The 144,179-nt window shown below is 34.2% G+C and overlaps 10 protein-coding genes, 2 long non-coding RNA genes and 2 pseudogenes across 17 annotated transcripts; 2 read left to right on the forward strand and 12 right to left on the reverse strand.

The window, feature by feature from the left end:
- Window positions 1-29,407: 29,407 nt before the first annotated feature.
- On the reverse strand, window positions 29,408-31,172 carry LOC142629829 (L10-interacting MYB domain-containing protein-like). The gene is made up of 4 exons (XM_075803867.1): window positions 30,997-31,172; window positions 30,754-30,904; window positions 29,777-30,117; window positions 29,408-29,698 (listed from the first exon to the last, which is right to left on the reverse strand). Exons 1-4 carry the CDS (start codon window positions 31,159-31,161, stop codon window positions 29,504-29,506), a joined length of 852 nt encoding a protein of 283 aa, XP_075659982.1. The 5' UTR covers window positions 31,162-31,172; the 3' UTR covers window positions 29,408-29,503.
- Window positions 31,173-32,090: 918 nt separating this feature from the next.
- On the reverse strand, window positions 32,091-32,692 carry LOC142628493 (L10-interacting MYB domain-containing protein-like). The gene is made up of 2 exons (XM_075802579.1): window positions 32,363-32,692; window positions 32,091-32,279 (listed from the first exon to the last, which is right to left on the reverse strand). The coding sequence occupies exons 1-2, from the start codon at window positions 32,690-32,692 to the stop codon at window positions 32,091-32,093; spliced, it is 519 nt and encodes a 172-aa protein (XP_075658694.1).
- A 3,976-nt stretch (window positions 32,693-36,668) lies between these two features.
- Window positions 36,669-40,338, reverse strand: LOC142628313 (uncharacterized). Its single transcript, XR_012843015.1, has 5 exons — window positions 39,810-40,338; window positions 39,452-39,522; window positions 38,835-38,930; window positions 37,731-37,915; window positions 36,669-37,265 (listed from the first exon to the last, which is right to left on the reverse strand). It is a non-coding gene; the product is annotated as an uncharacterized LOC142628313 (long non-coding RNA).
- Window positions 40,339-40,454: 116 nt separating this feature from the next.
- LOC142628311 (disease resistance protein RUN1-like) lies at window positions 40,455-46,102 on the reverse strand (annotated as a pseudogene).
- Window positions 46,103-46,972: 870 nt separating this feature from the next.
- LOC142628494 (uncharacterized) lies at window positions 46,973-49,734 on the reverse strand. The gene is made up of 5 exons (XM_075802580.1): window positions 49,632-49,734; window positions 48,956-49,293; window positions 48,731-48,881; window positions 47,949-48,286; window positions 46,973-47,670 (listed from the first exon to the last, which is right to left on the reverse strand). Exons 1-5 carry the CDS (start codon window positions 49,732-49,734, stop codon window positions 47,149-47,151), a joined length of 1,452 nt encoding a protein of 483 aa, XP_075658695.1. The 3' UTR covers window positions 46,973-47,148.
- LOC142628182 (uncharacterized) lies at window positions 49,413-55,859 on the reverse strand (annotated as a pseudogene).
- A 3,607-nt stretch (window positions 55,860-59,466) lies between these two features.
- On the reverse strand, window positions 59,467-64,024 carry LOC142627089 (signal peptidase complex subunit 3B-like). The gene is made up of 6 exons (XM_075800881.1): window positions 63,675-64,024; window positions 63,500-63,547; window positions 60,938-61,000; window positions 60,184-60,237; window positions 59,839-59,925; window positions 59,467-59,748 (listed from the first exon to the last, which is right to left on the reverse strand). Exons 1-6 carry the CDS (start codon window positions 63,798-63,800, stop codon window positions 59,623-59,625), a joined length of 504 nt encoding a protein of 167 aa, XP_075656996.1. The 5' UTR covers window positions 63,801-64,024; the 3' UTR covers window positions 59,467-59,622.
- Window positions 64,025-67,698: 3,674 nt separating this feature from the next.
- Window positions 67,699-68,725, reverse strand: LOC142628495 (gamma conglutin 1-like). The gene is made up of 3 exons (XM_075802581.1): window positions 68,293-68,725; window positions 68,017-68,129; window positions 67,699-67,893 (listed from the first exon to the last, which is right to left on the reverse strand). The coding sequence occupies exons 1-3, from the start codon at window positions 68,723-68,725 to the stop codon at window positions 67,699-67,701; spliced, it is 741 nt and encodes a 246-aa protein (XP_075658696.1).
- Window positions 68,726-73,170: 4,445 nt separating this feature from the next.
- On the reverse strand, window positions 73,171-75,587 carry LOC142626863 (uncharacterized). Its single transcript, XM_075800571.1, has 3 exons — window positions 75,301-75,587; window positions 75,044-75,119; window positions 73,171-74,876 (listed from the first exon to the last, which is right to left on the reverse strand). Exons 1-3 carry the CDS (start codon window positions 75,328-75,330, stop codon window positions 73,366-73,368), a joined length of 1,617 nt encoding a protein of 538 aa, XP_075656686.1. The 5' UTR covers window positions 75,331-75,587; the 3' UTR covers window positions 73,171-73,365.
- Window positions 75,588-85,180: 9,593 nt separating this feature from the next.
- On the reverse strand, window positions 85,181-90,900 carry LOC142630055 (uncharacterized). The gene is made up of 4 exons (XR_012843191.1): window positions 90,484-90,900; window positions 87,392-87,618; window positions 85,739-85,783; window positions 85,181-85,540 (listed from the first exon to the last, which is right to left on the reverse strand). It is a non-coding gene; the product is annotated as an uncharacterized LOC142630055 (long non-coding RNA).
- A 1,734-nt stretch (window positions 90,901-92,634) lies between these two features.
- Window positions 92,635-96,599, forward strand: LOC142627112 (uncharacterized). 4 transcript variants are annotated; one of them, XM_075800910.1, is made up of 6 exons: window positions 92,635-92,765; window positions 92,851-93,077; window positions 94,191-94,290; window positions 95,427-95,624; window positions 95,940-96,107; window positions 96,321-96,586. In XM_075800910.1, the coding sequence occupies exons 2-5, from the start codon at window positions 92,898-92,900 to the stop codon at window positions 96,071-96,073; spliced, it is 612 nt and encodes a 203-aa protein (XP_075657025.1). In that variant the 5' UTR covers window positions 92,635-92,765; window positions 92,851-92,897; the 3' UTR covers window positions 96,074-96,107; window positions 96,321-96,586. The 4 variants fall into 4 exon arrangements, with proteins under 4 accessions (XP_075657025.1, XP_075657026.1, XP_075657027.1 ...); XM_075800911.1 differs by having other exon boundaries at window positions 95,943-96,107; XM_075800912.1 differs by lacking the exon at window positions 95,940-96,107 and having other exon boundaries at window positions 96,321-96,599.
- Window positions 96,600-99,681: 3,082 nt separating this feature from the next.
- Window positions 99,682-103,735, forward strand: LOC142627397 (putative serine/threonine-protein kinase PBL7). Its single transcript, XM_075801250.1, has 6 exons — window positions 99,682-100,140; window positions 100,537-100,781; window positions 101,494-101,882; window positions 102,161-102,293; window positions 102,893-102,982; window positions 103,068-103,735. Exons 1-6 carry the CDS (start codon window positions 99,819-99,821, stop codon window positions 103,218-103,220), a joined length of 1,332 nt encoding a protein of 443 aa, XP_075657365.1. The 5' UTR covers window positions 99,682-99,818; the 3' UTR covers window positions 103,221-103,735.
- A 3,756-nt stretch (window positions 103,736-107,491) lies between these two features.
- On the reverse strand, window positions 107,492-115,807 carry LOC142627396 (DNA excision repair protein ERCC-1). Of its 3 annotated transcripts, none has more exons than XM_075801247.1 (9): window positions 115,507-115,807; window positions 113,990-114,119; window positions 109,759-109,862; window positions 109,429-109,528; window positions 109,212-109,288; window positions 108,947-109,046; window positions 108,734-108,805; window positions 108,538-108,606; window positions 107,492-108,365 (listed from the first exon to the last, which is right to left on the reverse strand). In XM_075801247.1, the coding sequence occupies exons 1-9, from the start codon at window positions 115,782-115,784 to the stop codon at window positions 108,063-108,065; spliced, it is 1,233 nt and encodes a 410-aa protein (XP_075657362.1). In that variant the 5' UTR covers window positions 115,785-115,807; the 3' UTR covers window positions 107,492-108,062. The 3 variants fall into 3 exon arrangements, with proteins under 3 accessions (XP_075657362.1, XP_075657364.1, XP_075657363.1); XM_075801249.1 differs by having other exon boundaries at window positions 108,518-108,606; window positions 115,507-115,795; XM_075801248.1 differs by having other exon boundaries at window positions 108,211-108,385; window positions 108,518-108,606; window positions 115,507-115,795.
- A 15,961-nt stretch (window positions 115,808-131,768) lies between these two features.
- LOC142629666 (E3 ubiquitin-protein ligase ATL6-like) lies at window positions 131,769-133,159 on the reverse strand. The gene has a single exon (XM_075803694.1). It carries the CDS (start codon window positions 133,094-133,096, stop codon window positions 131,927-131,929), a length of 1,170 nt encoding a protein of 389 aa, XP_075659809.1. The 5' UTR covers window positions 133,097-133,159; the 3' UTR covers window positions 131,769-131,926.
- Window positions 133,160-144,179: the final 11,020 nt, after the last annotated feature.

Here is a 144,179-nt window from a genome sequence, read left to right on the forward strand (position 1 = left end):
AGTGATTATTGCAAGCAAGAGGAGACTTTGACGTAGTCTTGCTTTTGGTGGGGCTAGTACACTTTTTAAACTTTTTTCTTTTTAATTTTAGAATAACTTTTTAAACTTTTGAAAGTCACACTTTTACATTGCAATATCATGGAACTTTCTGGGTGAAACCCAAAATAACTCTTTGAATTGAACATTATTACAACCGTACTTGTCTTTTTTTTCTTTGGGTAGAAACAACCATACTTGTCTCTTTTTTTTGTTTGGTAGAAACAACCGTACCTGTCACTACGATCACATTTCACATTGCAAAATCTATTCCTCACGCGTAAAATGGGCCCTTACATAAAATTCGACCTTATTGTGAATTCATTTTCTGAGAACAGTAACTTCTAAACACTTCACATATAATAAATGAAAATATTAAAGTTATTATATATTTTACTATATAAAGTATAAACTAACGTAAGGAGACATGGTAAAACAGGTCATAATTTTTTTATCCGACCCTACTCAAAAAATACTTAATTCAAACTCGATTTTTTTGACCCCAAGCAAAAACGAGTTAACCCATGACCCAACTCATGTTTTTTGCGGGTCAACCCGATCCGACCCAAACAATTTTTTAAAACTTTATTTTTTATAAAAAAAATTAAGAAATATTGGTTTAATTGTTTGTTGTGAACTTTAAGAAAACAATTGAGATATTTACATAACTGCATGCAAATTAATTAAAAGATAAATGGTTAAACATTCTGTAATGAGTAAAGCTTTTTAAATATCAAATAGCAAAGTACATGCCAAGATAATCTAGTTACAGTAGAGTTAAAAACATAAATTTAAAATTGTAGACATGTGTGAGAAACATTCACAAGTGTGAAAATGGTGAAGTCTAAGTATCAAATAGTTTTTTTTTTTTGCTAGAAAAATAGCATAAATTATGAATGCTTAGACCTATTTTTTAACAATTTATGTCCAAAATAAACGATTTTTCAAAATAAAATTTTCTATTTCCTAAAGTGTGTGTTGCTTAACAGTGATATGATATTCATAAAAGAAACCATGTATAAATAAGTAAACAATCAAACTTTAATATATATATATATATATATATATCAAATTAAAAAAGAGTGTCAACCACAATTGATAATAGATTATAAAATTAAATTTCAAGATTGTAAATTTCTTATATTTTTTATTCTTTGTCAAATGAGTTATCCAATAAGTCATTTGAAATTTTAGTTTTATATTTTGGGATATTGATATTATGTAGAAATAAAACTTGTGTATTTGTTTTACTTATTTTTGTGTTATTTTGTTTTAGATAGCAATGATAGGATTTGTATAATTTTAAAATTATTGAATTAAGTATTAATAAGTTTAACTGATTTCATTCTTGATATAAGTGGTGAATTCAAAGTAATGCATTTTACATCGAGTAATTTGTTGCATAACTTTCCAAATGGCAAATACATGTTATTTTCTTTATTAAAAAAATCATGTGAAAAATATAGGTCAACCTTACCCGACCTGACCCACAACCCGATTGACTTGAACCCGTTTTTAACCTGCTTAAAATGACCTATTTTTTACCCGCAACCTGATTGACCCGATCCGAACCTGCTCGTTTTCCATGTCTAGTGATAATCAATGTGATTGATGAATTCTTAAAATATAATAAATGAGCCCTAAAGCTAAAACCATAAATTCAACATTTTTGTTAAAATGGGCCTTGAATCCAACCTTGACCCTGACACAAATTAAGGGTAGATCAAAGTAATAGATGTACTATAAAAAATTTTTTAAAAAAAGAGTAACATATGTAAATTTTTCTTAAAAAGTCGTAATATATAGGACTGAGATCGGGTCGGGTCAAGTGGGTTTCATGGCCACCCATTGCTCGACTCGATAAAAATCGAGTCTGCTAGAGAAGAACCTGACCCATCCCAAAATTTTGAGTCTTGGGTGGGGTCGGTTTATTGGGTATCGGGTCGGGTTTCTCTCTCTCCTTTTTTTAAAATTTTAAATGTGGTGGTCAGGTCGGGTTAAGATTCTTCCACTTGATTCTACATTTGAACAGACAAAATTGACAATATCCAAAAATAAGAAAATTTGCAAAGCACTAGTTCAATGGATATGTATGTTTCAATTCATATACTTTTAAGAATGCAAATGTGTTTTTCGAAGAAATTATGAGACTATTTTGGAGGTCACAAGCTATAGATTATGCAAGGCTGAATCACAGCATGATCTCCTTCTTCAATTTACTATTATTAGATCAATTTAATTTTTGTGACACATAATGAATGGCCAAATTTAAAATAGGATTCAAATTTGAAATCAAGATTTAATTGAGGAAGACAAGACTCGAAAGGTAACTTTAATTTTCAAAGGTTTGCATTAGGAAAATTCAAAAGATGGTTATGATTGGCAAATAATTTATGAAACATTATAAGTTGAGAAGAAAAAAATATTAGGAATAAAGACAAAGTTTAGCTACAAAATTTATTGTAGTCTAAGACTACAACCTTATTCAATAAAATAAATATTACTACATATTTTGAAAATCTAACATTTGAATTGCATGTTATTTACGCTCTTAATACATATGTCAAATTTTGTATCAATTAAATATTATTTACTATATGATCTATAAGCTCAAATTTTATGCATAATTTTAAACTACACAAACTTACAATTTAAATAATTTATTGATGACATAGCTATTGATCCTTAATTTTCTAGAAATTTTGCTAGAATGGAGAATATAAGAAGAATATGTGATCTAATGATGGATTTGTTAAAATTTACCTTCAATAAAAAGATATTGAATAAGGTTGTATACTTAAGCTACAACTAATTTTATAACTAAATTTTATCCTGTGAATAATTGTTTTAGAACACTATATTTGGAATATAACATCATAATTTTTTTTCTTCTTAACTATATATGTCCATAAATGAGAAATATTACTCCTTAACTTGCTCCTGTCTTTTTTACCCTTCTTTGACTGGTTACAATGCTTTTTACATTGAAGCAAATATCATATATCCTTAAATACATTAATTTCTTTCCATTTAAACAAATTTATTTAGTTTCATTTCCTATTTGTGATAAAGGAAATTTTCGTTTTAATGCATTTTCAACAAAATTTATGGCTTTGGTTTCTAATCTCTACTATAATTAATTAATAGCTTTTTAAATTTTACTTATTTCTATTTCAAATTATTCTCTCTCTCTCTCTCTCTCTCTCTCTCTCTCTCTCTCTCTCTCTCTCTCTCTCTCTCTCTCTCTCTCTCTCTCTCTCTCTCTCTCTCTCTCTCTCTCTGAGGGATAGAAAAGATAGAATATTATTATTGAGTAAAATCCACAAAAATACAATGTTAAAGAAATAGTAAGAGTATGAGAAGCTTTCACTAAGGCTTAGAAAGCTTCCAAAAGCCAACACAGGTAACTAGGGTAAGCATGGCAGCAAAACGAAAATAGTAAATTGTTCTCTTTTTAATTGTTCGTGTAAGAATTTTATGAGCTTTATGTTCGAAGTTGAAAATCCCAAAATGAATTCAACCAACCGTGGTTGTGAATTTATTGATCAGTGTAAGTAAGGGTTTAAAAAAAAAAAATCATAGGTCAGGTTAGGCTAACTCGACCCTAACCCAAGATTCGAAATAAACCCAGTATTTGACTTGAGCACGACTTGAGCATCCATCAGACCCACCCAAGATCTTTCTGGGTCGGGTCTATGCTCAGCCACTAATATATGCTTATGAAAAATTATCTTATAAGTTAATTTTATGAATTCTGTAGGTGCACAATTTGTACCCGGTCCAATCACTAGGTGGACTCAGGCCCAAAGAGCCTTATAAAATAAAAATTTGTAGAATGTGGGCTTCAAACCTAGACTGTGGATGTTGGACAAGGAAAAAACAGGCTAGATTGCCATTATTCGCGTGTTCAATAGATGAGAACAGTAAAGAATCTCTCCTCGAACGTAATCCGAGGACAACCTGTATTGCCTTTCTTTCTTTTAAGAACAATATTATAGTTACAATTCAAGTAGTCCATTCCATCTTTCTTCTGCCATCCTCTACCTTTATATCTTTCTTCTTCCCTTGTATCCATCTTCTTCTTCCTTCTTTCTTCTACATGTATCACCAATCTCCTCCCTAGATACTTGTCTCATCCAGCACCTTCTTTAAACCTCCAAATACCAGTTGGAAAGCTGAACCTCACTGTTTAGAGGTCATTTCCCCATTAATGCGGCCAGGGAGGTAGGTGTAGGGTCTTTAATGTGGTGGTAACAGTTTTTTCTCCTCTGATATTTCTTACACGTTATTCCTTCTAACCACTGCGTGGATCACGCCTTTACCCAATAGATCTTCTGAAATTCTGTCTCTAAATCCCTTGGTATGTCCCATAACCTTTACTGGGCCTGTCCGAAGAGGTACTCTTCCTCGAACGACTCCTCCACCTCTCGTAGTGTGCACTGGCTTGTGAGCCTCAAAATCTTTGCTCAGACAGACTTATACCACCAAATCAAGTCCAAGACCCAAATAAACATTTTATCTATTTTACCCCCACAAATTCCACGGTATGTATGGATTCCACATGAGTTTCACATGTTAATAGAGAAATCTCATGAGATGCCAAGATGTCTTCTTGACTTAGATATCCATCTCCCACACAATCCTACAAATCAAAGTTCAAAGAGAGGCTCACACATTTTTAGCTTTTCAAGAAAATTAGCTATTAGTCTTTCATCAATCCCTAATGAATATATCAAAGCTTTTTTTATTTTTTATTTCTTTGTTTTCCTACGTATTTCCTTTCTTGTCCTTCTCGTTTTCCTTGAGATTTTCCAATATCGATTCTGGGTGTTATTATTATCAAACTACATGCCGCACTCATTACTTCCTACGTGATCCGGGTCGTTTACATAGAAATCAGCATTTGTTCCGCATACTACATCTACAAGTCCATGAATACTTATTTATAGTTTGGTTAAGTCTGACACATCACACATGTCACACATATATTGGATAATTAGTTAGAAACTGATTTCTGTTTCATAATTCAGTTATTACTGTTCATTGTGCAACACCAGTCATTTCTGCCTTTCTGGTATATAAACTCTACCGTATCCCTAATTCCGTAATTTACCATAATGAGAACACAGCCATAACTTTCACTCTCATTTTATTTCATCTACTTCAATTTCTCTCTCATCCCCAACTTAGTATCACTCAATTTTTCAGATATATATTGTAGCTTCCCATCGGACCTCTCTCTCTGTTTTTTGATTGAGCAAAGTGCCATGACAATTTTGGGCCTTATGTCCACATTTTCTTTGGGATTTCTTTAACATTTTTATTTTTATTTTTATTGATATCTATATGCAGTTAAAAAAAAGCAAAAAGAATTAAACCTTGATCCATTTTTCTTGTATATAAAATTGTATGCTTCGCAATCATTCAAGTCAGTTATGTGAAAAAAGAATTTTTTTTTTTGCATCATTAAATAATCACTTTATCTATTTTATATAATCAATTTTATAATACATTATTCATCTGTTCTTCATTTTAAGATTCATGATGTTAAAATAAATAATTTTTTTTCTTTCTCACATAGAAATTTTTTTTTTTTTATTGCCTTTCTCACAGACAAATCACAAATCAACCCATCACAATAGTTCATTTTCTATGTTTGCATTTCAAAAGTTGATAACTAAGTTTTTTTTTTTTTTTTTTTTTTTAAGTCGATATTTCAAAACATAATCTATTGAGAAATAGTATATCAAAGTCTATGCAAACATGAGGAGACTTTTCTAAGTAATGTAGTCTTGCTTTTGGCGTGACATGTAACTTTTAAACTTTCTAGAAATCATACTTATACTGTAATTTTTTTTTTTTTTTGAAGAAACTTATACTCTAATTTTATATTGCAATATCATGGAAGTTTCCGTGTTAGAAGTTGGACCTTATAGTCAATTCAATATTCATGTATTGAGAACAGTAAATAGCAAACAGCTAGCTTCTTATCAGTATTATTTTTTTAAAAAAAATAGAAACTTCTTCTCAGTGAGTTTTTCTTTTTCTTTTTTGAACTAGAAAATTTTATTAAAAAACAGAGAAAATTACAAAGGAGAAAACAAAAGAGCCTCCTCCTTAAGAAAATCGCTCAGACACGAGGGAAGGGGCAACTGAAGGTGAGTTGTAACATTTTTTATTTTTATATTTAGATAGTTACAATAATCAAACTTTAGAATCTTAAACACTTTGTGCATAAAAAATATCAATTAAATTATAAAACTCTTGGCACTACTTATTAAAAGGTGAGTTGTAATTACCGATAAAACTTTTTTTTAAAATGGTATATTATTGTGTGCCTTTAGAACATACGTTAGTAAAATTCTTTTATTATTGGTAAAAGATTCTTTTATTATTGATAAGAGATTTATGTGTATATATATATATATATATATATATATATATATATATATATGCTAACAAATAGCCTTAGGACATTATTTAATAATTCATTTTAAAAAAAATTATAGAAAAATAATTAACGTTTTGACAATTTTTTTTATTTCTCATAAAAATAATATCAAAACTTTAAACATTAATTAATACTCTAAGGACCCTCGTTAATTAATTTTCAACCGTTTATACTTCCAAAATCCAATAAACTGAAATGCCCAACAAGAATTTGAACTTTATCTACAAAATACCCTCTTTCACGCAATTCTACAGAGTTCAGTGAGAGGTGTACGCGTTTTCTTGAAAGTATTCATCTTAATGGTCCGTCTGACTCTAGGCTTGTAGCCACGACATTGGCCTCTGTGGCCAGTTTGTATCTTTTGTTCTGCTTGTTCTGTTTTTATATTTTCAAGCCTATTTAGCCAAAAAAAGAAAAAAAGAAGAAGAAGAGAAAGTAGTCATCTTTATTAGTCTTCACCATTCCCTAGAAAACAACTTTTTCTTTTTCCTACCAATTTCTTCTCTTGTCCTTTCCCTTTCCTTCGATTCTCCAAAAATAATTCTGCTACTTTAAACAATTTTTTATACATTTTTTAAAATTTTAAACAATGTACCTTTTTTCACTCACGTGTATATCAAAAATACTCAAATAACATTTATCAAATTAACCAATCAAACAGACTCTAAAATTTTTACTGTATTTCAACTCAATTGGGCCTACCACAACAAAAAGTACTTAATAGATCTAAGCCACTAAAATGGAGCAGATCTGTGATGCTGTCTGTACATATGTCCTTTCCTCGAAGCTCCAATGCCAAAATATAACAAAATAAATGTCAAAATTAATTAAATATTTTTTGCAGTGGCTGACATGTAATAGATCAAAGTAATAAATGCAAATAAAAAATTATGTTATGACAATACACGTGACTCCCACTTGAGAGAGCTCCGTGTCTCGACTCTGATGAGAAAGATGCCTTGCGAATCCACCCTCCACCGCTCCACGCACTCATCTTCAAAAGTCCAAAAAGAAGCCCACGCGTTTTCCTGAAAGCAGTCATCTTTATTAGTCTTTCATCATTCCCTATATATTAACTTTTTCTTTTTCCTACCCATTTCCTCTTTCCTTTGATTCCCCAAAAGCAATTCTGCTACAGGCGCATTATTTATAAATTCTTTTTCCTTCCACTACTATTATCACTTTAATGCACGTTAAGGAAGGTTTGAAATCAACTTATTTGAATGAAATTGAAACTTTTTTATTAAAAGTATTATAATTAAAAATAAAAATTAGTTGAAATAGTACCGTAGAACTTAAGAATAGTATCAAAAAGTATAGTAAGCTTACAAATAGTAACAAAAATAAGTTAAATAGTAAAATAAATAAACTTTTTAAATTAGAGTCAAACGCACACTAATTATAAATTGTCATTTCAATAATTGTGAGCAATTATAATTTCTACTATCTTTCAACTCAATTGGCCTACTATAACAAAAAGGAAGTAAGGCTGTAAATGAATAAAGTTATTTATAAAGAGCTGGAACTTGGTTTGGTCAAAAACTTATTTATATTTGTTTGTTTAAAAAAACAATTTCAATTCAAATCTTAAGTATAGGTTGATTATTAAACAAACAAAATTCAAACATAATAATGTGTTCATGAGCATACATGTAAATATAAAGGCTTAATTTAACTATATATAATGTTATATTTTTACATTCTATACTAGTCCAAAAATATATTTATATAGACTTTAAATTGAATTGTATAATTTTGTCAACAGGTTCATATAATATAAACTATTATTTGTTAACTTATTAATAATATAAATGGTCCATTCGTAGCAAAAATTCATAGAATTATGAAGAGATAAAACATTTTAATCATGGTTTCATAATATATGAGAAAAAAAATAAATTAATCAAGTAATTCGTGAACAAGTTTGAACTTACTCAACAAAAAATGAGTCAAGCTTGAACATATAATCTTTTTTAGTGATATCTCGAGCTCGGCTTGTGTTCAAAAAATTAATTTGAATGAACAAGCTTGAATTTTAAACACTTAACTCATTTACGTTCTTAAAAGGAAGAAGAGAATGTGTGAAAAAACTTTTGGCAAATTTGGTGTCTATTAATTTAATGTATACAAATATGCTAGCTAAAAGAAAAAGTAAACTTTGATTTTTTTTTCCTTGTAAATAAAATTTTACAGTAAGTTTAGTCACAAAATATTTCACACTAAATTTCACAAATATCAAAATAATAAGTTATTAATAATGAATAATAAAATAGCATGAGTAATGAACTCATATAAGAATTAATAATAAATATTTCACTAACTGAACAGTTCTAAAAAGGGAATTTGTGAAAACTGTATAGTCTGTACTGAATCTAATGATTGTATATGGATACGTCAGCTAAAAAGAGCAAAAGATTATACTTTTTTTTTTTTTGTTGAGAAAACAAAAGATTAAACTTTGATCCTCTTTTTCTTGTAGATAAAGTTTTATAATAAGTTTATATCACAATATATTTTCTAATAAATCTCACAACTATTTGAAATAATAAGTTACTAATTAATGACGGATAATAAAATGGTGTTGGTAGAAGACTCATGGGCATTAATAATATATATTCCATCAATTCAAAAGTTCTAAAATTTATTATGAAAATTGTTTTGGTAACATTACACACAATTTTACGCTTACTAACATGGACACAAATAAGTTCACTTACTGTCATACATGCGTTGAAAGATATAAGCATGTACATGAAATGCCATTTTAAAGCTTCAATCTTTTTTTCTTTTTTTTTTTGGGAAAAATATCAGTAGAGAATGTATTATTTCATCAACAATCAACACTCTGCCTATATCATAAATTTTTTTGTTTCATCTAACATCTTGTCTCTATGTGCAACAGCATTAGGATTTTCCTGCAAAATGTCATTTTTAAATGAAAGCTGCTCAAGATTATACAATTTTTCCTATAGATTTTACTGTGGACAGGTAATTACTTACATTAGTCTTTCACGATTAATGCTATGCTTGGTTTGAAGGAAAGGAAGGGACTAGAAAAGATTAAGGAGATGGAAAATAGAAAAAACAAAGGGAAAGAAATTATTATTTTAGGTGCGTTTGGACCTAGAGAGAGAAAAATAATAAAATAATTACTTTAGTATTTTATCTTTATAAATTATAAGTTTTTTTTAGGAAGATTATAAATTATAAGTTAATAATTAATTATGAGAATTGTGGGGAGTAAAAGGACCCAAGGAGGCATTTGGGCCTTTGGACTCTAGCAAGGAGAGCCAAACTGCGCTTGGGTTAAGGATTTGTTAGTACTGCGAATCGGCACATACGTCGAGAGTCCGAGGATACAGCCGAGGGTAAGTTTCTCCTCGGACAGATCAAAGAGAACTCGAAAATTCACTACAAAGGTCAAGGCAGAATTCTGGAAAGACTGTTGGTTAAGAGGGGGAAACCTTGAACCTTCTAGATACACTGGTGTTAGAAAAATATTATGAGCAAAGGCTGCCACCTCCACATTAAAGACTCTGCACCTACCTCCCTGGCCGCATTAATGGGGAAGTACCGGCCTTGTCCACTGCATTAATGGGGAAGTGACCCCTGGACAGTAGAACTGAAACTTCTGGTCACTATTCAAAAGCACTAAGAGAAGAAATATCTAGGGAGGAGGAGGTTTGAGCAACACGTGGATAAAGTATCAGGAAAAGAAGTATTTAAGGGGGATGAACGCCAAGGAAAAGGGGGGAAAAGAAATGAAGAATTGTAATCTTTAAGAAAGAAAGAGAAATTATACAGAGATAGTCATCGGCTTACGTCCGAGGAGGTCTATTTGCAATTATCATTTGTTATTTACAAGTGTTTGTACTTCTTAGCCTGTTGTCAAGCTCTCAGTACCTCTAACCTAGATTTCAGGCCCACACTCTACAAATTTCATTGTTTAAGGCTCATTGGGCTTGAGCCCGTAATTGTCTTTGGGTCCAGGTGCAATTGTGCACTTACAATTGGCGCCATCTGTGGGAAATCTAGTCTGGAAAGGAGCTGGGATACTATGGCAGGCCTAGGTTCTCACCATGCAGAATCACAGGGATCACAACCGGAGGATCTTTTCGAGCGTCTTGAGTGTCGAAGGGATCGTGAGGGAAGTGTCCATACAGAATACCCTAGGGCTAGCCATACTCATAGCGGGGGTAGCACCACCCACGAGGATGGTGCTAAAGCCATGCAGAAGGAGATTAATCGTTTGAAAAGAAAGCTGCGCCGCGCTAGACGCAAGTCTTCACCGTCCTCATCTGATCCTTCTTCAGAGGAGGTCCGGGGAGGTAGTTATAGCTCAAGGTCATGCTCACCCCCCAGCGCAATGTCCTTTTGTGAAGAGGACGACCAGCCAGTTCGCAGATGCAAGAAACTTCCTTCCAGGGGCTTGGGGAACGATGCTATGAGCCGGGCATTGCACCAACTCTCCAAATCTCCACTCTCACGGAGGATTGAGAAGGGGAGGCTCCCCAGGAGATTCACCCAACCCACCTTTACCATCTACAATGGCCGGACTGATCCGGTGGAGCACGTGAGTCACTTTAATTAGAGGATGGCGGTGCACTCTTATAGCGAGACCCTGATGTGTAAAGTTTTCCCCTCTAGCTTGGGACCCGTTGCTATGAGGTGGTTCAACGGCCTTAAATCGGGGTCTGTAGGTTCGTTTGGGGAGCTTACTAGAGCATTCGCTTCACGGTTTATTACATGTAGCAGAGTACCTCGGCCATTGGACTCGCTGCTATCTATGACCATGAGGGAAGGGGAGACATTGAAAGCATACTCCGACCGGTACTGGGAGATGTTTAACTAGATAGATGGTGATTTTGATGAGGTGGCGCTCAATACCTTTAAGGTAGGTCTTCCTACTGATCATGATTTAAGGAAGTCCTTGACCAAAAAGCCCGTCCGCAGCGTACGTCGCCTCATGGATCGTATTGATGAATACAAAAGGGTAGAGGAAGACCAGCAGCAAGGAAAGGGTAAGAAGAAGGTTATCCCGCAGGAGAGAAGGGATTTCAGGTCGGACAGATACCACAACAACAAGCCGAGGAGAGATTATACCGGGCAGTCCGGCTCGGCAGCACCTCAGGCCGTGAACACTGTGTTCCGAGAACCAGTACACCAACTACTGGAGAAAGGTCTTGATTTAGTTGAGGAACGACGCGAGGCAGCTATGGTCCAAATGGCTTATTATCAACAGAAGCTTAAACGGGGATATGATGCCCACGTGAAGCTAAGGCCACTCGCGCCTGGGGATCTTGTACTAAGAAAAGTTGTGGGCACTTCTAAGAACCGAGCTTGGGGTAAGCTAGGGCCAAACTGGGAAGACCCTTATCGCATTGTTTCAATAGCAGGCATAGGGTCATATCGGCTAGCTGACCTAGATGAAAGAATTGTACCACGCCCATGGAATGTAAATAACCTTCGAAGGTATTACTATTAATAAATCGTGCTTTTCTTAGTTAACAGTTCAAAGTTATTAATATCTCAGGGGCTTACAGTTACTTTTCTTAAGTGTCAAACAGAAACTTGGTTAAGTATGGTCCTCGGACCACAAACCTTGGGAAAATTGATATCTTGTCATTTGTTAAACAGAACCTTAGTTATGCCGGGTCCTCGGACCTTCTACTTTGGAGAAATTAACATTTGAAGTTACTATTCTTAAGTGTCAAACAGAAACTTGGTTAAGTATGGTCCTCGACCACAAACCTTGTGGAAATTGATATCTTGTCATTTGTTAAACAGAACCTTAGTTATGCCGGGTCCTCGGACCTTCTACTTTGGAGAAATTAACATTTGAAGTTACTATTCTTAAGTGTCAAATAGAAACTTGGTTAAGTATGGTCCTCGGACCACAAACCTTGTGAAAATTGATATCTTGTCATTTGTTAAACAGAACCTTAGTTATGCCGTGTCGTCGAACCTTCTACTTTGGAGAAATTAACATTTGAAGTTACTATTCTTAAGTGTCAAACAGAAACTTGGTTAAGTATGGTCCTCGGACGACAAACCTTGTGAAAATTGATTTCTTGTCATTTGTTAAACAGAACCTTAGTTATGCCGGGTCCTCAGACCTTCTACTTTGGAGAAATTAACATTTGAAGTTACTATTCTTAAGTGTCAAACAGAAACTTGGTTAAGTATGGTCCTCGGATCACAAACCTTGTGAAAATTGATATCTTGTCATTTGTTAAACAAAACCTTAGTTATGCCGGGTCCTCAGACCTTCTACTTTGGAGAAATTAACAATTGAAGTTACTATTCTTAAGTGTCAAACAGAAACTTGGTTAAGTATGGTCCTCGGACCACAAATCTTGTGGAAATTGATATTTTCTCATTTGTTAAACAGCACTTTAGTCACTGTTCTTATTCTTATCATACGCTTTGTGGAAATCAGTATCCTACCATTCATTAACTTAGATCTTAAGTTCTATATCTTTAAGTGTTAAACAAATTTTTGTAAGGAATAGCCCTCGGACCTTACATCCTACTGAAAGTAATACCTCAGATTACAAAGGTTCAACCACCATGTGAGTTTTTTAACTAAGGCATTGTTTAATATCCAACTTAGTTAATCTCTGTCAGGTTCTTAAATATTCTACTTTGCAAAGAAAATATGCTCATGGCTGTTTAGAGGTTATCATTGTGCAACTCCTGGAGTTAGATTTGTTTATACTGTTCTTCCTTTAACTATGTATTAGTGAGAACTTTCATGACAAGCACAAAAAGAATAAAGTAAAACAAGTACGGCATGAGTGAAAGTTGAATAAAATTGTTCTTCATTAATTATATACATCATCAAAAAAAAAAAGGGGAAGTACATGAAAGTCCTAAGCTAGGCCCTAAGCTTGGGGAGGAGGGTCTTGGAGGGAGCTGCTGCCAGTCTCAGTGTTCTTCAGTTCCAGCTCAAAGGTAGACAAAACTTGCTTCCCTTTGTCTGTTGAAGGAACGAGGGGCTCCACGTTCTGAATTTGCTCATTCTCGGCACCGCCACGTTCGTCCTTCTCTTTATGGGAACCTTCAGGTTCTGTAGGATCAGGAACGAGTTCTTGCACCACAGGAGGAAGGGCAGGGGAGGCAGCAACAGGAGGGTCTTCTATTTCCTGTATGTCTAGGGGAAGCCAAATGTTTTCGGGCTTCCTCAGCTCGGAAGCTTGAGGAACCCCTGCTGCATTCATGGCCTCTCCTCAGACCTGTTGACAGTACTCTCGGCACAAGGCCGCAAAGGCTTCTGTCAACTGTTCTTGCGTTGCATTTACTCCCTCTTGATAGCTGGCCTTCTTCGCGGCCTCCAGTGCGTGCTTGTGGGCGCGAGCCTCCTCCTTCGCCAGCGTAAGCTCCTTCTCCAAGTCAGAGCATGCCCGTTGGGCTTGAGAGAGCTCGTCGTCCTTTTGGCGAAGAAGCTTACGTTGCTCCACTACTTGGTTTTCCATCGTCTTTAAGCTGGCCTCGGCACCATCCTTCTCTCTTTTTAAATCGGCCAGCTGCGATGTGATCTTCCCATTCTCTGCTAGGACCTGGCCTAGGGACCTTTCTGCCTCTTGCCGTAGCTCTTGCTCCATCCCAGCGCGCTTCCGAGAATCCTCCACGAACTTCTCAGCTGTGAAAACTTCTTGGATGGCCTGCAAAAAATGTCAAGCGGTTAAATATGGTAAAGTGTTTACAGATGAATCTAGAGTACGAGTGTGGGGTGGAACTTACCAGAGCTAAATCCCTTTTTAATCAAAGGAACAACTGAGGCTGGCCCATCTTCTCCAAGGTTTCCATGTCCTTGGGCAGCAGAAGAGGACGCTCCAACGCCTCGGCCAAGTGGTGGGCGTGGCCTTGTTGGATTGCCCTAATACTAGAGTGGCAGGGGATTGGTGCGCCGTCCAGTCTCAAGTCAGGAGACCAGGTAGCTGGTGCTCGGCGCACTTCGGCCATGTCTCTGATCTCCCCACTCTCGACTGAGCGAGCCCGGCCTTTGCCCTTATCCAGCTTCTGCTGCTAGGTCGGCGCTGGCTGTTGTTTCAATTTCTTTTGCTTCTCACCATCAGCCCCCTCGGCTTCTACTTTCCTTTTCTTCTTTGGATCTTCGGCCGGAGGCTTGGGGTCGGCTGGAGGAGGGGGTGGTGGCAAGGCTGGGGGAGCTTGGGACCCCCCGTTCCCCTTTTTGGCCGCTCTCGCGCCTCTCGTGGTCATAAGGCCCTTAAGCTTGTCCATGTTTTCCTCAATGGAGCTGTTGTCTGGACGTGCTATCACTAGGCCCGTGATCCCAGAGGTCTCGGCTGGCTCCTCTTCCTCGTCGGAAAGAACAACGAACGGGTTTCCACGAGGTCGTTGGGCGTCCTCGAGTTGGAACTTATCTATCTCCTCGTCCAACATGTTCGAAGAAGACACCTACTCCTCTGGGACAACAGTTGCCTGAGAGTGCGTAGCAAGAGGGATCGCGACAATCGGTTGTGAGTACAGTATGATGTGGGGGTCGTCAAGAAGGTCGTGGTCGGCCAGGAAGTGTGGTCTGGCTACGTGAATCCTCCTACGCCGCCGGTCACCGGCAATAATGGCGTTCTCGATCTCCTGGAAGTCCGAGGAGATAGGGTCGTACCCTAGTATCAAATGAGCCGCCCTAAGTTGTAAGTCTTCACTTACGAACACTTCTGAGCGAAGCACTCTGTTCAAATCTGCGACGTTGCAGTGGCTCAAGCGGGGGCGCACGTGTTGTTTATCTGCAAAGAAAGACACCAAAACAAACAAACATGGCCAGATTCGTAAAACATGTAATAAACTAAAGTCAAAAAGTTTGTAAATGCAAATGACATTCTAAGATGTTTAGATGGGGTTATAGGGCGGGAAGTTAGATCCTAAGGTGTCGCACCTGGATCTCCCCACTCAACTGGGCAGTGGGGTCCGTCGTGCCAGTTGCCTGAGACGATGAGGTAGTCGTCCTTCATACCTTTATTGGACTTGGGCAGACGGGAGATTAACCTAACTACGCTAGAGCGGGATTTGATATAGTAACCTACTCTAGTGAGTTTGTGGCATTCGTACATAAAAGCGACATCATGCTAGGTGAGGTTCAGACCCATCTGCTCGTTTAGAGCGTCGACACTTCCTAAGACTCTAAAAACGTTGGGAGCGCATTGATCGGGGCACAACCGGTGGTTGCGGAGGTACTCCCTGGTTACGCTTTTCATTGGGAGGGTCATCCCACCTTCTACGAAGGTGACCATCGGGATGATGACCTCTCCGGTTTTCATAGAACCGGCCACGGCTTCCGCCGGGTAGTATTTTAAACCTACGTCGCTAGGAATGTGATACTTAGCTCTAAAACCTTCCATCCCAGCGGCGGTATCAACTAGACACTTAAATTTTCCCATTAGAAAGGAACGAAAGACTAAGTTCTAAGAGGGAGAATGGTTAAAAGGGAAGCCGAGGACAGGATCCGAGGAGAATGGGTTAAGGAAAAAGAATAAGCACTTACAGATTTGAAGTTGTGCGAATTTCCACGGATTTTTGCAGACAAAAGGTGATTACTGATGTTTTGATGGGATTAGCCTCTGAAGAAATAAATGAAGGCGCAGGTTCCCAAAGCGTCACAACGTGCGGGAAGCGACCTCGAAATTACATTCATCCCGCCCAAATTTTTAGGGAATAACAGGGGCCGTTGGATGGTCATCTCACCGTTGAACGTGGGGGACAAGGAGTAACTTACGGTAATAAATGCGAGCGTTTTTGAAATTAAAACTGCCAAGTGGCATTCTCTGGAACACGAAACGATCTCCACGCGCGCAGTTATTTACAAAACGTGTGGGGTAAGTTCTCATTGGATCAAAACCCTATTTTTCTCCTCCGATGCTAAAAAAATAGAGTTTTGAGGGGCTATTGTGGGGAGTAAAAGGACCCAAGCAGGCATTTGGGCCTTTGGGCTCTAGTAAGGAGAGCCGAACTGCGCTTGGGCTAAGGATTTGTTAGTACTGCGAATCGGCCCATACGCCGAGGGTCCGAGGATACAGCAGAGGGTAAGTTTCTCCTCGGACAGATCCAAGAGAACTCGGAGATTCACTACAAAGGTCAAGGCAGAATTCTGGAAAGACTGTTGGTTAAGAGGGGGAAACCCTGAACCTTCTAGATACACCGGTGTTAGAAAAATATTATGAGCAAAGGCTGCCACCTCCACATTAAAGACTCTGCACCTACCTCCCTGGCTGCATTAATGGGGAAGTACCAGCCTTGTCCACTGCATTAATGGGGAAATGACCCCTGGACAGTAGAACTGAAACTTCTGGTCACTATTCAAAGGCACTAAGAGAAGAAATATCTAGGGAGGAGGGGGTTTGAGCAACACGTGGATAAAGCATCAGGAAAAGAAGTATTTAAGGGGGATGAACGCCAAGGAAAAGGGGGAAAAAGAAATTAAGAATTGTAATATTTAAGAAAGAAAGAGAAATTATACAGAGATAGTCCTCGGCTTACGTCCGAGAAGGTCTATTTGCAATTATCATTTGTTATTTACAAGTGTTTGTACTTCTTAGCCTATTGTCAAGCTCTCAGTACCTCTAACCTAGATTTCAGGCCCACACTCTACAAATTTCATTGTTTAAGGCTCATTGGGCCTGAGCCCGTAATTGTCTTTGGGTCCAGGTGCAATTGTGCACTTACAGTAAGCGTGTATAATTAATTAAAATTTTATACTTCCTCATTGACATGGACACATATAAGTCTATTCTTTGTCATATATGCACACAACATATGAGATGCAATGCTAAAGCTTCAATCTATTTTTGTTTTGGAAAAACTATCGATTGAGAATGCATTTCATTACCAATCAACGCAATCAAAATACTTTGGCGAACTCTGCCTATGTCATAAACTTTGTATCCTATATTTTTTCAAAGCATGTTCCAGGCAGAAAAAAATGGGGTTTGTGATAGATTATGGGTCTATTTGGATACCGTTTATTGCTGAAAACACTGTAGTAAAATAATTTTTAAATGTGTGAATAATGCCGTAGAACCTAGTTTTAAAATTGTTTTTGCTAAAAAAAGTACTTGCGGATCTCATGAACAATGCATGGGACCCACTAAAAACGTTGAACGTTGAAAATGTGCACAATGTCAATTACCATCACCATGCGCTCAGCAAAAACAAGTTGAGTTATTTTCTCTTATTTATTTATTTTTAAAAATTTTAACAAGGAAATTATATAGGAAATTGCATTGAAAAATGTCTTTACATTGATGGCCAACTAATGACCAATTTAATTGTTTCTCAAAAAGCAAATGATGAATTTAACCATTACTTATATGTATTAATATTTAACAAAATAAATCAAACACATTCAAATCGATTAAACTCACGTTAACACATGATATATGAACCAAAATAATAATTTCTTTTCATCATCTAGCCTAATCAACTTCATCTAAGTCAATATTATTATCATGTCCATAATCTTGTGAAATTATTTCTTCATTGACATGTTCTTCATTGTCATCAAAATTTACAATATCTTTTCTTGTTTTTTTAATCTAATAATTTTTTTCTTTATATTTTATCTTGGCATTCTAGCTTCTTAGACTTATAACAATAATAGCAAAATAAAAAATAATTATATTTTCATTTAATTCATTATTCATAGTATAGAAAAGAAATTTACAAATATAAAAGCGAAGTGTCAAGTGTGTAGTCCAAATTTTGTCGGAGAAAGAAAAGAGGGGAAAAAAGACTCAAGGAGATGTTATTTTATTGAACTCAATTAAGTATCCCACTAATTTCGCGTTAAAAAAAGTTTTAACAACCTATTTGAATCAAATAAAACCATGAATTTGAACCCAAAAAAAAAAAAAAAACTCATTTTAAACCCATATGTCTATATATCATACGATACATACAATTCAACGATACATTACGATTCTTAAGATACACACCTATGTATCGCACAATTTATGAGCACTTATGATACACCCTTACAATACATAAATTTTTGTATACAATACGATATGTATCGTAAACTTTGCTGAAACATCCTAGTTTCCATGATTAGAGTTTTCCCTATTATAATCGTACAATGCTAACGACTATGATCATAAATAATTCAAGTACATCACTTTTTATAGAAATATTCACACTCTCTCTCACATGTTTCAACCCACCACTTCCAAAAGAAAATATTCCAATGTGCTAAAAAAGTCCCTTAATTTTTTCTTTTCCTGAATATCCGTTAAAAGTCTTATATAAACAAAGACAATTATTATGGTCCATCCCTTTATGGAGAAACAATTACAACATTAATATATAAACGAGATTAAATTCTACATGAATATGGTGAAAAATTCAAGTTTTACATCCTCTAATCCCAACATGCCACATCATCATATCACATATTAAAAAATAGGCACGGCTATTCCCAACCAATTCTAATGCATATTTAAAAATCCAAACCCAAGTGGGAGTTTATTGAGATATTATTAGGTATTGTAAGATGTATTGAGTATTAAATAAAAAGAATTTGATGCGACAGAATTTGATAAAACCAGACAGACACATCAATTACACCTCTAATGGCCAGGTGAGACAGAATTCTATAAAACCAAACTTGCAAAGACAAAGAAAGGTAAAAACACTTATCACTACACTATAATACTTTTAATTTTCCTTACTATCTCACTCCACATCTGTGTCTTTGTTCTACATTTTTATTCTTTTGTCACAGGATCCATTTGATCGTTCATCTGGGATAGAGAGGGAGTCCAACTGACAACTTTGCCAGCTAAAAAGGCAAAAAAAAAAAAAAAAAAAACTTTGATCTATTTTTCTTGCATATAAATTATAATATTATATGCTTCTTAGCATTCACGTTCAATTATAATATCATCAAAAAAATACTTTATCTATTTTAAACAACCAGTTTTACAATGTACCATAAATCTGTTCTTCACTTAGGTTCATCATATTAATATAAATTTTTTTCCTAATTTCTCACACAAATTTTTATTTTTTTATTGCCTCTCTCACAAACAAATCAACCCACTAGTACATTTTCTAAGTTAGCATTTTAAAAGTGGGGCCACTCAGCTCTTCGATAACTAAAATGTATTTTCATTTTAAGTTGATATTTGAAAATGAATAATGCTAAAAATATAAATTATTTTATAATATTTTTATAAACTATTAATGTGACAAATTCTTATTAATTTAAATTTAAATTTATCACTAATATCATATTTTTATTTATTAATAATTATTTAAAAAATATTAAAATCATATAGTAATTTATAAAATATTATAAAATAACTTGTCTGTATAGAATTTCGGTGTAAAAAAAAAAAATGCATTAAGAAAAAGTATCTTTTACATCAATTGTATGCAAACAGAATGAGACTTCAATTAACGTAGTCTACCTTTCTGCGTGACAAGTAACTTTTTTGACTTTCTAGGCTTCTAGCCTAGGTACCATACTTGTCCTAATTTTAAGTAGCAATATCATGGAAGTTTTTGTGTGAAACCCAAAATAACACTTCAAACTCCTCACGCGCAACCTGGGCCCTTGTACTGAAAACAGTAATAGTCTTTTCTTAGAGAATTCGCAGCCGATGTTTTTTAAAAATGTCATTTTGATACACTAAAAGTTTACTTTATTATTTTATTATATTATTTTACAATATCCTATTTATTAGACTTTTTATCATTTCATTCTATATATTAAAATAATATTTACTACACATTAAAATAATATATTATCTCCTCCCCATTATCATCAACAACAGCAACAACATCAATGACACAACCACCAGCCACCAATATTACACCGATAGCCACCACGGGCACAAATCTACATCTATCAACGCCACCTTAAAAAAAAAAAAAAAAAAACCAGGAAAACCTCCAACAAATTCCAAATCCAAAAACCTCAACAAAAGAGGGGGGAAAAAAAAAACTCAACCAACCAACAAATCAGAGAATAAAACGCCGACCCAAACTCAACCAACCAACCAAACTCAACCAATGATTGGCCTAAAACCCCAGCCCAATCGACCCAAAACCTCGACCCACAACCCACACAATGTCGATCCAAAACGCCAACCCAAAACCCACATCGAAACCCATCCCAAATCTCGCACTCATAACCCGATTAAGAGATATCTGAAGGTCGGCACGAGGGCTGTGGATGTCAGTGGCGAGGATTAGAGAATGAGGCGGCAAGATTAGCAGCAAGGACTGGCGAGATCAGTGATGAGGACGGGAGAGTGATCTTGAGCAACTTTCTTGAGCGAGGAGAGGGAAGAGATAGAGAGTGACAGAGAGAGAATAAATGAGATAGAGTCTGAGAGTGATAGAGAGAGAGGACGAAGAGATAGATATCTGTGGAAGAGGAGAGAGAAAAATGCAATAAAATAATAATATTTATTTTTGCGATTGTTGTCCGTACCGCCTCATATTTGAGACTGTACTGTGGTGGTGTGGCATATTTTTTGAGATTTTGAACATCTCACAATGCTCCGTTTTTTGTGTTAGGTGTGCCAAATGCCAAATATTTGGCATTTAGCACACCTGCTATGGATGCTCTTATTAGAACTTTATTCGTCAATTGAAGATGAGTTGTAACATCTATCAAAGGTGATCATGCATTTACCCGTAAGAAAAAATAATATTATTTTTAAAGATATAAACCATAGAATCCGACTTATACAAAGATCATAGTAATGTTAGGGTTAAAATTAACCATAAACCTAAACGAATCAATAAAAAAAAATTATGCTTCAAACATGAATGTTTGAACTATTTTTTTTTAATTGGTAAAAAATTTATGTATTAATATATATAGGGTAGAAAAATAATCTCTAAATGTTTATTCTCCCAAGATCAAATAAACTAAAATGCATGGCAAGAATTTAAAATTTATCTACAAAATTAAGCAGTGTCCAAGGTATACCCCCTTTCACTTAAGGCTTTTGTTAACAGGTGCTGGACAACACCCGTTAAGTCTGCATGGGCACTGTTTAAGTGGGTCTACTTTTACTAAAATAGCCCTACCTTAATTGGGAAATCAAGAAAAACAGCCCACTTAATGATGTGTGTCAGGCGGCATAGAAATCAACAAATATTGCATGCTTTTACTTAAATACCCTTCTAACCATTTTTACCATCTCTATTTTTTTATCTCTCCCACATCCTTTGGTTTTTCATTCATCCTTACCCAAACCTAGTTTCATCACCACCGCCAACGACAAACCCAGATTCCATAACCATCAGCACCACCAACAGACACACAAAAAATCCAAAAGAATGCACAGGAAACCCACAACCAAATCCCACATCGCTGAAGAAGAAGAAGAATAACGCAGAGCAAAAAAAAAAAAAACCGAAGCCAAAAAATGGAGCTCCGGCGAAGTACAAGCTGATGTCGCCAGCGAAGCTTCCGAACTCGAGGTCCCCGTGCATAGCAAACCCAAACCACGAACATAGCAAACCCAAACTTCCGATCTGGGCTAAGCTTGAACCGATCTGGTGGCTGCTCATGACGGTGACGACTGGTGTGGTGGTGGCGGCTTGTGGAGGAGCGGTGAAAGGTTAGTGAGAAGAGAGAGCTCTGGGTAAAAGAAAAAAAAAAAAAAAGAAGAAGGAGAAGAGACAGAGAAGAACGAGGAGAGAAGAGAGAGCTTAGGGTAAAAGTTAAAGGGTATTTTAGTCTAATTGCAAAATAACTTAAGTTTTCAATAATAGCTAACACACACTTGACATATATTCAACTTTTTTTTCTGCTCTCCATCAAACATGAGTATTTTATTGTAATTTTATACCATGTTAACGGGTGTTGTGCAGCACCCGTTAACAAGACCCTTCACTTAATTCTACAGAGTTCAATGAGAGGTCCACACATTTTTTACTTTTTTCGAAAATTAGCTTTTCTCTAGTCTTCCACCATCGACTAAGATATGAAGTAAAATACCTTTTAGTTTTTTCTTACAGATTTTGCGGTTCTTTTTAGAGTAATGTTGGAGACACCAATTTTGGCATAATTTTGTGTCACAACTCGTCACATAACGAGTTGTGATTAGTAAGGATGTGTCATTACTCTTCTTCTTAAGGACATCATTATAATTTTTCCAATTATCAAACAAAAGTAGATGATCAATGAGGATGAGATACACTCCCGCCTGCAATCCTACAAAGTTCCACACGTTTTTTACTTTTGTGGAAAAGGTAATTCACAATTTATTAGTCATTCTATTAGTGCTACGTTAGGTTGGAAGGAAAGGAAGAGTAGAAAAGATTAAAGTGGTGGAAAGGAAAAAAAAGATGGGAAAGAATTCAGCTACAGGCATGCATACTCATCTTTAAGGGGTGTTTAGTACACCCACTCAAATACACATTTTTAGTTTTTAAACAATATTACACGTATTTTTATATATTTTTTCACTCACATGTATTTCTACACATATTTTTAAATAACATAACACATGTTTTCAAACACATGTACCAAACACTCTCTAAGTCTTTTACCGTTCCCTAAATATCAACTTTTTCTTTTCCTACAAATTTCTTCTCCCCTTTCCTTTGACTCCCCAAAAACAATATTACACGTATTTTTATATATTTTTTCACTCACATGTATTTCTACACATATTTTTAAATAACATAACACATGTTTTCAAACACATGTACCAAACACTCTCTAAGTCTTTTACCGTTCCCTAAATATCAACTTTTTCTTTTCCTACCAATTTCTTCTCCCCTTTCCTTTGACTCCCAAAAAACAATATTACACGTATTTTTATATATTTTTTCATTCACATGTATTTCTACACATATTTTTAAATAACATAACACATATTTTCAAACACATGTACCAAACACTTTCTAAGTCTTTTACCGTTCCCTAAATATCAACTTTTTCTTTTCCTACCAATTTCTTCTCCCCTTTCCTTTGACTCCCCAAAAACAATTCTGCTACAGACATGATACTTTTTGTCCAAAATTGCACCTTAACAACGTTTGAACAATTATTTTCATTATTTAAATAACACAATACATATTTTTACAATACCTTTTTATTTATAAGTATTTTTATAATATTTAAATAACGTTATTAAAAATCTATTATGAAATAACCTTCGCTTTCTTTCTAGCACTGTTAAAGACGTCGAATTTTCATAATTTTTTTAACACAATTTGTAGACTTAGCAAAATATAATTGGTGGGGTCGTTATTTTCATGTGAACTATAGCTATCATTACTTAGTGGCACACCAATTATAAATTGTCATCATAACAAGCGTGAGTACTTAGAATTTCTTACTATATTTCAACTCAATTAGGCCTACCACAACAAAAAGTAAGTAAAGCTGAACCAAGTTATTTATATAGCCATTATGATTGAGCAGATCTGTGACGATGTCTGTACATATATTCTTTTCTCAAAGCTCCAATACGGTCCAAAATATAACAAAATTAATGACAAAATTAATTTTTTTTTTGTTTTGAAATTGCTGACATGTAATAGATCAACGTAATAAATGCAAATAAAAAATTATTTTATGACAATTGCAACTCTAGCTAGATCCCACACGTGACTCCTGCTTGAGAGTGCTCCGTGTCTCTTTTCTCTTTCCTGTGATATGCCTTCTGAATCCATCCTCCACCGCAACTCTAGCTAGATCCCACACGTGACTTCTGATGATATGCCTTCTGAATCCACCCTCCACCGCTCCACGCACTCCTACAAAGTTCAAAAAAAGCCCACGCGTTTTCTTCAAAGTAGTCATCTTTATTAGTCTTTCACCATTCCCTTGATATCAACCTTTTCTTTTTCCTACCAATTTCCTCTCTTTTCCCTTTCCTGTGATTGTTGCCGACATTATTTTCATCTACACCACTATTATTATCACTTTTTATGGCACACTAATTATAAATTTTCATCTCAACAAGTTTGAGTAATAAGAATTTTTACTATCTTTCAACTCAATTGAGCCTACCATAACAAAAAATGTAATAAAGCTATAAATAAATCAAGTTGTTTATAATCAGTTTAAGCATGGCTTGATAAAAAACTTGTTTATATTCGTTTGTTTAAAAAATAAGTCAAGTTCAAGCCTTAAGTTTAAGTTCGATTATAAAACAAACAAAGTTCAAACACAATAATATGTTCATGAGCAAACACATGAACATAAGGACTCGATTTAACTATATATAATATTATAATTTTATATACACACTAGTCCAAAAATATATTTTTATAGACTTTAAATTGAATTGTATAAGTTTGTCAATAGATTCATATGACATACGCTATTATTTGTAACTTATTGGATTATAAATGGTCAATTCATATTAAAAATTCATAGAATTATGAAGAGATAAAAACATTTTAGTCATAGTTTCATAATATATATATATATATATATATATATATATATATATAAAAGAAAATAATAAGTTAATCAAGTAGTTCGTGAACATGCTAAAGCTTGCTTAACAAGAAAATGAGCCAAGCTTGAACATATAATTTTTTTTGGTGATGACCTTGTGCTCGGCTTGTGTTCAAAAAAAAAAAAAAAAAATTAAATGAACAAAGCTTGAATTTTAAACACTTGGCTCAGCTCATTTACAATCTTAAAAGGAAGAAGAGAATGTGTGAAAATATTGTTGACAAATTTGGTGTCTATTAATTTATTGTATATCAATATGCTAGCTAAAAGAAAAAGTAAACTTTGATCCTTTTTTTTCCTTTGTAAATAAATTTTACAATAAGTTTAGAGTCACAAAATATTTTAAAATAAATTTCACAAATATTGAGATAACAAGTTATTAATAATAATAATAAAATAGCATGAATAATAGACACACATGAGAATTAATAATATTCTATCAACTCAACGGTTCTAAAATTTATTGTTAAAATTTTGGTAGTATTACTCAAAATCTTATACTTCCTAACATAGACACAAATAAGTCCACTTACAGTCATATATGCGTTGAAAGATGTAAGGGTACAACACATGAAATGCAATGTTATAGCTTCAATCTAGTTTTGTTTTGGCAAAATATAGATTGAAAATGCATTTCATCAACAATGAAAACCAAAAATCCCGCTACAATCAACCCTGACTATGCTATAAACTTAGTATCCTATATTTTATGAAAAACATGTCCCAAGCCTAAAGAAATGAGGTTTGTGATATCTCCAATTATTATATAATCAATCCCCAATATCTCCAAGGTGTTATTATCAAGCTACATGCCATACTCATCACTTCCTATATGGTGCGTGTCGCTTGCATATAGAGATTAGTATTTGTTCTGATATTAGTAGAGTAAGTTAAAAGCTGATTCAGTTTCATATATCTGTTATAACTGTTCAACACACGCCACACTCATCACTTCCTCTCTCTCTCTCTCTGTTTTTTTGACTGAGCAATGTGCTGCGACCATTTTGGGCCTTATCTCCGCATTCTATTTAGGCTTTCTCTTAACATTTTTTTTTGGTGGGCCTAAATTGCAAAAACCCATTAGAATATAAGACAGTTCTAATGTTTCTGCTTTATTTTAAAAGATAATAATGCCCTTCTTTTAATCTTTTGTAATAAGCACTACTTTACCTCCGTTAGTATTTTGTAAGAAGGGAGAAAAAAAAAACATTTTTACTTATTTATTTTTTATCTAAACCCAAACTAAATTGACCTTAATACTTTTATCAAAATGAATAAATTGACCTTTATACCCGCCAAACTTTGTTAAGAAGTACAAATGTCAGTCATTTTATATTTTATTATTCAAATTGTTGTGTAATTTGCTCCTTTGACCTATTAAAAATAAATCTATATATATAGAGTTCCATTTATATAGAATTGCTCAAAATTTCTTACAGATTAGTAGAATTTTTACAAATGATTAAGTGATTTTTTTAAAAAATACTTAAATAGTAATTAAATAATTTTTTAACATTTTATATTACATTTTTTGTTGGTTTAAAAATTGCTCTTCTTATTCTCTGAGAAGAAAAATTGTTGAGTTTTTTTTAAGGAAAGTTAAGTTTTTTATTTAACTGTTATTAAAATCTATTTTTCAAATTTCTTAACCAAAAAAAAATCTCTTTTAAAAATTAAGAATTTTTTTTATGAGAAGCTAAAAATTAAGAAAATTGGTTGTGAGCTTTTAGTCGGCATAGAATCTGAAGGTGAAGTGAAATTTGGAGTAAGGTGGTGAATCTGGTGGTGTGGTTGGTTGGTTTTGTCGAGTGACTTTCTCTCTCTCTCTCTCTAACTCTCTTGTTTTATTATGATGAAATGTTTTGACAATTTTGGGTCTGTTGAGGACTCTCTTTAATAAAAGCTATTTTATTTATTTTAATATACTTTTTCACAATTTTTTTTAATAAATAGAGAAATATAATTCAGGAAATAAGTAAAGTAATTTTTTTCCCAAAAGGTAAGTACATTAGTTTATTAAAGTCCTTAGAAACTAGAAAGCCACAGTCGACCCCCCAAAAAAAGCAACTGAAAAGCACATATGAAAGGTTCCCTTAGATTCTACCAAAAAAACGAAAGAAAGATTCCCTTCGAGAATCGCCTACAATTACGCAATACTGTTTGTTGTGGTACCCAAACGAAGGGAAAAGCCACAAATCTAGGTTCCCTTCACATTCCTAAGGACACTCTTCCTGGATTTCCTATTCTACTACCATCCGCGTTAAGTGGATTGTTTCTAGGGATGGCAATTTAGATCCGGCCCGTGGATACCCGGCCAATGGGCCGGATTTTACCCGGCCCGATAAAGAATAGGATCGGGTATGGGTTTGGGTCGGGAAAAAATTTAATGGGCTTAAAAAAAAACCCGAAGCGGGTTTGGCTTGAATAGGCTTGAATCTAGGGAAAAAATTTAATGGGCTTAAAAAAAAAATTTTGTTGGGCTAGATTTGGGCTCAAGAAGATAAACGGAGCCCGCGGGGCCCGTGGGACCCGGCGGGGCGGGTATGGGCCTCGGAAAAAAACCCGATTAATAATCGGGCCAGGTCCGGGTTCCGGGTCTTGGCCTGCGGGTCGGGTCCGAGTATGCAAAAACCCGGCCCGAACCCGACTCGTTGCCATTCCTAATTGTTTCGTGTGTGAGCTCCTGCATAGACACGATAGATTGTCTAAAAATATAGCCATTTCTGCAAAGCCATAGTTGTCAAATTCCAAATGGATAAATTAAAAAAAAAAAAAAAAAGTGTTCCACGGGACTTTTGAAAGATTTTGTTAAAGCCACATTCAGAGAGGATTTTAAAAAATAAAAAAGAAGAAGAGGCACTGAAAGCGATAGCCAAAAGAAACGAGCTACTTTAGTCTTTGGCTATAATTTCATTTTCACGAAGAGCTAAAATAATATGTCCAAATGAAAATTCAAAACTTAAAAGAGCAAACAAAAAATTAAATCTAACATGAAAAGCCAAAATGAAATTTTAAAACGTAAATGACCAATTTGAAAATGAAATTAAACACAAAAGCCCAAAATAAAATTTTGAGTCGCAGAGGAACAAAATGAAAACAGCTCCAAATTTTATTAGCCAAAAAGTATTTTATTAGCTTTTCATTGATTTATCTATATATTTAATAATCTATTCATTTTGAGAGAAGTCTTGGCCACCGGCTATTATCTAAGAAGTGAGGATTAAGGACACTGTGAATTAGGACAACGCTGGTTTTCTGCAACATATTTAATATTTACTAAAAGCATCCAATTTGCCTCCACTCTTTTGTATTTAACTAATCATTTTTAAATATATCCATTCACTAGACTCAATATTTATTTTCTCCATCTATCAAAATATTATTTTCTTGATTTTTTTAAATCTCTCTCTTTACATTTTTCTCTCACTTTGTCTTTGCCAATGTGCACTTCAACCCCACTATGCTACACTACACTGCGCACCTTTTCTAATGTCACTACCCACACCTGCAACCAACTACTACCAATTCCATATCCAATCCATAGTCGATTAACTAGTGCAATGCTAATGCTTCTAGGATCTAGCATCCAATCCAAAGTCTCACGTCTACTACTCAAGTATACAGTGCAAGCAACATACTGTTTATTGAACTTAGATCGAAATGACATGAACCGACACAATTTTTTACATCCTTGATCATAAACGATATACCGTTTAACAAATAGGGTAACTTTTGAGATATCAGGTCGTAAGGATAAATTGTTTGGTTGTTCTTAGCCCAAATCTAAACGGCGGAAATGCAAAATAGGTTATATATGTATTGGGTGCAAACAACACCCTCTTTGCCATTTCAGCATGAATTTTGCTTATAATAAAGGAGATGAGTAAATGAAATTTACAAACATAAATCCAAACCCACCTCTGAAACAGTGTGTAAGAAAAGAAGAAACTTATGTCTTGGTAGTTAAAGTTTATAAGCATAAGCCCAAACCACCTAAAAAAGGTGATTTAAACTAGAAAAGACATACAACTAATTTTTATTTTTAAAATATATAAATACAAGATGCTCATTTGGTCCGCCGTGATGTTACATTACATAGTAATATTACATTATTATAATCTTACATTAATGCAATCTCAATACAAGAATACAACATTACATTATTTATGAAGAATTAAGGTGTCCAATCTGTTGTCAAACAACCACTGTTTGCATAGCAATGGATATCATCCCCTACTACAAACCAGAGATTTTGTTAATTAATGCAATAAGAAATATGTATTCCAAAGATGATAAGTTCAATGATACAACTTTTACTCTCTTTTATTTTTTAATTAAATGTTGGGGTAACACTCTTGTTTTAGCCAAAGTTAGATAGATCAGCATCGTCAACGCCGGTCAAAAACCATGTAGAAAATTTAGAATGATAATTGTGTGGGTTCTATGTCATCAGAATTAGGATAGCAATGAAAGAAAAGGAAATAATGCACTGAAACTTCACTGATATAGTAGGTTAAGAACACAACAAAGAAAATAAGACTATAAATAAGCAGATAATAACTTCCTTAAATTATTTGGGAAGCTCTTGTAGCTGAAACAAGAAACCTTCCAATCCTCAAATCTGGTTCTTCACTGTCAAGATCTGCATTGCACGTCGAAATGCTGTATCTTCCATTACAAATTTCTTCACCATATATAACACATAATTTGTGATAGTTGGGAACAAATTTATTTCTATATGGCTGAGCATTAGGATGCACCTGCATATTTTATACATAAGCCACATAAAAAAACTACAAATATCTAAAGGATACAAGAAAGAATAAATGGCAATTCACCTTGGTATAAGAATCCCAGACATAATCCTCAGCAGTTACCATTTCTCCCATTTCATCCCAAGAAAACTCACTCTGGTTAAGAAGAACCTTTATATCATTGTATTGTCCCCTCAAATGTTTGTATCTATTCCTCAGACCATCTTTGTCATGGTGAGATCCAAATTTTGCATTGAACAGTCTAACCATTTCAATCCATGCCTCGGCCACAAATCCATGACCAATTTTATTCCCTCTAAGCACCTGGTCTTGTAACAATTCAATGAGGTAATGATCCATTGTTGATGTCCAATTTGTTCCCAGACATTCACTATCAGAAGAGGTATGGCCCTCCTTTTCTTCAGCTACAAGAAAGGTAAAACTGACTGATTTATGAGGGTAATAGATAACTTTTCATTCAACAAAACATTTCAGACTTTTAAACATAAATAATTCTAGAAGCACATTATACTTGCCATCATTGACAAACAGTAATTCATATAATTCAACAACATAATCGGATAGCAATAAGATGGGTAGAGACTACAGAACAATACCCACAGCCAAGTAAACCTGTCCCAACCCTCAGAGAAAATTTAAAGAAATTATTAAAATGAATTAAAATCTCATAGATCTTAATGAACTGGGCATGCCTACAGGCATGTAATGAAAAAACTAGAACCTATAACTCGAACTTCCATCTAAGGATAGCAAACATCAAGACAAAAAAAATAACTGTCATACAGTATACGAATCTCTGTAATTAAACATATCTGATAAAATTCCATTTTGTGAAGGTTAAAGACCTACTGGACACCCTAATATTAACCAAAGTCCTAATTGTGACGATCAATAAATCCCAAGTTGCATGTATAAAGACGAAACCAGCATTTTTATTTCAATAAGTAAACAGGACTATATTAATAAATTGAAGAGGAGTGTCCTCAAGAATACAGATTCCCTATAAAGGTCCTCCTACACATTCAATAAAGGAACCTCACCCATCTTGATCTGTATTATATCATCTTCAAAGTTTCTCCCTTGCCATAAATGACTGCAATGTCCGTTGCTGATTGCATTTCCAAACATCAATTTCAAATCTCCATAGTTTAGCAAGGTCTTCCTACGATACGAATGCACATCTGGGTGTGCCTACATAAGCAATTGTACGCATGAAAACAGTAAAAATGAATACCAATAACCAAATAGATATGATAGTGTACTTTGATGTAATTATCCCATACATAATCTTTTGCTGATATCTTTTGTTGAATTTCATCCCAAGAAAATCCCGTAACCTCAAGTAGATTCTTCACATCAGCATAATATTTCAATAATTTCTTATAACGGAGTTTAAAGAAACTCTTTTCATATTTAGAGCCAAATTTTCCATTGAACAAGGTGAGCATATCATTCCATGCTTGTTTCCTTTTTTTTTTTTTTTTTGGATAGGTATCATTCTAAGTTTGTTTCTTGAATGTGTTGCAGATCTTATTGCCTTTTTTAAGTTGGTCCAGCAAAAGCTTGACAAAATATCAGTCCATGTCCAATCTGTTTTTGAATGCTCTTTACTTGTCACTACAAGGCTATTCATTGCAACACCTAATCAGTAAAGTAGTTTTTATTCATTAAAAACAGATTATACTCCTTGGAATACACATTACTATAAGCTAACATAGAACATGTGTAATTTCAATCAAACTTACTGCATCCAGTTCCTAGCTACCAAATGATGTAAGATATGAAATAAACTACAATCACTTCCCAAAAAATATACCATCAGGACCAGTTCAATCAAGTGTTCACAAAGCCAAGCACGATGTGCTCATTTCTCTGCAACATCTTTTCCTCTTTTATGCGGATGGGAATAAAGGTGCTTATTTCTCCCAGAATACAGAAAGGTTTGCAAACCAACAGCAACTACAAGTCTACAAGTCTTATCATTAGGTACTACTTCAGTCGTAATTGACTAAGCTCAAAATCAGCAGTAAGCACACTACTGATTCTTATGGAAAGCAGACCATGGTTCACTGCCCGAAGATTGGCAAAAAGAGAGATTGCAGTGAACAAATTTCAAAGACAGTAAAAGGCCATTTTTACTTCAAAATTTGTTAAACTCTAGGGTTCATAGAGTCCCATCTATCTCTGGATAGACTCATGAGAAAAAGGGGGAGGGGGTTATTGCTTATGGCACTCTCTTGTTTTATGCATACTCTCTAGAATAAAATAGTAGTAATAATAAAGAATTAGATAGTATTACCAAATCAATCACAATTTAAAACAATAATTTAAGCAAAAAAACCCAATAGCAGGCACTCCAGTGCCAGTGGCATATGCATCATTTCTGCTGATCCATTACAGGATATAAAAACACACCAGTATTCACTCCTTGAATGTCATCATCAAAGTCTATATCATGACTTGATAAGCAGTATCTTCCATCTGCGGTTGTATGTGCATATATCAAGCACAAATCGTTGAAGTTTATCAAGGTTTTGTTTCTGTATAACTGTGCCTCTGGGTGAACCTGCATGTGTATAATGTCAAGTCACCACTCACTATGACACCAAAGGTATAGATCAAATCAAAACAATAACAAAACCAAAGCACCTTGATGTAAGCATCCCAAACATGATGACTGGCAACCACCATTTGTTTAGTATCATCCCATGAAAATCCATTCTGACCAAGTAGACTCTTTACATCATTGAATTGAGTCCACAAATTAGTGTAGTGACTTTTCAAGGCCTTTTTATCATATGGGGTTCCAAAATGGCATTGAACGGTCAGCATATCAGTCCAAGCTTTTTTTTTTAATATATGGCCCATCCTATTCCTCCTATGCACCTGATCTAACAAAAGATCAATAAAATAGCACTCCATTGCTGGTGTCCAGTTTGTCCTTGTACGATTGCTACTTGCAGGCGTTTGGGTGCCCATTTCTTCCCCCTAAAACATTGAGACTATCATTCTAGTGATAAGGTCCCTTCCCATGCTATGCTTCCAATCCATAAACAACAAGTCAACTTTAGTCCTTAGCTATAGAGGTGGAAAATTCAAATTCACCAGAAATATCTGAAACCCATTAATAAGATTTGCATTCTTGTTTCAATTCATTTAACAATTCAAACTCAAACTAATAAACACTTATAGCAAACACAGTGATTATACCAAAGAATTAGGATCCTCCAGAGTTCTTAGGCTAACTTCATCATGGAATTCCTAAAATCTTATCTATTTGTTTTGGAATGAGTTGGATTGCTTATGACACATCATCAATAATTTAAATAGATACCAAAATGGTGATAGTCAATATTTTATAAAACGTTGATACGTCGTAAAATATAATCCACTCCTTTAAAAATGAACGGATAAGATTTTAGGAACTCTGCACTAGAGTTACCCGGATATCTTAATACATATATTATTCTGAGCTTAAGTTCTACATGTTACCCATTTTTTTAGCTGCTTAGAAAGCTACAGAGAAAGGTGGACGATTTTAAATCCTAGATATTAAAAGATCATTGGGGGTCTCTCGGAAAATGAAAACCCAGAGTTTCATTAACAGAGTTTCTGCACTTTTTGCTTATATATAGCTAAATTAAGAATTCTATAATTGCAAAATAAAAATTCAAACCTAAACCGGCTGTCAAAATGAAGATATTAAAGATAAACTACTATAAAATTCGAGCTCAAATTATACATACTAACACCTTGTCTAATTCTCGAGAAAACTGATAGAAAATGAAGGAGAGGGGGAAAATATTCAATTATATGTGGTACACTGTATCGGGTTTTCATAAAAAAATCAAAACAGAATATCATTCCAACCATAGTTCCTTTTAATTATGCTTCCAATACGCAAAAGGATGAGTCAAGCCAAAAGTCCAAACATGTGTGCTTATGTGTTATGATTCAGAGAGGGAGAGTGTTTGGTACCTTTGAATTGTGGAGAGAAATCGCAGAGAGGGTGAGAAAGATACACTGTGGTTGCCGTTTGGCTGCTTTGAGAGATATACTCCTCTCTGTGGATTGCTATATCCTGCACCACTCCATAACAGAAAAACTGACTATGACTATGAGCTCCATTTTCCACGTGGGAATGGTGACTGCATTTGTCTTCCTGTTAATCAGCTTGATGGGGTTTTTGTCTTTCTGGGTGCCTAGTTTATGGGGTTTTTGTCTTTTCATGGTCGTTAGAGAATGTTGATAAATGTAGGAATAATGAAAGGATTGAGGGCAAAAGGGCCAAATACTACTCTTTGGTAAAATATATAGGGATTTATTATTATTTTGGAAATATATATGGATGTACCAATTTTTTAAAACTTAAGTTTATGAAATTTGAGTTTGTCATGTAATTCGAGTTTTTTGAAAAAATAGCCTTCAAATTTGTCATGTTATTTTTTATGAAACTCGAGTTTCATAGAAAATTGATACCTATTTTTCATGAAACATAAGTTTGTGAAACTCAAAAAAGTGGTAGAATCTTAATTATTTCGCAAACAATAATAAATCCCTACATATTTTGCCAAATAGTAGTACTTGGCCATTTTGGCCAGGATTGAGTAGATTGCAACTTTGAAAAAGATGAGTTTTCAAACCATTTGAATGCCTGTATACACTTAATAAAATTTATAAAAAATTATAAATACACATATAAAAATTATATTCAGTGTGATTTTGAAATATATTTAACTAAGACTGATTTAATTATTACTTATATAATACAGTAATATTTAATAAAACTAACTAAATAAATCAAATTAATGTATTTATGATATACATATTCAAATTTATTAAACTCAAAAGTAATAAAACAAAATAACGGTTTTTTTTCATCTTACTCATCGTCTTGCCTAATCAATTTCATCAAAATCAATATTATAATAATGTTCATCATTTTGCAAAATCATTTCTTCATTAATATTTTCTTCTTCTCATCAGCATTTATTATATCTTTTTATTCTTATATGAACTTAACATGGTTGGCTTTTCAAACTAGTCAGTATTAGAAGTTTCCCTTATATATGTTCATAAAAAATAAAAATAAAAATCCTTTTATCATTTAAACAATGGACAAGGGCAGCCATTAGCATCAATAAATGGAGTTTTCCTAATACCAAAGAATGTTTATTTGGAAGAAAGAACCTAATAATTTTCTCAAATTTCATATCGAAATTCATTTATGCCTAACAATAATATAGTAAACACAATTTTAAAAACATTGATAAATTTCTTATGATAATTCTAATTGTAAAAGAAATTAGAAATCAATTATACATCAAATAATTAACTAATATAATTAAGTAACTTTTTTTTAGAAACACATTATTAATTAACTTGTTTTCAAATGAGTAAATAATAATTAGTATTTTTACCAAAAAGTTGCATAAAGGCAGTGACAAATATTTAGATGCTGATTGGGTCATTTTTTCAAAAGATTTGTGCACTCTTAATGAAATTTTCAAGTTAAGAGGTTATTGACACATCTTCTGGGATGGAACAAGCTGAAATGAATTAAACAACCGCAGTAAAAAATTCTTTTTTTTTATAGAGAGTTTCAACCTATGTCCGCTCCTGATGATAGTTTTTTATCATCAAATCAAGACACCAATCAGTTTTTGATGTAGGTAAGAATTGAACCCCATATCTCTTATTCAACCATAAAAATTTTTACCAGTTGAACTAATTGGAACCCATCGCAGTAGATAAAGCTTATTACACACTTACGAATAAATTATAATCTAAAAATAGCGTACCAATTAGTGACCCACCATTAATCTTCATTGAGGTATTCATTGGGAAAAGTTAACAGATGATCTAATTGCATTGGTTTAGAAAATATTGTTATGAGAAAAGAAAAAAAAAAACTAATTTTTTTTACAACATTTTATATTTCCCGTCAAAGTGGTATTAAAACTTTCATAAAATTTTCCATTAGCAAATGCCCTAAAGGCACTAATTAACCGGATCCTTTATTATTTAATTGAAATCTATTTATTAGCCATATTGTGAAATGAGTAATGTTATAAACACAAACTTTTTACAATATTGTTACAAAATATTAATGTAACAAATTTTTACTGATTCTCATCTAGACCCATCATTGACATTACTTTTTTACTTTCTAATAATCACTTACCTCATCGGTAGTTTGTAAAATATATTGTAATTTTAGCATTTTCCTTGTGAAAAACCAACCCAATCATATGGAAAAACTTCCACATACGGACACACCCAAGTTCGCACTACTTTTCACAACTTGCTAGGTTGTTAACTTATGATTAGATTACAACACTAATACATGGCATGAGAATATCACGGAACTTGGTGAAAAAAATGGATTTGGGTGCACTAATCATAGGCTGATACTAGTATGTCGTGGGATTTGGGTGTGAAAATGGATAATATGTCCATAAAGTTTTCCTAGATTTTTTTTTTTTTTTAATATTACAAAAGGACATTAGGACCATACGAAGGTTTCAAATGGTCTACAAAATAGGTAGAGGCCTGATCAGCCCAACTTAAACTGTTGCTAAATTTGAGTCATTAACAAAAAATTTGCCATGTAAAAATTAAAAACAAAATTTCTATCAAGTGTATAATGATGTATCATAATATGCTTATACCTCATTTTACATAGATAAAGCTATTAAACTCAAAAGTCAAAATCAACCTTGAAATGAGTAATTTGATACGAATCCTTTGATCTTTTGACCATTTACAACTGTAGAGTGTTATAAAAGTAAATTACTGTCAAACAATGTCATATAAGGGAGATTCGTGGGCTTTTTTCTTCTTGGGTTGAAGTTTATAAGCATAACCCCAATCCCACCTAAAAAAGTAAATTAAACTAAAATGGACAATGGGCATTCGAATAATTTTTGTATTAATACAGCGAAAGGGGCTGGTAAAACGACTCAGTAGATACCTTGTTATAAACAGAAAAACATTTATACCCCCTGCTTAAGCAACTCAGAACTCAGAAGTGTCGTGGGTTTCAGCTACTTCAACTGATAAAGTCTCTAATAGTTGTAAAGAGCTATCATCAGGAGCGGATGCTATAGACCCTAACCACACATACACAACAACTACAAAACCCTAATCACAAAACAGTGTTTTCTACATCTTCCGCTCCATGGACTAAGCCTTAGAAAATCTCCCATTAAAAAATCACGCAACATTATTCAGGTCGGGTCGTCAACCGAATCAAACATAACTAAGCTCTACAAAGCTCAACAAGAAGTGTCTTCCACAATCACTCCTAGTCTTCCAACATATGACTTGCAATCAAGAGGACAAGGTGAGAAAATCCCTTAGGCTTCTTCCAATATAATTTTTTTGATTGCCAAATATCTTAGCGGTTTTTTTTTTCCCTTCATGTGATTTGACCACAAAACTGTTTAGCGGTAATCATCAACTGGCAACTATCAGGAGGTGTGCACACTCTAACAGGCCTCTCTGGTATTGAGATTGCAAAGCCTGAGTTGTTTCATATGCACTTAAGCACCTACAAAACAGAGACATAGAGAGCATTAGGACAGATTGCATAGAGCTTTCTATCTGCTTTTTTGCAATTTATAAGTACGTAGTGCTTAAGTAAATCACTTTTTAGACAGTGCATTAGAAAGTAAGGTCAACAACTTTCTGCCTTCTAGGGTTATACCAACTAGCAAGCTTCCCAACTCCGAACTACTCCATGATGGCCTCTCCACAATACACACATACGGGGCTTACAAAGTAGTAGATTTTTGTTTTTTCTCTCATAAGATTTTCGAACTCCCAATTATCATCAATCTCCATCCAAAGGACATTATTGTTGAACTCCAATTTTGTGTAACAAAATATTAGGATGCACCTAGATATTTTATAATATAAGCAACAAAATAGAGCAAATAATTGTCTAAATATACTAGAATGGATAAACGGCAATTCACCTAGGTATAAGAATCCTACACATAATCTCAGAGGTTACCATTTCTCCTGATCTCAAGACAACCCTCTTTGTTCAAGAAGAACCTTTGTATCATCACATTGCCTCCTCAAATGTTTGTATCTATGCCTCAGAGTATCTCTGTGATGGTGAGACCAAATTTGCCATTGAACAGTCTGACCATTTCAATCCAAGCCTTGGCCACGAATCCATCACCAACTTTATTCCTGTTAAGCAAATGATCCATTTTTTATGACTGATTTCTTCTTGGACATTCACCAATTAGCATAGGAATGGCGTTCTTTTATGCACCAGAAGGAATGATAAAATTTATTTATGGGGGGATAAAAATTCATTTAACAAAGCATTTGAGAATGCACTTGCCGGGACAAGGCTATTCATTTCAACACCTAATTGGTAAAAGTAGTTTTTATCACAGATTAATTAAAATGATAAAAAAATACATGTGAACAAAGTAATGGATAAAAAGCTTCAAATTTATTAGGGATGACAAGTGGATCTGAGAAAAGGAATCTCCTTCTCCAAGCCTATGTCATGGAAAGACAGGAAAACTATTAGAGAAGATCTTTTTTTTTTTTTTTTTTTGAATTCTATTTTACAACCATTTTATATGATTCTTAGAAAGGAAGAAAATATAATTATCAAATGAATCAAACAAAAAAGAAAAAGAAAAAGAAAAGGAAATTGCAGTTCAGTTTATCTTACATATTTGCCACATGGATCAGCACACTGAAGAGATAAGGAAAATGGGTCGGCATACTCTAAAATACTCTAAAAAGAGCAATCCACCATCCTTTTGTCAAATATAATTTCTACCAATCACAATGTCTACACTTGTTCAATCAGCACAAGTGTAGTCTCTCCTCTCTCTAAAAAGACCTTTGAACTGTAGTCTCTCCTCTCTCTTCACTGTTTTCTCTCCACTACCAACAAAAAAAAAAACTCATTTGTTCTTTGACATCTAAAACTTCAAATACAATTACAAATCATTTTAGAAAGTCTTAATAGAAAAAACAATATATCTTTGTGTAAATTCCTTCAGTTAACAAACAAATAAAATATTATACAAACAGCTTCATTCTTAGTTCCACATAAATGATCAAAGAACAACAATAATCTACGTACCTCTATTGATCCACTAATTTACTAATCATCTCATCTCTTTTTCTTGTCATGGTAAGCCTTTCCGTGATTGAATAAAAATCTGACACTTTCTAGATGCTGCAAAAACACCATGAAAATAATAACTGCACAAAACCCACAAATAACTTGACCCAAACATAGATGTCACTCAATCTGGGCATTGATAATCAAAGGTCATTCACATATAACAATATCGTCCTTTAATTAAAATGTTGTACAGCCTAATATTGAATGAGAATGAAGAGCAATTCAGTCTAGGGCAAAAAGAAAAAGAAAAAGAGCAATCCACATTGTTAGTATGAAAGAACTAGATTTATTTTCAAATTCGACTAGAAGCAGATGCAACTACATCTTTACGTAATGCAGGAAACTTTAAGCACATTTTTATTCATACTAAAAAATTGTTCAACTAGGGAAAAAAGAAGAAGCTGAAAACAAAATGTTAGTTCGAAGTCTGCAATGTTTGAAACTTTGAATAAAAAGAAGGGTAGCCATTCTTAAGGCAACATCTTAAGCAAAAAATGTATTAAGAAAATGTCCAACCAGTAAAAAAAACTGAACCATGCAAAATATTTCTCACTTGGTAGAAGCATAGTTACCTATTATTTAAATACCCAATTAGAGGCCAACTTCAAAGAGTGACAGATCACCAACGCCAAGTATTCTTACCCTGCAAAGCTATAGGCCATGAGATGGTATTTGTTGATCAAATTACTAATTTCTTTTTATTAATACTATTATTTTCTTTGCATTACCATATCCTTTCAAATTGGGTTGGTACCCCTTTATGAATGAGGGCGTTAATTTAGTGAGACAGACCGAAAAGTGATAAAGATATCCAAAGATGCAAATCAAACAATACAACTAAAGTGGGTGACATACTTTGTCATTCAACAAGGGGAAAGAAAGTGAACTAAAATGATGCAAAGGAAAACAGTTTCAATTTAATAACAGTACCTTGTCATGTTTTCTAGGAATTTGATCAAGAGGTTCTCATTTTCTTCAACTGTGGATATGAATTGAAGTCAGAATCACAGTTTACAGAGGAATAGGCCATTGAAGAGGGAGCTAAATCAAACCCATCTCCAACAGTTGAGTCAAATATCCCAAACCCAAGTCAGACCCATTTGTTAGACCTAATTGAAGCCTTGAATCAATTGGCAAAGAGAGAGGTGCCCAGTTTCGTGAGAGACTAAAGGAGGTTGACATCTACAGCTGAGTCATTATATGAAAAGTACTCCGATTTGGCCACTTGGTATTGTACAGCCTAAGCATTGAAGACAATTAAAATCATAAACTATTCAATAAAATAGGAAACCTCGATTTCCCTCTTTTTGAAGAGAGCAAAATCTATTCCTGAGATTTTAATTCTCTCCTAGTGAAATGCTTAGTTCTACCAAATGCTTAAACCTCAAATGACTTTGAAATTGTACCAAATTTAACAGGGCAATGACTTGATGAGCAGACTATATAATTCTAAAATTTCAACTCAAATCCACTCCTACTCTGACTTCATATATATATATTCATAATACACAGTGCATTGTTTTGAATTAAGTCTTCTAGCAGAAAGTAGTTTCCATGTAAAAATAATACCTGGGCATATTTCTTCACATCAGACTCAGTTTCTTTTACGGTGGATATAGATTGAAAACAGAATCATCTTTTTATAAAGGGATTGGCTATTGAAGAAGAACCCAAATCAAACTCATTACCATCTGCTAAGTCAATACCCAAATCAAACCCATTTGCTCTATCCACTGGACGCCTTGAATCAGATGTCTTCAGGGACTAGAAGGAGCTTGAAGGGTCTCCAGCGTCTAAGTTTGTATGTGAACCATTTTGAGACAGTAAAGGTTCGAGTAACTCTGTGTCGTCATCAACATTTTGAGAATTGTGTTGGATGATAACGGAATTCTGAGGAGGACATATGCATTCCACATGCACCCCCATCCTTGCTATCACAGGAGCATATTTTCTATTTCTACTGACCCAATGAGTGATTTTACATAAAATCTCAACATGATTCCGATCACCTTGCATTCAAGTCTCTGAAATCCCTATGTACTTGGTTGTGAGGTTCATCGTAAAACCACAGATGATCACACTTCAAAGCATAAAAAACCCCCGAAACCATGAGACGTTGCTTACGACTATCGGTAGAAATGTGGATATCAAAAAGACAATCAATTATATCATCACGAATAGAACTGTACTTATCATTATTAGCGTAACTGTCCTTCAACGGAATTAGATGAAGAACAACACAAACAGCAATTGATGGAAACTCAGGACCAACCCAGAATGATATGGAACATTCAATGCTTTGATGATTGATCTAATTCGGAATCTTCTTTCCTGGTACCGTAATATCATATCTCTCTGCTAAATCAACCAGATATGAATCTAGAGTGGGAAAGGACTCATCTTCAATTGCATTGAACTTGGAGAGGGAGACCCAGGAAGAGCAATCAATCTGATTCGATAAATTGCGATGTGAATGCGAATCCATTAATACTTTGTGTTTCACACCTGAACATTTCATATTTGGTGAAAGCCCTAAATTTCTTCCAAAGTGCATGAAATTAGGAATTTTAAGAAATTGAAGTTTAGCAAATCTAGTAAATGTATTTGCAAAGGTAACCAAAATTGTTTCTATTATTACTTTAAGAGAGAGAGAGGGGTAGCTGAAGGATTAATTTTCTTAATGATTCTAAATTCAACGAGATGCAGTTTCGTGTATCTACTTGTCTTATACTTTCTGGAAGCTTTGGAATTTTCTTAAGGAACTTGGAATCGTGAAATACAAGCCAATTTAGTCTATTGAATCTGATAATGCTTTCTCTAAGGTTCAAATCTTTACTCCCTAATAATAAACATTTCTGTGTGTGGGTGAAGCAAGAAGTCAACTTTTTAAGAAAATTCGACTTTGGAAAACAATATTTTAAAAAGCCACTATAGGAAATGCACGCTGCTGATTGCCTACTGATCCCCACGTCCTTTGGAAATTGGACATTACCATAAAGCAAGAGTTTGCGAAGATGTTGCAATTTATAAATGCTACTTGGAAGATGACACGAATAGAAATCGGAACCTATCTCTAATCATTCAAGTCCAGTGAGACTCCCAATTGATGGAGGAAGCTCTCTAGTGGCAGTGTGCCTCACACTTAAATACTTTAAAATTTTCATTTCTTGTGGAATATTGGGAACCTTTTAACCCTTTTGCAATGACCAACATATAAATATTTAAGAGATTTCATCGCGATACAACTTAGAAGAATTTGAAGTTCAATGCAGCCCCAGAGATCCCAGCTTTCAAGCTTATCAAGACATCCAATAGAGTCATGAATCTTGACTAATCTTCTACAATTTTGGAGATCCAATTTCTTTATGTTTGGGGTGGCACTCGATAAGTCGGGTAATTCCCTAATGTATTGATTGTAATTGAAATTCATATATGCCAAGTTTTTGCATTGTATCCTCTATAGAAAAAGAAAATAAAAATTTTGACTCCAACAAACGTTATTAAAAAATAGTTGAATAAAGTAATAATAATTTATAAATAAATAAATAAAAATTATTATACCTTGAAAAACTTGTCCAATGTAACCCGACTTTCTGGCATGTTGAGTGCAACGAGTTTTTGAGGATCAAAATTGGATGGTAAGGAAGACAAAGGAAATCCGGACCAATCAAGAACGCTTAATTCATTAGGAAAATATTTGAGACCTCTACCAATATCTACATTACTAACCATGAGGAACTTGAGATTTTTCATCTTCTCAAAACATTTAGGTTCTAAATTCATCTTTGATGCTTCAGGTGTGCATATCATTATGCCACGAATTTTTTCTAATCCATAATTGGACAAAGCATCGAGTCAATCATACTATACAATAAAATTCACTAAAAGTATAATGACGGTTAAAATTAAACAAGAACTAAACTAATAAACTTAAATTTTCTTCAACATTTAAATGGAAAATAATCACCACATTTGCCATTTGAAAAAAAAGGTAGAAAATGAACCAAGATAATGCATACCGTATTTTGGGTTAGTACTTTATGAACATCCTTATAACACCATAGCCTACTACGCTCTCTAGGCATTCGTAGTGATTCCCGTCGAATAATGCGCCTACCCATTTGTTGTAGCAAATCATGCATCAACAATCTATCATATTGATCAATAGTTATTACACTCTTATCCATAAGTTTTTGAATTCCATAAATTGGATGTAAATCACAAGCATTCAATATATTCATGACATACTCCTTAAAAAATCCCTTAAAGAAGCATGCAATATCAAGGAAAATATATTTTTCAGTTTCATCCAATCCTTCATAACTTATTTCGAGTATTTTTGAATTTCTTCATTAGGAATTCTTTCATACTTATCTACTGCACTTCTCCACTGAGGTTTAGTTCTTCCATTTAAATCAGCACCCATTATTACTAGAGCTAATGGGAGTCCCCTAGCATATTGTATAACTCTATTTGCAAGTTCCAAATAATCTTCTTTAGGTTTGTTGCTTTGGAAGGCATGCATGCTAAGGAGTTCCAGAGCTTCATCTTGATCTAATTCCTTAACCTCATAGGTTGAACAACTTTTTCTAAGAGTAGCTAACAAGTGTTTATCTCTTGTTGTTATAATGATTTTACTTCCAGAAGCAAACCAATTGCATCTTCCAAGCAAATTTTCTATTTGGATCCATTTATCAACATCATCAAGAACTAAAAGGATCCTCATAAATGAAAGTCTTTCCTTTATCATATTGATTCCTCTAGATTTGTTACCAACCTTTAAATTTATATCCCTTAAGATCTCAAGAAGAAGTGTCTCTTGTAGTTTGATTACACCAGCGTTTGTCCCTGATCTTTCTCTTAAATTTTCTAGATAACAAAATCCATCAAAATGATCACAAATTCTATTAAAAATAGCTTTTGCGATTGTTGTCTTACCTATTCCACCAGGGCCATAGATACCTATTATATGACCATCATTTGACTCAATATCTGAAAGTATGGTCTTTACACGATAATTTATTTCAACTGGGTATCATGTGACAAACAACGGCGTGCGATTTAATTTAAAATTTGAGATCTCTTCAACAATTCCTTGGATAAATTCAAACTCACTGCAACTGTCATTCACATAACATGAAAACAATATATGATTTAGATTTTTATCATATATACACACACACAATTTAGAAAAAGAAAATAGAAATATGAAAATGAACTAAATTTAAGATGTTCGGCTTGTGAATTAAATTTGAATAATCATCAAATAAAGTAAGTGGCATGTACAAAATCTATAACTATCATTATGTTAGCATATATATATATATATATATATATATTAGTTTTAGGGTTCTAGACATAGTTGCCATGACGTATTGAGCATTTAATCATCAAGGTGGTATGGTAGTTCATTGGTTCAACCATTAGATGATTGACTCAACCGTTGTACTAATGATAAATTTATTTTAAATATAAACATATAAAAATAAATTAAAAAATAAAACAGAAGATAGACTATAAAAAGATGAACTTACATTCAATTTAAACATGAATATGTAGGAATTACTTAGATTGAAATTAATAGGATAGTATTGTTCATATATTGATTTTATATATGTTTATAGACTGAATAATAAGTTACTTGAATTGATCATTTGACTACTCATTTCAAGGTTTAAAAGCTAAAGACTTAAAAGACCATAAATAAAAGTGCATAATTGAAGGAAAGTATACTTATTAATTTGATATAAAAAAAAAAAAACATTTTTTTATACAAGATATAATTTCTATTTTAGCTTAATTTAAGTGTATATGTGTATAAAGCTCTCTCCTAGAGATTTGAACCCCGCACCAAAAGTGTGCGGTGGTAAAATAATTAACATTAAAGACCAAACGATTTGAATAAAACCATGTGGTTCAGTATATTTTTTTAAAAACCATCAATTTTCATGATTTAATCAGCTTTTTGGTAGTGAAACTAACGTTTCTGTCATAACGTCCGGATTTTCATATTATTTACCAATTTGACAGTTCAACCATTGTTTGACTCTAAAAAAAAACCATTGTTTTGGTACGATTATGATAACTGTACATTTAGCATAAAGTTGCAATGAAAATCTTTTTCTTTTTTTTTTGAGCGTGAGTTGCAATGAAAATCTAGTTACTGATAATTGAAACTAGTTACAACTTACAACTCATTTTTAATACTAGAACTACCACCATGCACCTTTGACGTAATGGTCACTCTACAAGTATTAAGTGCTTGTGAAGTATGGGAGTAAGGGTTAGGGTTCAAGTTTCTAGGAAGGAGCTTCACACACATATACACTTCTTAAATTAGGCTAAAGTAGAATTTCTATCTTTTATATATATATATATATATATATATATATATAAATACTAGAACTAAATTATTAAGGATATTTTTGAGAAATGTTTTTTAAATAAATAATATGTGGGAGAAACTCCTATTTAACGGTAAGGTAATTTTTTATTTTATTTTTTAAATCTTTCTATTTCCACATTGCTAGCTAACTTCTATAGTAGTGTTTTCTCAACCAAAAAAAAAAAACCTTCTATAGTAGTGGATATGAAGAAAAAAAATCATTCATAATTTGGCCAAAAAACTAACACTGATAAATTAGTGGTAATTTTTGTTTAGCAATCAAATTACTTATCATAACAAACCAGTGAAACTCATAAAAAGTACAATAGTTGTCATTAAATACACACCTACGCTGGTAATGCCAACCAGATATATTTGCAGCTTCAAATAAAGCTTCCCTCCAGCTCTGCACCTTGTAATCCTTTAATTTTTCTTCATGTTTAGATAGTGCTTCTCCAAACTTTCCTTTTTGGTTACGTACTTCTAATGGATCTATGTTGTAAAAAACCAGTAGCATTAATTGGTCTTTTTTCTTACACTTAACAATCTTGACAAGTTCATCCAAGCACCATTTGGAAGATGCATAGTTTTCTGAGAATACAATTATTGAAATCCTTAAACTTTCAATGACTTTGAGAAGTCCTACAGAAATTTCTTCTCCCCTTTGAAGATTATTATCAATAAAGGTATTAATACCCCATTGACATAAAGTATTATACAAATGACCTACAAAACCAATACGGGTATCTTCACCTCTAAAACTCAAGAAGACATCAGATTTCTTAGGTTGGTGGGTGAAAGAAGTAGATGAGGCTCCTTTGCATGTCACAAGAGCCATCAAGATTTATGAGGAAACAGCTGTAAAGATCTGAAAGGAGGAGAAAGAAAACTGTGAAGGGATTGCAATATAACTCAGGCAAGTGAAAGACAAATTAGGAAGAGGGTGAATGCAGGCAAGAGGAGCCTTTAAAGGTGGCTTGCTTTCGGTGTGCCCAGCAACTCTTTGAACTTTAAAGTCCCATATTGATGCTTTTTACCTTGCTTTTGGTGTGACTCTCTGAACTTTCCAAGAACCACAGATGCTTTTTTTTTTTTGCAATATCATGCAAGTATCCGTGTGAAACCTAAAATAAATCTTGGACCTTTCTAAGCAACATACTGGTCATTGTGGTCAAACAAAATGGTAATTTCCTATCTTATTTGTCATTCGCAAGTGAGATGTAATAAACAAATGGTAATAAAAGAAGGTAGCCATCTTCCCTGCAATCCAACAAAGTCGTTTTTGACTTTCTGGAAATATTAAACTTTCCTTTGGTTATTCGCAGAGGAGAAAAAAGAAAAAGTGAAGAAAGTAGAATCCACTCAGCACGATAATGTTTTTATCAAAAATCTCACTCAAAAAGGGAAAGGGGATGCGTGAAAAGCCCATTAAAAGATTTAGCGTATATAGATTTATTGTACATCAATATGCTAGCTAAATGGCAAAAAATCTTTCCCTTGTAGATAAAATTTTATGCCCTAACATAGACAGAAATAAGTCCATTTACTGCCATATATGTATCAAAAGATATAAACGTGCAACACATGTTAAAGCTTCAACCTAATTTTGTTTTTGGGAAAAATATCGATTGAGAATGTATTTTTCATCAACATTCCAGGCAATCAACCATAAATCCAGCTACAACCAACCATCACCATGCGCAGGACCTCTCAGCAAAAGCAAATTCAATTCCCTTTTTTTTTTTCCAATTTCAATAAGGAAATCATACAGGAAATTGCATTGAAAAATGCCTTTGCATTAATATAGGATCTGATTTACATTGGAAAAACTCCCCAATAAAAAAGTACCAAAATTATATCTGACATTAACAAGAAAAATAGATGCTACCGTCGAAGCTTTTTCAATAACCACTTCCTCCGTGCTGTCACATCCATGGCCACGAACATCTTGGCCTTTCTCTCATCTTCTAAAAGTTCACAAGCCTCCAAGAAGATCTCATCATCCATGTCAGGAACGGTTTGAAGTGCTGCAACTATACATTCTATTGAGCTGTAGTCTTTGTCTTCCTCAGTACCCAAATATGTTTTCACTACACATGGCTTCCCCTCAACTGCCTCTAGTGTCTCTTTCTTGATGGTTCTCCTAACCTTTTGGATACATGCTGAGGTTGACAAAGGAGCAGATTTTCGCTTTCTTTTCTGATGAGATATTTCAAACTCAGTAGCTGGAGATAGCGTCTCTCCATTTATATTGTCAATCCCCATCCCTAGGGTGTTGGTGTTGATCTCCATTTTTACGTCGAAATAACTTGATCTACCATGCTGACTTTCATTACCATAAATCAAGCACAAATCACAATAATCATCCAAGATCTTATCTCTGTATGTAACTGTATCTGGATGATCCTGCAAAATGCAATTTTTAAATAAGATCAAAATTATACAGTTCAATGTTCAACTATCAATAAGATTATGTTCCGCACCCTACATTACGCACCAACATATAGTTTACTTCATGAAGACTATTTATCATTTCATCAAGCGGGAGAGAGAGAAAGAATGTGTGTGAGCGCACACATGTTTACCATACTGTGGCATGCTCAGTGCTCTTTAGTGATAACCAAGGGAAACAAAAAGAGATAACCCTCTATCCTAGCAACATTACAAATAAGAAAAAATAGCACCTTGATATAAGCTTCCCAAACATGATCATCAGCTGTCATTGTTTGGCGAATTCCATCCCAAGCAAAGCCATTATGATTGAGGATATCTGTGATGTTCATATACTCTTTCCTCAAGCTCCAATACCGATCTTCTAGTACATCTTTGTCACAAAGGAATCCAATTTTTTTACTAAATGATGCATTCATCCAGGTCCAAGCTTGAGCATTGTATGTACGACCAATCTTATTCCCTCTGTGCAACTGTTCTAACATAAGGACAATAAAATAACGGTCCATTTCCCTTGTCCAATTTATCCTCAGAGGATCATTATTAACAGGGGACTGGTAATCCTCTTCATCTACAACTTTAAAAATAACTGTCATTACATGAGAGGATTTATTCTGGAGGCATACAGTACCCAAAAAAAAAGTAATAATAATGTTGTTTCATACTGTTGAAATGGGCAAATTTCAGTTCTTTTGTATTAAACTTTCAGGAAAACTGAGTCAAGTAGTTGTATTAGCATCAAATTAAAACTTCCTTTTTGCATGGATAGTGACAAATTAATACTTATACAACAACAAAGTTGACAAATTATTTATAGCAATTATACTAGCAAATGGACAACTATTGCACCTGTAAATTAAACATGCTAGTGCAGTTTTCAGATGGTCCTCCTCTAATATCACACGTGTAGTTCAAACATTTTCTGAGAAGTCCTTAACTGATTGTACCAATTTGTCTATCTAAAGGTAATATTGCAATACGAGAGAGAGAGAGAGAGAGAGAGAGAGAGAGAGACCAATATTTACTCCCAGCTCATAGTCCTCAACATCCAAAAAGTGATCAGAGTAATTTTGCCTTTGCTCAGTGTTGTCATTTCCATATATCAAAAACAAATCATTGACATTTGGGAGAGTTCTATTGCGGTATGTTCTTGCATCAGGATGTACCTACAAAAATTTTCTATAAGTTGTTGGGACCAAAAAGAATATTTATGTAATGGAAATTCAGAAGAAAATATCACCTTAACATAAGCATCCCAGACATCATCTTCAACACGTATCATTTGTTTCACTTCATTCCAAGTAAAGCCACTCTGGCCAAGAAGAGTTTTCATATCATTGAACCGCTCCCTCAAATTCATAAAACGACTCTTTAGGACATCTTTGTCATGCTGAGACCCAAATTCTACACTAAACTTTGCAATCATATCAGTCCAAGATAGCTTGTTGAATTTTTGATCAACCATACTTCCATTGCGAACTTGCTCTGACATTAGATCAATAAAATATCGGTCCATCAATGGTGTCCAATCAGTTCCTCGGTAATAGCTATTATTAAGTCCGGCACCTTCAGAAAATTCTAAAAGAACATAAATATGGGGAAAAGTAATCTTTCTTTGCTAATTTGAAAAAAAAAAAAATTTTCTTTTAACTTCAATGATCACTGTGTTTCATATTAAAGAGGCAGCAGGGACTTGTTTTCTTTCTGTTTTTTTCCCTTGGTTCAAGAAAGCACTTAAACATATCTTGACAAAATGCTATTGCAATCAATGCAATATGAAATAGCACAGGTATATGTATCCAGACACATTGAACACATATATCTAATTGCTCATTGACTAAAGACCAAATACTTGAAGAGGGAAAAAATAGGCAAATGCTGAGATTTCTTATAAGCTTGTCGAACCAAAATCTCACCAAAACCATTACATCCTAGATCTTGACGCGCTTCATTACACAGTTCATCAGAAGCTGGATTTCCATAAATCAAGCACAAGTCATTATAATCTGGCGTCAGCATGATTCAGTATGGTTTTGCATCTGGGTGTTCCTACATAAACAAAGTCTTAGCCAATAGCTATGTATACTCGAAATGACATTTAAGACTAAAATAAGTTGACAAAGCACCTTCACATATGCATCCCAAACATCATCAAAAGCTGTGACCATTTGCTATGTTTCATCCCATGAAAATCGGCTCTGTTGAAGAAGATTTTTCATATCAAAGTACTGCTTTTCCAATCTTCTATAACAACTTTTCAGAAAATCTTGGTCATGATGTAATGAGAATCGTTCCTTGAACAACATAAACATATCTATCCATGCTTGATTGTTGAAGGTGTAGTCAATCTTCTTCCCCTTGTGCACTTCCTCTAGCATTACATCTATGAGATAACGGTCCATTGAAGGTGTCCAATCCGTTGTCGAACAACCACTGTTTGCATAGCATTGGATATTCATATCCTCCCCTATTACAAAGCAAAGATTTTGTTAATTCATGCAATAAGAAATATGTATTTCAAAGATGATAAGTCCAATGAGACAACTTATACTTCATTTTTTTTTTTTAATTAAATGCTGTGGTAACACTCTCGTTTTAGCCAAAGTTAGATAGATCAGCATTGTCAACCCCGGTCAACAACCATGTATAAATATTTAGAATGATAATTGCATGGGTTCTGGTACATCAGAATTAGGATAGCAATGAAAGAAAAGGAAAAAATGCAACTGAAAGGAGACTGATATAGTAGGTTAAGAACACAACAAAGAAGACAATAAATAAGCAGATAATAACTTCCTTAAATAATTTGGGAAGCTCTTGCTGCGGAAACAAGAAACCTACCAATTCTCAAATCTGGTTCTTCACTGTCAAGATCTGCATTGCATGTCGAAATGCTGTATCTTCCATTACAAACTTCTTCACCATATATAACACATAATTTGTGATAGCTGGGAACAGATTTATTTCTATATGACTGAGCATCAGGATGCACCTGCATATTTTATACATAAGTCACATAATAAAACTACAAATATCTAAAGGATACAAGAATGAGTAAATAGAAATTCACCTTGGTATAAGAATTCCAGACATAATCCTCAGCAGTTACCATTTCTCCTGTTTCATCCCAAGAAAACCCACTCTGATCAAGAAGAACCTTTATATCATTATATTGTCCCCTTAAATGTTTGTATCTGTTCCTCAGACCATCTTTGTCATGGTGAGATCCAAATTTTGCATTGAACAGTCTAACCATTTCAATCCATGCCTCGGCCACAAATCCATGACCAATTTTATTCCCTCTAAGCACCTGGTCTTGTAACAATTCAATAAGGTAACGATCCATTGTTGATGTCCAATTTGTTCTCCGACATTCACTATCAGAAGAGGCATGGCCCTCCTTTTCTTCAGCTACAGGATAGGTAAAACTGACTGATTTATAAGGATAATAGATAACTTCTCATTCATCAAAACGTTTCAGACTTTTAAACATAAATTAAGCTAGAAGAACATTATACTTGCCATCCATTGACAAACAGTAATTCATATAATTCAACATCATCGAATAGCAATAAGATGGGGTACAGAACAATATCCACAGCCCAGTAAATCTGTCCTAACCCTAAGAGAAAATTTAAAGAAATTATTAAAATGAATTAAAATCTCATGGCTCTTAATGAACTGGGCATGCCTACAGGCACGTAATGAAAAAACTAGAACCTATAAATCAAATTTCCATTTAAGGAATGCAAACATGAGAAAAAAAAAAACTGTTATACAGAATACAAATCTCTCTAATTAAACATATCTGATAAAATTCCATTTTGTGAAGCTTAAAGACCTACTGGACACCTGAATATTAACCAAAGTCTTAATTGTAATTATCAATAAATCTCAAGTGGCATGTATAAAGACGAAACCAGATTTTTTATTTCAATAAGTAAACAGAATTATACTAATAAATTGGAGAGGAGTGTCCTCAAGAATACAGGTTCCCTCTAAAGGTCCTCCTTTTAATACAAGAAATGAACCTCACCCATCTTGATCTGTATGATATCATCTTCAAAGTTTCTCCCTTGCAATAAATGACTGCAATGTCCATTGCTTACTGCATTTCCAAATATCAATTTCAAGTCGCAAAAGTTTAGCAAGGTCTTCCTACGATAAGAATGCGCATCTGGGTGTGCCTACATCAGCAATTGTACGCATGAAATACAGTAAAAATGAATACCAATAACCAAATATATATGATAGTGTACCTTGATGTAATTATCCCATAGATAATCATCTGCGGATATCTTTTGTTGAATTTCATCCCAAGAAAACCCCTTTACCTCAAGTAGACTCTTCACATCAGTATAATATTTCAATAATTTCTTAAAACGGTGTTTTAAGAAAGTCTTTCCATATTTAGAGCCAAATTTTCCATTGAATAAGGTGAGCATATCATTCCATGCTTGTTTCTTGAATGTGTTACAGATCTTATTGCCTTTTTTAAGTTGGTCCAGCAAAAGCTTGACAAAATATCAGTCCATGGCTGGTGTCCAATCTATTTTTGAATGCCCTTTACTTGCCGGTACAAGGCTATTCATTGCAACACCTAATCAGTAAAAGCAGTTTCTATTCATTAAAAACAGATTATACTTGAATACTCATTACTACAAGCTAACATAAAACATATGTAATTTCAATCAATCTTGCTGCACCCAGTTCCTAGCTATCAAATGAAGTAAGATATGCAACTTCCCAAAAAATAAACCATCAGGACCAGTTCAATCAAGTGTTCACACAAAGCCAAGCACAATGTGCTCATTTCTCTGCAACATTTTTTTTTTCTTTTTTCCGTGGATAGGAATAAAGGTGCTTGTTTCCCCATAATACAGACAGGTTTGCAATACAACACCAACTACAAGTCTTATCATTAGGTACTACTTAGGTCATAATTGGCTAAGCTCAAAATCAGTAGTAACCACAATTCTGATTCTTGTGGAAAGCAGACCATGGTTGACTGCCCAAAGATTGGCTAAAAGAGAGATTGCAGTGTACAAATTTCAAAGATGGTAAAAGGCCATTATTACTTCAAAATTTATTAAATTCTAAGGGGCATAGAGTCCCATCTATCTCTGGATGGACTCATGAGAAAAAGGGGGAGGGGGTTGTTGCTTATGGCCCTTTCTTGTTTTATGCATACTCCCTAGAATAAAATAGTAGTAATAATAAATAATAAAGAATTAGATAGTATAACCAAATCAATCCCAATGAAAAATGGTAATTTAAGCAAAAAAACCCAATAGCATACATTCCAATACCACTGGCATATGCATCATTTCTGCTGATCCATGACAGGATATAAAAACACACCAGTATTCACTCCTTGAATGTCATCATCAAAGTCTATATCATGACTTGATAGGCTGTATCTTCCATCTGCTGTTGTATGTGCATATATCAAGCACAAACCATTGAAGTTCATCAAGGCTTTGTTTCTATAGAATTGTGCCTCTGGGTGAACCTGCATGTATACAATGTCAAGTCACCACTCACTATGACACCAAAGGTATAGATCAAATCAAAACATTAACAAAACTAATGCACCTTGATGTAAGCATCCCAAACATGATGACTGGCAACCACCATTTGTTTAGTATCATCCCATGAAAATCCATTCTGATCAAGTAGACTCTTTACGTCATTGAATTGAGTCCACAAATTAGTGTAATGACTTTTCAAGACCTTTTCATCATATGGGGATCCAAAATAGGCATTGAACATGGTCAGCATATCAGTCCAAGCTTGTTTGTTGAATGTATGGCCCATCCTATTCCCCCTATGCACCTGATCTAATAAAAGATCAATAAAATAGCACTCCATTGCTGGTGTCCAGTTTGTCCTTGTACGATCGCTACATGCAGGCATTTGGGTGCCCATTTCTTCCCCTACAACATTGAGACTATCATTCTAGTGATAGAGTCCTTTTACATGCTAAGCTTCCAATACATAAACAATAAGTCAACCTAGTCCTTAGCTGTAGAGGTGTAAAATTCAAATTCACCAGAAATATCTGAAACCCATTAATAAGATTGCAATCCTGTTCCAATTCATTTAACAATTCAAACACAAACTATTGACCACTGAAGCTAAAACACTGATTATACCAATGTTTAGAATCCTCCAGAGTTCTTAGGCTAACTTCATCATGGAATTCCTAAAATCTTATCTATTTGTTCTGAATTGAGTGGATTGCTTATGGCACATCATCAATAATTTAAATAGATACCAAAATGGTGATAGTCAATATTTTCTTAAAATGTACGTCATAAGTCTAATCCACTCATTTAAAAATGAATGTAAAATATTTTAGAAACTCTATAATTGCAAAATAAAAATTCAAACCCAAATCAGCTATCAAAATGAAGATAATAAAGAGATACTACAGTAAAAATCCAGCTCAAATTATCCATAATAACACCTTGTTTAATTCTCGAGAAATCCAATAGAAAATGAAAGGGGGAAAATATTCAATTATATGTGGTACACAAAAGGATGAATTAAGTCAAAATTCCAATACAAGTATGACAAAGGTCTGCACGCTGTTTCAGCATGCTTAATTCTTTCAAAAATCAAGAGTACATTTTAAATGAGTGATGCTACAAATTTTACAACATAAGTCTTACAAATGGATATGTCACCTTTTAAACAAACACACACAAACAAAAAGTTCAGAAATTCATATATTATGTTGTTGTGGCACTAAACACATTCATTATCGTTTCCATTTGCAAGCCTTTATAGTAAATTTAGCAGTAGCTTTAGTGTTTTCCCAATTTAAATACTACTTAGTTGATTAAATGAAGAAACTACACTAAAAAAACACACTAATCCAAGCTAATATTCAAAACACTAGTTGATTAAATGAAGAAACACTAGCTTTAGTGTTTTCCCAATTTAAATACTACTTAGTTGATTAAATGAAGAAACTACACTAAAAAAACACACTAATCCAAGCTAATATTCAAAACACTAAACCCTCTCTAACATTTGGTTTCAAATATCAATTTCAAATATATTATAGAGTAAATTTCATTAACTTACCCTGAGATTTGAGTTAATGTCAACCGGGTCTAAGACATTTCAAAACTGACCAATTTGGTGCCTAAACAATAAACATTGTTAGGTTCATTAGTCATTTTTCTCTTCTCTCTTAGGGACCAAATTGGTTTGTTTGAAATGTCTTGGACCTGTTTAGTATTAGCCCAAACCTTAGGGTGGGTTAATGTAATTCACACTATATTATAAGACTACAATTTACAACTACAATTAGTCTGTCAAATAAGCGAATACACAGAAAAATACCAATCCAAAATTGCACGATTACATCTAATTACAACTTAAAATCCTAATTAGTTCAATCAAATTAAGAGATTAACTAAAATTCTAACACTAACCCTCTCTAGCATGTAAAAAATCACAACACTACGACTCTAATTAGCCGATCAAATGAAGCAGATACACCCAGAATATACTAATCCAAGCTACAATTCCAACATTAGCCCTCGGTTTGGTTGCCAAGAAAACCAAAACGAAAACAAAAAGATTTTTTTCAAAATTTTAATTTTACACAAAAAAAATAAAATAAAATTCGAGATTCCATTAACAAAATTCGTGAACTGTTTCGTTTACCTACTGCTAGATTTAAATTTTCGAATTCCGATTCTAAAAAAAAATAAATAAATAAAGCCAGAATAAGTGAAGCTATTTAGAGAACTAGAAGAATAGAATAACAAAGATGAAATTAAAATTTCAGATTCAAAGTTTTTTTTTTCTTTTTTCATTTTAAGTTCCTTTTCTTTTTCTTTTTTTTCCATTTCCTACTGTTTCGCAGTAACAAAACAGAACATAAGTTAATTCCATACTTTTATTATGAAACAGCCATGTGCGTGTGTGTGTGTGTGTGTTGATATGTAGAGATAATTAGAGATTAGGGTTTGATACCTTTGATTTGTGGAGAAATATCGCGCAGAGAGAGAGAGAGTGAAGAAGAGAAACTTCGAGGTGTGACTTGCGAGAATGGATTTACGAAGAACACTGTGGTGGCTGTTGGATGTTTTGACAGACATACTCCTCTCCGTGGATAGCTATATCCTGCACCTGTTCAATGATATATTAGTACTCTAAGAAAGGATGTCTCATATGTGTGAGAGTGGTCTACAAAGGTTTTTTTTTTTTTTTCCAAACTAGTTGAGAAAAAAACTCTTCAAGCTCTTTTTTTTTTTTTATTAAATGTAAATTTTGAAAATTTGACCATTAGATTGTATGTTCTTTATGTTATTAACATACAAATTTTGAAATTTAGACATTTAATTTTCTTGAAATTTTGCATGCATGGGAGAATAATAAGAACATGTAATCTAATAATTAAATTTTCAAAATTCATATTTAATATATATATATATAACAAGTTTGAAAAGTTTTAAACATTTTCCATTATCTTATGAGTCACATTTAAGATTTATAAATTTTTTTATTTTGCAATACGTGCTGGGGAATGGAGAATAGTAATACATATTTGAAAAAATTTTGCAACAAACTTGGTAGTAGTCTAAGTCTACTACTCCACTCAATATCTTTTTATTAGATGTGAATTTTGATAAATCCATCTTTGAATTATATTTTCTTTTCATATCCTCTATGTTTGCAAAATTTTTAGAATATCAAAATTTTATAACTATGTTATCAATCAAATATTAAATTTCAAGTTTTGTAGTCTAAAATTATACATAAAATATAGGTTTATAGATTGAAAAAAAAAATTCTAATTGACATGAAATTTTATGTGTGTTAAGAACATTAAGAACGCGCAATTTAATGGTTAGATTTTTGAAATATATTACTATGTTAATTTTTTAAATAAGAGTTATAACCTTAAAGTACAGTCAAATTTATAGCCAAACTTTGTCCATACATATATATCTCGTGCATAAGATATTTTTTTATAGTCTTATTATCAATTGTAAATCAATATGTCCTTAGATAAAGTATATTACACTTTTTAATTAAATTTAATGCAACTAGACGATGGAAAAATTGAATTTAATTAAGGAAGTTAGTATATTGCATTTGCACCTAAGAATGTGTATTTAAATTTTGTCCATACAGTAAGGTTAAAATGTCTCCTCTTATAAAGAAAACGATTTTTCTTAGCAATTGGCTTTGGTCAATGCATTTTGTTTTACAAAAAACATTTTATACAATAATACTAAAGCCTTCCGAGAGGTTAAGGCAGGAGGAATCCGCTTGGAAGAATATTGACATGGTCCTATGTTTGTAAATATTTTATGAATTCTTTTAGTTAAAGAATAAAGTTTGTAATTTAAGATTACAACTCCTCCTTATCCAAAAAAAAAAAAAAATTATAACTCCTACTTTAAAAATAAACATAATTATATATTTTGAAAATTTAGTCATTAGAATACATGTTTTTTATGTTTTTAATACATGTAAAATATTTTCATGTTAATTGGATTTTATTTGCTATTCGATTTATACTCTTATTTTTGAATAATTTTAGATTACAAAAATTTGAAATTTAAACATTTAAGGTCCGTTTGGATAGAGTTGAAAACTGAAAGCTAAAAACTGAAAAATGAAAACATTGTAGCAAAATTATTTTTAAATGTGTGAATAGTACCATGGGACCCATTTTTAATGAAAAAGTTGCTGAAAAGTGAGGTTTGTGGCTCCCGTGAACAGTGCACGAGACCCACTGATGTGCAGAAAAGTCAAAAATCACGGCTAAAAAAAAAAAAGAAAAGAAGAAAGGTGTGAAACGCCAGCTTGGCACTGTTCATAAGCCCCTTGCACTGTTCAGTGCAAAAGGTGCTGTCCAAGAAAAAAAAAAGGCTGAAACACGTTAAACGCAAACCGTGAACACAATAATTTGAATCCAAACGCCACCTTAATTGATGATATAATTTTTTATTTTTGATATTTTGTAAATTTTGCAAACATAGAGGATATAAGAAGAAAATGTAATCTAATGGTAGATTTATCAAAATTTACATCCAATAAAAATATGACAAAATTTGGCCAGAATCTTAGTTATAGCCTAAGACTTTAAATTCCACTAGAAAAAAATTAACATGACTACATATTTTAAAAAAAATTTGAATTGTATTTTTTTTATGTTCTTAACACACATGTCAAATTTTGTGCTAATCGGATGTTATTTACTATTTAATATATAAATTAGGAAAAATTACACTTTGCCCACCTATGATTTGCCCAAAAATCACTTTGCGTAACCGTGATTTAAAAATAGGCATTTTACACACCTCAGGAATACTCTGTTCGTCTCCAGTTACCCACCTTTATTAAAAATATTGGTAAATTTGTATTTTTACTACCTTTTTATGTCTCTCTTCTGTCAAAACATTAAAAAAAAACTAAAAAATCAAGAGAAAAAAAGATCTAAAAGCTACAAAAAAAAACTTTTTTTTTATGCATAATTTTAGACTACAAAAACTTAAAATTTAAATATTTAATTGATGACATAGTTATTTATTTTTTATCTTTTAGAAATTTTGCAAGCATAAAAAATATAAGAAGAAAATATAATTTAATAGTAAATTTGTCAAAATTCACATCCAATAAAAAGATATTGAATAGAGTTGTAGCTAAACTTTGTCCATAAAAAGATTTTGAAAGGAATTGTAGACTTGGGCTATAACTAAATTTATAACCAAACTTTATCCTTAATTAAATAAAGTTGCCAATTTATCCAGGGAAAATTAAATTCACCTCATGTTTGCTTATGAAAATTTTGTTCAGAAGCTTTAACTGTTTTTGTTCACAAGCTTTAATTTTAAACCTTTTTTTTTCTTTTTTGCTTTCATTAAGTAGGGAAGAGGATTTGAATCCAAAGTCTCCTCAGTGGGAGAACAGGACAATGCTACTATGCTACACAGCTCTTGGCTTGAATGTTACATTTCAACCCCCAAGATTTGAATTTAAATGAAATTGTTATGCTATCATTTAAAGATTTATTAATAATTTTATTTCAATCCAAAACTTTAGAAGTTAAAAATGTAGCATTTAAATATATATATATATATATATATATACATGGGACCAAATCGTGAAAGAATCAAACTTAAAAGAATAAGTTATACTTGAAAATTTGTCCACATAAAATTTGTTAATTTGATTTTAGAGGACACCATGCTCCAAGTTTATAATTCCTATCTTAATAGGTAGAAAAAAGAAAGGAAGATAGACAAAGTAGAGCAGTGAAAGATAGGATTTGAACCATAGATACGGAGCGTTATAAAAGTTGCTATTGGGCTATCGCCTATTACTTGAACCCAATTTCAGAATTTTAAACCACCAATCTATCATTAGGATAACATTGTTGCAAAATTTTGTCAGTATAAAATCCATGTTCCAATCGTAGCATGTATCTCCCATTGAATTGCAACCTCGTCTATGCTCCATCTCATACATGAGAAAGAAGCCTATGACTATGAGTGGCAAAACAAGCCATCATGAAAATCCCACTCACGATGAAATGCATATACAAAACAAAATTATTGGCAATTAATTCCACGCTTTGGCTAGTCAGCCTAGAAACTAGAAAGGCCTACAAAAATAAACATGTGTTTTGATAGGTAATCTATTCGGTAACTGAGTTTTATAGGTATGCCTTATGTGAGAATGGGGCAAAAAATTGTGGGGCAGGAGCAAGAAACAGATAACTGGCAACAATATTTTGTGGGTCTAAAATTGCAATCAATATTCATTTTCTGTCTCTAAAACATGCAACTTTGCCTGTTTGTGACCTAATTCGGCTGACCTTTTGTATCCCCATATAAAAAAAGGCTGAAGTTACAGCAACAACATACACAAGAAACCTCATCTATATTCCTTCGGCAAGCGGTAACCAGACATGACTAGCTTGTCCGCAAACATCTTGCCAGTCTTGGGCATGACATGCCAATGCAATGTCAAGTTAAATTCTTTACCACGAAGGTTGCTTCCCTGCACAAATGAAAGGTGAAATTAATTTTCTCGTAAGCCAAGAAAAAGGATGAGAGAATTGAGTAAGACTACTACATAAAGGCAGCATACCTGATCAATAAAACGATACTTGTTAGAGGTATGCGTCCAAAACTTTGCATGCTCTTTAGAAGCTATAATGCCATCCCAAAGTGAAATCTGCAAAATGAAATTTCAAAACAAATCATGCGATGGACATGGTATTTGTGAAGCAAAACATGAAATATATTACGATAGTCAAGTGGGCATGCCATACAGGCTGTTGTGGCACTGACATAGGCAATTGGGAACATGTAAAAGACCAACAATTTCTAGTCCAATACATCTCTAGATATGAAATGCTAAACCATAAATACTCAACACAACAAGATACGGAGGACTCAAAAATAAAAAATGCAGCCAAATGCCTAAGCTTACCTGATTTAAGGAATTCTTTGGAGTTTCATACTCGGCAGCTAGAAATACAAAAACCTGAAAAGAAACGTACAGTGGATAAAAATTCTAAATCAGCTTTGAACTTAATTAATATTATTATAAAAGAATAATTGGCAGGAACCTCAGTGAAGAGTCAATTATATTCAAGCAATTCCATTAATATGAATTGGCATGCAGTATTTTATAAAGATTTTCAACTATCATGAAAATCATAGAAAATAACACCAACCAAACAAAACAGAGGGAAAGAAAGAAATATGAAAGAATTTCTGTACAATTAAATCAATCTTTGAGATACACTAAACAGGATATCTAGAATGATTACTCCCAAACTCTTATTCAAAGCCACACATATGGATACTTTAGAATTAGCATCGATAGAAAATAGCAATTTTACGAAATTCTAAAACTCAGTGCAAATATATCAATCTTTAAAACATACCTAATCAGACCCCTGGAATTTTGGACACCAAACATCTTAGCCAGAACCTCATATTTATACCCCATATGTACTAATAAAATAAATAAATAAAACAGACAGACAGACAAACCAAAAAAAAAAAAACACATATCTATACTCCATATATGAGCTGTGAGCATGATAAGTCCATAGCATTTCCCAAACATTAATTTCAGACAACCCTCTTTTGTACAAAAATACAATTAAAAGCAGTCTGTACAGCATGAGTAAGAATCATTGCAAAATTGAAACACAAGAAATTCTCAAATGGTTAACCTGCTTCGTATTCCATGTAAACAATGACTGTAAGTCTGCTGATATGTTCAATGTCAAGCTGACCTGCATAAAAGTGGAAGACAAGTTACTTCAATTAGAACCAATATCTAATAGGTGAATAGAGAATACAGAGGAAATATTGTTCAAGTTTGATATGGACTTAAAACACCTTTAGTAATAAAACAGGAGATGGGTAACAATAAAACTTCAAAAAGTTATCTTGCAACCAGAAATACATAACAAGCATCTCCTAGCTTAAGTGAGATAATTAATCTTAATTCAACATATTGAAAGTCACCTGCTAGAGTAACAGTCACTTCCAGCATTTGAGCATCTAATAACATTAAAAAATAAGCAATTACAGGAAGCTTCAAACAACAGTGGGTATGTTTTGGGTAGAAGAAGATTTTCTTTTGCAAAAAATAGATTGTATCAAAGAACAAAAGCAGACAATTATACACCTAAAAGGTTTTGAGTAGTACATATGGTAATTAATCATTTGCGAAGGAAAGAAGCTATAATGATTTGATCTCTCTCACTCCAAAAACCTACAGTAGCTTCACGGCTGATCAGGGCATAATAAGCCTAGTAAGAAGCAAAACAATCTCCTCTTCTATAATCCTTTATAAGGCTTACTTGCTTGTTCCTTCCTCAAGATCAAACTCTGCTCCCTAACAATATGTTTGGAAGTTTGGAGAGGAGAGAAGTAGAGAGTAGAGTAGAGAAGACATCCCTCCCCTCATTTGGATGTATTAAAAATTAGAAGGGAAGAGAGGGGAGTAGATACTACAACCAAACCTTGTTTGGTTGTAGTATGGAAAGGACAGGAAAAGATAATAATCATAATATAAAAAAAATAAAAAATAAGAAAAGGACAAGTAGACCCTTCATTTATTAAATTCTATACTTAATATTTATTAAGGGCAAAGTTGGAAGTACATAAAAATCATAAAACTGGAATCCCTCCCCCTCCAAAATTCCCCCAATTTAATGAAATTGAAAGAAGGGGTTTAGAGGGATGAGGAAGCCCCTTCAACCCCCCACAAATCCTTTCCCTCTCCCTTTCAAAAAACATCCAAACAAGGGGGAACGTAAAACCTAAGCCCATGTCCCTCTACTCCCCTCTCCTCTCTCCTATCCAAACATATTGTAAATGCAATCGTCTTCTACCTTTGAATCTTATCAAAGAATGTTCCTAGCAGTTTACAGTAATTTTTCTAAGATAGTATGGTCATCTAAAGCATACCTGTGAATTCCAGAGTCTAGAAAGCTGCTACAAAAGAGAAGTCAACTTCAATGATATCTTAACATTTATCACTACACCAAATGATAGAAGAAAATGTAAATCGCATCATCCTTTGCTGTAAGATGGAATGTGCTCAATATTCAATAATGATACAGCAAGTAACATGATCCTACCACTATGACATCCTCCTCCCAAGGTTCTAGGGGTGCCAACATTGGTTGTACTGTTACAACTCAATATTGGTAATTGGGAAGTATTTGGGATAGGTATCAGGTCTGAAACCAGGATCCAAAAAGTTAAATCTAAAAACAAAGGGAAGGCTTTGGAGGCTAATGAAGAAAATGATATATCATCCTATCTGTAATTTTAAGGATGCTCTACCTTAGATTTGGACCAATCTAGCATTGGTGGAGTAACCAACTTTACAAGGGTCACCCCATACATGGTTTACGACTCCACAGAGACTTGTTTTTTTGGTAAAGAGTCACCTGGGCCTAGTCACTGCAACCCCGTTTGTGAGGAGGCACCCCTTCTCTTGATGTTGCAGGGCTATTTTGCATTATTTTTACCTTTAAAAATGCATTTTTGACATCAGATAAACTGGATATTGACACCCTCCTTTAGCAGAGATGATAACATTACAACAATCATTGTAAAACATCATTAGCCATGATGTTATTTATTATTAGCCAGATAAAAAAAAATTACCAAAAAAATCCCAAGGAATTAGTCCAATATTTTAGAGAAGCAAATCCTATGCACACTTGCACATAAGTATAGAAACATAGTGATCTATAAACTGATTATCAACAGACCAAACTACTGGACCCGAAATTCAAAGCCTTCGTGCACATACGTACACATACAGGCATAAGAAGTCACACAAACATATGGTATCCTCTATTGGCCTAGAGAATAGACCTCAAAGAGACCATCTTTCAAACAATTTCACAGATAAAATAAAACATATTACTCCATTTCCAATCTCATAAAATGACATGCATATGACTCAAAACCAAACAAACCCATTAACCTCCATAGAATTTCACAACAAATCTGAGGCCTAATTTAATAAAACAACAAAAACAACAATTAGCAATGACAAAATGAAATTCATAAAACCCATCAAAGCCTACACCATGGTTCAAACAAATTTCGAGTCTTGTTCATAAATTACCCACAAACAAGTGAAAACAAATCAAATCCCACAAAACCCATTAAAACTGTGATAGAATTCAAACAAAATTTTGCAGCTTAATTCACAAATAACCAGATATTTAATAAAAAGAACAACATTTTTAAAAAACAAGAATTACCTCGTCATTCCCATTTGGTTGCTTCTGGAACCAATTAACGTTCAACACCTAAAACCCAAAACCCACAAGAAAACAAATCAAAAGTTAAAGAAACACAGATCTATCAAAGAAAAATGAATCAAAAACCATAAATAAAAAATACCCAAAAGACGGAAGAAAAAAAAAAAAGAAGGACCTGAACACTGGATGAGGGAGAAGGGTGGTTGAAGTTGTCAGAGAAAGAGGCCATGGCACACATGAGAGCTAGGATGGTCACTGTAAAGGTTAGCAAAGCATTGGCTCTGTACCCAAATGAATGCATTTTTGTTCTTGTGTGTTCTTAGTGGTTTCTTGAGAGGGTTTTTGGTTTTGTAAAAACCCGTTTTGCTTTGTTTGACTCTTCTGCGGTTGTTGTAATTGTAAAAAGTTGTGTAATTCTTTTCAGCTAAAAAAATTGAAAGTTGTAATATTTTCAGAGAGAAGGAGAGAAATGGGGGAGGAGTTGTTGTTTCATTTTGTTTTGTATCAATGCGGTCTTGAGTGTGTGAGTGAGTAGAGGTTTTTTTTTTTTTTTTTTTTAATTTTTACACTAGTGCTGTTCTGTTATTGGACATGACACGTACAGTTGGATCCACCATATTTGCTGATGTGGCTTTTTGAATTTTCTTAAATTTTGTGGGAATATTAAGAGGACCAAAAAATTTGCCCCCTTTTTTCTTTGTTGAAATTTGCCCTTTACCCATTGAGAAAAATTAACTCTAATTCTTGAGGATTCAACAAAATGAAAAACTTCCAACTCTTGGGTTTTTAAATTTGAAATTTTTTTTAAAGAAAAAAATTTGACATATTAATATTATAGAGAAGAAATTATAAGTCAGCCAAAAAAAAATTATCAATCAAGGCAAGTCTATATATGTTAAAAAGGGCCATTTTTGTTAAACGCTTTAATATATAATAATAAAACAGTAATGTTTGTAAGTTTTTTTTTTTTTTTTTTTTTGGAGAATGAAGCTTACTATTATCATTAATTAAATGTGGCTAAATCAACCTGGACAATATGGCAAATGTCTGGTCGTACATCTTCCATCCAAACAATTAGATTTGGCTCTCTAATAACCCTTCTTGCCAATGCATGGGCTACATTATTCCCTTAATGACGTATATGAGAAAAAACAATATATTGAAATGAATTTGACAGCCATTTGACATCCTAGAGTAGGTGACCGTATAAAGCCAGAGAAGGAATAGAGTCTTGGAGTTCCTTGCAAATTACTTCTGAGATGATAGCTCTGGTAATACCAAGTTTTCAAGCAAATTTCACGGCTCTCCTTGCAACTAAAGCTTCGACCTGGGCTACTATCCAAAAATTATAAATTAATGTATTACTAATAACTAAAAAAATTAAATAATATTTACTTTATTGGTGAAGTGGTATAGATCACCACTATAAAAAAAAAATGGTACAAATTACATTTATTACCACGTCAAACTGTAAACTATATGTAGTAATTTATCCTTTGACAAATATCATATGTTGAAGAGACGAGTTCAAACTCGTCTTTTGAAGGGACGAGTTTTATGATTGATTGAAAATTTTTTTAAAAGGGGTTGTATACACAAAATAGTTTTGAAACAGTACTGAATAAGTAAATTAAAAAAAATCTTGTTAATTACTCAATTTTACATATAAAATTCTTTTTTTTCATTGAGAAAGGAGGGTGCTCATAGAAAACCTAAGTCCCCTAGCCTATTCTTTTAAGTTGGATAGAAATGATATTTATTTATAAGTTAAATAGACTCATATTATGGGTTATAGTTAGCTCAATTAGTAAAATTTATTATCATTGATTAAAAGATCTGAAATTTAAACCCCTTTAAGGTAAAAAAAATTGAAGACTTTTTGTTTGCCACAATAACTAAATCAAGTAAAATACCTAATATCCACGTCAAAAAGTGAAGAAATTTATTGTACTAGTTATTAAGGTGAGCAATATTGTCCTGTATAACTGATTGTCGTCTTAATATTATAAAGGGTATATTGTAAAATACACTCCTAAAATTTGTAGTTGTTTGGATTTTACACCTTGAAATTTGAGAAATTGAATTTTTCACTTTGAAGTTTGGTTTCATTAGCAAAATCTCACCCTCCATTAGTTTTGCCAATTAAGTGACATGTTGGCATGCTAATGTGTGTGTGTGTGTATTTATATATTTTGGTCAAATTAGCCTCTCAAAACGATGTCGTGGCACTTAAAACAAAGAAATGAGTTTAGGTATGAACTAAAGTATGATTTTTAGTAGTTTTGAGAGGCTAATTTGAAGAAAAAAAAAATCAGCAACGCCAACATGTCATTTAATAGCCAAAAGGCCCAAAACTAATGAACAGTGGAGTTTTACTAACAAAATCAAATTTCAGAGTATAAAATTCAAATTTTCAAATTTTAGAATATAAAATCTAAACAACCCCAAACTTTAGGGGTATACTTAGCAATTTAGCCTGTTATATAATTCCCTAACGTCAGACTCAAGGTGCGTGAGCAAAAGGATCAATGTTCTACAGATGCGACTCTCTCTTGACAAATTAGGGTGAGTTGCTTAAGTTATGATCTAATATTTGCTTCTTTTCTCTTTCAACCTTATTGTTATTCAACTTGAGGGATTACAATTTAGTAAGTTGCAAGAGATTGTGCTCACCAATGTGGCAACACGCATGGGAAGGCCTCACATTGGACCTCATAGACGATGTTTGTACTCCAATGCTAGGTCCATATCTTCCTAGCAAGCAAAAGAATATGGTCCATGTTTGACTTCCTTATCTGCGATCATTCTAAAACTTCGAAGAGACAGATGTAGTCATCTAAATGCAACAATATGTTTTGAAGAGGCAAATTTAGTACACAACAAAACTAAAATGTATTCAACCAATAATGGATTTGTCTTTAATTAACCATTTGAAAATTTTGAACCCTTGTTGTTTTTCCTCACGAACTCATGAGTCTTTAATTTTCTTAATATATTTAGCAGACTAGCACATATAGTTGCAAAGGGGTTTATATATAGTTTGGTTATCACTAAATTTAGATTATGATAATTGATGTTAGGGTTCTAGACATGTTAACAAATCTTAATGTCTTTATCCAAAAAAAAATTCTAGCTTAATGTCAGAACATATCAAATTTGGGTTAAATCAATATAATTGCGTTAGGGTTGAGTTTGATTTTATGAGATAATGATTTTTTTTTTTTGGTATGTTTTGTATCATAATAAATTTCTATTTGGAACCTGCTTTTTTTGTGTTTTTTTGTGTTTTTTTGGAGAGTTCTCCCTTGAGCATAGATCATTATTCTTGAAAATACATTATTTATTCCCTCATCGAAGTGCTTTTTTTCATTGAAGAGGTTCTTCATTAGTATTCTACTTTGATACCATATCTTTGCGTTGCATGTTAATTGCTTTATTATCACTGCTTTTGTGATTTATTATCATAACTGTGGTTGATATGAATCACCAATGATGTTTGTGTGAGGAATAAATATTAAACTTGTGCAATAAATTCATTAATCCACTGCATAAATTGCTTAGGATAAAAGTAAGATTTTCATGGTTGATTGTGTTAATATTATTTTCATGAGATGCTTAATATAACATTTGAAAATCAAATCATGACTAATTTACGTTATAAATGCGTACAAATTGAACTGATATAATAATGAAGCTGGATTTGACAACAACCAAAGGAATAGTCTGGTCGAAAAATATGATAGGTAGTGCTAGTTTTTTTTTTGGGAGTTCTAAAAGGTTTTTTCTCTTTAATTTTTATTTAGAAAACAAAATGTTAGTTAGATTCATCTTAAGACGAGTTGTGAATGGACAGAGGAGCTTCTTCTATCCATGTCTCAAACTCCAGTATTCAAACAGTGACAATATAGCCTTAATCTCACAAAAACTAATAACAAAAATAAAATACAGAACAGAGTAATCTAGCTATTAGCTAGTTTATTTAGAGACATGAAACGAACAATAACATCTTAATCAAACTAGGTAATCAGCCAATGCTTAATCACATCTGAATGATTGTTATATTCGGATTTGTGACCCAGTTGAACAAGTTCTAGGCTAAACCAAACTTCATAGCCACCAACGCCACAAGGACCATTTATTTTATTCACATTATTATCACCACATAGGTGCAAAAGTACATAATATGATCAGAAAAACTCTCAAGGACTGCAAGTGAAGTTGAAGTTGGCACAATTAGTCCTTCGAGACTTCAGCGAGGAGCTTAATCCCAGCCTTGACTTTGCCAAATCAAACTGAAGCAGATTGTCCTCCAATTGGTATGCCCCTATGACAATTGAAGCTTTTGGATGAGATCCTCCATCAACAAAGCCTAAACATGTCACACCCGGTTGTGCCTGCACCATTAAGTTTGCACCAACAATTCTCCATATAACATTTTGTGTGTGCAACACAAGGTCAACGTTGGGAACTCCAGGTCCAAGCCTTGAGCTTGTAATTTTGTTTGATTCATAACATACCCCAAATGGTGCAACAGGTTTTGTCTGGGGTACCCCCCGAGAGCTCTTTAGAGAAAAATTGAGTGACTGTTGTGAAAATCGAGTGCTCGAGAATTGTATAAGGAGTTGTGGTACTGATCATTGCTCCACCTAAACCATGTTGTTTGAATGATAGAAGAGACGTGTCTAGTGGAACAAGTTTGTTGTTGACTTTTATTGAACTCACTTGTATGTAGTACTCTCCTTTTTGGCTCACGGTTTATGGGGTATAGCTTAGTGGACGTGAAATATCAATACCTGGATGCATATAGTATGGTCCATCTCCGAAGAAAATAACTCCGTTACTGCGTGTGGAAGATGTGAGGCACAAGGCAAATTTTGGTTGAAATCCAAAGTGTGAAGCAAGTTGAGTTGGTACAGAAATTGGTGCATGGCCTAGTCCAATAACCCCTCGAACATTTTTTGGTAACCCTTTTTGTAATAGGAAGGAAGGTGCACAAGTAAAGAGAAATTGAGGCACCCTAGCCATTGGCCCTGGGTTAGACCCTTGAGTTGACTGAATTAAGAGCTCATCTTGTGCAAGTTCACCCATGGCACTTTGATGTGTTACCGGGTTCTCTACCATGAGCCCACGTGTTGTTATGGCACCCGGGGCTAGCTGTGTAAGGGCAAGTGTGGCAAGTGTGGCTATTGGCTTTAGAGCATTGAGTGGAGTGGCAATAGGGAGCATGGTAGGTTGATGTCAAATATTGTTGATCACAATTAACCCACAAGAATTCCCCTTGTAAGTTCACAAGAAATGGAACTTGCAAAAGAGAGGTGTGGACATTAGCCACATGAAGATTTGTGGCACTACCTTTGTGCACTTGTAAAACGAGTTTGTTTGGTTTGAAATTGGTTTGGGGTAGTGGGGATGCCAAAACAAGAGAAGAGAAAGAAAGGAGGACTAGAAGATAATGAAGCAAAGGAGCCAATGATGGAATTAGGCAAGCTTGCTTGAGAAACTAGATGGTGTGGCATATGAAGGTTTAACAGCATATTGTCCATTTTATAAAGGTGTGTTTCTAGGCCAGAGTGAAGGAATATTTTTTTTGATGCAAAGAGTGAAGGAATATGGACACTTAATGTTTGGCATTGTTCATAATAGAGTTTGGGCCCATTTTGCTTATGATGGGCTTTGTGTGTTGTTTTTCTTATGGGTTCACATGCCAAGTTCAGAAATGAGCACAATCTATAGTAAGAGAACAAAGAGTTGATGAGTGTGAGAGCCACATGGCATTTTAGGAGGGTTTTACAAGCCATGCAGAGTGTTAGGATGAGCTCACAGTGGGCTGGAATATGGGCTTGGGATTGTCTACAGAGTGTCACATTGCTACTACTAGCTTTCTAGAATCCAAACACACACACACACAAACAAAACATGCATTCATTTTTACATGGTTTGGAATTAATCTAATTTAAAGCAATTGTTTAATTCTTTCTTGTAACAGTAAACTTAAATCTGTAACTGCAATATGCTAACTTTTAATTACTGCAATATGTTGATGTAGATTAAGCACAAATTCAGGGAAACTGAGTGAAATAAAGCATAATTAAACCGATGCATGACATGAAGCCCATCATCTGAATAATCAAAAGTCATTCAAAGTTCACCACCACACACCCTTGGTACGGTGATCACTTCATAATATAAATGCTTGTGAAGTGTAGGGGGCAAGGGCCGGAGTTCAAGTCTTCAGGAGGAAGCTTTACACACATATACACTTAGTTTAGGCTAGAGTAGATATTCTATCTTGTAAAAAAAAATATAAAAAAAAAAATCATTCAAAGTTCACTGTAGATTATGTCCAAGATTAATGGTGTTATAAATTATTAGAGTTAAAATGTAACATATATAATGCCAGTTCCATTCTGCAAGTGCACACGAACTATCTTGCAAGGCTTTTCCAAGGGATTAGGCTAATAGTGACTAGCCTTTAGAGTTAAGACCTCGTATAATTCACAAGATCATGTGTTCAATATCCTTTCTCCTAATTATATAGTGTGTAAAATAAAAAGGATTATACTGATTCAAGGACTAGTCAAGTGATTTAAGAACTCTGAACACCTATGTTAGAGGAAAAACATTGTTAGGTTGAAACTTTCTATAAAAAATTTTAAAAAGAAGAAGAAGAAGAAGTTAGAGGTAAAAGTTTGGTTTTACATTGTTAGTTTGGTCTGCATTGCGCCAAGATGTGTAGCCCTGATTTTGATTTGGAATCAAATTAAGCCATGGATGATTTATATGTTGGCTCCATATAAGTGGCCGCAAGGATGATTGTTTGTAGAGTATTTTTAACACTAATGAATTGAATATAATCTTAATTAAGATTTTATGAAATTTAGAACCAAAGAAGAATACAATATTTAACTTGTGATTCAATGATTTTTTTTTCATGGAAGGAATAAGAATGGTAAAAAATTGGTTAGTTTTATTTTTTTTATTTGACAATATTCATACTCATGAACAATCAAAATTTACTTCACCCTTTTTTTCATGAATGAAAAAAAAAAAAAATCATGTGTAGACTCATCGACCTTACGCCACGTTACAGTAATGGATAATACCACATGTATTATTGAGACTTTGATACGTGACAGTAATGTGTAATATCACGTATATCATTGGGACTTTGATAGAGATATCATCATAGGCACAACACATTTATTGAAGCGCTACTATTTAAACTGCTCAACTCTTGCTAAACATCATGTGAAGCGATATGAAAACTCTTACCTCCCAACTAAGAAGTACAGACATGGACACAAATATTGATACAAATACCAACATCAAAACGACGCGGTGACATAAACAAATTATGAAAAATTATGATATAAAATGACTGATATGACTCGACATTAATACTAACATCCTAAATAAATTATTCGTACTTTCTAGCAACCAAGCCAAACCCCAAATGTGGTTTTACTCTCACTTTTACCACTTGAGTTTGCTAGGGCATAAATGGCCAATGGATACATGGTCTACCCTACCCCAGCTTGCAGCAAATGATTGTTTTTTTTTTTTTAAAAAAAATATACAAAATTATTGAAAATTTTCAAAATGATGAATTTTCCATGATCACAAAGAAAATATTAAAAAAGCGAAAAAGAAAAGATGAAAGTCAAAAGTTGAAAGTATGAAATGGTTCACATAGGGATCGGCGCTGAACGTCTCATTCCAAACCGACACCAACATTTAAAAGAATATGAAGAACACATCTTTTTAGGTAGCTCCTCCTACCGTTACTGTAACGCTTCAATACTGCACATTTGTTCAGTAAAGAAGTGGGATTCTTTTGTGTCCTAAAACAAAAGCTATTCCTTTCCCAAAGAAAAAAAAGAAAAGAAGAAAGACTAATGCATGTGTTTTAAAACCAAATAAAAAGGCATCTTGATTCTTGAGTTGTAGGGTCTGTTTGGATAGAACTTATTGCTGAAAACTGAAAACTGAAAACTGAAAACACTGTAGCAAAATAATTTTTAAATGTGTGAATAGTATCGTGGGACCCATTTTTAATGAAAAAGTGGTTAAAAAGTGATATTTATGGGTCCCATGAACAGTGCAGGATGCACTGTTTACGCAAAAAGTCCAAATTCACGGCTGTGAACAGTACATAACAGTACATCAACAGTGAAAACTGTCTCCTGCTCTCCTCTGAAACGCATGAAGCAGGAAAAAAAAAAAAAAAAAAAAGAAGAAAACTTGAAAACGCAAAACTCAGACGTGGAAACGTGAATCCAAACACTCACGTAGTCTGAAGAGTGATGCTTATTAATTATTATTGTTCCTGAATCAAAACACAGTTGTTCACATGTTTTCGAATTGGATTATTGTAGCAATTTGTTAAGGATATTAGATTGATTTCAAAGTCATTTTCCATCTCTTTTTTTCCCTAGTATTTCTAGGGTCTTCACCTTCTATTTTATTTTATTTTTTGTGTTTCTCGTTTATCAGTTTATCAAGATGAGAAAATAGTCTCTCATAATTTTCAATGAACTTCTTTAGGTAACAAATTTTGTGATGTTATTGATGATTATATATATATATATATATATATATATATTTTTTTTTTTTTTAATTTACAATTTTATAATTATTAATGATGCAAAAAATTGTCAATTTTACTCTTGTCTACTTGATGGACGATGCATTATTTACAAAGAAAGTTAGAGAATGAATAAATGGATGGAACACTGGTGTGGTGTTGACCATAATCCCTATGATGATCAAGTTAGAAATAGGGAAAAGATTTACTTAATAAATTAGATCAGTTGGAGAAAATGATATGACTAGTTTGTAGATAGTAGAGTACAAACATTTTCCTTTTACATTGTGTGAGTTTTTTGTCACTCTCATTCATTCTTATAATGGATGTTCAAATTTATGAGTCAGGAAACGCTTGTTATTAATATTAGACCTTTATTGTTTTCAATAATCATTCATCTATTGAATTCATACGTTACTCTTCTATTGTTAAATATATTCAATGCTATAAACGATCTAACATTCAATGCTATGGATGGCCATTGTAAATTTATAGGCATCAGTTATAACAATAACTACGAAAGAATTTAATCTTTGAACTTTTTTAATTAAAATTATTTAGGGGTGTCAATTAAGCTACAATGCTTTTGGTGTTAATTTTGTGATTGACTTGAACAATAAACACCACCGCCAAAAAAAGCATTTAGAAAGATGCCGATGTGGTATTAGCCTAAACATCTCCTATGCCTAAGATGATACTCGTTTTAGAAATTAACTTGAAGAATTCACAAATATGTGAAGTGTACTTTGTACGTTACTTTCCTTATGGCATGTAATTATTTATATTGAATCTTAGTTAGTGACATATTACCAAAGATGATCACCTGATTCTTTATCAAATTTTGCTCCACTCAAAGGGAGGAGTGAAATGCATTGGAAGGTACGAGAGGAGAATAACACAAAACTTATTAGTTTGATTCTATCATTCTAATTAATCATCTCCTCTCTCTTTTGCTAAAGGAGCCTTCAAGTGAAATGTACCAATGAAATCATGAAAGTGCACATCATCTTTATATGTTTCTTATCTTTTTTGCACATTATGAAATACTATCCCTTTTGCTTTTTTTTTTTGGGCCCAAGGGAAAGAATAATATCACAACACAGATGAATAGAAGTTTTGATATATCAAAAGGTAATGGAACAAAATTTACTAATTTTAACAATTTCCAAGTAACATAAGCAATGGTACTTTTGCACTTTCGTACCACTATCACCACTACCCCCACAAATTACACATACCTAAGATAACAAACCAAAACATAACTTAAAAATCTCTGATAAATTTACATGATACTGCAACTACCAGTATTCTCATCACTAAACATGTGAGTGTAAGGATCGGGCTGCGCAGGGTGAAGCATGGGCGGCCCCGGCATGTAATTAATGGCCGGATGCGGCCGCCCATACATCATCGGTTGGTACATGTCATTGCCATTTGCCCTTTGTTGATTCATCATCATCATAGCCATGTATTGTTGTTGATTGTACGGATTGCCTGGCCCCATTCCAGGTCCCATTCCTTGATAATATCCACTGTTCATTGCTGTGGTTGCAGGTAGACCTTGCACCGCAGGATAAGCTCCCATTTGGCCCATAGGATAATTACCCATGTTGCCCATTGGATTTCCTTGTCTCATCTGGCCCATTGGATAACTACCCATGTGGCCCATTTGACCTCCTTGGCCCATTTGGCCCATAGGATAATTACCCTTAAGGCCCATTTGGCCCATTTGGTCCATTTGCCCTCTTGGGGCCATTTGACCAACATTTCCACCTCCACCTCCACCACCACCACCCCCACCACCACCACCACCTTTGTTTCCCTTGCCATGATTAGTGAAAGCAACATCAATGTCATGGAAGTCATTTTTCTTTTTGTTACTTTCATGGAACCCATCATTCTTGGCTCCACCTTTCTTGCCTCCATTGCCATTATTTTTTCCACCACCACCACCCTTAGTACCATGATTATTGGTACCCTTGTCAGTACCACCCTCTTTTTTGCTACCACTCCTACCAAATCCTAGCAATCCACCTAGAAACCCACCACCACTTTTGCCACCTTTTTTTTCTCCTCCACCACCTTTGTTTTGTTTCCCTCCCTTCTTATTCCCGCCGCCGCCGCCACCTCCACCACCACCTTTCTTCCCTCCATTGCCATTCTTACTATCCTTATTTCCACCCATACCACCCTTCACATCTAAAGGTATATCAATAACACCACCTTTCTTAGCATTTCCACCACCCCATTTATCATTCATGGGAGGCCCATTCATCGTAAAATTAGGCCCATATGGCCCATGGCCTTTACCCATTGGAGGCACCATCTTGTTGTTGGGTAAATGGTGGCCTTGAGCAAACTCATAATCACCATCATCAAACTCCTCATCATCAAATTCATCGTCAAATTCATCAAACTCATCACCAAATTCGTCAAACTCATCATCAAATTCATCCTCAGGAAAACTGAACTTGACAGATTTCTGGTCTTTAATGGGCACCTTCAGATCTTTAGCACCTTTCATTTGGTGTTGTGGTTGTTGGCCATGGCCACCCTTTTGGTCCTTCCCACCCTTCTGAGACTTGTTGTCTTTACCCCCTTTTCCGTGCTCAAATTGCATATTCTTGAACTGGTTATTGAGTTGGTTTTGGTTGTAGTTTGAACCTTTTTGAGGTCCCCATAGCTCTGCATGTTTCCCTGACTTCTCCAACTTATTTATGAGTTTAACTGGATCAACAACTCCTTTCACAGTCACCCTGCCTTGCTCTGCATCTATGTTGGTAGAATAAACTCCTACACAGAAACAAAAGTAACAAGAGCCTAAATAAAAACTATATACACCCAATTAAATTGTACATACATAAAATTACAAAGTCATACTAAAAAATCACATACTAGAATTGAAATTTAAGACATAGAACTTTAATTCTGTAAGAAAAATCAGATAATAAAGTACATACCATCAATTTTCTGCAATAGTTTCTTTACTTTCTGCTTACATCCTTCACAGTGTATATTCACTCTAAGCACACAAGACTGCAAGGAAAAGCAACCCACAAACAACTTAAAATGACTTGTAAAAACCAAATTTTTACTAGGAAAGAAGAAGAAAAAAAAAAGAACATATCAATTGAGAAACAGTGGAAGAAATGAATAAAGGGTCCTAAAAGAGCTTCATTTCAGAACATGAAACATGAAAACATTTAGAATGGCGTACCTGCATCTTCATGACATCTTGTTTATTCATCTTTTTTTCTCACACACAGAGAGAGAGACAGAGAGAGAGAGAGAGAGAAATAAAAGAAGGAAATGGATCTGTAACGCTGAAACTGTAAGCTGAGAATAGTGAGAATTTACTAAGGGGGTACTATAAAAGAGAGTCTGAGAGTTCAAAGGCGTTTGGTGAGCATTAAACACTTATCTTTAAGCTTTGTCTGTGTGTTTCAGGCTAGTCTGTTGTTTTTTGAACTTAAATATTTTAACAAGCGCAAAAGGCGGTTGCTCAAGATACAAGAAATATCTTATATATAAACAACTGGAAAAGGCTTGTCTGGGCATTGCTTTTTGGGTAAACGTGCTTAACAGCCTAACTTAGCAACAAGGAAAAGACATAATTACATTAATATCAATTTACCACTAGCCAAGAAGATTCCACTGCACAAGCTTTTCATCTAGCCCATTTTTCATGGGCTTCATTTGCATGTGGGCTTACTAACTTTTAAGCTGGATCCAATCTTTAAAAAAAAATTGAGGTTAAAATTGTAAATTTCAGTCTGTTTCTCAAATTTTAATTTAATTATGTCAGTTTTGTCACTCAATTTTCAAAATCAAATCAAAATAATAATTGCGATATCAATTTTCAAATGCACACTTCATAATAATGTTTATTAATGTCACTTTTAGATATTCCCGCTTGACTTAGAAGAGATTTGAATGCAGAAATCGATTTGATTTTAAAATCTTAATAGTTGAAGGACCAAGCTCAACATTGTCCAAATTAGTAATTTAAAACAAAAAAGTTGATTTATAAGAAAGCATGGTATCTATAAACCTATATCTAGCAAGTAAAGTTTCTTAATTTTGTACTACACAGTATAAATCAAATCCCAAGAATTTAGCTAATCAAATCAAATCAAAATCTCATGGCAACTATTGGCAAGAATGAGGCTGTAATAGAGGAAGAGAGTTTACACATTGTTTATCAAAAAGAGTTACACACTGTTTTAGCCAATCATTGAACAGAAATGAAAATCAAATAAAGAGATGTTCCATCTAAAATCATGAGTTGTATTGTATATCTGCTGTGAGACCCCTCCACCACAATAATTAACTGCTGTGACGTTCATCAAGCACATGAGTTGTATCAGAATTTTTTTTTTTTAGCTAAAACAGAAACCTTGGCCTTTTTTGAGTGTTTTTTTTTTTTTTTCTTTCACAGTATTGAAATACCTTGGTCGCATCATTGCTGCAATGATTGTACTCTACTCGGTTTGTGCGTGTGATCATTTTACACAAAGATTGCATTTATAATTTAACATTATAGGAAACATGCACTATCGATCTTGGTTTCACTTTTCAATTAAAAATACTCCTTTTAGATCAAAGCCACTTATATTGTGGAGCAGCTTTTTGGAGGTATGGATGCAAACTTGACTATATTGGGAGATTGTGGAGAATTTTTATACTGGAAAACAGGTTGATAGAGATATGAATTTGAGGAGAAGAATACTGTGATTTTATTTAAATGCCCATTATTCCATATCTTAGTTTTTATGCTCAAGTGGTCCTTCTGTTTTTATAGCACCAACTTGACCCTTAGTTACTTGCCCTTGACCAATTATTTACTCCCTTTCTATGCAGAGACAGAGAGAGAGAGCACCAGCAGAAGAACAATAAGTTTATAGAGACAAAATTATTCTCACAATTCTTCATAATTATTGAGATGACAAGTTATTAACTGAAAATACTATGAAATGACACTTATTTCGTATAAGTTTTGTGGGAGTTTAGGAGGTGAGGGATTCAGTATCGAGTCTTTTGGCTAAATATTGTAAAAAATGAAGTTTTTTGTTGTTATAGCCACTGTTCAAAGTTATTTAGCAAAATGAGGAAAGAGAATGAATTTCGGCAACAGCGTTGCCGAAATTGCATAAAAAAGTATGAGAGAGAAATAAATTTGCAGGTGATGGCAGGATTTGAATTTCGGTAATCCCATTACCGAAATTCCTGCTGCCCAAACCATTACCCGAGTGAGTGCCCAAATAAAAACAATTGTGGCAATGCCATTGACGAAAATGGGAAAAAAAAAAAAAAAAAAAAAACCAATTGAGGTGCCATTGCCGAAAATGAGAGAAAAGAAAAAAAAACCAATTGAAGTGCCATTGCCGAAAATGGGAGAAAAGTAAAAAAAAAAAAAAAAAAGTCAATTGTGGCAATGGCATTGCCGAAAATGGGGGAAAATATTTTAAAAAAAAATCAATTGTGGCAATGGCATTGCCGAAAATGGGGAAAAAAAGTTTAAAAAAAAAAAAATCTATTGTGGCAATGGCATTGCCGAAAATGGGTGAGAAAAAAAAATTGTGGCAACCAAGTCGCCGAAAATGGAGGGAAAAAAAATGCTTCGTCCACAACATTTTTCACAACAAATTACAAGTGGTTAGTTGTTATTGGTTTAAATTTAAACTTAATACTAAGATAACTTTTGTGCCCCAATAATAACAATCAGTAACAACCTGCTAGTTAGGATTTGTTGTAAAAATATTGTGAAAATATTATAGACATATCATTTCTCAAAAAAATTGTGGTGCCGAAATAGAAGAAAAAAAAAGTGGCAAATTGTTTTTTTTTTCCCTCTATTTCGGCAATGCAATTGCCACAAAACAATTTGCCACTTTTTTTTTTTTTTTTTTTTCTATTTTGACACTACGATTTTTTTTAGAAATGATACATCCACAACATTTTTACAACAAATCCTAACTGGCAAGTTGTTACTGATTGTTATTATTAGGGCACAAAAGTTATCTTAGTATTAAGTTTAAATTTAAACCAATAACAACTAACCACTTGTAATTTGTTGTGAAAAATGTTGTGGACGAAGCATTTTTTTTCCCTCCATTTTCGGCGACTTGGTTGCCACAATTTTTTTTTCTCACTCATTTTCGGCAATGCCATTGCCACAATAGATTTTTTTTTTTTTTTTTTACTTTTTTTTCCCCATTTTCGGCAATGCCATTGCCACAATTGAATTTTTTTTTTTAATATTTTCCCCCATTTTCGGCAATGCCATTGCCACAATTGAATTTTTTTTTTTTTTTTTTTTTTTTTTTCCTTTTCTCTCATTTTCGGCAATGGCACCTCAATTGGGTTTTTTTTTTTTTTTTTTTTTTCCCATTTTCGTCAATGGCATTGCCACAATTGTTTTTATTTGGGCACTCACTCGGGTAATGGTTTGGGCAGCAGGAATTTCGGTAATGGGATTACCAAAATTCAAATCCTGCCATCACCTGCAAATTTATTTCTCTCTCATACTTTTTTATGCAATTTCGGCAACGCTGTTGCCGAAATTCATTCTCTTTCCTCATTTTGCTAAATAACTTTGAACAGTGGCTATAATAACAAAAAACTTCATTTTTTGCAATATTTAGCCAAAAGACTCATTCAGTATCTGCAATAGAGTAGTTTTAATATCATATACTATTTTACAATTTTTTACTATAATTCTGATGTGCCAGAGTGTGGGTAATTGCCTATCATACTTATATATGAACCTACAATTTTTTCTTCACTACTCATATTTTTCCACATTATATTTGTGATAAAGAAATTGTGAGATAAATTATACTATTAGATTTTCTCAAGCAATAATAAGGTCCTATTTGGTAGAGTGGTTAGAACCCACATTTTTAATTTTTAAACAACATCATACACTTTTTTATTTATATGTATTTTAAAAAATTACAAATAATATTACTCAAACACCCTGCCCAGCCACCCAAAATATTTTTAACTATTCACAAAAAGTAGCCAATAATATACAACAAAGTTAGGTTATTGTCTAAAGCATAACTCTCTCTCTCTCTCTCTCTCTCTCTCTCAGCATAGTACAAACAAATATCTCAAGGCAAGCAAAATTGTCATTTCAGAGACAGAGATATTTTTTGTTTATTTATTACTATTATCATTATAGTACGGACACACGCAGCATCTTAAAACTATTCCAAATGGATCCTATAGACATGCACTAGAGTCAAAAACAGACAGAATTAAAAAGTGTTTGGACCCCTTCTTTTGCAACCAAATTATTATTATTATTTGTTCTTCTTAAAAGCATCGCCAGTGAAGGAAATGCTGTCATTAAACCCTTCCTTTGCCTGTAAAAGATGTTTGAACGGTGACAGAAAAGACTCCCCTCTACAGGGCACAACCCCTAAAAAAAATCTATCATGCTTATGTGCTTTATTGTGTTTGTGCATGGGTTTGCTCAGAAATCGGCTTTTGCTATCCCCAAACATTGACTAATCAACTGCTTTATTCATTTGCATTTGTTGGAATTATAAGGAAATAGTTCTATTGAACTCTTTAATGGTTCAAATTTTGAGGGCTAAAATCCAATTATTTGGCAGCCATATTAAATTCATCGAACATTCGAACCCTTTAAAGGCAATCTCTAGTGGAGTGCTTGTATATTTCTGATCCTTCTTTATAGAAAGCTCACCATTAAAACATGCCCTTTTTGAAATCAAATCAAACCACTTTCATGGTGTTAGAGCTCAAAATGAAGTTTAAGATTTGAATTTATGTTAATCAATGCCTAACTTGGTACAACTAGTCCTTAACACAACACAAGAACTGTAACTATTTTCATGTAGTATGTATATCTAGAGCTACAATTAAGGCAAAGATATTTGCCATTGGGATTGTTGATTAAGTCTGATGATGATTTTACCTGATGTCAGACAGTCAGAGTCAAAGTTTCTAAGGAATATTATCTGCATAGGAATGAAGACACGGTAAATTTTGTCACAGTTAAAGCAGAATTGCATGCCGAAAAAGGATAAATAAAACACTCAGGATAAAACAGAACAATAAAAGTTGATGTAAATTGTTGTCTTGACTCCCTTGAGTACATACATATAATTTTAGTCAGTAGAAATTTATGCACAAACCTCGGAGGAAGATTCAGATGATCTATATAAAAAGTTCGGATAATGTATGTCCTTAAGGTACACATTAAATTATTTATTTATGGTAAAAAAATTTTAAAAATTAAAAAAATTGTCAATATTTTTTCAATTCTCGAGAAATTTTTGTCCAAAAATAAATATTTATTGTATGCTCTAAAGGCAAACATTAGCAAAATTTATATATATATATATATATATTATTCTTCATGAGAATCACGTGCATAAGCATGCATTTTTTTTTTTACAGATTTACTAATTTATTTCTTTGTCCAAAGCTAGTTAAAGTATAGTTACATCTTATAATAAAATCTCTTAAAATATGTAAATAAGCCTTTTTTTTTTTAATCGCATTTGCTGAAAATTTTTGTTAAAAGTGTATTGAACTATATTTGTACTTTAAAAAAGTTAAAAAAAAAAAGTAGTATAAAAAAATAATTAAAGATTTAAAAAATTGTACATAAAAAAAAAAAAAAAACTAATATCAAGCACACACTAAATTAAGTATAAACTTCAGTAATAAGTCATAATCCATGTCCTAACTTGTAAGATATTTTTTTTTTCATGAGAAGTGATACTTTGATCACCTCATTAGTAGTTGCTTATACACTACCCTTTTCTCAAACTACTCAACCTATGAAAAAGAAAGACACAGAATTCTAAAAAAATATTAGTTGCTTATACACTACCTTTACTTATTCAGGCTACTCAACCAGTGAGAAAGTAAAGATAAGGAAGCAACCCAACCAATAATAGTTTGGAAATGACATTACAATAGCACTATTTGTTGTTGTTTGTTGTTGTTGTTGGTGGTGTTGTTTTCAGCATTATTGTCGTATGTGATTGTGAAAGTAGGGGGCTGAAGAAGAGGAATGGGAGAGAAAAGACGATAATAAATATAAGATCTAATGCTTGCTGCACTACTATTGACTGTCCCCTATGGCTCTTCTTGACTGTCAGTTGTACCTTCTTCAGCCCCACCTCATGATCATGAATCGTGGTCACGCAAAGCAACAAGCAAATATTAATTGCTTAATAGGTACATTTTGTTCACACATGTGCGTGTGCATTTTCACTTCTACTTTGCCATGTTCCTGTATGTCTACTGACTCTGTATTTTACATTGATGATCTAACTAAGTTCATCTTGCTCTTAAAGACTCCTTCACAACCATAAAATAAATAAATAAAGACTCCTTCACATGTAGTGATGATGTACATAACAGAAATAAATTTCTGAGTGACAAAAGCCAGCTTACATAACAAAAATAAATTGAAATAAGGTTTCCTTTTTTGGATTAATAATGTTAGATATTTACGTAAAAAGAAATGCTACCTCTATAATATTTTCATAACAAATTTTAATTAGCACATTATTGTTATAAGTTTTTAATTTGAATTCACTATTGAAATTATTTTGTCATCTACTAGTAACAGCGAGTAACAACTTGTCAATTAAAATTTGTTGTGAAAATATTATGAATATAACATTTTTCTTACCTAAAAGATAATATAATAATAAAAGAATAGGTAATATTCACAGTACGCTTAGGTTTAGGTTTAATATCTATTCATCTTTTGGGTTTAATAATAGCACACTAAGTGAAATAGCGGCAACATGGAAAGCTAGTAGTGGGAAAAGCTCAACAGTCAAGATTCAATATGGAAAATCTGATACTCGGTCCAATCTAATTTGGTGTTATTTGTTTTAAGGATAAATTTTAGTTACAAAATTAGTTGTAGTATAATGGTACAACTTTACTTAATAAAATAAACATTATTATATATTTGAAAAATCTAACTATTGAATTGCATGTTTTTTACGCTCTTAATACACATATTGAATTTTGTGTCAATTAAATATTATTTATTATTTATTTATAAGTTTATATTTTATGCATAATTCAAAACTACAAAAACTTGCAATTTAAACAATTTTATTGATGATATAGTTATGGATTTTTAATTTTCTAGAAATTTTGTAAGCATGGAGGATATAAGAAGAAAATATAATCCAATGGTAGATTTGTCAAAATTCACCTTCAATAAAAAGATATTAAGTAAGTTTGTAGCCTTAGGTTACAACTAATTTTGTAACTAAACTTTGTTTTTGTTTTAGTTCGTTACTAACCATCACGAATGTAAAAATCGATTGAACCTATCGACTAGGGTAAAACGAGTGAGTTGGGCCCTTTAGGTGTTTGCTCACACCTCTAAGTAGAATCAATGTGGTTCAGCCATAAAACATATGTCCACAAGTCCAAAAATCCAAAAACTAAATCCTTCGTTTACTTAGTTAATAACATGTTAGAATGGATGCTATATTTGGAGAGGACAAGGTTTTTCTCCGACTACAAATCAATTTCACATTTTGGATTAGTATATTACAAATTGATAATATTGATATATTCAAATCTAGAAATTACTCATGTTAATATGGAAAGTGATTACTTTCCATTATTCTCTCTCAAGATGTGTACGAAATCTTTGATGAAGAGCACGACTTCATTTCAAATTCAAAACATGAATAAATTTGTCTTCCTAACAACAACAACAACAACACCGCCTTTACAATAGCAATCCCTCAATGAAAAATCCACAAGAATTACTCCCCTCAAGATGTCACTATAGCAATAGTGCCATGAACTCTTTTGTTAAGACGCAAGACCTAATGAGCATTAAAATTTCCATTGAATATGAAAAATAAAATAAGGATGTAGATAATAAAAAGGATCAATACTGCAATCCATGTTTTACTAATGTTAATTTTACTTTCCAACAAATAAAAGGATCAATGTAAGGTAGCTCCTTCATAGTTTTTAATACTAACATTTTCTGTAGTTTCCATATTCATGGCCTAGTTCTGAAGGTCTTCACATGGATTGGTCTTGAGTGGTTTAAGCGGTGCTAAGGTCATGTTAGTTCTTAACCCACTTGAGGGAAAAATCATCTTATGTGCCTGTCTTATGGAGCGTGCCTCTCACAAGCATGTGACATGCTCGTATGTGGCATGCTTCATAGGACGGACACACAAAATTCTAACTCCATTTGAGGGGCACCCACATGTTTGTGAGAGGCATGCTCCATATGACAGTCACACAAGATATCAGCTCCATTTGAGGGAGCACTCACATGTCTGTGAGAGGCATGCTCCATAAGATGGACACTCCACTTGAGGGGGCACTCACATGCCTCTGAGAGATACACTCCATAAGATGGAACAAGATACCAACTCTACTTGAAGGTACACTCCGTAGGACGGGTACACAAGATACCAACTCCACATGAGAAGCCTCCTACAGCTCCCTCATTCATTTAAGCCCGTGAAACATTGATTTTAGACAGAGGTCACTTACTAGGCTCACGCTCATGTAGGGTCACCACTGCTAGTCCCCTCTCACTCTTCTTTATTAAGGAGAAAAGACAAGAGTGTAAAAGACAAAATATGCTGAAAATTTCCGTTCTCTTCTATACATTAGTTTAGAATCAACGAAGTAAAAATAAAATACAGGAGGGTCACTACAATGGTGGAGTTACTGAAGTGAGATGTAAAAACATGTTTTATTATTGTCTGTCAAAGAGTTGCAGTATATTGAAGTATGAAAATTGGGTGGTGACTTTTGTTCACAAATCACAGGCACAGGCACAGCTGGTCTAAAAGGACTTAACTAGCTCAGTTGGGTCACCCTCAAAGGGTCATTTATCCTCTAAATTGAGGGACAATCACACAAAGGCTGAAGGACCAGTCTTCTTCATTAACTAAACTTGGTCTAGCAGAGATAAGAGTTGGGACCCCAACATTAAGGTCAGGGAGACCCCAGCTGCTATTATAAGCTCAGGACACAGGCTCCTTTATGTTCGATGGGATGGTTGTTGGTGACAGCTAAAGTGAATTATTAAAACTGTTAATTTTAGGGGACAAAAAATGGTCCAACCTTGTTAGCATACACTGCTACTACCATGAAACCTATTTCAACATTTTTTTTTCTATTCATTTTTCTATTTGTTTTTCATTGAGTTGGACTGGCAATCTTCCTCGTAGGAGTGAAAAAGAGCTAGATAATCACCATGCCAATAAAAAGATGCTGGTACTACAGTAGTAACATGAAAATCGAGGTGATTACTTTTCATCTGTAAAGAACTAACTCAGCAAGATTCAAATCCTCAGCAATAAGTATAGTCAGTGATTCTTTTGCACTTTTGGACACTATATAAGACTGGAGACCACACTTTTGTCCCCTTTTCCCATGGCACTCACAATTTTCACATCTACTTTTGGTCATTCCAAGCCACTTTTCTTCCCTGTTATGCTAACTTGTGTAACAAATATTCCCTCCCGGCCTCCCCCTTTTACAAGCTCTAGAGAGAGAGAGAGAGAGAGAGAGAGAGGCATCATGATTCATGATATAGTTTAATTAGTGTAGTTAAGGAAATTAGCTTTATTATTTGTGAGGTTATTTATAACCATCCACCCTAACAATAGGCATTTGTAATATGCAGAAATTACAAAATTTTATAATCAGCATCCTATTTCAAGATTAAGTTGCAATATCCACTCTACTATCCAAATTGGAAATGAGTTACATGAGTAAATAAAATATTATCGAATTAAGGTACTAATTACAAAATTATGCACATTACAAATATTCTAAAAGTTTAGGATGGATAATTATCCACTAATCTATTAATTTAAAGATTGTTTTCGATGGTACAGTGTGAATTGCAAATTAATTTTGAATTAGGATGTTAATTGCAGAATTTTATCGTTTAGATACACAATGTGAACATTCCCCATTGTTAAAGTTGAATAATTGCAATTAACTCTTATTATTATTACATGATGAAAATTCCCTCCTCCTAATTACCCTAAACAAAAATAAATAATAAAGATAAAATCTTCCCTAAACAAAATGCAATTTAAAGAGAAAGGTGTAAACTTTTCCTGCTATTAGAATAAAAAACCTCTACAAAAGGGTAGTAAAAGAAAGTTTTTTTTTTTTTTTTCTTTTCTCTGTCTTCTGTATCAGGGTATGTAACTCACCCAATGTTAAGATAACTGTATCAGATTTTCAAAGAGATAAACCAAGGAAAGATTCTGTAAATTCCTATACAGAGAGAACTTGATCTCCAACTATGGACAACTTCTAACATGAGCAGTTATAGCTGTTTACCAAATTGGGATTGTGCTTCAAAAGCTGTATGAGTGATAACAATCCACGAGTCCTGTGGATTTTTCACCAGTGCAAGGGAATTGGTAATTTCCTATCTCAGGATGATGCTGAAAAGTGAAAACAGAAATAACATTACATGAGGCAAAGATATTTCTTAGGTAAAAAAGAGAAAACTAGAACATGTGAAAGGTGATTTTTTTTTTTTTTTTAAAAGGGGGAGTGGGGGGGGGGGGGGCGGGGGTGAACAGAGGAAAATATTAAAGACAGGTCATCAAAATCCAATATAAACAAAAACTAATTCTTACCTTTACTAATTTTAATTTTATTTGCTCCTGGGATGGCCACATACACTGAAAATGCAAAAAATACTGTTCAACATTGGAAGAGAGAGAAATTCAAACCAAAACAAAACCAAGTGGAGCTATTTGCAACAAAACTATAATCAAGTAGCTTAACTTTGAAAATTATCATAGAACATTTCAAAAGCAATATTAGATACTAAAGAAAGATCATTATAGTTTTTTCCTTTAATTATTTGCCACCTTTAAGTCCTGCATCAGAAAACATTCCCTAGTAAAAAAAAAAAAAAAAAAAAAACCTCAGCCAACTTATTAACCAAGCTGGTTTAACGACTACAGGAACATATTCCAGATTACATCACTTTCTGTGCAAAGCATGAAAGCAAAGTCCCAAATAATAATAATTACATTTGCCTAGTACATGCTTGGATGCTCCTTGCCGTGACATAATATGTATTGCAATTAAGACAGCCATGACTGGAATAATGTTTATCAGATCTACACAAGATTTTCTTGATTTCCATTCATATATCACCTACTATTGTACTTTCCCTGGTATTGTCAATAAATAGGATGCACAAGATGTACTAGTAGGGCAACTGAAGGCCCAATTGAGTTTCTGGACCAGACTCCTGTATCTCAATAAGCAGCTGCTACTACAGCAAGCATTTTCACACCAAACAGACCCAGTTGGTTAAATCATCAACAGACAAAGTGATGGGTTGCTTCAATTAAACCAATTTCAAGACTGAACCTTAAACTATCTGAGATGTTCTTGAAATTTATCACTTAAACAACCAAGTACTTACTTTTCATAAGTAAATAAGTTATATTAATAACAAAAAATCAAGTCACCCAAGTATACAGGAAGTATACGACTGGGGACCATACAGTCAAACATTGAAATTACATAGATCTATCAAATCGGAAATCAAACAAAGAGAATGACTCCGTAAAATAGACATCCAATCCAACAAAGTTCTAAAGAAAAAAAAATAATCAGGAATAGTTCTCTTTGTAGTTATTCACTTATTCCTCTCTCTCTCTAGAGACACCACATCAAGCAATGGGGGTAGCCATCCCCATTCCTATGACGCCCAACTTTGACAACCAAGTACTTTTTTTGACCTTGCCCATAAATGCCAATTGATAGCACTAATGATACCCTTTACAGCGTCATCTAGGACCTAGACTAGTTCCTAGATAAAATAGTTTGCATTATTACCAGTATGCACTAAATTCTTAACCGATTTTTCACAAAAAAGACCCATCTAGTCAGCTGTACAGCCTACCCAATGGTCAGACCCTTCATTGGATTCTTGCATTCCTATCTAAGTAGTTCATGGACCAACAGAACATAGACATCAAGGAATCCAAGAAATACATGGACCAACCATTCATCTTTACTTCTACCTAAAAGAAAAGGAAGCTATTCTCAGATTTTGCAGGGCCAACAAAGAGAAGCATACTCATCACCAATTAAGAACAGGTCAAAAAGCCCACCACACTGGCCCAATTAGAAACCATACTGAATAGTGAATAGCATATTATTTACCATAGCTAATCACCTTTTCTCCAGGAATTTTATTTTAAACAAGGAAGAATGAAAAAAAATGTCAGTCATCATTTATATGCGTATGACGAACCCTTTACCAATACCTTAGATTTACTCTCACTTGAAAATGGCCCTCACTATTCTTCTCCAGGACAGCTTGAGTTATCTGAGCATGAGGAAACATGGTTGGCAAAGGCTGATTAGGTTGCACAGCAGTTGAGAGAGGTGGCAAGCCATGTTTCCTCAAAGATAATAAGTGGGAAGATGTCTTCTCTTGGTAAGGGCTTCTATAGGTTATCCATTTCAAAGAAGCCTAAATCAATGCCAGTTCCTGAAGGGTGACAGAAATTCCAGCTTAGACCTTTCTGGAAAGGGATTTACCTATGCATATATATTTCAGGGTATACTAAAGTGAACGTGCAGTTGGCCAATTCAGTGGCAAGGTAAAATATGGTGATACTGCCATCAAATGCAAAGGGGGAATGAGGAATGAAAAAAATGTCAGTCATCATTTATATAAGTATGATGAACTAAAAGATCCCAGATGTAAACCATAGTTATTGACAACATATCATCTTGCCAATAAATAAATGACGAAAAGAAATATAACAAGAAATCAACAAAACTCAAAATTTAAGTCAATACACTGCAGTTAATTTGTCCAGCCACAACTAAAAAAATGAATGTATATTTGTTTGTAGTCTTCAAAAGTTCAATTATTCTTCAAACTAACCAACTTCTATCAAGATAGTGATTGACAGCAGGAAGCAAATATGCAGTTAAAGTTCATACCCAACAATTTAAATTTCAAAAATCAACTCAAGTTACTCACTTGTAGCCCCAAAAAAACTTAAATAATATCATTCTTTCAAACCAATCACAGATATTCAAATTCACAATCATCAGCCATTTAAAATTGCTCAGCAGAACCTCAAACTAACCATAGAGACCAGTAAAAAATGTTAAATAGACAATGGTCAAATTCCAAAATCCAATGGATCATCAATTTGAAAGTCATTAAATTACCTTGGACACCAATTGATTAGGAAAAAAAAAATCTAAAAAGTAATGTTATCACAGAACAATGCAAAGAAAATTGTTTCAAATAAAATTGTTTCTAAAGAATTCCTAACCTGAGTGGGAAATGCTAAGGAAGAAAAAGAGCAGACACTTGACCTTCAAAATAAATGAAAAAATTCATATAAGAGTTTGCACGCAGAAATTGTTTCAATAGGACTTCAAAAATAGCCACTTCTTATCAAGAAATTGGTAGGGTATCTACACAACTTATATCTTTCTATGACTATAAGAATCTAAACTGATGTTTCATTACCAGACAGCTAAACTGTATGAACTTTAATGATCTCTACCTAACTTTCAGTTCTTTCAATTTCCCATCTCATCCCGTAGTTAGCTTCATCTTAATTCTGGATTGTAAAAAGAGCTAAAGAATTATCTCCCAACAGCGACCTAAACTCTTTTTTCTTTTCTTTTTTTCTTCCATGTCCACTTATTCAATAGAAATAAGTGTGCCACACTCAAAATTTTGAAACAAACTCTTTAGGATAGCAACCAAGAATAACACAAATGTATTATGCATGGGAGAAAAATGCAAGCCAGAGGAGTAAGCAAGATGCTAAATTACCCATCTTTGGCCAATGATAATATTTTGTATCAATTATATTCTCATAAGTATCTCTATCTCCCAATATAGTTTGAGGAAACATCCCAAACCATCAAATTCACTTAGTAGTGGCCAAGTTCTGTCAACCAATTAACCTGATTTTTTTATAAGTGGAAAAAAAAAAAATTAGAATAGAGGAGATACCTCATGTGCAGGATGTGTACACAATATTCTCCTAAAATACTACATTATCATAGAATTATATTTGCAAAGAACCAACTAACCTGATTATAAATGAATAATAAAAAATTCTAAAGTAACATAAATGGACAAGCCATATAGGAAATGAGAATGATCTTTACCTGACTAATCTTGTTCTAAAGCTCACTTGAAATAGCAAAATTGGCAGACTAACAGTCATTGAATTTTGGCCTATCTAATAGCTCTCCAATTACCCACCTAGGCATTCTAAACTACGATTTCTATCAATTCAAAATTCAAAAGGCAATAACCTCTATTTTTTGATAGGTAAGAATAATTTTATTAAAATGAGACTAATTCGTGAAAAGAGACACAAAGTAGCCTAAAGAATTACGAATGGAAAAAGGAAATAACCTCTATGACACAATCAAATGTGAATATATCATTTTTTTTTTATCCCCCAAGGATTTGTTTGCTTCTTCCAACAAACCAGAACAATGGCCTCAAAACATTTTTCATGCTACTTGCAACAAAATGGTGCAAGTTAGAAATTACATCCAATTTATATGCATGCTATTACAAAAGTAGTAAACCATAATTCTATTTGTTTCTTCCCTAAATTTCTAATTGGTAATGGACGTCTATCAAAGAGCATTGCAAATCTGCCCCCTCCCAACTGAAAAAAAAAAAAAAAAAAAACCATGCACCAGTTATTGTTCTAGGAATCTAGAAACTCTGCAATAGACTAGCAACTCAACAAGTTTGCATCTATGAATAGCCCCCAACTTTTAAGAGAAATTATCTCATTCTATGCTTCTTTCTAAACACCCTAAAAATTGGAGTAATCAGTACATACCCATCAAAAAAAGAAACACTTTCTTTTTTAAGAAGTTCAGAATTTCAGCCACAGATTGTTACCTGAGATTGAACCTAGGCAATGAGTGGGAATAAATGACAACAATCCCAATTCCGTTGTTTAGTTCTCTATAAACCAACTAAAGCATACCCAAAAAAGACATAAAATTAAATCACCAAATAAATTCAAGTTCTTAATTACAGAATAACTAATCCTAATCTTTACCAACCACTAAACCCACAAAAAACCCAGCAACTCTTCGCTTAGTAAACACACTTTACAATACACATGAATGAAATCCCTTGTATCCAAACAAACAAAGAACAACTCAATAGCTACATTGAAACCAAACCAAACACACACACTAAAGTGACCAACCATTTCATCAATGCACCAATGCACAGAACTAAAATTTCTCATTATACAAAAACTACAAAGCACAAAAGTACACGTACACAGGATACACTCAAAGGCACAACATAAAGAAGCAAACTTGAAGAAAAAAGAGCACGCACCTGACATCAACAAGAGGATTAAAAGTGAAAGAAACCGAATGGGGAGTCCGGTTCATTCTCATTCTCATCCACCACGACCCTAATGGTATTTTTGGGCAAGTTTTACGTGACTTTTTATCTTCTTGGTTATTGCAGTCAGATACAGGTATGGTGGCATTGGTGGTGTATGATAAGAGGTATTGATGGTGAAGGTGGAGGTGGGTGGTGGGTGGTGGTGGTCGTGTTGGACATGGTGGAGGATGAGAAAGGTGTGACCTTTGTGGGGTTGATGCAAAATAAGAAGAAGAAAAAGGTGTTGTTGTAGAGAAAGAAGAATAAGGAGTTGGGTTATGTGAAGGAGAGAGAGACACAGAGAGGGAGGTGGGTTTTGATCTTTGTTGGTTTTGATGATGGTGGGGTGGTACTGGTAATGACAGTTTCTTCTTTCTTTAGAATGAAGTGACCTTTCTTTTTCTTGTATCAAAAACAGAGAAGAAGTGACCTGTGAGCTAATCTAACCAAAATAAAGAAAATAGAATTTAGAAATAGCAATTAGAGAGTTTGTGTTTAAGTTAATTTAACAATTGGTAATTTGAGTAGGGAAAATTCTGTTACACACTTGTTTTTGTAGCTTCTGTATATATTCTCTTTGAAATCATGTTTTGAAATTGCATATTTCATCACTTCCTTTGAAATCGTATACTCAAAAGTGTACAATAACGAATATATAGTAATCATTAATCATCTGAGAATGTATCTGTGCTTATGCCTTTTTATGGGATGGTTGAAATTCAGAACTCAAAAGTGGGAGCTATACATGTCTTAATAATAGTACTAACTTATAATTTCCAAAAGATAAAAAGAAGCTTTGAAGTGGTTTTGGAAGTGGGCTCCTTTTTAACCTGTAGTATCCATTTCTTGTTTTCTATTTACGTTATAAGGCATCAATTGATTTTTACTACAAATCAAAATTCTTGTAATTCTATTAGTATTTTAAATAATTTCTAATGAAAACTTCCAAGATTCAAATCTCACATTTTTATTATTGTAACTAGCAAATTATCATAAAAGAATGTAATTTTTTTTAGTGTAAATGATATTTGAATTTATGTCTCTTTTTGAAAACATGAAATCATCAATTAAGTCAACTGAAACCCATGTGGAATAAGAGACCTTACAAATTTAAAATAATCTTAATGATTTTGAATGTGTTTAAGCTTTTAGATTGAATATCACTAGTGTAATAGTCAATTTCTTAAAAGATTATGGCTACACAAGGCTTGAACGTCAAGAGTTGAGACTTTAGACTATACCACTCAAACTTGGAGATGGAGAGTTTAGATAAGATGACCATAAAAATAGCAAACACCTTCACTCTTCCTAAATTTATTATAGTTTTGAGTTTTTAATTTCCTTTTTATTTCAGTTCAATCCACAATTAACAAAACCCTAAAACCCCATATCCATCCAAGTTTTTTTTCTTCTATTTTTTTTTGATAAACGGTCAAATAAAACAAGAGGAGAAACAAATATATAGTCGAAAACTTTAATCATTTTTCACTAAGAGCTATCACTAATTTGATTATGAAATACAGAAAAATGGACAAACTCCCTCTTTATATGTGTGTTATTGCTTAAGGAGGACTTTGTGCTAATGGTCTTCCAGTTCCAACCTGAGCTCATCCCTATAGGAGTCAAATATGCCATTCAACCTAATGGTTCTTGGTAGCCATCTCCTATGTATGTATTGCTACATAATTAAAACATGCCATTTTGACCTAAAGAAAATTAACAACTCTCTCTTGTATATTTATTGCTAAAAAAGGGATATATATATATATATATATATATATAATCTTAATGGACTTCGAACTCAAACAGTCGAGCTCATTCATGAAAGAGTTTGATATACTATTCAACCTAAACGTCATTAAAAACTCTCTTATCTACATATTTTTCATGTTTACATAATTTTAATTTAGTAGCAACCAGAATTGAATATAGCAATTTTGAATTTGTTTTCCCTAAAAAATATATATATATTGGATTTTATTTCTCATTAAAAATGGGTATTTAACAAATTCTTTTGGGCTTTTAAAAATGAATTCTCCTTTAAGTGGGCCAGGCCCAAATGAAAGCCCAATCCTGCAAAACTAAAACGGCCATTGTCCCATGCGTTTCACTAGACAAAACATAGAATGCAAAAACGGTGCGTTTTCCTTCTTCTTCTTCTCTGAACCGAAGAGAAACCCTAAAATCACAGCTTTCTCTAATCCAATGGAACATAGAATCAGCTGAATAAGGTACAGAATTTTCTTCAGAATCTAAATTCCAAATTTTTACCCTTTATAGTTTATTAGCTTAATTCTCAGCTGGGTTTTGTTATAGGCATTTGCGTGGTTTGAATTGTGAAGAAAGAAACAAGTCATCGTAAAATGGGAGACACCGAGAACGGTGAAAAGGCAAGGAAAACGGTTTTTGTAACCGTGGGAACGACTTTGTTTGACGCTCTTGTTAGAGCAGTGGATAGTTTGGAAGTTAAGCAAGAGTTGTTGAAAAGAGGGTATACCCATCTTGTCATTCAGATGGGTCGTGGATCCTACACACCCACGAAGGTATTATATGTGTTTGTTCTGGTTTCTGATAAAATTATTGTAGTGTATTTTCAATGTGTTGTTTCAAACATTGCTTCTTTTTAGTTTGAAATTGAGTGAGATAAATGCATGTTAATCTTGAAGTTTTTTTTTTTTCAGATTGTTTTTATCTGTTATGCTCTGTCACAAAATTTTTTTTATTGAAAGTTTGAGATTTATATATAAATTTCAGGATACCTGTTGAGACTTTAGATGCAAAAAGGGTGACTAACACCCTATGATGCACGAATACGGATACGAGTATGATATGAGTATGGGATACGTTAGGGATACATGTATTAATAATTTATTAAATATATTATATTTGTAAGCATTTATTTTATATATTGTTAAGCGTATATCAATTTAAAAGCAATAATGGATAATAAAGCGAATCCATGGCCATTAGATGATGTTTAGAATACAAACCAAGATCAAAAGAGTCAATAATAGATAACTAGGTGAGTGTTCAACATTGAAACCAGTACATAAAACATATAAATAAAAATTCTTACAAGTTTGGGCTATCTCTCACTATCGGGGGTCAGTTTAGAACAAAATCCAAGTCATATCATGGGTGTATCCTAGATGTATTGGTAATTTTTTTTTTAAAAATGATTGGGTATGTATCTCAGAGGTATTTGGTATGATACCGGTACGATATGTATCGGATACGGGTACATGAGCAAAAATGGAGTATCTGGGCATCCTAGCTAACACCTGTAATCACTGGAGATGGGAAGGGGCTACAAATAATTATAAAAAGGAATATACTGTAAGGTGATTTAGCATTAAAGAATTAAATTTTGAATTCAACTTGGAAAAAAATAAATTCAAGAAGAAGAAGAAGAAGAAGAAGAAGAAGAAGAAACATACTAACAATAATTTGAGTTCTTGCTGAAATTGGCTTATTCTCTTCTTGTAAGAACAATGTGGAGGGTAAATTTATGAGTTCAAGGCCACCAATTGCATGTGTATTTATCATTATAAAAAAAAATGATTTTTTTCTTAGAATTAAGTTCTGTCAAAATATTTACCCAAAAAAAATCCCACAAACATCTGATATGAATGTTCTAAACCTTTTCTTTTATGCAGTCTGGAGGGGAAGATGGGTCTCTAGCTGTAGACTTCTTTACTTTCTCATCAAGCATTGCTGATTATCTGAGGTCAGCATCTCTGGTGATCAGTCATGCAGGTAAGCACTTTATAGTTATGTTCTAATTTCTTATCCCTTGTTGGAAATGACCAGATTATAACGATATAACACTTTCCTTCTTGCCCATGATTTATTATCTAATGAATTGGGCTTCATTTGGAGGATTACTGGTTCAAATCTTTCATTAGACTGTTTTTTCTTCAATAAAGATTATTATTTGTCAAAAAATCTTTCGTTCGACTGATACCAGTCATTTGGACATTTCGTCTCCTTTGGCTTTTAAACAGCTACAATATCATCAGGATGGTGTGTATGGTAATATTATTGTTATAATAGCTACAATATGTATGTGATTTTCCTTCAATTCTCATTCCAATAGTTGCCATTGCACAATCTTCTGATATTCTATTATTGGACTGGATATGCTTTGTTGTCTATGGTGCTGTTTACTTAATTGTTGAATTTAGCCTGCCACACAATGAACTTCTGTAACGGTAATATCAAATTTTAGTCAAGCTTATAGTAGGATTTGTCTTGTCTTCTAGAAGGAACGTATAATTTGTACTTGTGAACATCAGTACATGAAATGAAAAGTTATTAGCAGGCAAACCTTATATCTTAATACTCTACCATTGCATTCATGAGGGTTGTGTTTGTATTTGTCACCAAAATTCCATGAAGCAAATAAATAGAAGTACCCAGAGAATCAATGATTAGGAAAATTGTACCAAAGTCCCTTCAACCTGTACCAATTTCAAATCAGCTAAGATATTTATGCTGTCCTAGAACTTTAAGCTGCCTGCAGTTTGGTATGTTGGGGTTTGGATACAACGCAGAGGTAAGCTTAGAAGCTTCCTCGGAATGTATCAGCCTAAACTTTGCCTCCCCAGTCCCCCCCGCCCACACTTTCCTTTTCACTTTCTTCTCTCTTCCACTGGGGAAATGGCAAATATTAAACATCAAGATTTTATTCCAACTTGCACCCTGTTGCATGGTAACTTTATTCGAAACTAATGGAACAGAGAGAGAGAGAGAGAGAGAGAGAGAGAGAGAGAGAGAGAGAGTTGCACAGCCAAAGTTCTGTTTTTATGTCCAAAGTTTTGGATTGTCAGAGGATTCATATTTGCTGTAATAATTTATGATTACATCCATGACTGATTTTGACCATGGTGCAGGGTCAGGAAGCATATTTGAGACACTGCGACTTGGTAAGCCTTTAATTGTGGTGGTGAATGAAGATTTGATGGACAATCATCAAATTGAGTTAGCAGAAGAACTAGCGGAGAGGAAGCATTTATACTGTGCTCGTCCTCAAACACTTCATCAAACCATAGAGTCTATGGATTTGGAGTCTCTCCTCCCATATCCTCCAGGTGATGCAATGCCAGTTGCGAAGCTTATTAATCAGTTTCTAGGTTTCCCAGATGATTAATGAAAATGCTGAATTTACCTCTTCAGAGATAATCTTTTGCATGTACAATTGAGCTATAATTTTTTAACGATGAATAAGCTTTGCCTCAGTGCTTATGTAATTGGCTTTTGGGAAATTTTTTTGGTTATAGGGTTTGCATAGTATATTTTGTACAAAATTTTAACTATATGGAAGTTTTTGAAAATTGTGGAAAGTATGTACTTGCTGGAATAAAAGATGGGAAAATTTTTGTTCACTCTTGACTTTTCTGATCTAGAAGCAAAGTTGGTGGTGATTGATTTGGGTGCTCACTGCTCAGTCCTAAGTCCTATGTTGAAGGATAGGGTGGTGGGAATATTGAAAGAGCAGTGTGCAAATACTGAGAGCATGATGGCTTTCCAAAAACAGTGATCATGTGATTGATTTTGAGCGGTCAATTGATTAGGTAAGTGAAGATCACAGTTCACATGATACCAGATTGAGATGACATACATAGATTATGTTCATATGTGAAAGGGAGGGCCTATAACATGATTGTCATTTTAATACTCTTGCTATGAATTTGAACTTGGCCCTACTTGACTTAAATGCATTCTTGTACTCCAACACAGCTATTTATACCAAAAGTAACGGCCACATGGCTTCTTGTGACTTACAGATGAGCAATTTTCATCTCTCTCTTTCTGTCAAAGAAGGGGGATCTCTGGTGTGAGAGAAGATCAGTAAGAGACATTGTGCAACCCATGCAGATAGTGATTTACTACTGCTTAGGGGGGTCAGGTCTTACATGTTGTCACTCTCAATTCCAAGTGTAAGAGAAGGGGACAGGAAGGGAAGGATAAAGCCATAACAGTGATTGGGAGTATTAATCTTTGATGATGCTTATTGGCATGTAAGGACAACATTAGACCTCATAAAAAAAAAAAAAAAAATAAAATAAAAAATAAAAACTCAGAATTTTCTTCTTGCTAGATATCAAAGAAATAAGAATAAAAATCATGCCATATGATTTGGTTGCTGGTTGCTGAGGATTACAGATTTTGATAGTTAATAGAACTTATAAAACTTAGAATTTTGGAGAATTGACATTTCTTTTGTTTTAAATGTGCTCAAATTACAATTCATATAAAAACTTAATTGTTTAATGTAATATTATAAACATTCTTTTCATTTATTATAGATTTTCTTTTCCTTACAATAAGTGGAAAATGGAGAATTTGAACCAAGGTTCCCCGTGGGAGAGATTGGGTAATGACGATGAACCACAAGCCTCTTAGTAGTATTTATAAAATTAATCATTTGATCATTGTGGATAATTTCTTAATAACAAAATTACTCTTAAAAATAGATAAACATAATTTTGATGATAAATAACTTTTTTTTCTTTAATTGAGTTTACTCATAGATGCTTTTTACACAGGTGAGAACTGTTGTTTTGTACCTTGAATGTGAAACTTTGCGTTTTTTAAGAGAATTGAAATATTTTTAAGAATTATAATTTTCACTATTTTTTTAAACAAAAAAACCAAAATTTCATGAATTCTTATAAATAAACAACTCTTATACAGAATTTTGTCTTATTATTTTTCTTACAAGGATGTGTTATCAATTTGTATTTGTCATTTACTGACAATTATAATGAATTGTGGCCACACTATTACGAAATGGATAATGGGGAGAGGAGTGAAGGGAAAAAGTATCTCTTATGAAAAATTTATTAAGTCGATCATGTAATAAGCCAATGAGTAAATGCTATGTGGAGGAATTTATTAAGTCGATCATAAGCCAATGAGTGAATGCTATGTGGAGGATCAATGAATGAGACTAACTATGACCAAAAAAAGAAAAGAAAAAAGAAGTTCAATCATGTGACATTCATTCATTTTTATTTTTTTCAAGACTGATTTTGTATGTTTGCCATAAGAAATACTCTTTCATGGGAGAAGATTACTCCTTTAGCAAGTCTTGTAAAAATCTTCAAGTGTCAAAGCCCATTTACATGAACAATATCCAGGTTAGAAAGGCACTGTAGACCATAGGAATGTAATTCAGACTTGCTGCACTGTAAATTCATTTTGATCATGTATTAATAAATTTAAGCATGCTACTTGCTCTAGGGCTGTAAGCCGAATCAAGCTTAGCTGAGGGAACAAGATCCTTTCAATATCACTAGAAATGGAAAAGAGTTCATTTCACAGTTAAGATTTTATTTCCTGAATGTAACAGTATACAGAGTGCCACATCATTTAAAATTTTAATGACGTGACTCTGGGTACATCTTTATTTATACAATTTAGTATGAACCTTGTACGGATCCATTTCAAATGGAAAGGATCCTTACTTTTTTTTTTTTTTTTTGAGAAACTAAAGGATCCTTACTAGTAGTTGAGGTGGATACTAAAAACTTAATACTAGGTCAATTTAAATTCATCACCAAGGTAGTAGACTACATATTAAAGTTTTTCATATTAATTTTTTGAACAATATCTTGTTCTTGATTATGAGATCTTTGATTGTATTCATAACAAATAAAATGTATTAATACCAATAAATAAAAAACAATAACTTTATACTTTATGAGCTTATCTATTAAATCAAACAAACACAAGTATTTATGGTAGGGCCTATAGTCATGAGCTCTCAACTATATATTTATGATCAATTTAGATGGTTTAAAATCTTACTTCCAACTTCACCTTGGCTCTGTTTAGCCAAAAAAAAAAACTTCACCTTGGCTCTTTCCTAGACGAGCATAGTATATATGCTCACGAGTGTCCCATTTTGTGTTTATTACTCTCTTTTTTCAACCATAATTGCTAGGACAGACCCAAGTAAGACAAATGATAATTTTGAAATCTTATGACAAGTAGAGGCTGCGTATATAATTCATTTCTTAGACAATACTTGATACTGAAAAGTCAAGCTCACCAGCTGGGCCTAGGAGTCAAAATGTAGATTAGCCAGTTCAGAAATAAAGCAAGAAAAAACTTATAGAACTCTTACTTTCTTTCTATGGTTCTTAGACAAATTGGATTTTAAGATTTAGCTTGTCTGGTACACATGCATGTGGCCTTGCTTAATGATTAGCAATCCCTCACAAGTTTGCCAGAACTGTCCAATGATTGAGTTCTGTTTCCCTAAATTCTATGCAGCCATTGACTTGAACAAAATTCTTCTCCTCTTTTCTTTTCCTTTTTATCTTCTCAGTAAATATTAGTTATGGATTTGACAAGGAATTGGAACCATATATATCATGCCAAATGAACTTTAATGAAGACATCATCTAATTCATGGGTTTAAGTTAATTTAGCTTGTAAAGTATATTGTTATTAAATAAAAAATTTGCGATCAAATCTCATAAAAAAACAAAATCAAATGACATTTTGGCTTGATTGTAAAGAACAATCCTCACATAGAACCAATATCACAAATTCAAATCCTATCATTTATATATATATATATATATATATATATATATATATATAATTTTTAAAATTGTCTAGTACAAAACAAACTCTTCAAACTAATTTTTAATGTGTGATTAAATCATTTTTCTGTGGTGGCACTAGGCAACCAAAAATTGTTATGGCTTTCTATTCCCTGTGGGTCAAGCAGCAATTTTATTGGTGGTGACATTACATGCACGGTTTCCTAGTCCACCCTCATTTGTGATAGAAGCTATCATCAAAATATCTTTGAATCTATCTACCAACAAGTTAAATAAAGAATTCAAAAGATGTAACATTTGCACACTGTTTTGTACATAATTAGCAAATAAATCATAGTTTTTTTTTATTTTTTGAGAAAGAGCAAATAAATCATAGTTGGATGGGGTATATGGATGTGAAATGGTGCAAAAGCTTCCAAGTTTTTTTCTGATACAAAGACAAAGACAATTCTATAGAAAATACATAAGATGGGACGAAATGAAATACAATAATACACAAAACCAATAATACAATAATACAATAATACACAAAACCAAGAGGTTTATCACGAGAGAGAGAGAGAGAGAGAGAGAGAGAGTAACCTCATAGGAAGGGAAACTCAACCTCCATACTACAAAGTTGCAACCCATCTTTTAGAAATCTCATCTCTCTCTCTCTCTCTTTCTAAGGCTTTGCCATTTTTCTATCTTGCATTGCTCTTTGTGCTCATGGAAGTCAACAAAACTATTGCACCTGCAAGCCCACCAGGTCCTAGTACTGCAAACAACCACACACAAAAACACGATCACTTAAATTCACAAATCCATAGCCAAAGCCATCACCATGGCATTTTCTCTTCCACTCTCATTCTTATACTCGTCATATCCATCATCTTTATTATCCTCCTTCTCGCCGTAATTCTAATCATTGTTCTGCTCAGAAGACTCAAATCTGCTAAAAACAATGACAATTGGAAGGAGCACAACAGCATGCTCAACACAAGTCGCAGGTTCATTGCTCATACCACTGTGAATGTCAATTCTAGCCCAGGTGATTACCTCTTTTTCAAAGTCTATAAATTTAATATTTTTAGAAGATGTTGGTCTTTAAAGGCTATGTTGGCTTATAGGAAATGTATCCAAGTTTCCATTTTCATGGTAAATGTCAAACTGTCAATGTCCTTTTATCGTCACCACTTTTTGGCCCTCCATTGTTATCTCATTTTCACAAAACAAATCATTTTCAACCACCCAAATATGCTTTCACATATAGTTATAAAAAATATGTGCTTTCACATGATTTATCCACATAACTTTATGACTAAAAATGACCCTATTGGATTTTTGTTCTTTTTTTTTTTTTTTTTTTTTCTATCTCTTAATAATCTTTCTCCCTTTCAAATTCTATTCAAATTAATTTTGATGTGCATGTCTTAAATTGTGGCAGATGTGAAGGGTGGGTGCCTTTATAAAGGGAATATGGGAAGGACAGCACCACCTAAAGTCAGAGGGGTCCAAGTGTATACATACAAGGAGCTTGAAGTGGCCACAGGTAAATTTAGTGAAGCAAATATAATTGGTAATGGAGGATATGGAGTGGTGTATCGAGGGGTCCTGAGTGATGGGACCGTAGCTGCAATTAAGATGTTGCATAGGGAAGGCAAGCAAGGGGAGCGTGCTTTCAGAGTTGAGGTGATTAAACTGACTGACTTCATTTATTAGTTTCTGTTCCTATTTGCTCTTTCTGTTCCATTTGTTTCTTTCTTAGTTTCTTGCTTCTATTGTGTTTTTTCTTGTAAACAGACTTGGAAAAGATTGCCATTTTGTCCTTATTGCTTGTAAGCAGTTGTATTATTTGAGATAGGAAAGGAGAGGCCTTAGTTTAATATGCAGAAATCCACTTCTTGCCTCATCTTCTAATATCACATGCATAAACAGTTTGCCTTGACCTTCTAATCAGTAATCACATTTCCAAAGCAAATTGAGACTTTTGACAAATCTCTCTCTCTCTCTCTCTCACACTCACACACACTGACATGGTCGTACATAAACATTAATATCATGCCTGTTTAGTACAACTTATTTTTCGAAAACAGGGTTGTTTAAAAAACTGAAACTAAAGAAAGGTGAATTTAAAAAAAAAAAAAATTAAAAAAAAAAGAGATTTACTTTGAAAAAGCTTTTATTCTAACAATATCCAATGTGATTCCTTTGAACTTGTTTGCCCCAACTTAAGGACATATTTTGTCTTGTTGGTAGAAAATAAAACCATGAATTTCGGAGTACCCAATTAATTTTTGTTCTATGTATGTATTTGCCAGCAAGCATTAATAAAGTCCTTTATCCTTGCACATGGGTGAGACACGATTATATGACATTTTATTCTTGTTCTTTAATGTTGTAGGTGGATCTCCTTAGCCGCTTACACTCTCCTTATCTGGTGGAGCTACTTGGCTATTGTGCTGACCAACATCATAGACTATTGGTTTTTGAATTCATGTCTAATGGTACACTCCAACACCACCTCCACCCCTCTCACATTCAACATAGGCCATTGAATTGGGGTACCCGATTGAGGATAGCCCTTGATTGTGCTAAAGCCCTTGAGTTCCTCCATGAGAATGCAACCCTATCCCCAGTTATCCACCGTGACTTCAAGTGCACCAATGTTCTACTTGATCAAAAATTTTGTGCCAAGGTGTCTGATTTTGGATTGGCCAAGACTGGGTCAGACAAAATCAATGGTCAGATTTCGACACGTGTTCTCGGGACCACTGGATATTTGGCACCAGAGTGAGTGCATCCATCACAGTCATGCACCTGATCTGTCTTTCAAAATCTTACTATACTTATGAAAATGCAGTGTTATACAAGCATGCACATGGGCATGTTAAGGTCCCTGTTAATTAGGCAAGATGTCACTTTCTTAGCATAGCAAAAATTCAAAATGACCATGTCAGTTTTAAATGCCTTGTACTTAATTCAAAAGATGAAAAAAATTTGAAAGTATATAATAAATCATTATCTTCTTATTAATTGTTTAGTTCATAAATTTTTTTTGGTTTATGTAGGTATGCTTCAACGGGTAAGCTTACTACAAAATCAGATGTTTATAGCTATGGTGTGGTACTCCTAGAGCTGTTAACAGGTCGCATACCAGTTGACACAGAACGACCCACTGGAGAACATGTCCTCGTCTCATGGGTTAGTACTTAGTAGACAAGCTCTATCAACTTTTCTCTCATAAAGATGCTAGCTGTGATGCTATATATATTTAAACCACAAACATATCTATTATCAAGAATGAAATGTTCTTTATCATAGCCTATTTATTGTAGTCACATTTTGAGAAGTAATATCAGCATCATTGAACCAGCATTGTATCTTTAACTAGAACTTTATGAGTGCTTGTTGTGCTATTATTCCAATGACTAGAGTAAAAAAAATGGTGTTCCTAATGAATTCACTAAGTTACAGCTTCTTCCTCCCATTTCTATACCATTATTAAAAATGTAAGTAGCAAGCTTCTTATGCTAGTTCTTTATGTCTCATAAGGCTTCTAGAGAGTGCAACACCATAAACCACTAAAAGGATACTTATTCTTCATAATCACAAAAAATACATGTATATTGTGTCACTAAAAGACACCCTAAATATAAATGTGCTGCAACAAATTTTCAACAACCAAAGACTCTTTGAAGTTATTATACATTGATTCTTTGTTCAATACCTCTAGTCCTAAACAACGAGCTAACGTTCAAAAGTTCTGAAAGTGTAATTTTGATCTATTCTGTGATTTACAGGCTCTTCCGCGATTAACCAACAGAGAAAAACTAATGGAAATGGTTGATCCGGCTCTACAGGGCCAGTATTCAAAAAAGGATCTAGTACAGGTCAGCTTGGCTTCTATCGTAATCATTATCACCATTATTGATTCTTAAATCCTACTAACTCAATTTTTACCATTTGATGTTGTAGATAGCCGCTATTGCAGCTGTGTGTGTGCAACCAGAAGCAGATTATCGGCCTCTAATGACCGATGTTGTCCAGTCACTAATCCCTCTAGTCAAAAACCTATCTTCTGTTTCTACCTCTAGTTCCTGTAGATTTCTAATAAGTCCCAGGTATTAGGGGCTACATTGAAAATTGTGTGATCAAGCTGTCACAGTGACTCTAAGCTGGTTCTTGTGAGAACTAAGTGACAACCACCCTACAATTTCACAGTGAAAAATAAAACCCTTATCTTTCAAAAATAAACTTTCAAAATGTGCAACATTCTCCTCTCTACCATACAAAAGAAGATTTTGTCATTTCCTCCAAGGTGATCATAGCAGGCTGGCTTGAGTTTTTCAGTTTCTTCTGAGACCCTAATTAGTACATTTTGTAGTATAACAGCAGCACTAGAGACAGCAATTGCTTTTAGATTTCTAAGCCTTGACTAGAGCTTTTGCAATATAAACAAAGCAGTTTCACGCATAGGATCTTGTAACCAGAATTCCATACTTGGAGATTGTACTCATAAATCTGAACTTGAAGGTCAAAGGCAGCTTGGGGCACTTAGGCCTGGTACATAAGCTGTGATTCTCCTTTGAGCATGTATCTTCAGTAACAATTTTTTGTAGATTAATTTATATATGTTGTTCAGACCCCCCCCCCCCCCCCCCCCAAAAAAAAAAAAACGCATTCAAAAACATGTTGTAAAAGATCAATATATATAAGGCTTCATCACTTGCTTTTGTCAAGAATTAGTTGCTCTCCTAGTGGAATTAAAATTTGACATTTATGTTCTTTATGAATTTCAAGGAACAAATTACTCTCCTGATGGAGTACCATAATAAATTAATCCATCATGGTTAAATAGAATTTTTTTTTTTTTTAGAAACAACCCCCCCCCCCCCCCTACACACACGCATAAGGAAGAGGAAATGAGGTTTTAATACAAAAACACACTATAAACTCCAAGAAGGGTGAGACAATTTATGATGATAAAATACAGCTTAACACAGTTTATCAAGGTTAAGAAATAGTGAATTTGATTATTTTAAAATTATTGTAACACATAGGATCATACAAATGACCATACACACTCTGAGGAATTAACGCACTTCTTTAAATGCTTTGAGAAACAAAATGGGTAAGTACCAAGGGGTAAGGAACTTCGGCTGGATAATTACATTTCCATGGGAGCATTGAAATGCCTTAAGAAAGGGTGAATAAGCAAGTTCAATGGTTGCATGGAGTATAACTTGAAAAATATTGTTGTCTATATATGTTCTCTTGTTGACTCTAATTCTCAGAAAAGAATCAAATATTATTTCTTTATATATATATATATATATATATATATATATGTATATATATATATATAAAACTTTTTTTTTTTAATTTATAAATTTTAAATTCAATAAACCAATGAAATTAAACTCTCCCAAACAAGCGCTTACCCATATTCTTGGAAGAGTCGGTTGAGGCTCTTGCAAATTATAGCGTTAGGTTCAACTCCCTGGACTGGCAATGCACATAGTTTGCAGATGATGATTATGTAAATTGTAAACACACCCAAAAATAAATAAATAAATAAATAAAAGGAAGAGGAAGGAAATCATGGGAGTGAAATTCATTTTATTGATAATTTTCATCCTGGAGGGGCCCCTTCACACATGGTACAATAAGAAGCCATCATATTTTACTGCATTTGGTGAAAGCAAGGTGCAAAAATGCAGCCTATATGGGGCCCAAATATACAGAATCAAATGGGCAAAGAAGATAACCATGTTAAAAGGACCAAAGGAAAGGCCAAGGGGCAGAGCTATCTATGATGTCGTTTCCTCATAGGCTCAAATTCTAACCCCAGAGAATCTTGAAGGAGCAGTTCAATAATTTAAAAATATGCTTTGTAACTAACCTTGTATGTTTCCCTTCTGTAAAATATGTAGGGAGAATAAGTACTTCCCATCTTGGGTATTATATCATCACTAGGTTAAAAAATGTGTAAAAGTTTTCAACTGAATAATTTTTATGAATTATAAGATTGGTATGAGACAATTTTAGGTACCTAGTAAAATTAAGAGAGATCCTTATGTAGGTCCTTTATGTCCTGAATCAGTCTTATTTGTTGGGAGACAACTATTGTGGGAATTATATACCCTAGAAGTCTCTTAGGTAAGGGACAAAAGGAGTATTATAAAAAAAAAAAAAAAGAGACAAAAAGAGTGTCCAGTGTAATAATTCATTTGCCCTAAAATGACAATAGGGTCTTCAGTGGAATACTGGTGAAAGCTAAAGATGAAAGCAAACAGAAAGGACTAAATTCAAGAAGCATAACTTTAGTACAAGAAGTATCTTAAAAGCATCCCAAAGTCCTATTGATGTAGGACAACCTAGGCTTCCCACCTAGATTAATCCCACACTAGACCTTAGGCTTCACCACCTAAGGTTGTTTGGATTTACCACCAAATCCCACACTAGACCTTAGGCTTCACCACCTAAGGTTGTTTGGATTTACCACCAAACCTAATGCAATTTTTGCATGAATAAACACTGAATAATATTAATAATCATTTGATTGCAAAATAAACCAACAAAAGCTTTATATACAACCTTTAGAAATCACAATGACAAAGGTAAACTTTTTTAATACAAATCCTAAACAATTTCAAATACTAATCTGATAATCCTAAACAATCTCAAATATTAATCAAATGCTAATGATAAACCCAAAGTAAATATAAAGATAACATAAATGATAAATGATAATCTTCATAGATATGCTATAAAGTGGAGTCCACACCAGCTCCCCTAGGTGGGAGACACTTGGCCTTGTTGAGTAAAGTTCACAAGGATCAAATGACATCAAAGGAACCCCAATCATATATACACAAACTCACCGGGTCAGCATGGAGACCTTAATTTATACCTATTGCTTAATTTTCACTGTCACTACTACTATTTTAAGCCTAAGAATTATGCATCACAACAAGAGATAGTTTCTGTAACAGGCGAAGTCCTTGAAATTAAGTGTCACTGTTGCTTGGGATTGTTAGAATGGTATAGATGTGACTAGCTCAAATAAACTGATATAAAGTTTTGTTTATTTATTTCTCCATTTCTTTTTCTTCATTTTTAATTACTAAGGTTATGTTTGGTAACAGTTTTTGTTTTCGATTTTCAAAATTTTGTTTTTGGGAATATAAAAAAAAAAACAATTTTCTTGTATTTTTGAAATAAAAAACATGTTTGGTTAGTTGAAATTAAAAAGCTAGGTTTTTGTATTAAAAAAAATACTAAAATATATTGTTCCTAGGATTTGAACTCTAATTGCTAACTTATTAAATGAGACAGTTTCATTAAATTAAATACGTATTTTCATTAACTTTTGAAAATTAAAAACTAAAAGTAGCTTTTTACATGTTTTCAGTTTCCTTCACAAATTGAGTTTTGAGAACAATTTTTGTTTTTTGTCCATTTTGATTTACCAAACAAGTTTTTTAGTCTCAAAAATAGAAAATTGTTTTTGAAAATAGAAAATAAGGAGAAATAATAGTTACCAAACATACCCTAAGGTTCTCAAAGTTACCCTAATAACACTAATTCAGTGTGGCATTGATGGACATGGACTAAGAAAGCATAAACTTCATTGGTATAAGTTGATGAAGAGGGATTTGGCTTGTCCTAGGTGTCTTTGCGCATTGAAAGGGTAGATAGATGCACGCCATTTTTACACACACGGCATGCCTATGTTCTAAGTATAAAAAATTGAGACAATAATTAAAATTATGCAACCAAGTAACCAACCCTAAGTAGTTGGAGTTACCTATTAAGGAATTCTAATATCTATTCCATCTAGAACCATTGATCTCACTTTACTCTGAACTCAATTTCTTCCCAAGCAGGCACCAAACTTTTAGATTCTCTAATAAACCTGTTTCCTTTTATTAGAAATTTTTTAACAAAAGCTTGATGATAAAATGTCCATCACTGCATGTCTCATGTGCTTCACAGTCCTCATCATTGATCTCACTATGCATAAATAGACTAAAATTCCTTGGGCAGTTTCAAACTGTAATATCTGGTTACAGCGTCCTTCCATTCCTTATCTGTATTCTCTTATTCTTAATATCAGACCACTTCCTGACTGGGATTTGTCTCCTGCAAAATTTCATCATCTCCCACCATCTAGCTATATCAACTTACAATCATCATGACTTTGATGGGATTCTCAGTATTTCCCAGCCCTGTTAACCAATTTTAACATACTAACACTGCATGCATCGAGAATAATGCAAACATGGTAACCCTGCAAGCATCAATAAAAGGAATCCCACATTGGCATTTTATGCTGTGAGGCGTCGAACTCCACACTTGCAAGCCCAACAATAAGATAAAGACTGCAGGCATAGTGATTTAACTACAATCTAGTTCAATGTACATCAGATTCTGAAGCAATGTAGCAAACCTACTTTACAAGTTCATCAAGAATGAAACATTATTTCTGGGAGTCTGTCAAGCTTCAATAAATCATACCACACAGTTCATCATACCAATAGAATTCAGTATAACAAATTTCTTATGAGCCACTCAAGGGCATTATAGTGCTCTTTTCTTTTTTGGCAACCTTTGAAAAGACTGCCCATTTTCATTGCAGAAGATGATAGTTAACACTACAGAATATGTGCTTCAAGGTGTGTGTCTATATACATACCAATACATAATGACTTTCAGATTTTTATCTTGTGTTGATCACCAGTTGAACAAAATTAGTGATTCAGATCTTTTGCACCACCTCATATAGGAGAGCATTAGAGTAAGTGTGCCTCACTAATGCATTTGCAGCTCTACCACAATCAGTTTTCTTCCCAGTGCGCCATAATAAGGGAAAATATCAATTATTTCCCCTTCACCCAGCCCTCCTGCTTGCGGTTACCTTGAAATCTGGAAAGGTATATCCACTTGGAGCAACTTCACGAGGAATTCTTATTTTTCAGCTTCTGATTCGACACTAGCCCTTGTTTCTCCCTTCTTCTCCCCTGCCATTTTTGCATTCTTTTGACCAACTTTATCAGCATACTTGGCAAAAGCAGCAGACAGGGCAGATTTAACTGTCAATTCAGGCTCATTCTTCTTGTTGCTTGCATCTTCTGTGGCCTTCTCCTTTCCTTTCTCTTCACTCACTGAGCCAGGTTCAGTATTGTTCTGGACAGGAGTTTCAGGAACAGCAGGGCGGCTGGCAACAACACGCTTGAATGGCTCATGAAAAGTGTCATACAAGCGTTTTACCTGATGAACAGAGTAATTTCCTTTTGTTTCACACCATCAATTCCTTACTTAAAGGTATTCAAATTTTAAAAAATGCCTCTAGCTTATATATGCAATCAACTGAATAACATCACACAAGAAACAAGAACCTATTATAGTATGACTTGACTCACTTTAAACCATGGAAAAGTACCTTGCGCTCTCCTATTCCAGGGCATCGAGCTAGATCTTCCATTGATGCATCCATGATATGAGAAAGGGACTGCATTAACATGACAATTGGCATATCGATATTTACACCAAAAATAGTAACCAAAAAAATAAGAAGAAGAAGAAAGAAAGAAAGAAAACTCCTAATGGAAAGATCCAGGTGAAAAGCAGCATCATACCCCAAATGTAGTACCAAGGGTCACTACATCAGTCTTGTTAACATGTCGAACCGTTGTAAGAGCATGAGTTAGCTACATTTAAAATGAAATAGGTTCAGTTCAATTAACTCACAGTGCTACACTGAACAAATCACCCTAGATATTTCAAATTTAAGCAAATTAATATAAAAAACATAAATTGATTCTAAACCAATGAGAACCAAAATATAATACCCGTGATAGATAGTCTGTATCCATTTGGCCTTGAATAATGTCTGCAGGCTTGTTTTCATATACTTTTATAGTCTCCAAGTAGCGACCACATTCCTCCAAGCTATAACAGAAAATAGCCAAAAGGATAGGTAGTTAGAGCCATAGAAAATCTGAAAAAGATGTTTTGTTACTGGTAATAAGAACAGAACCAGGCTCCTTATACACTTGAATAGATGTCTTTAGCATATTACATATGGTTGTCATCTGTATTTAAAGAGGTAATTACCTCCAAGCACATAATAGTGTACAGTCATGAAGCAGAGCTGTTTTAGTAACTTCAAGTAAAGGCTTAGCTACATCTTCCTGAAATCAATGAAAAGGAAAAATGTAAACTCGTTCATTTATATTAACAACAAAACTTCTAATTCATATGTCCACATGGATCATTAAAAAACTTGGATAAGAAATAATTATATTACAGACAAGAAAGCAGGGTGGCTTACCACATCGACATGACATAGAACAACACGGAGCTTGAAATTCTTTTGCAGTTCTCTGATTCGGTAATATAGGTAGTCTGGGTGCAGCAGATGATATCGAAGACTGCATCAATTGGTAAACTTAATATACATATTGAAGCATAGGGATGGATTTTTAAAATTCATATAATAAAATGATTAAATAGAAATGACAAGCTAGGCCACTCTATATATCAAAGCCATGCCCAATATTTTTGTGAACTAAGGTTCTAACAGAAGAAGTCCCTCAATAAAGCACCAAGTTATCACCTTAAAAACATAGAAAATGATATATATAGGTGCAAGTGTTCAAACCTCAGATAGAGAGCACATGAGCTTTGACCAAGTAAGTAGTCACAAACAATATCTGCAAAAGCCCACCTCACATTCCTGATATGTTTGAGCAAGGGGTTTCCCTTCTGAAAAAGGAGAGAGGACTTTCACATTCAGGCTAAGTAAAAATAACAGACAACTCTGTAAATGGTACTAAGCATTTCTGCTGAGAACAAACATTTTATTGGACCAAAAAGTTCAGTAAGAAGATGTTATTAAAATTTAGATATTCCAACAGTTACCCTCAAGCTTTTAAGGAAAATACGATAGATTTCACAGTATCGAAGAGAGTAATTGTATCAATAAGGAAAAATGCTAGCCACTAGTCTAGTCACAATTGAGGTTCCTTGTAGTTAAAGCCCAGATTGAGCTAGTACATACCCAACTTGGGACTCAACACATACCCTCACAACACACTCTCAACTAATTCAATTCGATATTCAATGAATCTAAGGTATCACATTAATTACATCACAAATATTCCAAATTGTTTAGTGTACGATAGTATTACTGCTGCCTTTCCCTCTCCTTCTAAGTTTGTCCCATGTCCTACTGAGCTACGACATAACTTGTGCAACTAAAAAAGTTAAACAGCTTTGATCAAAAATTTTTATTCCACCCTTCGTTAATTGATTTTCCGACCGTTTGTCTACTCTTATTATGCTGAGGGTACGAAAATAGAATAGAACTTCAAGATCCAGTTGTTGATAGAAGTTATTTTCTCCAACCCAGTTTAGGGAAAATCTACTTTTATATGTAAAAAATAAGAGAATAGTCTTTTCCTAAATGAGTCACTATGTAGCAGAGTGATATGAGCTATACTTCATAGTTTGGGCAAAATTTATGAACAATTCCTTAGGGGAAATACATTAGGTTTCCCCATTAAATTCAAACACATGGTTGCATTGACCAATGAAGCACAAAAAGTGTCATTTTTTCTAGGACAATTAAATACAATACAGCTATTTGGTTGAATTTAATTGGAGAACCTAATATATTGCACCTATGGAACTGTACCTAGTTTTACCCTTTAATTTATTAATTTTTTGATAAGTAAGAATGATATATATACGAAAGGCTACTCTATGCAAGAAAAGCATAGAGTAGACCAGAAAAATACAAGAATGGAAAAAGAAAGCAGGGAAAATACAAAAAAAGAAAAAAAAGAAAAAAAAAACCAAATAGCAGAATAATTACAAAAGAGAAAGAGAATGAAGAAAAGAAGGGAGAGAGTCACTAGTCATGAGTCCCCAGGCCTGAGACCAATCAAACAAAGTTTCACTAAACAAAGCACGCATTTGATCACCAAACTTATCCAAATCCTCAAAAGTTCATCGATTTCATTCCTTCTAAAGACACCATAGTATGCACAACGGAACTAAATTCCAGATCTAAGATGAATGCTTCCCCACCCAATTCCACCATTCAAAAAGCACACCTGGAATCGATCTAGGTATGACCCATGACACTTCAAAGGTTATAAAAACAAAGCTACATAACCGATAAGTCATCTCACAATGAAGAAGCAAGTGGTCCACCGTCTCCCCACAATGTCGACACATAAAACATCAGTCCATAAAATCCAAGCCTCTCAATCTCAGATTATCACCCGTTAGGATCTTATTCCAAGCTACACACCAAATGAAGAAAGAAACATGTCTAGGGACCTTAACTCTCCATATACCTTTCCAAGGAAAAACAATTGAGGGGGAATTCTGCAATTTGTTATAATACGACCGAATGTCAAAATCTCCATTAGGCTTCAACTTCCATCTCAACCGATCTCCAACATCCATTGAAAGGGTATTGGCTCCCACGATAAGAAGAAAATGCAGCCCTTCCTCCATCTCCCAATCATTAAATTCCCGAATAAAACGAACATCCCAAATTCTTCTATCCTCCGCCCCCTAGCCTTGACAAAGAAGCTACAACAGAGACCTCCTTGTCAATAGCAATGCCATACAACCTCGGGAAAGTAACTTGGAAAGGTTGATCTCCATACCACCCATCCTGCCAAAACCTCACTCTATTCTCCAACCCAACAACAAACTGAGTATTTTTGCTAAAGTCCTCCCAGCTCATACGAATGCCTTTCCACAAACCACACCCATGTACTCCCCTACCTAACTTAGAGGTCCATCCCCCCCACCCTTCCCCAAACTTTGAAGCTACCACCCTTCTCCACAGCCGATTCTCCTCTTTCCCAAACTGCCACAACCATTACCCCAATAATGCTTTATTGAAAGTAGTAAGTTTCCTTATACTTAAATCACCATTGGCTATGGGTGCACAAACTTTATCCCATCCTACTAGATGAGTCTTGCTATCACTCCATAGAAAATCTCTTTGCAATTTTTCAATTCTATTAGCCACATAAGTAGCAATAGTGAATAGCGATAAAAAGTAAGTGGGAAGACTAGATAACGTACTCTTAGGTAACGTCAATCTACCCTCCTTAGACAAATACAACTTCTTCCACCCAGCCAACTTCCGCTCAATTTTTTCCAAGATAGGATTCCAAATTGAAGGAGAGATATGTGAAACCCCCAACGACATGCCAAGATAAGACATGGGTAAAGTTCCAACTCTGCATCCCAAAATTTCAGCCAAGGCATGCACATCATCTACCTCCCCTATTGGAACCATTTCACTATTCTGCACATTGACCTTCAAACCTGTCCTGTCATAACCTGAAAACAAAGTAACAACAACCGAATATGCAGAATTTGCTCCACATCTGCATCACAAAAAAGAATAGTGTCATTTACAAACAATAGATGTGAAACACATTCCCCACCACCCCTCCTACCCTCAACTTTAAAACCACGGATTAAGCCAACTTCCTCCACTCTTCTCAACATCCTACTGAACACCTCCATCATTATCAAAAAGAGCATAGGAGATAGCAGATCCCCTTGTCTTAAGCCCCCTTGAACTACCAAAAAAATCAACTAGAGACCTATTAATCAAGACCGAGAGCTGGACTGTGAAGATACAAGTACGAATCCACTTACACCACTTCACCCCAAAGCCCATCCTATTCAACAAATCCAGAAGAGCCTCCCAATTCACATGATTGTATGCTTTCTCAATATCAAGTTTACATATGACCCCAGGAACCCGGCTCTTCACTCGACTATCAACACATTCATTCGCAATAAGAACCGAGTCAAGGATTTGTCTCCCACCCACAAAGTTATTCTGAGTTTTAGAAATCAACTGATCTAAGACCATTCTCATGCGATTAGCCAAAACCTTAGCCAAAATTTTATACACACTCCCCACCAAGCTAATAGGCTAGAAATCTTTAATATTAGAGGCATCATTCTTCTTTGGAATTAAAGCAATGAAAGTAGCATTAAGAGATTTTTCAAACTTACAGTATTGCAAAAAACTCATCAAAGACTGCTAAGACATCTTTTTCCACTACTCTCCAACAATGATGATAATAAACCATAGTAAACTCATCCGAACCTGGAGATTTGTCCCCTTCCAAGTCTCTTACAACTTGAAAAATCTCCTCCCTCTCAAACTTTGTTTCAAGTCAAACCCTCTCCATATCCCCAATACAATCAAACTCCAAGCCTTCCACAAAAGACCTCCACCCCTCAGACTCCTTATACAAGTTTTTGTAAAACTGTACTACCTGAGCAATTACCTTGGATTCCTCCTCAAAAACCACTCCATCCACCTCCAATATCCTCAGATGGTTATGCCTCCTATGGGAATTTTCCATCTTATGAAAGAACTTGGTGTTGTTATCCCCTTCCTTAATAGATAACATCCTAGATTTTTGTCTCCAGGAAATTTCTTCCAAAGAAAGAAGATGCTCCACTTTGGACCTCAAATCAACCCTAACTAATATTGATCAATACAGTCATACCAAATCTTCTTCTTACCATTTTGCACTGTTAACACATACTTCTATCATAATAAGGAACAGACACTGAGATCAATATTATATCAACAAATGAGATGTGGCATCCAAAAATTCTGGGAAAGTAATTATAAAGGTGCATGTATTATTGTATTGTCTTGTGAACAAATCCATCACTTCCAGCAGGAACCTTACAATACATCTACCACTACCAACAAATGCCTGGAGTTCAAGTTAATGAACAGTTGCCGTAGTGACAACATCATCTACAACAGGCCCGGCAGCTATGATGCATATCAAATGCTTAAAAACAAAGAATGCCCCAAATAGCCTTACCTGTCTGTGGCTCACAAGAATTGCATTGCGACTCTGTGTGGCAAGTGATGTTGACAACGGTGATGAAGTAACAGGAGCAGCAGCAGAAGCCCGTGACGAAGAAGATGGTGGATGAGATTGACCAATTTGTCTAAAACAAACAACAGACGACATGTAACATGTCAATTTTAAGCCCCAAAGAAACAACAAACCACAGAAAGCATCTAAAAATCAAACAAAAGCATAGAAACAAACTTCCTCACCCCAAGATCAACCACTTTGAAAATGAGAACAACAACAAATAGAAAAAATAAAAAATAAAAACTTATGAGTGTTCTAGTTTTAGGTTCTTATTGATTGTCAGAATTAAAAAAATTAACCTGCTAATGCCAACAAGAAGGCACCTAAAATATTCAATGCTAAACGGTTGTCTTAGCTTCATCATCTAAAGTTCTTTGTTTCCTCAGGTACAAATCAACAAAAACATTAGAAACAGAACCTAACATTCCTCGAGAGTCAAGACTAAACCCTAATTCTACCTTTGCTCCCTGAGAATAACGCTCGCATTGAAATAAAATTTCTTTTCTTTTTTTGGTCCTTCAACTTTTAATTTTTTATTTAGGTAAGAATAATTTTATTGAAACAAAACTACCTTGTGAAAATGGTCATGAAGTAGCCTAAAGAATTACAAATGGAGAACTACCTACATATAAATCAAATCTATAAAAGAATGAATAGAGTCACTATTTGTAAGACCCAGCACAAAAGACCACTCATAATTTACTCAACTATTTGGTACCTGAGTAAAAAAAAAAGAGCTCTTTTTACCACAAACACATTGACCAAATTGCATATTGCATAATTTACTCAAACTTTCCTCTCTTACAAACAAAAGCCAAGAGAATAGGCAAAAGTTTTGCCGCAAAACTTAGATACAATTCCTTAGGTGTTGAGCTGTACGTTAGGTTCCCTGATTAAATTCAAATGCATGGTTGCATTGACCAATAAAGCACAAACATTTTATCTTTTCCAATGAAAATTAAATTCAATACAGCTGTGTTTAAATTAATTGGAGAACCTAACATATTGAAGCTAAGGAGCAGTAACTAAGTTTTACCCCAACAGAATCCTCAAGCCCCTAGATTTCCTTCCCCTCCATTCCCAAATCCATCAAAACCAAGAAAACGATCACAAAACCTCCCCATAGTCACTTTCCACCAAACCAAATAATAACCCAACATTTTCCTACAATATAACCCAAATGGGTACCTCAAGTCTAAATTCTAGAACCATAGAACTCTCCCAGAAACCAAACTTCCTCCAGAAAAAACAATAACCCAATTTCCCCAAACAAATAACAACAAAGTACTCTTATAGACAAACAAAAAAAGATAACAGTTTCGAATACAGCAGGAAAATGGGTAACTCAAGAATAAACTATACCACTAGAAAACCTCCTAAAAAACCCAACTTTGAACCAAAACAAACAGAAACAACACCACCAATGAATTTAGAATTGAAAAGAGCCAAATGGGTACCTGGAAATAGTGCCATCCAAGGCCTGTGAGGACTGTGAAGAGGAAGAGGTATTGGAGGGTGGTGGGGTGTAGAACTCAGAGGATTTGATGAAAGAGAAGGCTTGAGAGAAGGACTTGGAAGGGTTGAAGAGAGAAGGTGGGGTTGACTTTGACTGTGAGCTCTCAATAACTTCCTGATAAGATGGTATCTTTATCACTGTTGAGGAAGAGGAGCTCTTGTTCCTCTTGTGCTGGTTTTGCTGTGAGTTTTGTTGACCTTCCTCTTCCTCATTCTCCATGTTTTTTTTCTGTTTCTCAAGACTGTTGCAGAGAGACACAACGAGTGGTAGTGTAAATCAGACTTGGGCTGGGCCTTTCGATGGGGATGATTTCAATTCTCACAGAAATCCAACCCATTACGTTTGGATTGTATTTCATCTGTTGCAGCACTTTCTAAAATCGGGTTGGGTCGAGTCACAGGGTTTTTTCTACCTAACCTGCTAAGGTAGAGTTTTGAAATTCTCAATCCAACTTAACATGGGTTGGGCTGGGTTCGGTCGATGTATTGTGTTGCATTGTTTCATTTCTCGTAAAGAAATTTAGACTTTCATCAACTATTTAAGCTTTTCTTAATAATATATTATTACAATTCATATAATCTACCTAAATATTTATATTCCAAAATTTTGAATTTATCAAAACTAATTCTCAAAATGCTAGAATGAATCAAACTAAAATATGAAAACAAGAGTTATAAAATTAATTTATATGCATATAGTGGGTTAGGTTAAGTTAGATAAGTTAAAAAAACTATCAACCTGAACTCAACCTAACCTGAGGCTTAAAATAGAATTGCGACCCAACTCCGACTCACCAACCCATAAAAACCAACCTAAGGTGTCAATTTGGGTTGAATTGGGTCGGTTTTGTTGGGTTGGTGGGTTAGATGCATGATCCTATTCTAAAATTTTCAAGTTGAAAGTGTTTGACTTAATAAATGTCTTTTTATAAAGTTTTTTTTTAATTTTATTTTTACTACATCTTTCCACAAAGCACTATTGTTATCGTAGAAATACATAAGTTCAAATTTTGTTTACACCCAAAATTAGTTGGTGTTTTAACCTAATAAAAAAGAATTATTATTATGAAGTAGACAATCTAGTTTCAACCTTCAAATCATATCATACTCATTAGTTTATCAAAAATAAATTATTTCTTATGTTGCAAATATAGACTCACTTAACATTTTTGGTGACATAAAGTTTTAACGTGTTACGCAAATAATTATTTGCCAACCTCTCACTATTTCTTTCCATTACACCAAAATAATTCGATCATATCAAATGTTAATACAACAAAATTAATATAATTGTATTAGACATAATATCAATCTATAAATCAAAAGTCGTTGCAATAGTAACTTAAAAGTGGTAAATTATTATATTAATAATAATTAGCTGCAATAACTTATAATTTTCTATTGTAATAGAGGCTTTAATACAAAATTGTATTAAGAAATTTTTTTTTTTTTTGCAATAACTTTAATTAAAGAAATCATTGTAATAACTTGATATTAAAAATTTTGCAATTTATTACAATGGAAATTTCAAAGTGACAGCTTATTACAGCAAATATATATATATATGTGTGTGTGTGTGTGCGTGCGCGCACGTGTGTGTAATAAGCTTAAATAATTGGTATCAAATTATTACAATGATTTCTTCAATTTAAGTCATTGCAAAAAAAAATATAAATGCAATTTAGTATCTGTGGGGTTTTGGGCTTCGGCCGAGAGCGTGGGGCTTTGGTTGAGATCGTGAGTAGTTCGAATCCGAGGAGGAATATCTCCTCGGATAAGCTAAACGCAAATCGGGCATAGATCCTAATTATCAAAGTGACATTCCAGGAAGTTCTAATAATAGGGACGAGCATCATGAACGTACAAGAGGGATAAGGACTTAAAAATATCTAAGGGAAAGCTATTACACCGCATTGAATGCCCTACAGCTAACTTTTTTATCGCATTTATGTGGAAAAGACCCCTGAATAGTGCCACATCGGCAACCACAACTCACAGAAAGCCAGAAAGAGTGTCTGATGGGACAAACACTCAAGTGGTGGCTCAAAAGATCAATAAGTGTAAAATTAAGATCATCCAAAAGAAACTACATAATGGAAAAGGCTCTTCATAAAAAGGGGATGGAAAAAGGAGAAGAAAAAGCACTGTAGCAATCTCAACAACTCCTGTAATCATTGTCATCCAATATATACTAAAACAGAGCTCTTCGGATTGTGCCAAGGACAAACTTTCTCGCACAAACTGGGTTCAATTCTTGTTAGCTCCTCATCCAAAACCATATTAACTATTATCCATGCACTAAAACTTAGCTCTTTAACCCATTCTCTACAAATTTATTGTACTGGGTTCACTGGGTCAAGATCTCTTACATTTTAAATTTGGTTTGAAAATTGTGTCCCTACAGTATTCATGCCTCTCTTACAACTAAAAATTATAAGTTATTGCAACTAATTATTAATAAAGTAATAATTTACCATTTTTAACTTTTAAATTATTATTACAATGACTTTTAATTTATAGATGTGATATTATGTCAGATACTGTTATACTAATTTTGTTATATTAACACTTAATGTAATATACTTATTTTGGTATAGTGATTTGCGGGTATATTTGTTCTTGTTTTGCATTGTGATTGTGGGAGGCTTTTAGAGAGGCAATGGATGGTTTAACTACAATATATATTGTGAGAGAAACAGTTGAGTAGATGTTTTGGCTAAAAATGGCAGAAATCAAGTAAATAAAATAATAACCACACGGGGGTGTGGCTTAATGGTAGGAGTTTTCGTTCTGCACCCAGAGAGGAGCGGTTAAAGCGATAGCCCTAGTAAGACCCGTGTAGTACATGTGATATTACCCATTACTATCACGTGGCGTGGAGTCGATGAGCCCACACCAGAGTCCCTATTTTTTTATTCAGCAAAAAAAAAGAAAAAGTAAATAGAATAATAGAACATACTCACTATCCCTCTTTTGTACAGCAAACTAAAAGTTGCTAGTTATTATGGGTTGGGATAACAGTAGAGAATGACCCTCTTTTGTTAAACAACCCAATAATGTAATATATTTTGTATAAACTCTTTTCTTATTGTCTAATAAAAAAATGTTCTTTGTGTAAATGAAAATTATTCTTTTAAAAAAAAAAAAACTCTACTTCTTTCATCACTTTTGGAAATTTCTAAAATTTTTCTGGTTAAAAGATGTTAGATTTAATAAAGGCGTGTTTGGTAGCAAGTTTTTTAAAAGTGTTCTAACAATGCACTAAAACTTTTTCCAAGATTGGGAAAACATTTGTTTCTTGCTATTTTTAGAATAAAAATTATATTTGACATGATATAACTCAAAGTCTCAAAACTTGTTTTGAGAAAATAAAAGGCAATTCCCTCAAAAATAATATAAAATAAATGAAAGGCAAAAAAAATTTTGGTAACCAAAAATTATTTTTTTTGAAAATGTATAAATTTTAAGAGCTGAATAGGTAAAACAAATTCCATATATTTCCACAAACATCTCATGGGCAACGCATCCAAATTGAAGTTTTAACTTTTAACCACAAATCATCACCAAAATAAAATCCATGTTACAATTTATGTAATCGTGTTGCTCATTGGGCTGACGTGCTAAAGAGGATGAATAGGTGTTAATCTTGTTGGAAGAATGTACCTCTTTTTTCCATTCAATGGTTGAAAATGATATTTTTTGAATAAAACCTCTATCTTTTTTTTTTTTATATATAAATATTTATAAAAAAAAAACCTTCTAAGCATTTATATTTCAATAATGAAGAGTTTTATTGCCAGGCCTCACCTTGGACCAGATTAAGGTTTTGAATGTGTCAAAATTTAGAATAGGCCTGGGCAAGAAGTTCTTCCAGAACAGAACAGAAGTTCGGTTTGCATGCTATTGCCTATAAGTTGGTCATGTTTTGGTTTAGGTTGGCTATAATGTCCCAGACACAAGCAATTTATTTTTCAATCATGGTGATTTAAAAAAAAAAAAAAAAATTTTGAATATCCTCATTTTCCCCTCATCAACAGTAAAGATTAAATTCTAATTCTCACTTACCTTTTTGTAGAAGAAACTGAGTGTCATATTTTGTTTACTAAAAAACATTAAACATGTGATTCTCCCAAAAAAAAAAAAAAACACATTAAACATGTGAAACATCATAGTGAAATGCATTTTTGTGTTGCTTGTACGAACTTAACCAAAAAGTGATTAATCTTAGACATCTCAATCAATTTTTTTTCAGATAAGATAAACAACTTCGAGAATTTAGAACATGTGAGAAGTTGTGGGGGGAACTTGAAGTAAAAGGAGTGACTTTATTCGTTTTTTTTGGCAGACTTTATCTATGATGCCGAGAATCTGAGATCACGAGCATGTAGCATTGCAAGTCACAGAATACTTTAGCAGCCATCTGAGCCATAATGACATTAAATGAGTAGCTAAGTGCAGCATCAGCATTTTTTATGAGCCACTTGGGGTGAGTTCAAGTATATATAGGCTTGAAAAGTTTGACTAACGTAACACCATGAATTCTCATTTCACATGATACTTATCAGGAGTTGAGTGGTTGGAGTTATCAGGAGTTGAGTGGTTAAAGTAATAACGCTTTAATAAATGTGTGATGATGACCACATCAAAGCCTCGGTGATACATGTGATATTACATATTGAGTCACGTAGCATGGGTTAATGAGTTCACGCCGAAAACTCCCTTTTACATTAAAAAAAAGAAAAAAAAAAAGAAAAAAAAAGAAGAAGAAGACTAACACACACAAAGCTAAGTATCCATAGACTATGGTGTGTGAAAGAATGGCCATGAATTAATTTAACGTATATTTCCTGCAAGTGGTGGAACCGTGGAACATTGAAGTTGATGGAATACAAAGAGATGGTATTAGATTCCATGAACACTCGCAAAGTTCACATGCAATGCAACTGACCAAGCTATTTTATTTCACTAGTAAACTCAAAAACACCCACAAATGAACCATTTTGTTTTTTTCATTGTGCAACTCCTTTCCTCACGAGGAAATTACAAAGCAATAGGTTGATTTCAAGAAATGTCAAACAATTAGCATTGAAAATGAAATGTAGTGTTGGTGCAAACACAATGATAATAGAAATAACACGAAGAGAAACTGAATAATATTTCTGAATTTTTATTAGTTTAAAGAAAGAGATTACACAACACTATTTGGACTGAGGCGCGACACTCGCTCTCTTTAAGGAGATTCAAGCCCTTAGTTGGCTAAACTTTGTAACTGGTGCAGACCGTCTCTGACTTGTCTCCCCCAGGATACAACAGCTAGAACAACCTCTGCACAAAGTGTTCAAGCCCAAAACTCTACCAGAAAGAACACTTTTTTCTTGCCAAGAATCTCTCTATTTTTTTTAGTGTATATTGCAGTAACTTGGATTGTGTCTGAATGGGTAATGAAAAGATTCAAACGGATAGTCCATTAAGTGGGTTAATGACTCATTATTTTCCATAATAAAAATGGAATATTAATTCGGGTCATTTACTCACCAACAGATATGGTAATTACTCTGAATGGGCTATCAAGTAGGAGGATCCAAGGTGTTGATTCATTTCCAAATTTGACACCTCCACCCTTTACCTCCCCCTTGCGCACGTATCTGGCCCAATATTTGAGACAATTCATGTTAGCCCATTAATCACCACAATTAAAAAAAAACAAAATAGTCTACTCATCTTCCACATTCACTCCCAAGTCTTTACATTTATGTTATAAAATTTATTCATTTTAATTATTTAATATTAAAATGCTCCAACAATTCCCCACTCATTTCAATATTAAATTTTTAGTTAAAGAGAGCTTACCAGACAAAGATGGGTCACTATGCATCATGAAAGGTGTGCTCTGCATTGAACCTTCACTTAGTAAAATAGCGATCTCAACTTCAGAGTCGTAGTGGTCTCTAACTTGAACTAGGACCGCTTTAGGGAAATTAAGCGTCACTGCTTACACATAACAACCCAAGTGTTGACATGAACTTTTATAGCTAGCACTTTACGGCCATGTGTTGATCCCGGTTTCATGAGTGTATTTGAAATTAAGTCCAAATCTCATAGGGAGCGGCCCCATCTCCACACTCACATAGGTGAAATTTTGTCAAGGGTGCTCCTGTAATTCTGACACCCCACTCATGCGAGCTACAAATTTCATTAAGAGTTTTTTACTCAACCTCTCCACATTACAGGATAAATGCACTTACATCATAGGGATGAATAATTAAAAAATTATTTACAAAATAAATAATTAACAAAATATATCGTGCATTTCTTATGACCATCGTATGATTCGTTTATCCCATTGAACCCAATTCTCAGGATCTCTGGTCTTTGGGTTGGGTATCCTCATATATGGCTCATGATTCTATGGACTTTAGTCTCATCCCCTCGATGTATTCCAGACTCTATCTTTTGTCAAAGCCTTGGTAAATAGATCTGCAAGATTATCATTAGATTTAATATAATTCATAGTTATGATGCCACTACTCAAATAAGATCGCACGGTACTGTGCTTTCTTCTTATAGGTCTGGATTTACCATTGTAATAACGGTTTCTAACTCTACCAATTGCAGCAGTGCTATCACAATGAATTAATATAGGTGGAATTGGCTTTTTCCAAAGTGGAATTTCATATAACAAATCTCTAAGCCAATTTGCCTCTTCACTAGCTGAAGCTAATGCTATTAATTCAGCTTCCATTGTTGAATTAGCAATTATTGTTTGCTTTTTAGATTTCCAACAAATGTCACCACTACCTAAGGTAAAAATATAACCAGTGGTAGAGAGAGAATCACCTGACAAAGTATTCCAATCGGCATTACTAAAACCTTCAATCACAGTAGGGTATTTTTTATAAAACAAGCCATAACTTTTGGTACCAATTAAATATCTCATGACTGGCTCAATAGCTAGCCAATGATCTTTACTAGGCTTGCTAGTAAACCTGTTTAGCACTCCTACTGCATATGCAATGCCAGGTCTAGTACAATCAGTAGCATAACGCAAACTACCAATGATGCTAGCATAATCCTTTTAATTAAAAATCTCATCATCATTATTCACAGGAAATAAATGAACACTATAATCAAAAGGAGTAGCTACACTTTTGTGATTATGAAAATTATATTTTCTCAATATTTTATCAACATAATGTGATTGATCAAGATATATTCCATAACATGTTTTTGTAATTTTTATGTCCAAAATAAAATTAGCCTCACCAAGATCTTTCATATCAAAATGGCTTTTAAGCATATTTCTTGTCTCATTGATAACATGCATATTTGAGCCAAAAATCAACATATCATCCACATAGAGGCTAATAATAACATGTAAATTATTCCATGATTTAGAATAAGTACATTTATCACATTCATTTGATTTATAACCATTCTCAATCATGCAGGAATCACACTTTTCATGTCACTGTTTAGGTGCTTGTTTTAAGCTATATAGGGATTTAGTTAGTTTACATACCTTGCTTTCTTGTCCAGGCTCTACAGAGCCTTCGGGTTGATCCATATAAATCTCTTCCTCTAGGTCCCCATTTAGAAAGCAGTTTTTACATCCATTTGATGAATTTTCAAATAAAAAATTGCAGCAATAGTAATTAACAATCTAATAGATATAATTCTCGTTACCGGAGAAAAAGTATCAAAGAAATCAAGATCAGATTTTTGTTTAAAGCCTTTTGCAACAAGTCTAGCTTTAAACTTATCTACTGATCCATTTTGTTTCAACTTTTTTCTAAAGACCCATTTACAACCTATGGTCTTACAACCCGATGGAAGATTTACTAATTTCCAAGTTTTATTAGAAATTAGAGATTCCATCTCATCATTTATAGCCTCTTTCCAAAATATAGTAACAGGTGATGTTAAGGCCTCTTTTAAATTTTGGGGATTTTTCTCAATGTTAAAAACATAATAATCAGGACCAAAATCCTTTTCAACTCTAGCTCTTTTACTCCTTCTAGGTTCCATTTCAAAATTTTCTTGATTTTGTAAATGTGAAGTAGAAGAACTAGATTGTGACAAAATATTTTCTTTACCCCCACTATTTTTCAATTTAAAAGGAAATTTTTCTTCATGAAAAATTGCATCACTGGATTCAAAAATTATTTTGTTTTCAAGATCAAAAAATCTATAGGCTGCACTATTAAATGCATAACCAAGAAAAGTACAGATAGTAGCTCTTATACCTAATTTAGGTATTTTAGGGTCAGTAAGCCTTACATAAGTAAGACAACCCCATACTCTCAAGTATCCCAAATTTGGCTTATGTTCTTTCCACATCTCAAAATGTGTGGTGTGTGAATTTTTATGTGGCACCCTATTTAAAACATGACATGCAGTTAAAATAGTTTCACCCAAAAATGTAAAGGTGTACCAGATTTAATTAACATGGCATTTGTTAACTCAATTAAAGTTCTATTTTTTCTTTCAGCAACACCATTAGAAGCAGGTGAATATGGTGCAGTGGTTTCATGGATAATTCCCAAAGACTGAACAAATGAGTTGAATGCACTTGATTCATACTCACGGCCTTTATCACTTCTTATTCTTTTTATTTTTCTACCAAATTGATTTTCAACTTCTTTTAAAAAATCTTGAAATTTTTCAAAAGCATCACTTTTATTTTTCAACAAATAAATAGTTGTATATTTTGAGAAATCATCAATAAAAGTGATAATATATCTATTTCCTTTACGAGTTAAAATTCTCTCAAATTCACATAAATCGGAGTGAATTAACTCAAGCAATTCGGTATTTCTTACAATACTTTTATGAGGCCTTTTTGTAATCTTAGCTTGACTACAAGTTTCACATTTTTCAAAATCTTTTGACAGTCTTGGAATTAATCCTAAACTACTCATAATTCCCACATATCTACTATTTATATGATACAAACGAGCATGCCAAAAATTAATAGAAGATTGCATATAAATTGAACTGGTAGATGCTTTATTATTCTCAACATTCAATTTAAACATTCCATCACAAGCATAACCATTGCCCACAAATAATCCCTTTTTAGTGATTACATAATTATCAGATTCCATAGTTTGCTTGAAACTAGCCTTGTTAAGCAAAAAACTTGACTTCAAATTCTTCCTTATGGACGGAGTGTAAAGTACATCTTTCAATGTTAGCACACGTCTAGAAGTGAATTTCAATTCAACCTCACCACTCCCAAAAACCTTGGTTTTGCTAGAGTCACCAAGCATAACAGTTTTTTCTTCTTCAAGAGGAGTGTACAATTTGAACCAATTTTTGTCATAGCAAACGTGCCTATTAGCACCAGAATCTGCCCACCACCGTTCAACATATTACACCATATTGATGTCTGTAATCATAGCCACTAAAGGCTCTTCAGTTACGTTAGCTTGCGAGACAGATTCACGTTTTCAAAATTTGCAAAATCGAGCAATATGCCCACTCTTGCCACAGACAAAACAAGATCTATTAAATTGATCTTGTGAAGGGGGTCCTTGGTTCTTATTGTAATTTTTATTCGGGTTTCCCTTTCCTTGAGGTGATCTATTATTGTTTTTAAAGGCTTTCTTTTTTTGCTTCAATTGACCATTTCTAGGAAAATGATTTTTGGGCATATTATTATTGGATGAAATAAGGTTTACTTTTGTGGTGGAATTGTCATTGCTCTCTTGTGTCATGAGTGCATCTTATCCTCTAGTCTCCTCCTCCACACGGATGCGTGTGATCAAGGTCTCCATAGATGTCTCCTTTTGTTTGTGCCGCAAAGTCTTTTGGAACTCCCTCCAAGATTGTGGTAGTTTGTCAATTATGCCAGCTACCACCAACTTGTCTCCGATCTTTATGCCTTCGGATCTCAACTTTGCTACAATCATTTGGAAGTCTTATGCTTGATCCACCACTGATTTCCATCCACCATTTGGTAACAGAAAAATCTACTAGCTGCTTGCACCTGCCTCCTCGGTATTATACTTGCTTTGTAAAGCTTTTCAAATTTTTTTAGCAAAGTTGTAAATTGTATCATAATAATCATAGAAATGATCGGCAAGACAATTCAATAGATAAGAGCGACAATTATATTCATCTTTTGTATACTTATCTATTTTTTCTTGATGAAGAATATATTCTTCGTCACTCATCTCATCGGTAGGAACCTTTGACGGATTCTTCTTAGCGAGGATGTAGGCAACTTTGAGAAGGCTCAAGTAGAAGAAGACCTTTCCTTTCCACCTCTTAAAGTGGGCTCCCTTAAAGCGAAAGGGCTTGTTGAGATCTCCAACAGGCTCATTTGGTTTCTCTTGTGTAGGCTCCATGTGTTGAATCTCCTTAAAATTATTGGTGTAAACACAATGATAATGGAAATAACACGAAAAGAAACTGAATAATATTTTTGAATTTTTATTAGTTTAAAGAAAGAGATTACACAACACTATTTGGACTAAAGCACGACACTCGCTCTCTTTAAGGAGATTCAAGCCCTTGATTGGCTAAACTTTGTAACCGGTGCAGACCGTCTCTAACTTGTTTCCCTCAAGATACAACAGCCCAACAAGTGTCGTATGGCTAGAACAACCTCTGCACAAAATGTTCAAGCCCAAAACTCTACCAGAAAGAACACCCTTTCTTGCCAAGAATCTCCACCTCCACCCTTCACTTCCCCCTTGCGCATGTATCTGGCCTAATATTTGAGACAATTCATATTAGCCCATTAATCACCACAATTAAAAAGAACAAAATAGTCTCTCTCCTTTTCAATGTGGGATTAAACATTTTTACTAACTCCTCATCTTCCACATTCACTCTCATATCTTTACATTTATGTTATAAAATTTATTCATTTTAATTATTTAATATTAAAATGCTCCAACATATAAGTTATCCAAAAACTCAAACCTTATTATATCATTAGGGAAATAGTCAAAATTGACCGGCCTTAGCCCTTTCCATGAATTTGACATGAATCTTCATAAAAAATTAACAATAACAACTTGTTTGTTGGCCCCTTCCAATGCAGGAAACTAATTGTTTTTATTCTGGATCTGTCCACATTAAAATATTTTGTTTGCTGGCTCTTAAGAAGTAAAAACAATTACATAGCAACAAAATAAATGAAAAAAATAAAATAAAACATTTAGAAAGATTTTTGTAAAGAGCCCAAATATAATATAGGCCGAATCATAGTTGTCAATGTTTACAAACGCGTGCTACACCTAAGTGGTATCGCATAAGATTGTAGTATTGTACGCTAGGTACAATCTCTCCCAGGCCATAAAAATGAGAGTTTCATGTTTTGTACACTGGATTATTACATTAATAATAATTAGTTGCAATAACTTATAATTTTCTATTACAATAGTCTTTAATACAAAATTGTATTAAGATTTTTTTTTTACAATAACTTTAATTGAAGAAATCATTGTAAAAACTTAATACAAATTATTTTGCAATCTATTACAATGAAAATTTCAAAGTGACAGTCTATTAGGCTATTATGGCAACTATATATGTGTGTGTGTGTGTAATAAGCTTAAATAATCGGTATCAAGTTATTACAACGATTTCTTCAATTTAAGTCATTGCAAAAAAATTTCTTGATGCAATTTAGTATTTATGCCTCTATTGCAACTAAAAATTATAAGTTATTGCAACTAATTATTAATAAAGTAATAATTTACCATTTATAACTTTTAAGTTATTATTGCAACGATTTTTAATTTGTAGATGTGATAGTATGTTTAATATTGTTATACTAATTTTGTTATATTAACACTTGATGTAATATACTTATTTTAGTGCAGTGATTTGCCAGTATGTTTGTTCTTGTTTTGCACTGTGATTGTGGGAGGCTTTTAGAGAGGCAATGGACGGTTTAACTACAATATGTATATTGTGAGAGAAACAGTTGAGCAGATGTTTTGGCTAAAAGTGGCAGAAATCAAGTAGATAGAATAAGAGAACATACTCACTAACCCTCTTTTGTACAGAAAATTAAGTTGCTAGATATTATAAGTTGGGGTAACAGTAGAGAATGACCCTTATTTGTTAAACAACCCAATAATGTAATATATTTTGTATAAGCTCTTTTCTTATTGTCTAATAAAAAAAAGTTCTTTGTGTAAATGAATTTTTTTTAAGACTAATTCTTTCATCACTTTTGGAAATTTCTAAAATTTTTCTGGTTGAAAGATTTTTGATTTAATAAGGGTGTATTTGGTAGCAATTTTTTTGAAAGTGTTCTAAAAATACACTAAATTTTTTTTTCCAAGATTGGGAAAACATTTGTTTCTTGCTATTTTCAGAATAAAAATTATATTTGATATGATATAAGTATATAACTCAAAGTCTCAAAACCCATTTTGAGAAAATAAAAGGCAATTCCCTCAAAAAATAAAATAAAATAAAATGAAAGGCAAAAAAATTGTTGGTAACCAAAAATTATTTTATTTGAAAATGTATAATTTTTAAGAGCTGAATAGGTAAAACAAATTTCATATATTTCCACAAACATCTCATGGGCAACGCATTTAAATTGAAGTTTAACCACAAATCATCACCAAAATAAAATCCGGCCATGTTACAATTTTTGTAATCGTGTTGCTCATTGGGCTGAGCTGCTAAAGAGGATGAATAGATGTTAATCTTGTTGGAAGAATGTACCTCTTTTTTCTATTCAATGGTTGAAAATGATTTTTTTTTTGAATAAAACTTCTATCCTTTTGTTATTTTAAAAAATATATATTTTTAAAAAAACCTTCTAAGCACTTATATTTCAATAATGAATAGATTTATTGCCAGGCCTCACCTTGGACCAGATTAAGGTTTTGGATGTGTCAAAATTTAGAATAGGCCTGGGCCAGAAGTTATTCCAGAACGGACTGGAAGTTCGGTTTGCATGCTATTGCCTATAGGTTGGTCATGTTTTGGTTTAGGTTGGCTATAATTTCCCAGTCACAATCTATTTATTTTTCAATTATGGTGATTAAAAAAAAAAAAATTTTTGAATTTCCTTATTTTCCCCCCATCAACAGCAAAGATTACATTTTCTAATTCTCACTTACCTTTTTGTAAGGGAAACTGTATGTCATATTTTGTTTACTAAAAATCATTAAACATGTGATTCTCCAAAAAAAAAAACACACACACACACACATTAAACATGTGAAACATCATAGTGAAATGCATTTTTGTGTTGCTTGTACTCTTAACCAAAAAGTGATTTATCTTAGACATCTGAATCAATTTTTTTCAGATAAGATAAACAATTTCGAGAAGGAGTGGCTTGAAGTAAAAGAAGGAGTGACTTTATTTGTTTTTTTTTTTGGCAGACTTTATCTATGATGCTGAGAATCTGAGATCACGAGCATGTAGCATTGCGACTTGCGAGTCACAGACTACTTCAGCAGCCATCTCAACCATAATCACATCAAATGAGTAGGTAAGTGCAGCATCAGCATTTTTTATGAGTCACTTGGGGTGAGTCCAGGTATATATAGGATTGTAAAGTTTGACTAGCGTAGCACCATGAATTCTTGCTTCACATGATACTTATCAGGAGTTGAGTGGTTGGAGTAATAACGCTTCAATAAATGTGTGATGATAACCATATCAAAGCTTTGGTGATACATGTGGTATTACCTATTGAGTCACGTGGCATAGGTTAATGAGTCCACGCTGAAAACTTCCTTTTACTATAAAAAGAAAAAAAAGAAAAAAAAGAAGGCTAACACACACAAAGCTAAGTATCCATAGACTATGGTGTGTGTATGAAAGAATGGCCATGAATTAATTTAACGTATATTTCCTGCAAGTGGTGGAACCGTGGAACATTGAAGTTGATGGAATACAGAGAGATGGTATTAGATTCCATCATTCCATGAACACTCGCAAAGTTCACATGCAATGCAACATGACCAAGCTATTTCATTTCACTAGTAAACTCAAAAACACCCCCAAATAATGAACCATTTCTTTTTTTTCATTGTGCAACTCCTTTCCTCACGAGGAAATTACTAAGCAATAGGTTGATTTCAAGAAATGTCAAACAATTAGCATTGAAAATGAAATGTTATCCAAAAACTCAAACCTTATTATATCATTATGAAAAACAGTCAAAATTGACCGGCCTTAGCCCTTTGACAAGAATCTTCATAAAAAATTAGCAATAACAACTTGTTTATTGGCCCCTTCCAATGCAGGAAACTAGTTGTTTTTATTCTGTCCACATTAAAATATTTTGTTTGCTGGCTCTTAAGAAGTAAAAACAATTACATAGCAACAAAATAAATGGAAAAAAAAAACATTTAGAAAGATTTCTGTAAAGAGTCCAAATATAGGCCAAGTCATAGTTGCCAACGTTTACAAACACGTGTTGTACCCAAATGGTTTGTATAGAATTGTGGTATTGTACGCTAGGTACAACATCTCCCAGGCCATAAAAATGAGAGTTTCGTGTTTTGTACACTGGATGTGACATTTTTATTTTATTTTATTTTATTATATGAGTATAGGATTATAAGTTATGTAGCCAATGCTGCCTAAAATACTAATGTATAACAAACGCACACAATAGTTTATGTATCCAAAGAAAGTGGAGTTTGCAATGGACACAACATAACATGTGAGAAGTCCCTTTATTTTAGGGCAGGATTGCAACAAAAGATAATGAATTATAGAGGGTTGATACTTGGTAGTTACAACCTATTTAGCTACGTACTGCTACGCCCATCAAAATTTGATAACAGCCAAGACCTGGGACCATAATCACCATCTCCAATAGCCTTGGACAGTTGGAACACACCTCACATATGGCGGTGATCAACATCAACCTACCTATCATAAATTTTATTAAAAAACAAAAAAAATTTAACAACTTTTTCTATTCCTTCTAAAAGTTATCTCAAAAAATTTTATAAAATAATTCACTAAAAAATGTCTTAAAAGCGCTCCTTAACCCATATAATATTTTAAACACGGCACGCAAAGTAGTGTGTTTCAACTTTCATCCATTTGACAGAATAATTGGTTGTAATTGATGCACAATCGGACAAGGACTAAAGAATTCAAGATCTAACTTTGCTTTGGAGTTGGAGATAGCACTTATATTTGTATTTTTGCTTTTTCACCAAAGTCAAAGAAAGAGGCTGGGATTTATTGCCATGAGTGCAAGCCAGTGCTAAAGAGAAAAGAAACTGTAAAGGCAAAAGGAATTGTAGCTGTTAGAACTTAAAAGCCTGATGTATCATGTACTTCCCAACTTGCAAATTTGGTAACGATAGTTATGACTTACAACTCTAGTTCCAAGTTCAAGACCAAGAGAGAGAACCATTGGACTTTACACAAAGTTTGAGTAAAAACAAGGGTGCAACGACATGAAAATCATTTTTAGCGTTTACAAATGTGATTCCCATATGGTTGCCTTTGCGGTCAATTAGGGCAATTGACCCATCATCGAAGCAAGGAAAACATCACCATAGCATGAGAACAACGTCCTTATCGTTATCGGTCTAAACTAAATTCCATTAACAAGTCTAAGGAGTTTGCCTAATTAAAAAGAATCAATGAAACGAATAAAGAAGTAAAAAAAAGTGTAACGAGATTAGGGGAATTTCAACAAAAACCAAGAGGTACATAAATGATTCGCGTATGAGATTCATTAATGTTGCCGTAGCCAATTGGTATTTGGCAATTTCCATAAGCTGCCAAACAAAAACTTAAAATCACATTAATTAATTAAGGGAGCAGTCAGAAGAAAAGAGGCAATTGCAATTTCTCTTCCCTCAATTATGATTATTATAGATCAACAACATTGAACTCTAACACGGTTTTTTTTTGTTTTTTTCTCGGGATGAGTAGAGTAAGTAACAACAACATTTTTGTCTACAGCCCCATCTACCATTAGCATAAGTTGTTCTCAATGGTAGCGATTATAACTTGTTGACAAAAATGTACAAGGCCAGAAAAATAATGTATTGGCAACCATAAAAGTATAGTCAAGTTGTATTTGTTTCCACAACTTAGGTAGGCTTAGCACCAACCAGTGCAGACCTCAAAACAGCTATCTACCTTACTTATCTATCTATCCTTCCTTTTTGTTTTTTTATGACACAATTTTGCCAATGTATTATAAAATCAGAGTTTGACATAGACAGAATCCAAGCATCTTGACCAATTGGCTTTAAATGTCAGGATTGTTATGTTCATCTTACATACAAAAAATAGTACATATATATATTTTACAAATTGAGACAAAGTCATGAAATAAAATTAAAAAACCCCAAAAAATAAAAGAAAATATACTAAATCTATGTTGAAGAATCAAAATTGGCCTTAAACCGGAGGTCGAGCCGAGTCACTTACAAACCCCACTGGTCTAACTGGTTGAGCCGAAGTTCCCTCACCACTATTTGTTGCCACTCTTGGTGACCTCAATGATGATGCCCTCACTAAAAATGGTGGTGCCATGGTAAACACCCAACGATCCGACTTAACCATCGGGTCCAATTTCTCGAGCCGCCTATAACTCTTCCCTTGACTACTCCCCTCTCCACCATTTCGATACCCTTGCCTCGAACTCCCTTCCCTCGGCAACAAAACCATACTCGTGGCCCGGTTCAGTTGCCGGTTCATTACTTGCTTCCTCACCTCAACCGGAAGCCGTAGAGTGAACCGGTCCGTGTTCTCACCCGGTTGGACCAGGGAGTGTCCGGTCGAGTGGGACCGCGGGAATAATAACAACTTCCGCACTCGGTTGGATCGAGATCCACCGCCACGTGTACGGTTCCTATTCAAAGTTTGATTCACATTTAAAACCTCCAACATTTCATCCTTTCCTTTTACATTCTCTCTTTGTTCATCTCCCACTTCCTCACCTTCTGCCTCTCTGTTGTGTACAGACTCCAAACCGTCGTCGTATTGCCCCTCGAGGTCCAACTCGGGCGGGTCAAGCTCGGCGAGCCGGTGAACCGACTCGCCCGGTTCGGGAACGAGATTAGCCCGACAAACCGGGCAAGTAGTGTGCGAAGCCAGCCACGCGTCGATACACTCGGGGTGGAACACGTGGTCGCATTTGGGAATCAAGCGCAGCCTCTCGTCGTCCTCAAACTCGTTCAGACACACCGCGCACTCCAACGCGCCCTTCCCGATCTTCAGCCCCTTCACGGCCGAGTAGACCAAGGTCGGGAACGTCTCGATGACCGCCGCGTCGAGCCCACGCGCCGCGGCGGCGCGTCGGGAGAGGCCCCTCATTCGGACGCTGTTGGAATTGGCCGGGCCCTGAGAGCAGTGGCGGATGTAGATCGAGAAAAAGCCCATGAAGAAAAGCGCGGCGATCAGCACCACCACGATTATCGCCATTGATGGGCTGAACCTAGCGTATTGGTACTGGTCTGGGCTGGGCTGGGACTGGGCCGCGGCCCATTTGATCATCACCTCCGGACATATAGAAAGAACTCCGATCAGAGTCCAGATCGGACGGTTGGGATCGAAGCTGAAGAGCATGGCTTTTGTTTTCTGAGTTTAGTAAAATGGAATGTGTGAGAGAGTGTAAATTTGTGAGAGAGAGAAAGGTTTATATATGAAAGAGAGAGAGAGAGAGAGAGAGGAAGCGTGGGAATCAAGATAAGGGGTGTGGGGTCCAATGAAGAAATTTCTATGGCTTTTCCCGAGTGTGTTGGGTCGGAGAGACTGACGTTGGTGTTGGGTCATGGATGACTGACACGTGTGGTAGGTTTTGTTTGGTTTTTTAACGAAGGTTCCGAAAGAAAATTGACTGTGTGAATTATTAGTGAAAAATACTCATTTTAGATTTAAAAATGGGTTGGTGGTGGTGTTCAATGGATTGATTTTTGTTAGTTTATTAGTAACAATGTAGATGGCTTATATTAAAATAGTAATAATTTGTGAGTTCCAATTAGTTAACTTAGCTCAACTGATAAAATTTCTGACAATTGTATAAAAAATTTGACAAGAGTGGACGTCATAAGTTAAAACTTTCGAAAAAAAATATTAATAATTTTTTCACTTGTTTAAAAAAATATTATTTAATTATTATTATTATAAAAAAAAAGGAAGTATACTAGAATGTATACATGCATTTAGTGTATCAAAAAGTCAAGTGACACAACTATCGTACACAATTCTAATACTTGTTTAAGCAATAAGTTATGAGTAGTAGATTAATTATTTTCACATGAACTCATTATTAGCGTGAACTTTTACTCTTAGAGAATAAATTCTATAAAGATCTGGTGTAAAACCAATATTTTACCCATCCAATTTCAACGTGCCACATCTTCTTATTACATATTTAAGAATAAATAGAACCACACCCAATCAATTCTAATATCTATATTTAAATTCAACTAAATTAAGAGTTTATTGAGATGTTATTAAGTCTGGCAGGATGTATTGAATTTTAAGTAAAATATTAATGTGACAATCTCTTATTGGATGGTATAAAACATGAGTTTTACACCCCATCTTTGCTAAATTTAGACTCTTATTCTTAACCCTTTGACTTATTTTCTCCATATACCTTTTATGCATACAAAACATTAAGACAAACATATATAGATATTCAATTATCAGGATATTTTTTGAGCATATTAGGAATATAGGGAACAAATAATACAATGTTAAGATTTTCAAATTATTAATCAAATAAAAACTTATTAATTAGGGTAACATTAAAAACTTATTAATTAGTGTAAAATTAAAGAAGAAAAAAGAGATAGAGAAAGAAAAAGAAATGACATAAGGGCTTTCGAGTTTTTAATGTACTCTCTTCCATTTAGGCCTATATTGACTTTTGGGTCAATCTTGAATGCGGCCACCTGCTGGTAACTGGTAAGACTCCAACCAGATCGTTTGAATTTTAAGTGAAAGAAGTTTTAGTCCAGTCAACATATTATTACAATGATTATTTCTACATTTGACTGTTCACATTTTAAGACTTTGTTATTATGCATATCTTTTAGTGTTGTAAGAACAAATTCATAAAATATTTTGTTGGATTTCCATATTCGGCAAAGCACCTTCCTCTCTCTTTCTTTCATCTCTTTTGTCTTATTCATTTGGCTGTATTACTTTGAATAATTTTTTTTTGGAGAGAGGGAGTCTGAATACAATAATGTTCTTTCAAAAGCCTAAAAATCAACCAAACTTACACCATTAATATCTGAAAATAGGCATTTTTTTAATATACTTTCTTTTTCCCAAAACTTTAGTGGGATATTATTCAAATGAGAAACTTGATAAAAGATTGGAGTATAATAACTTGAGTCATGTTATCGATGCTCTTAAGTACTTGTTAATAAATTATTTTTAAAATTTGTTTATACCACTTTCATGTGAATATAAAAAATTGTCAAATTTTTAAATATTTTTTTTGTAAAATTTTTGTAAAAATATTATTTAAACCAATGCTCTTAGGGACATTCGTTAATTTTTTCTTAATGCTATTTACTACCATGCATCTTTAAAGTGATAATCATTCCATAAGTATAAGTGCTTATAAAGTATGAGGATAATAACCAAAATTCAAGTTTTCAAAAAACAGCTACACACAAATATCCTTGTATCTTGTATTAAAATAAATCCCTAATAACATAGACTTAATTTCAAAAGTAATTTTGTAGGCTCTAGAGTAGGTTTTAGTCAATGCATTAAAGTTTTAGATGACTTTTTAAATGCATTTTGCATCAACTTTTTCTCTATTTTTTATTTTACTTGGCCAATAATTTGGGTAGACGGCATCAGGCGTACTACAATCTTTGTTTTATTGTTGGATAAAATATTTTGGATTTAAAATATTTTATGATTTGTGAACAAGTATATGTGTTAAATATCCCTTAATTTGTGTAACAAAAGTAGTAATGTTTATCTGTAATAATGGGAATATGAAGTTGGAATCTTGATTTTCTCTTTTGAAAGAGATGGTATAATTAATGAGGGGTTGCTGTGATTCGTCCAGAAAATTGGCATGTGAAATGAATTGGATACTCTTCTAGAAGGATATGATTCTCAATTCTCAATTCTCAATTCTCAAACCCATAAATATAAAGAAATTGACAAGTGTGGAGGCTGTAGGCTTTGGACTTTCTCTACAGCCAAATTCAAACAAGAATTTCAACTTTCAAGTGCGTTCAAGGACCACCACTACTTTTATTATATTGAAAATAATAATAATAATTAAGAGCCACTTGCCCTCAGGATTTAAATTTTACTGTTTTTTTAGTAAGCCTGAGCTGCCTTTTTTATTATCATTATTATATCTTTCTTGTTATTATAGCATTATCATCATATATATTCATTTTGACTTTGAAAATTCATATATAATTAAGAGATGAATTATGAAAGGGTTGTGTCCTATCAAATTTGATAGAGTTATTTTGCTATAAAAAAAATTTGATAGAACCTATCTTCTTCTTTTTCTTTTTCTTTTCAAATTTGACAGCAAATTGTTTACAGATTGAACGTGTGCTTGAATAAGTATACAAATTATAAAAATGGACAGTTTTTTAAATTTTCTTAACTCTTTTTTTTTAAGTTAGTATAAAGTAAAGTGAATTATATTGTATGTTATATTTGAACATTTTTTTTATATGGTTACAAAGAGATAAGAATTTGAATCCTAAATATTATAAACATATCAGAAGTGTCAATAAGTAGAATTATAAAACTTTTAAGTTATATTTAAACATGAGTAAAGTGGTAGGTATGAGCCGAAAAGTAAGGTTTTAATTTTTAGTTTTTGCATTTTTGTCACTGTCATCTCTTTTATATATATATATATATATATATATATATATATAATGTCTTTAACCTAAGTGTAAATCAACAATTTAAATTGTTCTTCTCAAAAAAAAAAAAAAAATCTAAATTGTTATAAAAATCCAGAAATAAGAAGAAAACAGTTGATATCCTATCAAACTTCATAGGACATCATCATCTTATCATATATATATATATAGTTTATCCCTATAGCTAATCATTCTATTTGTAAGTGCACAATTGAGCTTGGACCTAAAAATACACGTGGGCTCAGGCCCAATGAGCCTTAAACAATGAAATTTGTAGAGTGTGGGCTCGCAATATAGTTTAGTGATATTTGAAACTTGATGAACAGGCTAGAATGTTACATTATTTGCAAACAATAGACAAACGGGCCAAAATGAACCTCCTCGGACGTAAGCCGAGGACAACTAATATACTATTTCTCCTTTTTCTTTCAAAGGTTATAGTTCTTAATATTTTTCTCCCATTTTCTTTACTCTCTTCCCTCTTTAAATACTTCTTCTTCTGCACTCTTCATCCACGTGTAAAGCAAATCACCCTATTAGACACCTATCCCATCCACCACCCTCTGGAAGTCTTCAAATGATAGTAAGAAGGCTGACTTCTACTATTCAGGGGTCATTTCCCCATTAATGCGGTCAAGGAGGTAGGTGTAGGGTCTTTAATGTGGAGGTAACAGCCTTTTTCAGAGATATTTCTCTCACACCGTTGCGTCCGGAGGGTGCTTAAATCCCCCTCTTAACCAACGGTTTTTCCAGAATTTTACCTTGATCTTTTTGGTGAATCTCAGGGTCATCGTGGGTCTGTCCGAGGAGAGATTCGTCCTCGGACAAATCCTCGGACTCTCGACTCATGGGCCGACCTACAGTTCTAGGGGGCTTTTTGTCTAAAACAAACTAGTGCCCATCAATAAAGCCCAAGGCCCAAATTCTTACTTAGGTCCTTTTGGTCCCCATAATAGCCCCTCAAAACTTTATTTTTCCTTATCCGAGGAGAAAAATAGGGTTTTGATCTGACCAGAATTCTCTCCACACATTTCATACATCACCGCACGTGTGGGGACCCTTTCGTTTCTCAGGAAACGCCGTCAGGCGCTCCGAATTTCAAAACGCGCGCATTTATGACCGCAAATTATACCATGTTCCCCACGTTCAACGGTGAGATGAACATCTAACGGCCCGTGTCGCCCCCCAAAAATTTGGGCGGGAAGAATCCAATTTCGAGGCCGCCTCCCGCACGTCATGACGCTTGGAAATCCACACCTTCATTCATTTCTTCAGAGTTTAATCACATCAAAGTATCAGTCATCGCCTTTTCTCTCCAGAAACCCGTATAACTCGCACAACTAATCTTTGTAAGTTCTTACTTCCTTTACTCCTTTCTTCTCGGATTCTGTCCTTGGCTCCCTCCTAAACTTCTTTCCCTCTCAAACTTGCTTTTTTTTCTCCCCCTAAATGGGTCGGTTTAAGTGTTTGGTAGACATCGCCGCTGGGATGGAAGGCTTTAGGGCCAAATACCATATTCCTAGTGACGTAGGCTTGAAATGTTGTCCGGCGGAAGCCGTTGGCGATTCTAGGAAGACGGGAGAGGTCATTATCCCTATGATTGCCTTCATAGAAGGTGGGATGACCGTCCCTATGAGGAGTGTAACTAGGGAATATCTTCGCAACCATAGATTATGCCCAGATCAATGCGCACCTAATGTATTTAGGGTCTTAGGGAGTGTCGACGCTCTGAATGAGCAGATGGGCTTGAACCTCACATGGCATGATGTTGCCTTCATGTATGAATGCCACAAACTTACAAAAGTAGGTTATTACATTAAATCACGGTCTAGTGTAGTTAGGTTAATTTCTTGTCTGCCCAAGTCCAATAAAGGCATAAAGGACGACTACCTCATCGCCTCAGGCAACTGGCACGACGGCCCTCACTGCCCAGTCGTATGTGGAGACCTAGGTGTGACTCCTTAGGAGATAGTTTTTCTACCACGTGATTTAATTTCAGTACCATTTGACACTTCATTTCTTACTGTACATTACTGTTTCCATTTTCTTCACATTCATCGCAGATTTGACCATGTTTGTCTCATTGGGTGTCCTTTTTCGCAGACAAATAACACGTACGCCCGCGATTGAGCCACTATAACGTCGCCGACCTGAACCGCGTCCTCCGTTCAGAAGTGTTTGTGAGCGAAGATTTGCAAGTAAGAGCAACTCACTTAATACTAGGATACGACCCCATTTCCTCGGATTTCCAAGAGATAGAGAACGCGATCGTCGCGGGGGACAGGCGACGCCGGAGAATAAACGTAGCAAGGCCGCACTTTCTCGCCAACCACGACATTCCTGACGATCCCAACACCATCATATACACACAACCAATCGCAGCGATACCTCTTTCAACACACTCTCGGACAACCGATGCCCCGGAAGAGCAGGTGTCCTCGTCGCACTCATTGGACGAGGAGATAGACGAATTCCGACTCGAGGACGTCGAAAGACCTCGAGGAAGTCAGTTTGTCGTACTTACTGACGAGGAAGACGAGCCCGCCGAGGCCTCCGGAGTTGCAGGTTTAATAGTTGCCTATCCCGACGACGATTCCGAGGAGGAGGATATGGACGTGCTCCAAGGCCTTTTGACCAAGAGAGGCGAGAAAGTCGCCCAAAAAAGAGCGGGAGGGTCCCAAGCTCCTCCGTCCTTGCCACCACCCCCTCCTCTAGCCGATCCTAAACCTCCGGTTGAGGAGCCTAAGAAGAAAAGAAAGGGGGAGGCCGAGGAGGCTGGTGGCGAAAAACAGAAGAAGCCAAGACAGCAGCCTCAGCAAGCTCAGCAGCAGAAGCTGGACAAAGGCAAGGGACGCGCTCGTTCAGTTGAAAGTGGGGAAATTAGGGACATGGCCGAAGTGCGCCGAGCACCGGCTACCTGGTCTCCCGACTTGAGATTGGACGGAGCACTAATCTCTTGTCAGTCCAGCATCAGGGCATTCCAACAAGGTCACACCCACCACTTGGCCGAGGCGTTGGAACGTCCCCTTCTGCTGCCCAAGGATATGGACGCCTTGGAAAAAATGAGCCAGCCTCAGCTGTTTCTTTATTTGAAAAGGGACTTAGCCCTGGTAAGTTTCACTTGTTACGAATATTCCATTTTTAATGATATCGGATTATTAGTAAGTGTTTTCCTGCATCTAACTCTCTGATACTTTATCACAGGTCATTCAAGAGGTCTTTATTGCCAAGAAATTTGTGGAGGATTCTCGGAAGAAGGCCGAAATGGAGTAGGAAATACAACTGGAGACTGAGAAGTCCTTGGGCCAGGCCCTCGCAGAAAATGAGAAACTCTCCTCTCAGTTGGCCAACCTAAAAAGGGAAAGAGACGGCGCCGAGGCCAGCCTAAGAACGATGAGAACTCAAGTGGAGGGGCAGCGCAAGCTTCTTCATCAAAAGGATGATGAGCTCTCTAAAGCGCAGAAGGAACGCTCTGACTTGGAGAAGGAGCTTGCGCAGATGAAGAAGGAGCTTGCGCAGATGAAGAAGGAAGCTCGAACCTTTAAAGATTTACTAGAGACTGAAAAGAAGGCTAGCTACCAGGAAGGGGTGACGGCGACACAAGACCAGCTGATAGAGGCGTTCGCGGCCTTGTGCCGAGAATACTGTCAGCAGGTCTGGGGCAAAGCCCTAAACGTAGCAAGGGTTCCTTTAACTTCCAAGCTAAGGAAGCCCGAGAACGTTTGGCTTCCCCTTGACATACAGGAGATAGAAGAGGCTCCTGCTGTCACACCTGCCCCCGAGACAGCTTCTTCTGCTCTCCCTCCTGTGATCCCAGAACTCATTTCGGATCCTACAGAACCTTCAGGTTCCAACAAAGAGAAGGAAATGTGTGGAGGTGTCGAGAAAGACTTAAGCCAAAGTGTGGAGCCCACTGTCCCTCCAACAACTACAGCAGACAAAGGGAAGCAAGCTCTATCTTCCTTTGAGTTGGAGCTAAGAAACACCGAGGCAACCAGCACTTCTCAGCAAGACCCCCCTCCAAAAGTTTAGGGCCGAGCCTAGGACTTCTCTTTCTATGTAATTAAGATTTAGCATGTAATGTATGTCAGAATAATTAATGAAAGACAGTTTCATTTGATTTTCATTTGACTTGTATTTATTTAATCTTTGTGTTTGCCATAAGTACTCATCTCAAACTATATTTCATGAGCATATCAAGCACGAAGTAATAACGAACGCCTAACAGGCTAATTTAACTTTTTGCTAACATTTGAAAAGTAAAGTGTTCAAGAATCTATCAAAAACAAACTTGGTTTAGATGATAAGTAGTGCCACACTTTGCAAACCCATGTGATACTTAGAATTTGTAACTTAGAACGCTAGTAATAGTAAAGTGTGGGGTCCGAGGATACTTAAAGATGTATGACTTAAAATTCTATTTAAACATGATTCTGTTTAACAAATGATAAGACATCCATTTACACAAGGTATGTGGTTCGAGGACCATACTTAACCAAATTTCTGTTTGATATTTTAATAACATATCAATTTCCACAAGGTACGTGGTCTGAGGACCATGCATTACCAAGTTTCTGTTTGATATTTTAGAACATATCAATTTCCACAAGGTATGTGGTCCGAGGACTATGCATTACCAAGCTTCTGTTTGATATTTTAGAACATATCAATTTTCACAAGGTACGTGGTCCGAGAACCATGCATTACCAAGCTTCTGTTTGATATTTTAGAACATATCAATTTCCACAAGGTACGTGGTCTGAGAACCATGCATTACCAAACTTCTGTTTGATATTTTAAAACATATCAATTTCCACAAGGTATGTGGTCCGAGGACCATGCATTACCAAGTTTCTGTTTGATATTTTAGAACATATCAATTTCCACTAGGTATGTGGTCCGAGGACCATGCATTACCAAGTTTCTGTTTGATATTTTAGAACATATCAATTTCCACTAGGTATGTGGTCCGAGGACCATGCATTACCAAGTTTCTGTTTGATATTTTAGAACATATCAAATTCCACAAGGTATATGGTCCGAGGACCACGCATTACCAAGTTTCTGTTTCATATTTTAGAACATATCAATTTTCACAAGGTATGTGGTCCGAGGACCATGCATTACCAAGTTTCTGTTTGATATTTTAGAACATATCAATTTCCACAAGGTATGTGGTCCGAGGACCACGCATTACCAAGTTTCTGTTTGATATTTTAGAATATATCAATTTCCACAAGGTATGTGGTCCGAGGACCATGCATTACCAAGTTTCTGTTTGATATTTTAGAACATATCAATTTTCACAAAGTATGTGGTCCGAGGACCATGCATTACCAAGTTTCTGTTTGATATTTTAAGAACATATCAATTTCCACAAGGTATGTGGTCTGAGGACCATGCATTACCAAGTTTCTGTTTGATATTTTAGATCATATCAATTTTCACAAGGTATGTGGTCCGAGGACCATGCATTACCAAGTTTCTGTTTGATATTTTAGAACATATCAATTTCCACAAAGTATGTGGTCCGAGGACCATGCATTACCAAGTTTCTGTTTGATATTTTAAGAACATATCAATTTCCACAAGGTATGTGGTCCGAGGACCACGCATTACCAAGTTTCTGTTTGATATTTTAGAATATATCAATTTCCATAAGGTATGTGGTCCGAGGACCATGTATTATCAAGTTTTTGTTTGATATTTTGAGAGTTGTAATTGATAAGCCCATATACATTTATAATTTAAACCACAAACGACAAAAGCGCCTTTTATTAATGATAATACCTTCGAAGGTTGTTTACATTCCACGGATGTTGTACAACTTTTTCATCTAGATCAGCTAGTCGATATGACCCTATGCCTGTTACAGAAATAATCCGTTATGGTCCTTCCCAGTTTGGTCCTAATTTACTCCAGGCTGGGTTTCTAGTAGTACCTACAACCTTTCTCAGAACCAGATCCCCAAGCGCGAGTGGCCTGAGCTTCACATAGGCATCATACCCTCGTTTAAGCTTCTGTTGATAACAAGTCATTTGGACCATAGCTGTTTCTCGCCGTTCCTCAACTAAATCTAGGCTCTTCTCTAGGAGGCCGTTGTTATTTTCTGGGCTAAAAGTACTCGTCCTCAATGTGGGGAAGCCAGACTCTAAAGGTATCACTGCCTCGGCCCCATAAGTCATAGAGAATGGCGTTTCTCCTGTGGATCTGCGCGGCGTAGTTCGATACGTCCATAGAACGTGTGGTAGTTCTTCTACCCATCTGCCCTTCGCATCGTCCAGCCTTTTCTTGAGTCCACTAACTATAACCTTGTTAACGGCCTCGGCTTGCCCGTTTTCCTGAGGATAAGCTTGAGTGGAGTATCTATTTATGATGCCCATGTCACCACAATATTTCCTAAAAGCTCTACTATCAAATTGAACGCCATTGTCCGAAATGAGTGTATGCAGTACTCCAAATCTAGTGATGATGTTTTTCCAGATGAACTTCTTGGAATCGACATCATCTAATATTTGCCAAGGGCTCAGCCTCTACCCATTTGGTGAAGTAGTCAGTCCCCACAAGCAGCCACCTTTTGTTTCCTACAGCCCTTGGGAATGGTCCTACTATGTCCAATCCCCATTGAGCGAAAGGCCAAGGACTGGAGAGAGGGTTAAGGACTCCTCCAGGTTGATGGATGTTAGGAGCAAACCTCTGGCATTGGTCACACTTTCTTGCATAGTCCTGAGCTTCCCTCTGCATATTCGGTCACTAATATCCTTGAGTCAGTGCCCTATGAGCTAGGGACCTTCCCCCAGTTTGGCTCCCACAAATTCCCTCGTGCAGTTCTTCCAAAAACGTCTCCGTTGATTCGAGGTGCACGCATAACAAATATGGTCCGGAGAAGGATCGTTTGTACAATTTCTGATCCTCGAACAACCAGAAACGCGGTGCCTTTCGACGGATCTTGTCAACTTCAGACTTGTCCTCTGGGAGAACGTCGTTTTTTAGAAAAGATATCACGGGGTCGATCTAACTAGGTCCAGGCCTTATTAAGTGGATGCGGGCTGCACGAGCAGTGGTAAGAGCTGGCTCTAGCAAATCTTCAACAAGGATAATCCTAGGCAAACTCTGAGCCGAGGATGTCACTAAGGTAGCCAGGGAGTCTGCATGCGTATTTCCACTTCTAGAAACGTGAGATAGGATAAAGGAATCGAAGCTAGATTGTAAACGTTTGACCTGGGTCAAGTATTCTTGCATTCTTGGGTCCCTAGCTTCCATGGTCCCCGTCACTTGGCCGACCACCAATTGAGAATCCGAGAGCATGTGAACTTCCTTTCCGCCCATCTTATGTACCATGTTCATGCTGACCAAGACTGCTTCGTACTCGGCCTCATTATTAGTAGTCGAGAACGCCAACCTTAGGGATTTTTCGAAGACAATTCCCTCGGGGGATACCAGGATGAGTCCAATGCCAGACCCTCTCTGGTTAGCTGCCCCATCAACGGATACGTTCCAAGTCAAAGGTCTTGCGTTCGTAATCATGCCAACTGATTTCTCATCCATGTGTGATTCCTTCAAAGTTTCTTCCAACAATGGTTCAACAAACTCTGTCATCAAATCTGCAAAAACCTGGCCCTTCATTGAGGTACGTGGCATGTATTTGATGTCAAAGGATCCTAAAATAGTCCCTCATTTAGCCACCCTTCCGGAGTAGTCGGCACTACGCAACACTAACTTGAGAGGCAGTTGGGTCAAAACTACAACGGTGTGGGACTGGAAATAATGAGGAAGCCTCC

This window comes from Castanea sativa, chromosome 3 (genome assembly GCF_040712315.1).
Source record: "Castanea sativa cultivar Marrone di Chiusa Pesio chromosome 3, ASM4071231v1".
Classification (NCBI taxonomy): domain Eukaryota; kingdom Viridiplantae; phylum Streptophyta; class Magnoliopsida; order Fagales; family Fagaceae; genus Castanea; species Castanea sativa.

Excerpts from the sequence above, each read along its gene's own strand:
- LOC142629829 (XM_075803867.1), bottom strand. The coding sequence starts at position 31,161 with ATGCTCACCTTGTTCAATGGAAAATTTGGCTCTAAATATGAAAAGAGT. Across the intron at positions 30,118-30,753 it reads TATAATACAGATCAAGATGG|CTGAAGAAAAGGAGGGCCAT; the intron begins GTGAGGTTCCTT and ends CCTTTCTTGTAG. Across the intron at positions 29,699-29,776 it reads TCTGGGATTCTTATACCAAG|GTGCATCCTAATGCTCAGCC; the intron begins GTGAATTGCCAT and ends TAAAATATGCAG.
- LOC142628493 (XM_075802579.1), bottom strand. The coding sequence starts at position 32,692 with ATGGGCACCCAAACGCCTGCAAGTAGCAATCGTACAAGGACAAACTGG. Across the intron at positions 32,280-32,362 it reads TTTGGGATGCTTACATCAAG|GTTCACCCAGAGGCACAGTT; the intron begins GTGCTTTGGTTT and ends ATACACATGCAG.
- LOC142628494 (XM_075802580.1), bottom strand. The coding sequence starts at position 49,734 with ATGCTGACGCCAGATTATAATGACTTGTGCTTGATTTATGGAAATCCA. Across the intron at positions 48,882-48,955 it reads TCTGGGATGCTTATGTTAAG|GTACATCCTGATGCAAGAAC; the intron begins GTGATATTTTCT and ends AAATTTTTGTAG. Across the intron at positions 48,287-48,730 it reads TGAGCTGGGAGTAAATATTG|ATGAAGAGGATTACCAGTCC; the intron begins GTCTCTCTCTCT and ends TTAAAGTTGTAG.
- LOC142627089 (XM_075800881.1), bottom strand. The coding sequence starts at position 63,800 with ATGCATTCATTTGGGTACAGAGCCAATGCTTTGCTAACCTTTACAGTG. Across the intron at positions 60,238-60,937 it reads TTACATGGAATACGAAGCAG|GTTTTTGTATTTCTAGCTGC; the intron begins GTTAACCATTTG and ends GTTTCTTTTCAG. Across the intron at positions 59,749-59,838 it reads AGTATCGTTTTATTGATCAG|GGAAGCAACCTTCGTGGTAA; the intron begins GTATGCTGCCTT and ends TCATTTGTGCAG.
- LOC142628495 (XM_075802581.1), bottom strand. The coding sequence starts at position 68,725 with ATGCTCCCTATTGCCACTCCACTCAATGCTCTAAAGCCAATAGCCACA. Across the intron at positions 68,130-68,292 it reads ACCATACTATATGCATCCAG|TACCACAACTCCTTATACAA; the intron begins GTATTGATATTT and ends AGCAATGATCAG. Across the intron at positions 67,894-68,016 it reads AACCTGTTGCACCATTTGGG|GCACAACCGGGTGTGACATG; the intron begins GTATGTTATGAA and ends TTAATGGTGCAG.
- LOC142626863 (XM_075800571.1), bottom strand. The coding sequence starts at position 75,330 with ATGAATAAACAAGATGTCATGAAGATGCAG. Across the intron at positions 75,120-75,300 it reads AAGATGTCATGAAGATGCAG|TCTTGTGTGCTTAGAGTGAA; the intron begins GTACGCCATTCT and ends TTTTCCTTGCAG. Across the intron at positions 74,877-75,043 it reads ACTATTGCAGAAAATTGATG|GAGTTTATTCTACCAACATA; the intron begins GTATGTACTTTA and ends GTTTCTGTGTAG.
- LOC142627112 (XM_075800910.1), top strand. The coding sequence starts at position 92,898 with ATGGGAGACACCGAGAACGGTGAAAAGGCAAGGAAAACGGTTTTTGTA. Across the intron at positions 93,078-94,190 it reads GATCCTACACACCCACGAAG|TCTGGAGGGGAAGATGGGTC; the intron begins GTATTATATGTG and ends TCTTTTATGCAG. Across the intron at positions 95,625-95,939 it reads TCTCCTCCCATATCCTCCAG|AAGCAAAGTTGGTGGTGATT; the intron begins GTGATGCAATGC and ends TTTCTGATCTAG.
- LOC142627397 (XM_075801250.1), top strand. The coding sequence starts at position 99,819 with ATGGAAGTCAACAAAACTATTGCACCTGCAAGCCCACCAGGTCCTAGT. Across the intron at positions 101,883-102,160 it reads ACTGGATATTTGGCACCAGA|GTATGCTTCAACGGGTAAGC; the intron begins GTGAGTGCATCC and ends TGGTTTATGTAG. Across the intron at positions 102,294-102,892 it reads AACATGTCCTCGTCTCATGG|GCTCTTCCGCGATTAACCAA; the intron begins GTTAGTACTTAG and ends TGTGATTTACAG.
- LOC142627396 (XM_075801247.1), bottom strand. The coding sequence starts at position 115,784 with ATGGAGAATGAGGAAGAGGAAGGTCAACAAAACTCACAGCAAAACCAG. Across the intron at positions 108,806-108,946 it reads ATACAGACTATCTATCACGG|CTAACTCATGCTCTTACAAC; the intron begins GTATTATATTTT and ends TTTTAAATGTAG. Across the intron at positions 108,366-108,537 it reads CTGGAATAGGAGAGCGCAAG|GTAAAACGCTTGTATGACAC; the intron begins GTACTTTTCCAT and ends TCTGTTCATCAG.
- LOC142629666 (XM_075803694.1), bottom strand. The coding sequence starts at position 133,096 with ATGCTCTTCAGCTTCGATCCCAACCGTCCGATCTGGACTCTGATCGGA.